The 144,179-nt window shown below is 29.5% G+C and overlaps 10 protein-coding genes and 1 long non-coding RNA gene across 19 annotated transcripts in view; 5 read left to right on the forward strand and 6 right to left on the reverse strand.

Annotated features, from left to right (window-relative positions):
* The first annotated feature begins 103 nt into the window (after positions 1–103).
* Positions 104–17,648, forward strand: LOC100872464 (1-acyl-sn-glycerol-3-phosphate acyltransferase alpha). Of its 2 annotated transcripts, XM_086911504.1 has the most exons (6): positions 104–1,985; positions 2,073–2,174; positions 2,401–2,503; positions 16,634–16,949; positions 17,047–17,212; positions 17,291–17,648. In XM_086911504.1, exons 3-6 carry the CDS (start codon positions 2,412–2,414, stop codon positions 17,446–17,448), a joined length of 732 nt encoding a protein of 243 aa, XP_086767630.1. In that variant the 5' UTR covers positions 104–1,985; positions 2,073–2,174; positions 2,401–2,411; the 3' UTR covers positions 17,449–17,648. The 2 variants fall into 2 exon arrangements, with proteins under 2 accessions (XP_086767630.1, XP_003695684.1); XM_003695636.4 differs by lacking the exons at positions 104–1,985; positions 2,073–2,174; positions 2,401–2,503 and adding an exon at positions 13,025–16,103.
* Positions 1,266–51,854, reverse strand: LOC100863974 (uncharacterized). Its single transcript, XM_086911499.1, has 12 exons — positions 50,845–51,854; positions 10,099–10,273; positions 9,967–9,990; positions 9,013–9,128; positions 8,592–8,829; positions 5,384–8,440; positions 4,750–4,947; positions 3,745–4,453; positions 3,164–3,364; positions 2,318–2,452; positions 1,668–1,945; positions 1,266–1,592 (listed from the first exon to the last, which is right to left on the reverse strand). The coding sequence occupies exons 1-12, from the start codon at positions 50,926–50,928 to the stop codon at positions 1,339–1,341; spliced, it is 5,469 nt and encodes a 1,822-aa protein (XP_086767625.1). The 5' UTR covers positions 50,929–51,854; the 3' UTR covers positions 1,266–1,338.
* LOC100864085 (1-acyl-sn-glycerol-3-phosphate acyltransferase alpha) lies at positions 20,801–23,430 on the forward strand. Its single transcript, XM_012489266.3, has 4 exons — positions 20,801–21,196; positions 21,719–22,031; positions 22,125–22,293; positions 22,382–23,430. The coding sequence occupies exons 1-4, from the start codon at positions 21,036–21,038 to the stop codon at positions 22,516–22,518; spliced, it is 780 nt and encodes a 259-aa protein (XP_012344720.2). The 5' UTR covers positions 20,801–21,035; the 3' UTR covers positions 22,519–23,430.
* Positions 26,757–76,919, forward strand: LOC100872343 (1-acyl-sn-glycerol-3-phosphate acyltransferase alpha). 5 transcript variants are annotated; one of them, XM_086911502.1, is made up of 9 exons: positions 26,772–26,916; positions 27,789–27,882; positions 28,431–28,721; positions 30,622–30,937; positions 31,297–31,462; positions 31,534–32,461; positions 33,282–33,334; positions 33,462–36,461; positions 76,560–76,919. In XM_086911502.1, exons 3-6 carry the CDS (start codon positions 28,537–28,539, stop codon positions 31,671–31,673), a joined length of 807 nt encoding a protein of 268 aa, XP_086767628.1. In that variant the 5' UTR covers positions 26,772–26,916; positions 27,789–27,882; positions 28,431–28,536; the 3' UTR covers positions 31,674–32,461; positions 33,282–33,334; positions 33,462–36,461; positions 76,560–76,919. The 5 variants fall into 5 exon arrangements, with proteins under 5 accessions (XP_086767626.1, XP_003695683.2, XP_031773676.1 ...); XM_086911500.1 differs by lacking the exon at positions 27,789–27,882 and having other exon boundaries at positions 26,757–26,916; XM_031917816.2 differs by lacking the exon at positions 27,789–27,882 and having other exon boundaries at positions 26,765–26,851.
* Positions 65,871–67,934, reverse strand: LOC100864200 (uncharacterized). Its single transcript, XM_003695650.4, has 4 exons — positions 67,623–67,934; positions 67,133–67,289; positions 66,822–67,029; positions 65,871–66,107 (listed from the first exon to the last, which is right to left on the reverse strand). The coding sequence occupies exons 1-4, from the start codon at positions 67,624–67,626 to the stop codon at positions 65,886–65,888; spliced, it is 591 nt and encodes a 196-aa protein (XP_003695698.1). The 5' UTR covers positions 67,627–67,934; the 3' UTR covers positions 65,871–65,885.
* Positions 70,414–73,531, reverse strand: LOC100872579 (uncharacterized). The gene is made up of 4 exons (XM_003695637.4): positions 72,865–73,531; positions 72,532–72,657; positions 71,852–72,263; positions 70,414–71,346 (listed from the first exon to the last, which is right to left on the reverse strand). Exons 1-4 carry the CDS (start codon positions 73,014–73,016, stop codon positions 70,843–70,845), a joined length of 1,194 nt encoding a protein of 397 aa, XP_003695685.4. The 5' UTR covers positions 73,017–73,531; the 3' UTR covers positions 70,414–70,842.
* On the reverse strand, positions 73,695–98,344 carry LOC100872700 (uncharacterized). Its single transcript, XM_003695638.4, has 12 exons — positions 97,919–98,344; positions 82,684–82,931; positions 82,114–82,268; positions 81,723–81,934; positions 80,334–80,475; positions 79,879–80,118; positions 79,321–79,690; positions 79,002–79,182; positions 78,645–78,808; positions 77,222–77,425; positions 76,643–76,810; positions 73,695–76,237 (listed from the first exon to the last, which is right to left on the reverse strand). The coding sequence occupies exons 2-12, from the start codon at positions 82,778–82,780 to the stop codon at positions 75,654–75,656; spliced, it is 2,517 nt and encodes an 838-aa protein (XP_003695686.1). The 5' UTR covers positions 82,781–82,931; positions 97,919–98,344; the 3' UTR covers positions 73,695–75,653.
* Positions 98,345–101,459: 3,115 nt separating this feature from the next.
* nmdyn-D7 (nucleoside diphosphate kinase homolog 7) lies at positions 101,460–104,111 on the reverse strand. Its single transcript, XM_003695639.3, has 9 exons — positions 103,384–104,111; positions 103,121–103,287; positions 102,884–103,045; positions 102,603–102,810; positions 102,412–102,532; positions 102,197–102,321; positions 102,003–102,116; positions 101,840–101,947; positions 101,460–101,766 (listed from the first exon to the last, which is right to left on the reverse strand). The coding sequence occupies exons 1-9, from the start codon at positions 103,495–103,497 to the stop codon at positions 101,731–101,733; spliced, it is 1,155 nt and encodes a 384-aa protein (XP_003695687.1). The 5' UTR covers positions 103,498–104,111; the 3' UTR covers positions 101,460–101,730.
* A 21,565-nt stretch (positions 104,112–125,676) lies between these two features.
* On the forward strand, positions 125,677–130,210 carry LOC100862993 (uncharacterized). The gene is made up of 8 exons (XM_086911510.1): positions 125,677–126,114; positions 126,218–126,290; positions 126,799–127,002; positions 127,918–128,040; positions 128,390–128,574; positions 128,797–128,926; positions 129,164–129,462; positions 129,843–130,210. Exons 1-8 carry the CDS (start codon positions 126,075–126,077, stop codon positions 130,040–130,042), a joined length of 1,254 nt encoding a protein of 417 aa, XP_086767636.1. The 5' UTR covers positions 125,677–126,074; the 3' UTR covers positions 130,043–130,210.
* LOC105736051 (uncharacterized) overlaps positions 128,959–144,179 on the reverse strand; it is a 45,926-nt gene continuing 30,705 nt past the window's right edge. For all 3 annotated transcript variants that reach the window (XR_015293135.1, XR_015293136.1, XR_015293137.1), the window contains exon 4: positions 128,959–129,476. This is a non-coding gene — a long non-coding RNA (uncharacterized LOC105736051). The remainder of the gene's footprint in view (positions 129,477–144,179) is intronic.
* Oatp26F (Organic anion transporting polypeptide 26F) overlaps positions 133,276–144,179 on the forward strand; it is a 41,061-nt gene continuing 30,157 nt past the window's right edge. Inside the window, exons 1-3 of one of the 2 annotated variants that reach the window (XM_086911507.1) lie at positions 133,276–133,294; positions 133,374–133,751; positions 139,135–139,190. In XM_086911507.1, coding sequence (XP_086767633.1) covers positions 139,143–139,190 — 48 coding nt within the window. In that variant the 5' untranslated portion in view covers positions 133,276–133,294; positions 133,374–133,751; positions 139,135–139,142. Of the gene's footprint in view, positions 133,752–139,134; positions 139,191–144,179 lie in introns of both variants that reach the window. The other variant, XM_086911506.1, reaches the window with a different exon arrangement.

The following is a 144,179-nucleotide window of genomic DNA, read 5'->3' on the forward strand; positions in this document are numbered from 1 at the left end:
ACGTTTGAACGTTTTGCAAACGTACAGCGAAAGGATATTTTATTTATAATTTGTGAATAATAAATTCTCGTATAAAAGGAGGGTGGATGGGACGGCGTGGTCAGGGTGGGTCTCCAATTCGCAGCAACCTCCAAGCGGTGAGACCTGGGAAATCATATTATTTAATATACAATATATAATTATGTCATTGTACAGCTAATATCGGTGATACAATTATATATCTTATAGCAAATAATATGAGCTAATTGGCTGCGTGCGTGAAGATATTTTTCGTAAATAGAATTTTTTATTCATGAATGTAATGAATAATCTTGTTTCAGCCTTGAATATTATAAAGTTTAATTTTTTTTTTATATCTTTTTATATTTTTTTCTTTATATCTTTGAGTGATAATATTGTTTTCCAATTAAAATATGCTACGTTAGATGGCGCAGCTCTGATGTTTTTATGTTGGTATCTCAGAACTTTTGACAAATAGTTCCATAAAATATCGCGTTTATCTGTTTCTCGTCTGTACATTGTTTTTTTCTAACTGTATGGAAATAGTGCTAATTTCCAAATTTGTATTCTATTCCTGTCTTTGTACTTCATTAGATGCTCTTCTTGTTTTTACTTTGTGTTATAAGATTAATAGGATTAAAAGATGACATCGATCCTTAATATTTAATCTATTGTGTATTTAGAGAAATGTTTTTGATGATCAAAAGGTGACTATAATACCTGTCTTTATTCCTATTCTTGTTGTATCATTATCTCTTCTTATTTATATTAATTTCATCTGTACATGCACTGTACAATTGGCGTTGATTTTCAAGTTTTTACTTATCTGTCTTTTTCTTGCTATTTGTTGTATTTGTCTACTTTTTGCTTTCGTTCATCACAAAGTATGAGATATTATTCAAAAAACATATTTTTATCATTTTTCTTTCAAAATTGCAATGTAATTTGATGCCAATCTTTCATCAAAAATATAGCTCTTATATTTTCAGCTTTAAAACATATCTCTAGGCAATTGAAAGTATAACTTCGAAGGAAATGAAAAGGAATTTTTAAATATTTTATCAAAAAACGATATTATCGAAGATTTGTTTGTCGAATTTATTCTTTCATTCTTCTAAATTTTATAAAATATTCCTAAAACATGCAATTCAATTATATTTGTACGTATTTCTGTTCTGAATCCTGATGATAATGTAAGTATCCTCTACCTATCCTTATATTATCTATTCTATACTGAATATTGCATGTAAAAGAAGATTTGTTGCTTTTAGATTTGTTTCATTTATTTTTTAATGTAAACAATAATTTACTTTTTAACAGTCTTTTTAAAATGACAAATTAATATTTATTCGTAATTTGATATATTATTGATATTAGATATAAAAATTTCTTACCGTGAAGAGTGTACTTGTTGTCTGATCCAGAACAAACCAAGGGTCCACCACTGTCTCCCAAACAAGCATCTCTTCCGCCATCTTTCAATCCAGCACAAAGCATTCCCGGTGTAATTCTGTATAATGGAATGAATAATGTTTTCCTTCGACACTCTTCCGTCGAGATCACAGGAAGTTGTACCTCTTGCAGGGTATCCGCTGTTCAAAAGAATATTTTATTAATCCACATATTTTTATAAATACTCTAAATATCCAACAAATAATTGTATTTACGGAATATTCTTCCAATTTCGAATAATTGTCCCCAACCAGTCACAGTGCACGTAGTACCACTTTTTGGCTCTGATTGTGGAAGACATACTGGTCGAACGTAGTCGCTGAAGATTACTGGTTTTTCGAGTCTCAACATCGCTATATCGTTTATAAACCCATTGTCGATGTAATCAGGATGCAGAGATACGTGATCCAAACGTAATACTTGCTCGTACGGACTTGGAAAACTTCCTCTGCGGGTTGCACCGATTCTCGCCACCCAATATTCGTCTTGAGCACTGCGACAAATGTTGAAATAGTTTATTGAACTATTTGATTGTTAGTTTTTGAATTCTTTCTTTTTTTTTTATCGGTTCTGACATGTTTCTTAGAAACTAATATGATATATGAATATTTTATTTTCAGATTAACGAGAGAAAAGTTTTAATAAATTGATAAATGATAATGGAAGATTCTTTTTTATTGATATTCTCTAATAAAAGTTGTATAACAAGAAGGTATATTCGAGTAAGTATAATAATTAAGTAATAAATAAAAATAAATAAAAAATAATAAAAAAGACAATATTGATTTTATTTAAGTTTCATATTATTTAATTTATATCTTCTTTTATTTTCGTAATAGTACGTTGTTATTATTTATTTACTCACTGATAAAAACAATGTGCTGCGGATAAAATCCATTTTTCATTGATGAGAGCCCCTCCACATTGATAATCACCTTCTTTGTACAGAGCAACTTGCCATGGCCAACTTCCAGCTGAAGAGCTACCACCGCCAACTATCCTGGAACGTCGTGAAACATTCGACCTGTTTCAATGTATACATCTTAAACGAGTATGCACATTCATGCTTTTATTGCAATATATATATATATGTTTTAAAACTAAACACGTTTATATTTTTTTCTCAATAATTTCTAACTTATTTAAGATTTCTTTTTATACAAATGATTTGCATTATATTCAATCATATTCAAATTCGAATATTATTATTTGTTCACAAGATTTCGTTTAATTCTCAAGCTTAATTAAAACATATTCTAAAGATAATACATAATTCAACAACACCTCAATCATTTATTTAAATCGAATAAAAAACGCAATTTATCATAATTATGAAAAAAAAGGAGGTGGATAATTCCAAATTATAAATCAATTTTTTTTATAATAATCATTATCTTCAAATTTATCATTACATCATGAAAAAAAGAAAAAGCGGTTAAGTTTGCCGATAGATTTAACGCAATATTTCTCGTGTTTCGATAAAAATTTATGATTATGTATATATCACGGTATAGTTATTTATCTGGAATGATAAAGATCAGGATAATTTTAATTTTATGCAGATGGTTCGTAAATTTTTTTGCCATCGATATATTGTTATCGTGGTGGCGTACAAGTTATATTATACTCGGTTGGATTTCTATACAGATTGTTTTGCAAACGATCTGGCCAACGTGTATAATTATGAGAAACTGGTTCAGTGAATGTGTACCTGGCTTGCGATGGTGCCTGCGTTCTTATACCGCACTCAAGGTTCTTGCACTTGACCCTGAGGACCTCGCCACTCGGGCATTTCGAAGGTTTGAAAGTCAATATCCTTTTATCGACGGGTTTCTCGCTATAGGAGAGTGTATAATACGATCTTCCAGACGTTGGATTTTCGTCCAACACTTTTTCCACGGATTCGTAATCTCTGAAAAATGTTTACATCGATAATATATTCATTGCATTTTTCATTATTAATTTGAAGAATTGTTCGTTTTATTTAAACGCGGTATTATAGATATTTAAATAAAACAAAAAGGTAAACGAAAAGGTACAAACTTCAAAAAAAAAAATACATTCTTTTTTACATCATTTTAAAGAACATAGAAATTTGGAATGTTAGAATTCTAAAAATCACTATCAGAAGTACAATTATTGAAGGATATTTTGATTCGAAAATATCGAAGAATCTTCGAACTCGATCTTCTTCATTTATTTATATTATATGGAATAAAATTTCTTTTAGCTACAAACATAGCGAAAAGAATACTTTGGCAAGATATATAAGAATTATTATGAAATACTTACTGATACGTAATCGCCTTACAAACAGCTCTGCCGAGGTCTTCGATAGTCCAAGCAGTTTGTCTTTCTTGCAAGAGATGATCCATTCCGTTCAAACACAATTTCCCCCATTTCCCATTCTTCCTGATATTCAAGTAACCTTTTTCGTTGTAATTATTGATTTCCTTTTTCGAATTTATCATCGATGCATTTTTCGCGCTCAAATGGATCGAGTTTTCATGCGGCAAGATGTTCTTCGCGTTCGACGATATTTCTCTTCCGGAGACGAGGATCGTACTACTACCGTTAACACGTTCACGATTATTAAGAAACGTTTTCTCTTTCATCATCGATTCATCCTTGGTGCTTACGATTTTTTCTAATCGAATATCATCTTGGAACGAGGCGTGCAAAGTGGTTGACTCTAGAATGGAGGATTCCACCGCTTCTTGATCGTAAAGGAGGATGTCCTTGTCAGTGGTGGATTCTACTTCTGAAAGGTGTCCTTGAGATGATGGATGTTCATCTTCGGTTACGATGGTCCCTGGATTATTATCGTCCTTGGCAAAGGTACCCGTTCCTTCGTAATTTAACGTTGAATCGTCTTCTATCAGCGCCGCGCATTTCTTCTCGTCCTCCCCACCTGGACAGTCTGTATAACCGTTGCAAACTTTGTCTTGGTTTATGCAGGTTCGACTGTTGCCGCAAACGAATTGTCCCTCTTCGCACCAATCTAACAATTGAACAAATTAAAATTGAATTTTTAGCAAGCTCGAAGTAGCGATTAAATTTCGCATTTAGTTTATTTAAAATGATTATTTATCGAAGCATTTCTTTTTTTATATACGTATATTCATTTTAAATTTATTAAATATTCCAATAATCTTAAGCATTTTTTTTGCATGCAGATTTATTCTGTTGTTCTTTTTCAATCATAAAATGTGTTATGACTTCCAGATGATTATGAACAAAAATTTGCATTTTCCAATATTCACAGTTTATATTTATTTATAAACGATCGACGAGTACCACAATCGGTTTCGTCCGAATAATCCCAACAATCTGCCACGCCGTCACAAATCTTTTGATGCAGGAGTTGCGCTTTTAAAAAGTCAGCGCAGGTACAATTCAATTCGTCCTCTGAATTCGAGCATTCACCTAACATGTTACATCTACCGCTAGAAGACAGGCATTTCCCATCTCTGCATTGGAAACCGGAACAATGATCTGAAAGAACGCGAGATATTGCTTGAGAATCTTAAATCACGAATAAAATCGTCAACAACTCAATAATGAAATAATTCTTCGATATTCGCAGAATTCCAATCCATAACCACTTATATAGGTTTAAATATTTATGATTAAAAAAAGGATATGAACATGTTTGGGATTAAAAATATTAAAAAGTAGAGTTCAAGAGAATTGTAAATATAAGATATAAATCGACGCAATATTAATCATTAACATATTGAATATTAAAACTGTCTGGCAACTCTCTATTATAAATGTATATTAAAATTAATTTCGAATGTTTATTTCATTTTATGTTTATCCTTAACTGTAATTATCATTATCAGTTGACATTTTTTTTTTTTTTTTGAAATTAATTCCATCGTGTTAATTGATGATAAATAATTTATCAGAACGATTTAAAAAAACTTACCAGCTTCGAAATTTTCTTCGGTAGTGGAGATCATTTTATCGGTACGATCTTCCATTTTATTCAAGATTTTCGTTAATATTTCGACGCCATCGCGTGTCATTGTAAACCCCGCGCTAGAATCCATCAAAGTTTCATTCCCTGTCGCGATATCTGCGATCTGTTTCAATTTCTCGAAATCGGGCAACGGCCGATGATCTTCCTGTTCGATATTCGAACTCCCATGAGATTTGGAATTATCTTTCCCCTTTACAGCCTCATTTCCCGCTCCAATCTCCGCGAATTGCTTCAATCTCTCCAAAAGGGATCTATTCTCCTCGATCGTTGATATTTTTCTATCCGACGTTAAAGATGGATTCTTGTTCGAAACTCTATCTCCGAACGATCGATTTTCTTCCTTGCTGGCCTCAGAGAGTTGCTCGGGCACTGATATCTGCGAGGATGGCACTTGTTCTCCATGCGATTCCGAATGTATAACTGGAAGGGAGGTCGAGTTGGTAACGACGAACTTCAACACGACGGGATTTCCTTTAAAATTCGAGGACACTTTGGTGCTGATCGATGTCACCACTTCCACGATTTGTTCTATCTTAGGACGTTCCTTATTTGAGTTTTTCCCCTTGTTGTCCGTTGATTGAAAGACGATGGAGTCTCGACCGTTGGACGAATCGCGTTTCGTCGTGTTTCTGTCCCGGCTGGGCGCGCGAAATAATCGGTCCAGGAGTTCGGAATCGTCGGGGGAACCTTGCTCGGTCTTAGGTCTTGGTCGTACGGGCCTGCCGATTCCTGTGTTGCTCTTGGCAGGCGCAAGAGTAACTAAATTTTCCACCACGTAAGCTTTCAAGGTGTCGTTGTAAATCTTCTTTCGCGTTTCGAGGGAATTGTGCGGTCGACTTACAGTTCCATTGAGAAATCCTTCGTTCTTCGTCGATGATTTATCCTTGGAGGAGCCATCGTTGTCCTCTTCGTCCTCGCCTGGCGTGTGCTTCAACGTGTCGATCTCGATGAAGGTGGAATTCCTCGAAATGTTGGACGTTAATCTCTCTTTGTTCCCTTCGTTTCTTACGACTAATTTATCAACGTTATTGTACAACGGATGTATCATCTCCGAATAAACTTCCGTTGTGCTCAACTTCAGCAACTTCTCATCGTCTATTATACTCTCCGTATTTAATTCGATTGGACGCGTTCCTCCCTGTTCCTCGATCCTCGAATTCTTCGTAGAAGAACTGATAACCATTTCGGAATCGTTATTCCGAACATTTTTGAAAGTTTCCAATTCTACGATCTCCTTCAAATTTTCTGGAAGAATCTTGATTGCTGCCTCCTTGCCATTTCCTTTGCTGGTTGAGTTTACGTTTAATCGACTAGCCTCGGTGAATCTCTCTTCTTGATTTATTATACTGTCCGTCACAGTGTTTATTTCTTGCTTTAACGACCCCTCTTCGTCGTTCTTACTGTAATCAACGACAGATGTAATTTTGTCCACGGGTATCGTGTGCCTGAACGGTTTCAGGGTGCCGGAACCCTCGATTAAACTCGGCCTCATTCCAGCTCCGTTCAAATCGGGGGTCTTGTAGCTGGTATATATCGGCTCTTGCCCATTTTTATCAACTTTTCTATCCTTCAAAGCGTCATTCTGCTGTTTATCCACGGCCTGGACCCCCGAATAACGATTTCTCGGTTCCAATTCAACGTCCACATCCGGAACCGGCTCCGCAACCCCAACACCCGACACTTTCGTCGTCGATTCCTCGTAATCCATTTGAACCGGCCATTTTGAAGTACTGACCGAAAGCAAAAGATTATCCGAGCTTTCTTTATCCTTCGCGGTACTTTGATCCATCTTCTTCTTACTCGTTTTAATAGAATCGTTAACACCACCGTCATCTTGCTTAACCGATTCTTCGTACCCAGTATCCATGATTAACGAGCCAGGAACTCTCCAACCGGTTTCATTCTCGTTCGTGGACGGATGAGGTTTCGTGGAAGAAAATTCCAAAGGTTGAGAAGAAGAAAATCCAAAAGGTTTGGAGGACGTTCGAAGTTTGATGTCGTAAGTTTCGGACGGCAATTGGCCGGAAACCTCTATGTCCGGCCTCTTGTCGTCCAGTTCGAGTGGCGAGGATTCCGTGAACATCTGTCCATCCTCTAACAATCCTGGAATTTTGTTCTTAAATTTTCCGTTCACTCTGAAATTCACCATTTCTTGAGGGACGATCCTGTCTCGTGGGAAATCGGTGTCTCTGATATCGAATGTGCTCATCCCGGGAACGTCCGCGTACGAGTTTAACATTGCCAACGGTTCAGAAGGTTTGGTCGGTATTTCAGGTATTTCCCTTTGGACGCTGTACTGGGGTGTCTTCATGGACGTGTCGGAAACCACGTCTCCGACATTGGTGTTGGTATAATTTACCTTGTAGTTGGTTTCAGTTTTGTAATTCGTCTTTTCAACGTTGTCCGGCAATAATTTTAACTCTGTGTTAATATATCCAGGTATGATAGGTTTCCACGGCGAAGTTTCGAAATCGGGATTGCGAAAATCTTTGAAGACGTCTTGGTCTTCCGTCTTGATCGTGGAAGCGGTGGACGTAATGACTTTCTTAGAAGACTGTGAATGAACATTGCTAAACGATTCATCGTGCACGGTATAATTAAGTTTTTCGTTCATTTTGTCGGTCACTGTTTGCGTCACGTTTTGACTCGTTTCGGTGCTGTTTTTCACGATAATTGATTTGTTCGTACTTTGTTCCTGAGGTAACGACACCTTGGTATTATTCCTCGTTTCGGATTGAGCTTTCGCAGTTTCTTGGGCGGAATTCGTTTTGTTTGAAGATGACGTGACGTTCACTTTTTCGGCTTTGTAGGTTCCTTGGATAGTTGGTATGTTGGTGAAATCGATGTCAGGCTCGATTGATTCGATCTTGGTCGGTTTGGATTTTGGTTTCGAGCTGGTGATCAATGAACTGTTCCTGTTCGGTCGAAGAAGACCGTTCTTCGTGATCATCGCGCTTTTTTGTTGAGTTTGCTTCTGATTTCCTGGCACTTCTTGGCTTATTCCTGAAATAATTTGGAAATTAATTGTAATGAATATACGTTATTTTTTGGCAGGCATTTATTGATTGATTTTCGAGTGATTTTAATTTTTAATTTAAAATTCGTCTAATCATATTCAGGGAATATGATTTCTCTTACAAAATATTATGCTCACTTTTTATCGATATACTAGTGAGATCCAGTTCCATGTCCTTGAATAAAGAGGACGATGAGTACGTCTCTTTCACGATAATATCTTCGATCGTATCCTCGATATTCGTGATCGATCGTGGTATTTTTCTTCTGTTCAGATATATCCTGAAGAACACTTTTAATATACCGTTTTCAAATTTGTCTATGATCGTTTGCTTGTAAGCGGTGCCCAACACGCTTCTTCTAAATAATAGTTCGAACTGGAAATATATCAGTAATTTGTTGATCAATTTATTAATCAATTTTTAAATCTAAAAAAAGTTTGAACGTGTATTAAGTAATTTGTTACTGTTCTTTTTTTTATTATTATTTCGTTAATTTTTTTTTGGTTTGATTATTTCAATTTTAAATTTTTAAATTATTATAGTGATCAATACACTTACTATATTTTTATATTTGCGTTCCTTTTCGCGAAACACCATACTGGTATTTAATTTCAACATTGGATTATACTTTTCACCCTTAGCCACCCTGAAACTGCAGGAGAATCCAACGATCGCTGAAAATATTATATCCGATCAATATTATCGATATTCAAGAATCTATTTATTATTAAAAATTTTGTAATAAATCTATGTTTATGATAATATGCAAATGATAACATAATCTATATTTATACAAAATATTCCAGTTTTTTCTGCGAAACTTAACTGTAGATAGAAAAAAACTAATTATAGGTTTGTAAATGCTTTATTAAAAAATTATAACAAAAATACGAAATGATAACGGATTGATTTTTTATTTAATAGATTGAGATAGAGAAAGATATATGTTATCGATTTATTGATAAAACTTAAACATAAAACAAATTAATTTGCGAATTTTTTTTATTTTTATTATCTTTTAAGTAGAAAATGAATTTTTAATTGGAATTAAATAATAAAAAAATATAAGAAGAAATAACAATCTATACATCTATATAAACATAAGCAATAAATTTTCTTGCTTGTATAATATATTTGTATAAAAAATATGAAAAATTTGTTGACTTTGTATATTATAAATAATATGGCTTATATTATTAACTAATAATGTTAACTGATGATTTACTTATATTCAATAAAAACTAACTTATTTCGTATTTTTCTTATAAATTTTTAATAAAACATAAATATATGTATGATATTTTTTTTTCTTATTTTCACAGAATTATATATTGATAAAGTTTTTATATATTTTAATATGTAAATCTTAATTCTATAAATAGAATATGTTACAAATAATATAAAATACAATTTTAGATATAATTGTAATTAAATATTCAAAATTTATATTTCGTTATATGATGATACTTTTTTTTTTTTTTTTAGATTTACATGATAAAATGTAATGCTTACCATTTTTTGAATCTGTTCGGAGAGCTGAAACAAAATTCATCTTTTTTTTAGAAATATACTTTAATCTATTTTAATTATTTCCTATATTATATTATAAAATATTTATTGGTAAAATATAAATTATGAGCATACCTCCCATCCATAACGCAAGCCCTGCAATTGCAAAAACCGCGATTAATACTAACATAGCGGAGATAATTAACATTGCACTGCCGACTTTCCACGTTGTATTCCCCCTTTGTTTTTTCATTTGTTGAGGCGAAACTCTGGACCATGTCGTCGATCGTTGTGGTAAATAATAATCGTTCTATAAATGATAGAAAGGAAAATGAAATTAACGAAAGCTTATGAATTATTTGTTCATCGATAAAGAAAGTTGTTATTGAAAACAGAGTTTTATTCTACGATTGTAAATTCGATTGCATCTTCGATTTCAAAAATTTTCATAGGATAATTATTATTATTCTACGAACTTTGATTGATAAAAAATAAATTTGATAGTTTTATTTGAAATTCCTTATTTGCTTCCAAATTGTTGGACGATCAATTGCATTTTTCAATTTATATTTATTATATGAATTTATTCTAAGTCTTGCAACAATTTTTGCACCGCGTTACTATAAGTTATTATAAATTCACGTTAAATAAGTGAAAAAATTATGAGGAAAATGCAATTTTCATTATTTATTCTTTTAAATCGAGCATATATTTATTGCTTGATCATCGTTATTCAACGATTCAATAATCGGAATGCGTAATAAATTTAATCAAGTGTACAATAATACCAGTAACGGTACTGACGCTGGGGAGGAATGTTAAAAGAAAAAAAAGATAGAGAGAGAGAGAGAGAGAGAGAAAAAAAGGAAGAACGTTTTCAAAGTTGAACACAGCAGGTGAGACTGAGAACAGAGAATTTAATATATCACTTCGTTCAATGGCCTGTGAAATTTAAAATCGAATAATTCAATTTTTAAATTTTTATTTATAATTGGTAGGTTCAATTGTTATATAATTTAAGATATTACGATATAAAATTTAGCAAATATTTTATTGTTATTTCTAATTATTGTATTAACATTGCTACACATTTTTTAATAATTGTTATAGAGATAACATGATTAAATCATTTATTAAATATATGCATTTTACAATTTACACTATAAAGATTTAAGAACAAATTAAATAACATATTTTATTCATTTTTATTCATCTTAGATAATTATATAATGCAGTGTTCCAATTATGAAACGAAGGTGATTTTACAAGTACAGAATTAATAAAATCTTATCTGATGATTTATACATTCGAATTTATTGTTTTTTATTCATACAAGTGTAAACGATATTTCAAGATACATTCACTCGTAACAATCATGATTCTCCTATAAGAAATCGAAAAAATGAGATTAAGAGTACATTCCAATTCCGAGGAAATAAAATTTATGCGCGCGATGGCATACATAATCGAAGTAAACAAAGAAAAAAAAAAAAAAGGAACGAATGTGCTTCAAGGCTCGGTTAATGGACCAATCCAAACGTCATGGTCCGTTGCTATTCAAGATTTGTCATAAAAATCATGGAATCGATGTTGATACGTGAAAAAGGGAAACATTTGAAGAACACGTTTCAGGATCGTTCTTTTAAAAGAGAAAGATTACTCGAGCAATTATAGTATTATTTTTTCGCATTTGTTACTATTTTTAAGTAAATTAAAATCGATCGAAGTAACATTAAAATTTATTTTTTAAAATATGTAACATAAAAACAAATTTATATTGTATAAACGTACAATGTGTGAAAAAAATTAATTTGAAAATTTATGTTATTAGTCGATACATATATAATTACTGATGGGACCTTTTCTGTTTTAATAATAATCGTTTTGTCGTATTCTATCTTAGTACACTTCATCCCATCATTGAAGTATATATTATGCTTATAAAATATTGAAGGTCGTCTTGATAGCCTTTAACATCTGATCTTGGGTTGATTCAACACCATTTGATGTGATATTTACGTACTGATAGAGAATGAAAAATAATTTCATGTTCATGGATATGATAGAAACTTCATGGCCACATAAGATGAGGAGAAGGTAGTGTGTACGATGAGGTCGTTGCCTTTAAAAATGGAGAACCGAATCCTTGAAGAACACGCTCTGACGCAAGCTGAATATCATTATCTGGAATTTCATTATGTGGAATACGTAACTCTTTTTTTCTTTTTTTTTCTTAATACCAGTTACATATGATGCATATAAATTAATCGATGCGGTTATTAATCCATATGGAAAAAACACAGAATCTTTTAATTTTCGTTCTTAATTTCTTAAATTCTTAGATTTCGAATTTTCTATTTTCAATAAAATAATTTGCAAAATTATTTAGAGTTATGCAATTGTGATATTGATTTTTTTAAAAGAAAAAATTATCAATATAATTAAATTATTTGTATTTTTATTTTTTTTTTAACAATGAGTGAAATTGACGAAGAAAAAGATGTTTGATCTTGCTTCTTAATTAAAATTATTATATCCGGTAATAATAATTTATTTTATTAACTATTAATAATTTATATTATTCTTATGTCTATGTTTATATTTAGTTATATATAAAGTTATATATTTCGAAACAGTGATTAAAATTTAGATATTTCATAGACAGAAAAAATTAAATAAAAATAAGACATCATTTTTATTTAAGATGTTTCGAAATGTTAAGGCAATCGAATAAAAAAGGATAGGAAATATTTTCCTGATTACGAGTTATATTTAATTGTAATCGTTGTAGATTGAAGTAGAATCAAAGTTCAAAATATTAGATAATTTTCCAATTATTGTCTTCAATAATATTATTTTGAAGATCTGATAGATCTTAGATTAATATAATAGTATATTAGTTAACATTGATATAGTATAATTTCTAAAAATAATTCTTTATACAATCAAGTATTTCAAAGAAAATTTCCGATTTCGATAAGTAAACTCGTCGACCATTATTTATTCATCATTTTTAAATAAAGGACAAGATTTTAAACAATTTTTTCCTGTAATATAATATCTTCTAATAGATCTTAAATTTTTTTAAATATTTCCTAAAAATCTCGCTCTCTATGATATATTTAAAAGCCATCAAAATCCACATCAAAACGTGAATATGAACAAAAGAGCGAAAATTTTACTCTCAATAAAATCCTGTATATCAATCAAAGAAATAATCCACCTCTAATCAGAATCTTTTGACCAAAACACCGATCCGAATCTACACATCGATTCAAGTCTCTTCCGAATGTGTTAGAAGATCAAATCATCTCTCTTCTAATATCATATCACACTAAACTCCATCAAGGCAAATTACATTATCGAGTTACTATTGAACCTTGACCAAACACACATCGAAACTTCGTTCCCATCAAGCGTTACAAGCTTATCAACACCGTGAATCTACAACGGATTAATCTAATCGTAAACACTATCGTCATGCGGATTCCTGAAGGGAGAGCAACGTGTGTTCGTTAAAATCGTGTATCGAGCAACAGGATCGAATGAAAAGCGTTCTACATAAGATTAGATTGCCAGTTTGCCGAGTGAATCGAATTGAAAATCCTACGGCCCGGAATTCCGCGTAGCCAGATGCACCGTTAAGGGTTTATCGATGTCGTGATTTCACGAGAAGTATCGTTTTGCACCGTTTCTGCCCGTGTTAACTGCTGCACACGTGTTAACGCTCACCTATCAAGATGGTCACGTATACGAAGGCAAGGAAATCGCTATGCAAAAGATGATGATCTCGTTCCGCAGTAGAGGAAAATTCTCGCGATTTTTATGATTTTTTTTCTTTTTTTTTTTTTTTTTTTTTTAGAATCGTTTGGTTTGAATTGAATTCGAACGAGATGATTGGTTTGTCGCAAACAAAAGTGTCTTGACAAATAATTATTGACAAATAAAAGTTCAGTATTCATATATATATATATATATATTTGGTTTGCTTTTAAAAATTGCAAATTTGAAAAAAATTTGCTCAAAAGTTTTTCGAATTTTAATTTATATTGATTTTTGTAGATGATTAGTTACGATAGAATAAACTTGGATCAATTTCTGATTATTCAGATCGCTTCGTGATAGTTCTTTGTTCGTTTCAAAAACTGTTTTTAATTTAATTGAAAAAAAAAATAATAAATAGTGTTTAGTTTGTAATTAAATAGTTTATAATTAAGATTCATACGGAATATTCGTTTGTTTGTATCATTTTCTAGATAATGTTGAAATACCGTGATCGTTGAAGTAAAAAATATAATAATTCAAATAAACGTTAAAGCACTTTTCTAGATTTTAAAAAAAGAAAAATTTCTGATATATTGTCATCTGAAGTTTGATATTTTGTATTTTTGTTGAAATTAATTGTTCCATGAAATATTTTAAATTACGACCAAACTTCTTCATTATGTGTTAAACAACGCATGTTGCATTTACAAGATAAAGAATTAGCGGGAAAAAATATTGAGGAAGTTGCGAGCTCATAAAGATCCATTCTTTATGGGCGTTCCTTGATTTATTTATCTTTTCTCATTAGCATCACAAAAGCATCACAAGTAGAAATGAGAAAAATTCACGGAAGTGTGGCCATTTATATTTTCTTATTTATATTTTTTGAAAAATTAATTAATACAAAAATGTAGAATATTTATCTCGAATGTACTTATGTTTGTTTCTTTTTTTTTTTTTTTTTGGATCTGATTGTTCTCCTATTCCTGCACTTATTAAAATATTCATGGATTTATGATTTTTTACATTCTAAAAGATAAATTTGTACATAATGTGAAATAAAATTAAATAAGTATCTAATTTTTTTGTATGTACGTTTTTCTTCTGAGGAATTGATCGATTGTTCGAATGATTGTATATAACGTTTTATGAATTGTCAAACTCATAGATCACGTTTTGTATAAATTTTTAGACAATTGTGATATATCGTTTTGCTAATACTTTGTCTTTCGTCATTATTAATTCATATTTTATAAATTTTAATTCGTTAATGATTATTATTTCATTATATTTTATTTATAAAATAAATCTTATTTACAAAAGATTTGATGTTACGATCAACTTATTCGTGATTCAGTTAACGACCGCCCAAACGATCGTCTGTGTTGCAGTTATCTAACATAAAAGAGATTTATAAAATTATGATATATATATCTCCAAAGCAAGGCCACATCGAAGTGCATGTAAACTCATTCCACATTCTAATAAATAGAATCCTTTTAGTATTCGTTTGCATTGAATGTGATACACTTTGAGCTATTCTCCAGAAGAATCTTGAGAGATTGAATTAAATGATCAATTTGTAATATATAAAGTGTATTTAAATTTCTTTACGAAATCGTTCAATTTGACGTGAAACAAAGATAATAAACTTTAACACTCGACTGTGCGCATAATGTGCGTTTTCCATTTTTCTGTTCACTTTCTGTCGACTTCTCGAATCGTGAATAATTCGCGTTCTAAAATTTTTTAGATGTTAGTATTAAAAAAAAGAATATAATTCATCGTCGTATCAATTCTTAAGCATGATTTTACAATTTGAACTCTGGCCTGTGTCTGTTACATTTGATAAAAAAGCTTAACTCAATTGTGATTGGTCGTTGAAGGTATATTAAGTGAAATATATACAAATAAAAATATATATCTCGACAGAAATTGTTAGATATTTAATAGAAGAAGAATAGTGAAAAAATCAAACAGTGAAAGAAGAGTAATTAAATTAGTGTGGTTAATATAATTTAAAATTTAGTATGATTTTTGTCGAAAAAGAAGTTTGTTACTCACAATCGAGGCTGTAAAAGTGCAATTGTTAATTGTAAAGAAGCGTGATTATTGATTTTGTGTAAGTGCTCTAATATAGAAGAAATATAATCTTTTGGTGCGTGACGATCTTTGTGATCATAAAAAATGATGATGAATTATTTCGGGATGATCTTTGTTGCCATTATTCTTGTAATGTCGTGCATCTTATACAAAACGAGCAGAACTTTTCGTTATTATTTCAAATACGTCATCTTTACTCTACACATAGCAACATTTACAGCTTTTTTAATTCCAATTTTTATATTTCGACCAAGAAACGTGAAAAATTTACGGTTAGTAATCATCTATTATTTTTTTTAGAGATTAAAACTTCTTTCCTTGAATATCTGTCTATATCTCTTCGTGTCATCTTTTTTTCTATCACGCCAATGTTCGACTATCTGTCAATTTTCATTTTATTGTAGAACAAATTTATTAAACTGTAGAGATATTAATTAACAGGTGGATAGAATCTTCAAAGGATCGATTTCAAAGATTAAAACAAAAACAAAAATAGAAAAGTTTTGGTTGAGTTATTTATTTGTTAAGTAATAATTCAAAAAGTTTGTATTGTCGGAGGAAAAGTAGAATAACACTATCTCCATCTCATTTTATTTAATATTTATAAACTTAAACTTGCTTATAACTTGATTATAACATAAATAAATTATGCTGTGTTATTCAATTTTTATTCCTGTTTACAATCGATTCTTTTAAGATGTCTTACGAATATATTGACACGCTGTATGTAATTATTATATTAAATTTTGTATCTATTGATACAGTTTACTTATAAATGTCATAACATGTAATATCATTTTAGATTACTAGCAATGGCAGTAGCTCCTATTACTAAAATCATCGGAGTAAGTTGGGAATTAAGAGGAAGAGAAATATTGGAACAAGACAGAACATATATAATAGTAGCAAATCATCAAAGTCTTTTAGATTTCTTGGGGATGTATCAGATATGGCCAATAATGAATAAATGCACAGCTATAGCGAAACGAGAGATTTTCTATTTGTGGCCATGTGGTTTAGCTGCTTGGCTTGGTAGATTAATATTTATAGACAGGATGAACTCGGATTCGGCTCGAATTGTTCTTAATAACGCCACCGACTATATTAAAGAAAACAATGTAACTTGAATAAATGTGTTTTACGTACGGGAATGTTACGTAAATGAATAGTTATATATTATATATATTAATTGCTTTTAAAATGTCTTCTGCATAGATCAAATTGTGGATATATCCGGAAGGAACGAGACGCAGTACTGGTACGATACATTCATTTAAGAAAGGCGCATTTCACGTTGCTATACGTGCTCAATTACCAATAGTACCAGTTATCTTCTCTTCCTATTATTTCCTATCTAAGAGGGAAAAGAAGTTTGAATCTGGTAAGTACAAGTTTTTCCTGTACAAATGTTTATTTCGTTCAAAAAAATTAATATTCATTGACGATCTGTTATTTCAAGGTCGAGTTATTATAAAAGCATTGCCAGAAATATCGACGAAAGGGTTAACGGTTGACGATGTTGATAGTTTGTTGGAAAAAACACGAAGCATCATGATCGATGCTTTCAATGAAATTAATAGAGAAATGCAATCTTCAAATAATTCTATTAGTTCTTAAATCAAAGCGACAAAAAGTATCACGTTATATATAAGTTGAAATAAGTTAGATATTGTTATTTTTTATTATCGTATAATTGTAATTATAGCGGATAATGAATGTCAGTATTGTAAGAATGCTGCGATGCATAATAATTATTTTATTCAATGTTTTAAATTTAACGATAAAACGATAAAATAAAATCAAGATCAACAATCAAATGAGAATTCGATCTCTTTAGGAGGATACCTATATTGCACTCGAATCATGTGAATAGATCTCTTCTTCTAGAAGTTATAACAATGATTTGCCTATTATCTTCTTCTTTTTATCGATCTTAATGTTTATAATATATTTTAATATCCTGCATTCTTAGAGTTTATATATTTTCTGAGAAAATGCGACAGAAAATAAAGATATTGTATTAAACGCGAGTTTATATATTTCTATTAAAAATGAAATATTTCCTTGATCTGGGTAAGTATTTATTTTAAAGAGAAGAATGGCTAAGAAGTAGATATTGAAAAAGAATAATGAAAAAGAAACGAAGATTATGTAAGAAATAATAAAATTGAACAATGGTCTGTCTAACATAATGGATTATTAAAATTTATACGACTTGTATATGATAAATTAGTTTAAGTTTGATATGATAAAATGTAAGAAAGATAACGACAAAGGAATAAATAATTAATTAAGAAACGAGAAATAGAAAATCAAAATCGAAATATAAAATGAAATATTTTATAATAAATAAGATTAATATTTTAATGAAAAAAAAAAAAAAATATAACATATGTCTAAGAAGATATAAGAACATATAAAAAGTTTTGTGAAGTAACATTTATAGATAGAGATAACTCGGAGAAAGCTTGAAATATTACTAATAATTTCATGAATCGTACAAAAGAAGAAAAAGATAATTTAACAAATAATATATAGGTAAGTGAATATTTATATACATATTATATATATATTAATTTTAAAAATATTTTATATTAAATTATGGATATTTCCACAGTAAAGATGCCTTTCAACGTACAATACAACAATGCCAGTTGTCTTCTCTTTTTATTATTTGTTATCTAACGATAAGGGAAAAAAGACATTTGATTCTGGTAAGTTTTTTTTCTATATAAATATTAAATTTATGAAAGGGTTGATAGGAGTTAATGTTGATAAATTATTGAAAAAAAAAACACAAAATATCATTTTGAACGTTTTTAATCACTAGTATAATCTTATACTTATAATCATAATACGTTTTAGATTATAGCAATCGTATCATGATAAATGGATATAAAAAAATTTTGTTTCATTTTGATTGTAATTAGAGAAGGTGACATAAAGTATGCATGCATGCTATTTTTAATTTCTTAATGATGTAATTTCATATTTATTATTAACAAATTTATTATATTTTTATTTTAACAAATATTATCGTGATATTATGAGCCTGGAGTATGCGAAATAAATCATTGGAAATAAATCGCAATATTACAAGATTTTTTGTACAATAAGCAAAAACTATTTTCTAGATAGGAGAACGTGACAATATGTTGTGTCTGTATGTTTATAAATTGTTCAATGATTTCAGTGTTTATAAACTTTCTGTTCATTTCGTGATTTATCAAAGAGTGAGAATATAGAAGTACTACGTTATACAGATTTGAATTTCTGAAATTCGGAAAGAAATTGATTGAAAATTAAAATAGATTCTCGAATTAAAAGAACAATGTTTATCAGTGTTAAAAATAATTTAAAAAAGTTTTAAAATAATACATAATTTTTCGAAGGATGTTGAAAATAATGACCATCATTGTTGTTTGATCGGAATAAATGAGCTATTTTGCGTATAGTGTTCAATTAACGAATAATGAAGACAAATAATGAAGACAAATAATGAAGAAAACTGGTGTTAATATAAATATTCATTGTGTATTAAGATAGTGAAATATTAAAAGATTTAAATTAAAAGAAGAAACCTTCATTAACAGCGAAACACAAAAAAGAACGCTTCACTTTTGTGAAATGACAGTGAAAATTTTCGAATGAGAAGAAATTCAAATGAATGGTATCATGATTTTTATTTTGAAAAGACAAATATTCAATGGAAAAATGGATAATAATAAATATTTGATAAGAAAAAAAAATAATCATCTAGAATACATTTCCAAACTTGAATATATTTTTCAACAAAACAATGCAGCTGCATACATTGCAAAATAGCTCCAATTTTATTTTAATAGAAAAAAATTTATTTTATCGTGATTTCTTGAATATTAATATAATTGAAAATTGTTTTGAGAACAATTTGCAAAACAATATTTTCAGAAAATATGCAAAAACAAATAATATGAACCAAGAGCAATAAAATACCTTATATGAACAGTTGCGATACAGATTTGGAAAATTACCAATATTTAGAGAAATAGGTTGCAATCTAAAATTGTTATTTTGTTATGTAAGATATAATATCATGTATATTCATTATTTACTTGTTTTGAATTCAGGTAATTTCACAATCATAAATTCATATCATGAATTATAGTAGATTTTCTTAGAAATTTTATTCAATGCAAAAAATGTTTGCAATATAAATTTTGTATAAATTTGTTTGCATTTATTTGCTAGTTATATAACTTTACATGAAAAAAATGAAAAAAGAAAAATAATGAAAAGAAGTTTTTTAATATTCATTTTATTCAATTAAAATTATTATATCATTATAATTATATTATATTATAATTTAAGATTAATAATTTACATATATAATTATATATACATACACACATATATATTAATTGAATAAATTTATTAAATTAATAATTTATTAAATTAATTATTTAAATCATACGTTATGAAATGATTAAAAAGTTTATTAATAAAATTTTTCATATAATAGTTTTATTTATTTAAAAAAAATTTTAATAAATATAAATTATAATTTATAAATATAGAAAAATATATTGAAAAGTGTACAACTTGTAATAATAAATGAGAACAAATCAATGAAAATAAATTATTTGTCTTGTATATGTTTTAATTGGAATTGTTCATATGAGATTATACGAGTAATTATACTTATAAAATTTAAACTTTACTTTTGATTTTGAATATATGATAATATATTAATATATGATTATGATCTTACTATTATTACTCTTATTATCCATCATTAAATATTAAATACTTTTGCATTCTTTTATATTAATTTTGATTAACAATTTCTAAATAAATGTATTTTAATTTGAATTTCAATTAACTTTAATTAATTTTCATACGCATCATATGTTAAATAAATTTATATAATTCATATATAAAATAATTCAATAAAAAAATATATAAAAAAAGGATGCATATATTTATAATAAATAAATGTAAGAGCATGGAATATTGAATAGTCATTTAGTGATTGAAACTAATAGAGTTCATATCAGAAAAGAACTTTGTCAAACTTAATTTATATTTCTTAAAATTGTATCAATGTATTAATATCTGTATTTTTTTAACAAGCTACAATATTGATTTTAGTGGTGCGATACAATTATATTAGTGTATTAGTGTATTTAACTTTAAAATAAAGAATAATATCTGTTCATTTCGGGATGTATCTTTTATTGATATCTATTTCCTTTGTTTTATATAAAATGAGTGGAACTTTTCGTTTCTATATAAAGTTCGGTATTTACTTTTTATACACGAGCATAATTTCGCTCTTTTTATTACCAATTTTTATATTTTTACCAAGAAACGAAAAAAATTTATTGTAAGTAACTATTTGAAGTATATTTAATATTTAAATTCATAATTGATTTATAACTATTTGTAATGTGAAAAAGAAATATATAAAATGTAATATTACATAGATATTATAGAAATTAAAATAGCAAAGTGCATTCTAGAACTGAAATAATTTTCAACAAATCGGAGACACGCATGTTTCTAAATATCTTCCTTAAGACATGTGTCGATGAAACAAAATATGAACAATTTTTTCTATTTCAATGATAAGAAATATTTTTTTTCCTACGAATCAGTGATAAAGTGAATGAAATAAAAAAAAAAAAAAACAATTCTTGAAATATCTATATCTCTTATATTTATTATTATAGATAATTGAAGAATCCTATGAAAGTTAATTTTTGTATATATGCTAAATTTTTTACAAAAGAAATAATAATAATAAATTTTTAATTTTATTGTCACTATTGTGATAATTTAATTTATTTACACTGTTTATTGATATTACATTATTCATTAAATAATATATTTTGAAATATATTTTCAGAACATTGGCATTAGCATTTGCTCCTGTTACCAAAATCATGGGAGTAAATTGGGAGATAAGAGGAAGAGAACATTTAGAACAAAAGAGGCCGTGCATAGTAGTAATGAATCATCAAAGTATTTTAGATTGTGTTGGATTGTATCAAATATGGCCGTTTTTGAAAAAAAGCACAATTATATCAAGACGAATGATTTTTTATATTTGGCCAAGTGGTTTGGCTTGTTGGTTCGGTAAAGTGATATTTATAAACAGGAAGTCGAATTTAGCCCGAAAAATTCTTAACGACGCCACGGATTATATTAAAGAAAGAAAGGTAATTTAATAATCGTAATATATGCAGGCAAATAAAATCATTTTCAAAAATATATCGTATAATAATATTTTCTTTAAATTTTCTTTTGTATAGATGAAATTATTAATATTTCCCGAAGGAACTAGACGTAATAATGGTAAAATTAACGCATTCAAGAAAGGTGCCTTTTATATTGCTATACGTAACCAGTTACCTATAATACCACTTGTTTTCTCTTCTTATTATTATTTTCTATCAAATGAAGAAAAGAGATTTGATTCTGGTAAGTCTTTTCATTTATATAAACATTAAATTTTATTTATACGTAAAAATTAATATTAAAATAGAAATTAACAATTGATTATTTCAAGGTCGAGTTATTGTGGAAGCATTACCACCAATATCTACGGAAGGATTAACGTTTGACGATATTAATAAATTGTTGGAAAAAACACGAAACATTATGATCGATACTTTTGATAAAATTAATAAAGAAGTACAATCTTGAAGTGTTTTTAATATTTTTGGATGATAGCAATCATATTATATATAAATAGATATTCAATTATATTATTATAAACAAAATTCTCTATTGTAATTAAAAGTAATTCAATTTGAATATCTAAAATATCTGGTTATTTGAATATCAGAGATATATATTTTTTGGAATCAGACGAAGAGAGTGATATTTTTATATATCAATTTTTATATTTATATTTGTTTATGTAATATTTAAATTTTTATCTTTAACAAACAATGATAGATCTAAGAAATAATGATAATACATATCGCTAATTGTAAGATTATAAAGAAATATTTTATAGAAAAAAATATTTTTATTATACAGTCATCAAAACATAATTGAGAGTTTCTGAAATATCGTTAAGAAGCATTTAAAAAAAAAAGTATGATATATGAACTTATAATAAGCATGAATATAAACTTGAATAATCTTTACATTACAATTGAAATAAATTATAGAAGAATTTAATACAATAATATGAAGATATATGATATTACGAATTTTTTTTTAAAAGTATTAACATTTTATAATTTTATTATAAATATTATTTTTTTCTTGAGAAAGTATGAATATACAAAAATAAGAAATATATAATGTATTACATACGTGCAATTAAAAAGCTTATAAAGAACTTGTAATATAAAAAATAAGAAATTTTAAATTGTAAGAGATTGTTAACATTTTGCAGAGAAATATGATAATGATTCCGAGTTTATGATGTAAAAAAATTATGTAAAATTATAAGTAAAAAAATTTGTGTTAAATGAAGGGAGATTGTGAGACAGAGCAGTATCACAATAAGCTATTTTACTTCATTTATGTATTTCGTTTTATGTAACGCAAACTTCAATTGTTTAATAATTTAATAAATAAAACTCAACTGACATTTTTATATAATCTACATTTATTTAATTTAGCTTTTGGAATGAACCTTCCAAATTGTATATAAATCACTTAAATCTTTAAAATTTTAAAAAAAAATTTTGAATTATCTACTTAATTATAATTTTAGTTGAGATTGTTATATGATGAGGAAAATCGTATGGAAGAATGTAAAAAAGGATATTTGTGAAAAAGAAAGCAAATGTGTAAAAAAGATAAAAAAATATGGATGTGTGCAAAATAAAAAAAAAAAATGAAAATATAATATCTTTAATTAAATAATTAATAATATCTTAATATTAAACAATTTCTATATACGTTAATAAAAAATGTTTAAAAGAAATTATGTTTACTATCTATTTATTTTAGATTTATTAATAATATATATGTATATGTTTGATAATAAAAAAAATAAATTCACTTCTAAGATTTTGAGATAAATGTTTTGCAATTTTTCAGTTCATTTACCAAAAGATATCATTGTTTTCTTCTTTCTGTTCAGATCGTTTTTTGACAATAATAGTCATTTTATCAATTGTAAATTATCTTATTCCTCAAACATTATATTATATAAGTAAACGAATCCGAGTCACCGATTATCGATTTTCCAAACATTTACTCGAGCAATTTGTCGAGATTTTTATTGAGCTCCAGAAAAATAAGTGATAAGTATTTATCGTAAATAAATTTCAATGTTCAAACGATATAATATTTAATGATGAATACTGGAATAATTTTGGAATGATTTTATATCACAAATAAATTTCAAGAAATAACGATAGTGAATATGTTGCTGATATTATACGAGTGAAGCGATTATCAAGTATTAATAAATTAATTATTATTTAAAAATACAAAAGAAAGGCATAAGAAATCGCTACAAAATTCGAGCAAGAATTATTCAGTGATTTTTCTTTCTTTAATTTTTAAAGAATCGAATGTTAATAATCTGCAAACAAACAGGTTGTTGATCGATATTAAAATATTTTATCGAGAAAGATTAATATTTCTGTATATTTGTTACAATCGTTAAAATTCCATTGAGAACTTATGAAATATTGTTGAATAGAATGATGAATCAATAAATCTGATATAATTTTTACATTATAATTTGAAGTATAGAAATATTAAAAGGAGCATTATACAAAATTAATATATTGTAGAGATAATAATAAAAATTTGAATCGTAAAATATAATTGGAAGCTCACTTATTGAATTATTTTAGTTATCAATTATTAATTTTTAATTATTCAAGAAACTACAAGTTTTTAAATGAGCCCAAAGATTTCTAATTTCATCTAACTTAATATTATAAGCATATAATATATGAGAGCTTGTATAATAATATTAAAGATATATTTAATTAAAGATATATTTTATATTTTAAAAATATATGACCAGCAATAAAAAAATACATATTTATAACAAAAAGAGAATTTTTCTATATTTTTCTATGTTTGCCTATTTGATTTTTTTACTTGGATTATCGGATTGATATTTATAGATATACAATGAATTCAGAGAAAACTTGATTGGTTAGGAATAATATTATCAAAGTATATCGAAGAAAAAAAGGTAATTAATCATTTAATTAACATAATATATAAGATGTTAATATATTCGTTCATCTTCAAAAATCAATCATTTAAAGGTCAAAACGAATATAAAAATCGATATATAAAAATTTTGGCTGAGATCTATTTATTAAGTTACAATTTTTGGCCAAATGAAGCAGTATGATAGAATTGAACTCATCTCATTCATTTTTAATATAAACTTCAATTACGTATGTATAACTTAATAAATAACCGTATATATGTGTATATAAATTATTTTAATCTCTTAAATTGATCTCTAAAAATCTCACGAACATATTAACATCCATTAAAAATTAAAAATTTTCATTGTTTTATTATATTCATTTCTTTTTTTTGCATATTTTTATTATATTTTATTTAAATCATGTATCCAGAAGAGGATGTATCACCAGACGAAATACTAATGAAATTCAGCTATATGTATCATCAATTGCGTTTTCTTCTCTTTATTTTTTATTTTCCAAAATAGAGAGATTCGATTCTGGTAAGTCTTATTTGTTTTATTAATGTAATAATATTAGCTTAAATTTCAGTCGAAATTTCATGTCTCTCTTGAATTACAATGATTCAATCTTATCTAACGACTCAATATCTTAAGCTCAGTATAATTTAAATCTATTGACAATTACAATGAATAGACGTAGCAAAAACAAGTTAAATAAATATAATAGCCTAAGCAACAGTCGAGATCGAGTCGTCGAGATCGTATGTTTCAAAGAGATTCGCATTACAATTGAACATCGAATTGAAAAAATTCAAATTTTTATAATTTTCATTTTATCTTTTATTTAAAAAAAAGAAATATATATTTTTTTTTAAGAATTTTAATGTCGAATTCAAATTTATATTACTGTATATCTTTCTCATTTGCTCTTTTGTGTTTTTATTAATTTTTCTTGTTGAGAAATTCGAATTTTACGTAAATTTAACGTATTGTTGCAATACAATCGCAAAAATTACAATCTCGATACATTGGAATTTAAAGAAAAATTATTAAAATTTGAGGGTAAACACTGGTAATAAATATTGATTATAAATTAATGATATCAAAGTCGAATTATTATTAAAACCATCAATTACCATCAATATCAAAGGACGTTGGAAAAGACGCGAAAACATGAAATTTTGAAAACATGGAAACGTGGAAACTTTCAATCCTCAAGAATATTTATTATTTCTTAATTCTTAAAATATTAAATATTTACGAAGCCTTCAATTCTATATTTGTATCTTTTTTTTTTTCTAAGCTCTTTACACAAATAAGAATATTCTCTCATTTCTTCTTGTTCCAAGGAATTTGAATGCAATTGTAAAAAAATTCATTGATCGTGACGAATGCATGATAGTGCTACACGTGTCTAGTATACTATTTACACATGGAGAAGCATGGGGATAATCGTGAATCGATTCTTTTCATGGAAGAGATAAGATTCATCGAAAGGAAAACTATGAAAACCATTCATTAACAGTACGATCTCGAATTGTGTGGACGTCAAAGAAATTCCTGAGTATTTTATACTTTTCACAATTAAATTCGTTTCCACAATTGAATTCTTTCTTTTTTTTTTTTTTTACATTGAATTGTTCAAAATGTCGCTTAAATTGTTTTTTTCTTTTTTTCTGTAGAAAGAAATTTCAAATCGTCCATCCTATTATTAACTTGTTATTTCAAGCTGTGAGATTGGTATGAATGATGAGTACGGCAGTTGGTATGGGAGAATATAAAAGAGAATGATTGTAGGAAGGGGAGCAGATGTGTGTATGAGAGTGATAAGCAAACAAGCATGTACGAATAAGTAAAAGCGATAGCAAAACGTGAAATCTCGAATAGTGCAAAGTATGATCAAAGTTACGAGCAAAGTTAAAAATTGAACGAAAATGTGTCAAATTCGTAATAATACCGTGCGTATTTGTTTTTAATATTTTTGCTCGTTGAATTTTATTTTTTCAAATTATGCGAAATTCATGCTTCTCTGATTTGTTGAAAGTTGCAATATATTTAAAATTATAATTACAATAGTTTTAATTATTTGAAAAGCATTTAATGAAATTTTTCAATATTGATTTTAGCATAGTTTTATATATTTTGATAAATTTTATGATGAAATAATTGATGAATATACGGATCTGCTAGATTTTTTCATTTTGTTGGAATTTCTTTTAGATATTTTGCAATAAGATACTTTTTTATTGACAGAAGTTATGAAACGAATTATTTGTTTGTCACTTTTTTCATATATTTATTTACTTTATTTAATTCATTTATATATTTTATTTAATTATTTATGTATATTCCAAAGAAAAAATTTATCATTTATAAATGTATGAACTTACTTCTCTATATTATTTTCTATATGAAACTCTAACTTTATGAAAAGCACAATTTCAGATTTTAAAAATTTTTTTTAAAATCATTTTTTTTATTATTTTTCTCTTGTTTCTTCACGTTTATTTTTATAAATATCTGAAACATTGAAATTTATAATATCTTATAATTATCATTTTCTATTATTAAATCCTAAAAAAAAAACACATTATGATGCAAATTTGACATTCATAAAACTTGTTATATTTATACGATTATTATACAGTAATAATAATAAGTTTTATTTAAGTTAAGATTTTCATTTTTGAGATAAAATTTTCATCTTTTTGTTATCAATTTTTTTTTTAAATTCTACAATACATATTATAAACAGTGAAATGAATAGTGACTAAATATTTACATATATTTTACTTTGGACTTTGATAATGATTATTTTCTTTTTTGAAAGTGAATCAGAATTAATTTCACTGAAATTAATTAGAAAGCAATATCCATTAACGCGTTAACTGTTCACGTTATTTTAATGTATTATAACTATCCATGTGAGTACTGCAGATAAAAAAAAATATATCGATAAAAAACAAAGAAATTCGTTCCTTTTAAATCTTATTCAATATATTTTCTATCTCTTCCAATATATAATTTTGTAAAGATTTTAATGACGGTACATAAAAAATTTATGATATCTGATAATTAATTAACGATTAGAAAATTGTTTTAATTATTCATTATAATAGATTCCAGTTAAAGAAATTCTTGTAATAACAGCTGAAATTTTTTTCAAATTTATGAGGATTATATAACATTGATTATAAATATAGAAATAAGACATCTGTGTCTAATTAAAAATACTCGTTTCTTTTAAAATTGGATTTATATTATTTAAAAAAAAGAAAAAAAAACTGTTTCACGTATTCAAGTAAATGAGTAAGAGCAAAGTTCAAAGTGAAAAAAAAAAAAGTCGTCAGCTATAATAAAACTCCAGAGCATTATTAAGTGCAATTAAAATGCAAAAAAGATTATACATATAAAGATATTACATTACATTATTTCACATATAAAGACATAAGATTTTGATTATACTTTTCAGTGCTTCAATACTCGTCCGTGATAGAAGGTGTAAACATTATGTAAAAAAAAAGTGTGATAGTGCAGTGTAAAGTGTAAAAGAAATATTGCATTTTTCGTCATTGAAAATGATATTTTTGAAATTTGAGATGTTCCTCGTCATTTTCATCCTTGTGTTGACATTATTATATAAAAAGAATGGAACTTTTCTTTATTATTTCAAATACATATTCTACGTTGTAGCTTCAAATGTAATTGTAATTTTGGTGCTGCCAATTTTTATATTTCGACCGAAAAATATACACAATCTATTGTTAGTAATCGCACTAATTTTGAATATACGTATTATTTGCTGCGACATATTATTTACGTAACGCAAAAATTGTAATTTCAAGAAAAATAAGTTTGAATCGTGAGATATCAAGTTGAAAGTTCACTTATAGATTTTTATTAGGAAAAGTAGAAACATTAATTTCTTTTTTTTTTTTTTTTATTTTGAGTTATGTTACTATGTTGCAGTAAATAAACGACATAAAACACAATAATGGTAAAAATTGGCCAATTTTTGATTTGATTGTTAATGAAAAAATATTTATAGATTATTCTAGTTATCTATATAAAAAACAAAAAAAAAAGAGATATTCTATGAACACACTTAAAATTTAATTGAATTAGAAACAATTATGAAATATATAATGTTTACGTAAAAATACTCGGAATTTGCTATTCTAAATTGAATTAAAACTTTTTTCCATTTAGAAAAATTAATTTTTAAATTTTTTCTACGCGTCCATCTATCTAGATTTTTATAATCCTCTAACCGATCCTTTATGAAACTCGATTACAATGTTGCAAAAAAAAAAAAAATAATAATAATTTTAAATTTTATTATTGAAAAAACAAAATTATTATGAAAATCATATAGAAAATAATTCATAATCTATGGTATGAATGTAGTTAGAGATAATTTGAAAATAAAATAAAAAATTAAAAATAAAATTGAATTTGGAAGCTTTGTTTTTTAAAAAAAGTTGAAAATTTATTAAATGTTATTTTGTTAATTTTAGATATACTTAAGTAATTGGTAAAATGTTATCAAACTGAAACATGACGAATAGTCAACAATTAATCAAATACGGATAATTCAAGTAATCAACATTTAATTAGATATTTGCCTATTTATGATGAATAAAAAATTATATTTTTGAATTCAATTTATTCAAATATAAACCTTTATACAAAAAAAAAAAAAATCATTTTATATTTTTCGTTTATTTTTGTATGTAGAATTCTTATTCAAAGTTAAAATTCGCAAATTAATACATAATATTAATATTAATACATAAATATTAATATTTAATATTAAAGTATTAAAATAATAAGAAAAAAATAATGATATCTAACATTTTGACTGATATTATGGTATTAGAATAAATAATATCGATTATAGATGCAATTTTATTTTATCTTCTTTATGACTAGATCCATTTATATGAAATATTCTGTATATTATTATCTCCGTGGTATTCTGTTCCAACTGGCAAATATATAGATCTATATTAATCTATTAAAGACAATTTATTGATCTTAATTAATCCGACAATAGACAATTGTTCATTTCTTTTGTGCACACAAACACAGCACTTTTATTACAGTATTTTTGTTTAATATCAATATATCATAAAAATATTAGATTAGATTAGAAAGTTAATAAAATGTGTGAAAAGAGAACTTTATATTTATTCGTGTTACATAATATGTTAATAAATTCAATTTAGAATAGAAATAATTCGAAATTTATATACATTTTAGATTTCTTAGTACTTTAAAAATTGGCCAATTTTTTTACCATTGTTTTTCTTTATTTTACTATCTTTCTCTCTTTATTTTTCTATATCTTCTTCTTTTTTCTTTTTCTTTTTTGCTTTATCACTTAAGCTTTTATACATTTTAAATAATATGTCCCAGGCAAATGCAACAACGAGCAAATAGAAGATAAAAAATTTTAAATTTTAATTTTACGTAAAATTAATTTACATTATGAATTAATATATTATAAATATAATGTACGAGACATTATATTTTTATGTATAAGTAATATATATTAATTTATTTATATTAATTTATTTATATTATATTATATTATATAATTTATTTATATTAATTTATATTAATATATATTAATTATCAACGTTATCAACGTAATATTCTAGAATCGCATCATATACATGTTCTTGGATTACAAAATTTATGGAAATACATTGGGAGTTAAGGGGAAAAGAACATTTAGAACAAGACAGGGGATGTGTTATAGTATCAAATCATCAAAGTGCTTTAGATATTTTGGGAATGTATCAAATATGGCCAATAATGAAAAAGTGTACAGCTATAGCAAGACGAGAACTTTTCTATGTTTGGCCGTTTGGTTTAGCTGCTTGGTTAGCTGGATTGATATTTATAGATAGAAGAAATCCAGAAAAAGCCAGATTGCTTATAAATGATACTGCAAAATACATCAAAGAAAAAAAGGTAATTGTTAATTTAATTTAATAAATGCAATATAATGTTAATATATTCGTCGGATATCTTAAAAGGATTAATTTTAGAATTTAAAACAAACTTAAAAATCGATATGAAAATGTTGACTAAGATTTATTTATTAAATTTTAGCTTTATGTTATGTTATTTTAAATGAGACGAGGAGGAAATAGTCCTATCTAACTTTATTGCAGCCTAACTTCGTCTAATTTAAACTTTAATTACTTACAACTTGATAAATAATTTCTGGGATTAATCTTTAAAAATCTCACGAATAAAATTAACACTTAATAGAAATTCATAATTTTCATTGTGTACATAAATTTATTTTTTGCATGCTTTATATATAGATCAAATTATGGATATATCCAGAAGGTACCAGACGAAATACTGGTGAAATTCATCCATTTAAAAAAGGCGCTTTTTACGCCGCTATACATGGTCAAATACCTATATTACCAATTGTCTTTTCTTCTTATTATTTTTTATCTTCCAAAGAAAAGAAATTTGATTCTGGTGAGTTTTATCTATGCATGAATACCAAGATTTATTTTAGTATAAATATAATGAATATTAATTATCTTAAGGTCGAGTTATCATTAAAACATTACCAGCAATATCTACAGAAGGAATGACGATTGATGATGTTAACAAATTAATGGAAAAAACACGAAATGTCATGATCGAGGCTTTACGTGAACTTAATCTTGAAATACAATCTTCCTAAATTGAAATAGTTGTTTTAATTATGGTTGTAAATCGAGGACTAGTCTTCTTTATATTTTTGTTCTTTATATTGTCACTATTTTAATAGTTTTACATATTTTAATATTTATCCAATATTTTTCAAATAGTCATTGTATTACAAAATAATATCTCTGGTGTATATTGCGAACGATCAGAATACAATGCACTAAATAAAGACAGTTTTAATTTTTTTTGTAACAGATCTTCACTAACACAATGATATAAAATTTTATTGTTTTAATTATAATGTTTATTTTTTATACTTATATTATCAAATCGTTTTTCTGTTATGACATATTGTATATGACAAAAAAAAAAATGAAAAAAAATTGATAGTTGGATTTCTAAGACGTCAAAAAAAAAATCCAAGGAAAAACAAATATAATTTGTTATAATTATCTTGTATATTTAGCATATGTACATATTTATAGCTAATTATCAGTATAAGATCAGAACTCGATATCCATACATAATTAATTCTGTATTTGGAACTTTGATTTATATCTTTTTTTTTTTTTTTTTTTGTTTTAACAAAAAATATTTTTTGATTATTCGTTTCATCTTTAAATTAGATCTGAAAGTGAACCGAGTAATCGATGCTGATTTATGCAATTCTCAGCTGACAGTGAATCACGACGTGATCTCGTTAATGTGCTCTAAATGCTAGTGATCTGTAATTTGGGTCAGTTCTTTGGAAAGAGAACAACTGTGTTTTCACGAAACATTTGCATGAAATCGCCTGAGCAAGAAATGAAGAGTAATCGTACGGTATGTTGATTGTTTATTACTCGTAACGAAACTATAGTGTTTTGTCTTCTCGTACGCTTCATTAGGAGGTTGATTCCAATGTTCTTCTTCTGAAGGCCGTTTGGGTATTCTTCTTCTTCTTCTTTTTCTTTTTCTTCTTCTTCTTCTTTTTAAAAATGTTGGACCTCATCGTTGAAAAGATTCTTTGTTGGACTTGTTTCATTATGCTTGAGAATATTTCCTCATAATGATGCAATTTTGGAAAGACTAGTCTAAAGATATTTCTTTCGGTATTCTCATTAAAATAAGGTAATTATTTAAAAAATTTCTTCGTAATTATTTATCATATTTTTGCTATTTGCATCACGTTTAAAATTGCATACTTAATAATTTACGTAATTAATTAGAATTTTAATTAATATCGTAAAATTATAATTAATAAAATTTTCAATGGAATATTAAAAGTATTTACTTTAATAAAACTTAAAGAATAATTATAAATAAATTATTATTTTACTTATATAATGATACAATTTTTATTCGAAGAGCAGAGTCTGTGCCGCGATTCTCGTTTGCTAATATGTTTCGCATCACATAGTTGTTGTAATGTTTATAACATTATATGTTATAAATATTACAAAATTGATTCAAGAATTTTTGTATTATTATCTACCAATTATTTTTGAAGTATTATAATTCTGAAATTATTGAAACAAAATTTAAAACTAACATTCGTTTAAGTAAATTTTATTTCGTATTATTTAAATTATATTGAACAATACATGGTTGAATTGAGCATTATTAATATAAGTCTCAAGTTTTTACATTTTTTTAATTGTAGGTCCAATTCGATCTTAAGAAAAAGTGATTTCTTATTTTTAATTTAAAAAAAATGTAAGTAATGATTAATTCCATCTCTAATAAATATCAAATCTTTTAAACGAAGTTCGATTAATTTCGAATTAAGTATTCAGAGAATTTTCTCACGAAACCAATCGACCGGTGATGTTGCTTGTTTCAGTGACAAAAGAACTATGCAATTTCCGCCGAAGGACGAATGTCCAACGGCGACTCGCACAAGATACAGAGTTCGCCGTTAGAATCGCTATTACAGTGGACAGTATCGACGTTCGTTTGGAATAGCCCTGAAAAGATTTCTGCGAAGAGAATGTTTGCCTTGTTACAAAGAAAAACGTCGAAGCCTTCAAGGACTTTGCGGCTTCCTCGACGTGCCTAACGAACGTCGAATTTCATTCATTGAGTCTCTCAACAGGTGTCTCGATATGTTTTAAAATATTTATCTTCTCATTGATATATATAATTGTTATTTTCAGTCACGTAAGATTGATTAAGTGATTTTATACGCTCGATTCAGCATATTAATTTTTGATAATTATTTGAAAAAGGAATTTCGACGATTTTTGGATATGTTGTAGAAGACGAGATTTTGAAAAACTTTTTTCATCTATATATTCGTCCCTTGATTTTAGTTTTCGAGATATTTGCAAAAAAAGATTGTTACCATCACATAGAATTTGTAAGCGTATATGTAAATATGCGACCGCCACTTATTTTCTGTTAATACAGATATATAAACGTCACGATATAACGGGTGAACCTATTAAAAAGCTGCTTCCTTACGAATTGATCGATACTAGATATAATGATACTAATATTACATTATAATTTCGTCATTAGATAGAAACAATTTTTGTTAATATCTAGAAATTACGAATATTTTGTTGTAATCTGGACTACAATCATTATAATCTTTGAGGCATAAGGTTTCGATCGAGTTATCGCACACCCTCCACCTCGTTATCCCAATAACTAAAGTGGAGACCAATTTAAGTTTGCGTTAGATGAAACGAGACAGAGACAGAACGAGATGCGGTATAATGGTTTCACTTTATCTTTGTCTTTGTTTAATGCAAATTTTGCAAATTGCTTATAATTTAAATAAGCCTTAATCAATATTTTTGTATTTATTTTGCTTTTTAGGATTCTTCAAAGAGCATGTTGCATGAGTATATTAACGTTAACAATATTAACACAAGAATAAAACATTCGTTGTTATTGCGCGATAATCGTATCTTATTGTCAAATTATACACTTAAATAAAATAATATAAAATAACGAAATTGAATATCTTGTGCTATTACGGGATTAAAATACATATAAATTAATATCGATTATTTGTTATTAGGCATTGCTGAGTCAAGGAATTTCAACGAAATCGTAAATAAACGAAACATCGTCGAAACGAGATCAATTAATTATCATAAACGAATACAATTAAACAATTCATCTCTTCAACGATTTTCGATGTCACGTTTGCTTGTTTTTACAGATCGGCGCTTCTTCTAATGGAACGTCAGACATTTCTTTTTCTTTTCTTTTTCCCCTCCCCGCATTCATTACATTCCCTCGTTACATATTTTTTCCCCCGAGCAGGCGAGCTGTAAGAAAAATTAGCCGGCCTCTACTTAATCCACGTTACCGAGCATGTCCAACTATGTGGATCAGAAACCGTGGTAACAGCTACACGATTCTCGAAATGGCCATTATCGCGAAAGTGCGTTGCCACGATCGAAATTTAATAATCCGGAAGTTGGATTCCACCATCATCTCCTACGCCGCTGTTTCTGCCCATAAATTCCTCTTCAAAAACGTAGTAACGCGTTCAATTAACGCGTCACTCGTAGACCAGAACCTTTTACGCACGATGGAACCGGTTGAATTTCCGGAATTATATTTTCTATACGTATCTCCCTCTCCTTTCAACTTACTACCTTCAACGTCTCTGTCTTCGTCCATTCTCGCTCGAGATGATCGATGATGGTCCATTGTTGTATCATTGAATTTTGCTGGCGAATCGAAGGAAGGATTTGTTTGGTTAACGTTGAAGACGAATACGTGAGTATATTTAAATTATACAGGGTGTGTTTGATAGATGGAATTCGAAGAGAATTTTTGGATTTGGGAAATTTTTTTTAAACATTATTCTTGCTCTTTGAAATTTTTCTTCGAAATCCAGATAAAAGATATTTTTATTATCATTTATAATTTGGAATTTTGAATAATTTACTTTTCTAAGAATTTTCTTATGGTACGATTTTATTTAATCAATCTGGTCGAGGCTCGTTGATCCAGATTTCATCGATTTTTATCGTTAAACGAAAGTGTAAATTCGAGTTTATTTCGTATACACCCTGTGTATATAATTTCTGGCAACAAAAAGAAATCTTTACTCGCGAAGAGTGTGCGTGAAATATAGAGGAAGATGAACCGATCTGAGAATCGATCTCATACATCATCCTGCTTATCATCGAATCAACACCTTTAAATCATCGTTTCGCGAAAGTCATGAATCATGGGATTAAATGAGAGCCGATAAATTGAATCGACTCGTCGTTTGTGACTTTATAGAGGCAATGTTTAAAAATAACGGTACCGATAATTAGTAGATCTCTTTTTTTTCTACAAATTATCAAATTATCAAATTAATAAGAAACCTTTAACGCATTAAACCATTTTCTCTGCCTGGAAACAATCGAATCAAGGGATTCGATCGTGTGGATAAGAATTGTTGTGCCATAGAAAAAAAGCACACCACATTTAAAAGTGGTTCGAGGAGGAGATGGACGAAGGGGAAGACGAGAAAGGTTTATTGGTACAGGTGCAATGTATCCACGCAGGTGCGTGGACCATGACCTGGGCGGAGTCGTTTCACGGCCTTCGATGGGGCACGAAGGAAACGCGACGAGAGAAGATGCGACCACGGGTGCAAAGATCTCTCAAGGACGTACCTCTCGTCCTTGTCTCGCTTAATGAGTCTCTTTAGAAACGTGCACGTACGTTTACCAGGTGGTATGTACCAGGGTTGCTGCAACGAGTGCCCAGTGCCGAGGTTAGATCGTTCGACGCCCTCAGAATGGGATTGTAATCGCGATCCCTATGCCAATTCCGAAGAATCGAAGAGTCTGAGTTCTGTTTCTACTTACAGCGTATAGGAGAAAAGGTATATTGTTTGGAGAAATTTGATTTTTGTGTCGAGAATTAATAATTTCTGTGTATATGTAGAGCATAATGGATTTACGCGTGAAAATCTTTTTTCGAAAGCGTGAAATTAACTATCTCTTCGGTTCGGTTCGAACATAATTTTGTGCAGGAATTCTTTTTAGAATGATAGAATGATAGATCATCAAGTTATTGGACATTTAAAATTATTATATGGAAGGAAAAAACAGTGAAATATATAATTATGCTCTTTTTCCAATCTTCGTTAAAATCAGAATTTTTGGATTAAATTTATTTGTAATAAGATAAGATAAGAATTTTCGATCTTGATGAACCTACAATTAAGCGATTCAAAATAGGATGCATTAAAAATTATGAATCGTAAATTTGCAGTATATATCCAAGTGTAATGTAACCTCATTTGAATTGTTTTTTAATTAAAGAATATTAGGTTAAAGAATATTTTTTTCCACGCATATAAGTATCTGAAAAACTTGTGCTAAATAATTCGTCATGTGTATTATAATTTATTATGTTTGTTGGAAGTCTATTTTTTATAAACATTTATGCATCGATATACAATATTAGGAAAAAAAGAAAATAGAAAAAGAAGGTAAGAAAAAAATTTGTGTTATTTATAAATCAACTTATATAAATAATCATAAATTCCTGTTAAATCGCATGTATCATAGGAGTAGAATAAATAAATAAACACTTGTGCGTGTCTCCTTGTGATGCATCAGAGAGCGCCAATGGTTAATGTTTTGCATTCGTATATAGACCTTCACGGCCTCCCTTTATTCGAGTTGATCTTCGACAAAGAGGAAAAGTAAAGAGGAGAGGCAAAAAGTAGACCGATCGAGACCTCGCATTTTTCTGCTAAGATACTCGTTCGAAGATCCATTACTGACTCGGGATAAATATAGACTCAATGAGTTAGCAAATAGCTGTTAAAAATAGCAGATTCTCTTTCTCGAGCCAAGATTTTATGGTTTCATTGAATACAGTAAATATACAATATATAGTATATAATCTACAACATTAGGATTAATTTAGGATACATTTCAGTTTTTTTCAAGTTTTTTAAAAATGTATTTTTTTTTTGATTCTTTGATTAATTCCTTTTGCAAACTTTACTAACCAATAATATTAAGAAAATTAACAATTTGTAAATTGATTGAATTATAGACTAATTTTTTATAATATAGTGAAATAGTAAATGATTAGATGAAATAGCTTGATGATTTTAAAAAAGTAGATTCTTTGAATGACATTAATCCTTTTAACTCGACTTTTTTTTATTCAATTTTTATTTCTTCTTTTTTAGCAATAGATAATGAGAATTAATCTAAAATTAAGAATGTGTATTGATCAAATTTACAATTTGTATCGATCAATGACAAATACGATACAGTCATTTAAAATAAGATGGAAATCTAGAGAGATGGAATTCTAGATTTGAATTTAAAATATTATTCTATTAGATATATTATCTAAAATATTATAACAATTTTATGAATGATAAAAAATATACAACCAACTATCGCTAGATATTTTGAAAAAATAAAATCATGAAATTTTTAAAAGAACTTTGATCAAGAAGAAACACTTGATGGTAGTAAATAAATTAATTGGTAATACGAGTCACGCTTTGAAATTGAATAACGTAAAGAATTCATTATGAAATCATGGTGAACGATTAAAAATGCAATTAACATGCTCAATCGAGCATTTCCCTACTTCGAATTAAGATTCATAGAAGGAAGCGTGAATTCTTTGAATATAAATTATCTCGTTATATTTGTGAATTAAAATTAATTAATAATGATTCGATGTTACCAAGATATTTAATTTAAAAATCTATTCTAAACGATTAATAACATGAAAGTTGTTTAATTTTTATAAACATAATGTAGAAGAATATTTTAATGGATAGTTTTCGAAAATACTATAAAAATATAGATAATGTAGAAAAATATCCAAGAATTTTATTAAATTATTAAATTATTAAAATTAAAGAAAAAAAAGGATATTTTTCTTACAATCAGTTATAATAACTTATATCATTCTCTGCGATTAGTATTCATTACTATTAATTTAATTAACGCAATTAACTTTTTTGTAAAACATACTGAATATCCATAAACGATATTCAATTAATTTTAATATAAAATTTACAACATATATATACACAATAATTCTATTACAAAATTTTATTCGATCAATTTTTTTCAAGAAAATTTACAACAGATTCCGAGGGATAAAAACTGATCAATTGTAAATGAATCGTTCGACCGGATACAGCATCGCCGAAACAGGAGACCGGAAGTACGAATGCTGGGAATGATTGAAAATTTGCATCTACGTGATTCCATTGAGGATCACGTAGGAACATTCGTACAGCGTAAATGTACAAAGGATTTTACAAAGATCTTTCTTTTTAAACGAATACCAATTAAATAAATAATGCAGAGAGACACATCTTTCAGAATGGTTTTCAGAATAAAAACCTGCATCTTCGTGCATCATGTGAAAAAGAGGGCACATACTACTTGTTTTTATGTATTACTTCATTCTGTTCCACGTTTCAGAATGTCGTAAGTCTTGATTTCATTGAGGAAGAAAGTGAAACAGTCGTATGCGTGTTGTTTTATCGTGTCCCATTTTGTCGACAATTGTGGGGATAATTAACTGAAATCTTCTCGTTATACTGAAAACACGTATGAACACATCTTTTTTCGTAATTAAGCTTAGATTTAGATGTCTTATGCAATTTTTGTTGGAATTTTATTCGTTGAAATTTGATTGAATATTTTTTTTTTATATTTTCTCATCTCTCAAATTACTTTAATTTTCAAAGTGTTTTTCAATCAGAAATTAAAGATGTCATCAATCAATGAACAAAAAAAAAAAAAAGGAAGAACAATAAATATCTCTCTCAATAAAAGATGTGTCCCATCCTATATTAAATTAGTTCAACTAATTGAATCTTTTCAGTTTTCAAAATAAGTACGATATTTCCTTTTGAAAATTTCAAATCATTGATCCAATTAACGAGAAAGAGAACAGAAGAATAAACATACATTATTTAAATTACAACGTTTCATCACACCGTTCAAGGAGAAAAATAAATTACACCTTCTGAAACGATATCCTTCGTAAGTCAATCAATAAGCTTGCTATCTTCGCAGGTCTTTAACCGTTAACTCTGACGTAACAACGACATAATAAGCGTTTCTATCCATAATCGATCGAAGCATTGATCGAGAACACGTAGATTTCTCATGACCTGAGATCCTTCGAGTCGAGGAGAGGGAATAGATTGCCTTATATAGAATGGAATTACGTGACAACGTCCTCGAAAAAAGTTCATAATCGCTTTGAGTTAACGACTTAAATAAAACGAAAAGGCGTTTCTTCTTGATTTACTATGAACCGGAAGGTACCAGAAGATCGTGATGTATCGTGCTGGATTGACCTTCTAGGTCTTTCAGGACCTCGATGCAGCTGAGATTCAGGATTTCCAATCGATATAGGATCTTGAAGATTTTACCATTTTTAAAATGTATAAATATCGTGTGTACTTTTACTGTTTTCGAGAGAAATTGGCTCGAAGATTCAATGATATGATATTAAATGAATTCTAATATAAAAATGTAAATGTGAATTTTATATATAGCATAAAGGAACAATTGAAAAATGACGATGATTTTTCTGTTTTTTGTCGAGAAATTAAATTTCAGCATCTAATTTCTAAAATAAAAGTATATCCATTTTTGTTTCTTCAAAGAACATCCTCTTTATAAATAGCATCATTTTATTTAAGAGAAAAAGAAATGATATTGTTTCCTCTAATTAAATCAATTTTAACATTCAATATTTTATTTTTATTTCAAACAATTTACTTGTATTTATATCAAAATGATAAGAATGACGATATGGCTAAATATAGAGGACTTGAAATATAATTTCTATAATAACAACATAAAATTACATTTGACCCTATTCCTCACTGAACGATGAACGAAGAATAATCGAGAAGAATACAATCTAATCATACATTGATAACATCATAATTATTCAACTATATAATACAAACAATAATTACATTTACACGTATGAAGAGCGAATGAAAAAACACATATACATTCAGTGAATCCTAGATAATCAAAGATCCATTACATTCGACTCATCGCTAATATAATCATATTGATCCCACCATCATTTCAATCGTATCTCAATTCTTCGTAATTGAATTTTGCCATTGTGTATAACCCTGAGTTGGACGTGACTTTGAGAGCATGTCCAGATATATATGCAGAGACAGAGAGACTCATAATCCGGGTCCGTTGAACCTAACTGTCCACCATTATGGTGGCTAGACAAAAAGGAAGGTCACTAGTTACCTTCGTATATCTCTTTCTGGATACACCTGCCGGTTTTCTAGGAATCTAATTATTACCTTGGCTTTTAACCAGTCTATAAATACGATGTTTTCGATCGAGATCTAAAAGCAGGGTCAATCAATCAAGGATTGATAATACAATTGAAATATCGTTTGAATTTAATCGCTCTAAATTGATATCTTCTTAATGTTTTCTTGCCACTTCAGAAACGTTTAGTGATAGTTCTGGTTTCCGTTCGAGCACGTAATAATGGTATATAGATGTTACTTAAGTTGGTTTATTGGAAAAAAATAATAGTTTTTTTTTTTTTTTTAGAAGGAACAGAAGAGGATGAATATTCAAGTTTTAAAACTCTTATTGATATATAATTTATAGGTAAGGAATATAATCAACGTATTTAAGATATTTATAAGCATTTAATAAAGGACTAATAGTCAAGTTACTTGAATTCAAAGGATTTGAAGTTATAATTTAATATTACTTCATTATATTTGACTTTAAAAATTCTTTTAAATGTTTATGCTCGATTTCCATTCATTAACCAGATTGGCTTTTAATTGCTTGCATTTGATTTGATAATACTTTATAAGTATGTGCATTTGTTGTTTCACTTGAAATTGAAATTGAAATAACATTTTAAGTTTCGTTATTATAGATTAATGGATACGCTTATTATTTTTAAATAACATTTAATATTCATTTATTTTGGTATAATTATATTATCATATTCTAAGACGTCAAAAAGTATCATGACAATTTTTCGTCAGTCAATAATTCTAATGGCGATCGATCCAACTTTATAGATATGTATTATAAATTCACTTTGTGACTAATCTCGGCAGAATCCTTGACTAACCTCGTACGTGAATGGAGAACTGTGTGTGTTCGAAGATCAAGATCGTGACCGCATACCTGCGCAACGATCAATGCCAATATTTCTGTTCTCGAGGCTATTCATTCGTGTAAAGCGTAGATTCGTATGGAAAATTGGCAAATACCTATCCTTCGATATCCTCGCTTTATAAATTTCTTCAATCTTTTTCGCGACATGGTTTTCTTTTTTGCAAGACCTTTCTTCCATAAATACATTTCAAATTTATTTTATCTTTATATTAGATAAATTAAAATCCGGTGAAAATTAAAAGAATTTTAATTATTAATCTTATAATGAGATATTATTTTTCCAATCCATCGAATGTTTACAATCTATTTGACGCGAAAATTTTCATCATACAATCTTCCATATAAATAATTACAAACGAGTATAACTGTGTTTCGATTCTCGAAAGTAATCCACATGGAAATTCATATTATAAAATAGTCGTTTCTCTTTTTACGGTTGAACGAACATATGGATAATTATAAAGCCTTCCCTATAATAAGAACACGTTAAAGGAACGCGTTGGAATAAAGATAATGAATTCAAATTAATTTGTGATATATTATTCAAATCACTGGTTTATGTTTACAATTATGAAGAATGACACAATTGGTTTTTACTTGAACTATTGTTATTGTATTACGTTAAAGTTCGTATACACAGATATGATTATTTAGGATTATTTCATAATACATAACAGCATGTTATTCTTGTTCGTAAAATTTTACAGAGCGTTGGATAAATGTCTCGCTTATCTATTTATGTACATTTCGAAGATTATATTTTAAAAACGTTGAGCAATTAAAACGGTAGCGAAGAATTTTTAAAAAATTTTCTAAAGAAACGGATCGGATGAATTTTCATCAATTGAGTAAATAACTTTTTAATTCATTAACAGGCAAAATGTTTTCCGCATTTTAGATTCTAATCTTGATTCCAAATTGCGCGTAACACGCGAATATGAAAAAATTATGATGGAAAAAGATAAGCGTTTCTTATTTCTTTGAAAAAAATGAAAATATTCTTCATTTAAATAAAATTTTCTCGGAAACGAAGTAAATTAGAAATCAATTAAAAAAAATTATTTTAAAAACAAGAAAACTCTCTGCGAGAACATATCATCATTGTATATCTTCAAAAATTTCTAAATTAATGTATCGTTAAATAAAAATTATTAGATATATCAGATTTCGTTATCTGACGAACGGAATTTATAGCTTATCAACTCGTTAATATTATCAGTTGCTAAAAGCGGTTTCCAATGTGGTTCATACACATATATTTATAACGTTACCGTTATAATAAAATTTATGGAATTATAATATAAAATATTTACGATATAAAATTGTCACTTAGAAAATTATCGTATATCATACGAATCAACGGTATTCAATCTTTTTAATAAATGCACACAATCGAAATTTTCTTTTTTTTTTTTTAAATATTGCAATTATTAATCGTACATGCACCATTAAAAATTCCGCAGGGGGGACCGAGCGACGTTAAATGTCGTCTTTCGAGAGTCCTTTGGGGAGTTGCGACCCCACGTACCCGAGCAAAGCACAGAGAAGACTTGTGCCACTGTTATTCCATTTCACGCGAGTCTTTTCAGTATGAATATCCGGATGCTGCTTAGCGTTAAAAAAATAAAAAATTCCGTGCCATCGTTATCCTTTCTTTATATTCTTAGAAATCCCGATTCATTGGAAATCTAACACTTATAGATAATTAAGAAACCTAAATCTTATAATCACGAAGATTGATCTAATAATAGATAACATCTAAAGTGGCCTAAGTAGTATCTAGTGTAATAAAAGAAGAAGAATAAAAATAGCTATAATGTTGTCGATATCGAAAAATAAAGCACATTTCCCTTCTTCTGTCCATATCTCGTACATGGCGCGAAGGCCAGATCAGAATCAGCATAATGTAATCATTACACAATTTCTTAACGCGTTATAATAATTCTTAGCACGTCACAGGTTCCGGTAGACCATCTCGTTCTGGATAATCGTCCCACTTATCCGATAAAACCGAATGACGACGCCACGTAAGAGGGACGCGTGTATATATTGCTGTATCCGGCATATATTACGAAACTGGAAAGAAACCTGTCCGATAATTTCCCCAGAAAAATGAAAGAAAGAATTCGGACGATGAACCTGGCCATTCGACCTTGACCGATCCCACTGCCAAATACCGATCTATCCTTCTCTAGATCGTCCAACTCGACGAATCGCCTCTCCTCCGATCTTTCTCGATCGACAGAAATTCATTTGGTATTCGTATCGAAGTGTGTCAGAGGAATAACAGTATCTATCGAGCGTGGTCGAGAGTCGTAAAACGGTCCACCTCGTGGTGATCCTACTCTCTTGCCAGCTAGGTCAGTTCCACTTTGCGTGGATTTAGTGTCACTCGAGCTTGGTTACCGAACCGTGATGCGATAAAAAGGGAATGGAACAGGGGAGACACGTCTGAGACACGAGCACGAAGTGGATGACCGAGGATGCGCTCACGATGATAATGCTGGCGTTGTTGTGACGTTGCGTTGGAGAACAACGCGATGTTTCCTATGGTGCGGCCTGCAATAACACAGGAAGAAGAGAGAGAGAGAGAGAGAAGATGAACGACAGCATTGTTATCATCCCTTTAATCACGGTCTTTGTTGCCTCACGTTCCCTTCCTCGAGGAGGATTTCTCGAAGGCAGTTTCGTTCGAGGAGCTTCGTTTTCGAAAGAGACGACGTGGGGGTGAAATGTTGCGTGCGATGTATCGTACGTTTGAAATTATAGGCCTATCTACTTCTTGGCTTATACGTTATGATGTGAGTTTAGTGATTTCTGCGAAGTTGAACAATATTCACTTTACCTACATCGTAAATTTGGACTCTATATATATATATTATTGGGGGAGAGTGGAAAAAAATTCATTATTTGTGGTCTCAACGTTATTGTTATTTAGAAATTTTTGAATATTGATCCAAAAAAACATAATTCCCTCCTTCTTTTAGAGATTTATCTTTCAAATCCATTTTTACGAAAATTTACAGGCTTTGTTTGAATTATGCATAAAAATAACTAACGAATCTTGGTTATTTTTTTTTAATTTTCTTCAGGCCACGAAACAATTTATATGAAATAAATGAGTGCAAAATTTCCAATATTGGAAATAATCTGGATTCTGCAAATTTTTTTACAAAAATTTGCCAACAGATTGAGAAACACTGTTCTAGTTCGAGCATTCTATTTCTATGGTCGTTATTGATGCGTTCAACCCCACGGAACTCGGTACGCCGTATCTTTTGTCAACAATTTCCCGTCGCGTTTACATTGTACAACGAGTCGGTTGACAAAGATGAAAAATCATCGAAAGGATTATAGTTATTATTCCGGTTGCATCGCGGGTGATGGCGATTTGTTCGCCGAGACTGCGGCCTCTCAGCGTCGACAAAAGAATCGATGGTGCCTCTCTTTCTCGCGCTGTGGTGCCAACCTTTTGTACGACGGCGAATTCCCTCCGTCTTTGATGGCTCGTTTGTAAATTATTAGCGGTAGGGATGGGATCAAGTATATATGTACTTTGAACTCGAGTCGAATTTCAAAAGTAACGATATTTGGATGATTATATTCGATTATACATGTTGCCGTCGAAAGATTACTTTGTCTTTCGGAAAAGTAGGATGGAAAGAATCTTAGAAATCAGAATTTTTAATCATTCAAGAATAATATTTTGTTTACAATTTTTGCTTACTTTTTCATACTTTATTTTACTTTATAATCGACATATTAATCTTGTTAACAAAAAGGTTAACAAGATTAGAGAATTTTTGAAATATCCATCCAAGATTCGGTTATACTTGAGAATTATTACTTTCTAAATTATTACATTCTCTAAAATACTTGTAAAAATCTATTTCAAGTATATTTCACGTAGATTTAAATGTACTGTCTCCAATTTTTCAAAGTATCTATAGAAAATTTGAATCCAATCGTAGACAAAGTTCGAATCCATGCTTGATCCCATCGCTGGACGCACTAGCTTATCGTTTCGAGATGAACAATATCGGTAAATCATAGCCAAGCCCTTTTCGCATTGTCGATTCGTAAATTGCTGGCCACGAAGAATCGTATACGGTGCATAGGCTGTAATTGCTCAAGCTGTATGATAGCTTAAGGACAATCGTAGTTCTTTGGCCAAGGTTGCTTTTAACATTGTCACGAGAGTCTTACGCATCGATGCGTCTCGCGATCGATACTCGTTGGATACTAGTTTATATCGAAGATGGACGCCGTTCGAAGCTGCCCACGAGTTCACGTTTTGTTAGTCATACCGTCGAGATTTCTGTGTCGCGTGTTGCATGGCATAAAGTATGAGGCTGTTTGCTTCGCAAGTTATAGTTAGAAGAAGCTTACTTCGATTATTCGAGGCGTTGATTTTGATGCAAATTTTAGGCGATGCGTGTAGTTTCTCTTCCTTCTTAAGAATTATTTATCTGGAAATATGTTTGACGCGATTCACAAGCTCGCCCATCTTTTTAGTTATTTATAACTTAGAAACTGGTTTGAAATTCGAGACGTTAATGTAATGGAAATTTTATGTAGCAGTCTTCTTCGTTATGAATCATTCTTCTCGATTGACGATAAAAGAGGAATCATCATTTATTTATTTAAATATATCTACCATTTTAGATTCTTGTTTCAATATCGTACAATTATACACACTTTGTTAAACAATCTTGTAGATTCACAAAAGAAAAAAAAAATAATCCTCTCGAAGTTTCTACAGTGTTTGCAGAAGACTTCATTGAAAAAGGGGAATGCATCGAAACAATGGTGTTTCTGTTGTTCGAGGGTCAACGGACATGGCAAGACAAAGTACGCATGTCTTTGACCGGGATGACACGCAGAAATGCTATGCTTCATCTTGATGCCTGGTAAAACCTTAATTGCATTGCAGATTTTAATTATATAATGTTAAGCTGTTCGTACCCTGTTATTTTAACGGAATATCCCTGGGAGGATGAGTGAATGGTGGAATAATGCATAGTTTCAGATTGACGCGATCGTGGAAAGACAATGTAAAGTCACACTAATTTCACATCCTGTCGCGTGTTAATTCGCATTCAGTTCGTGATGAATTAATTTCTAGTGGAAACGGTTGCGGGCATGGATCTTTATCAGCGAATTACAGCGAATAAATACACATTTATCTTGACGTTTATCGGCCGTAATTCAAGAATGATATTAATGGGAACGACTTATGCCATGGGATTAGGCATGCTTGTCGAATTGCTGAGAATTATTGAATTAGGATTATTAAATTATTTTAACAACCATGATTTTACATACTTATTGATTTTAAAATATATTTATACGATTAAGGAAAAAGTTGAAATTCATAATATAGCGAAAGAAAGAATTGTAAAAGGATTGATGAAACGAAATAAATAAAATTGAAACTTTAATATCTTTATGATATTTTTCTCCTAACGTACAAGAATGTATAAATATTCGTCTTTTTTTGCAACAAACCTTGCACGCACAATGTTTTTACTCTTTGAATGTATTCATATTTCAAAATCCTTGCAATAGCAGCTCACACAGTTCACAAGAGTCAATGTGGCTATGGGATAGACGAAGGTTTCAAAGTTGCAAGGCAAGGCGTGTCGAGACTAGTGATGGGATCGAGTATCGTACGTAAATCTGGATCAAATTCGATGAAAGGGTATTAGAGAGAAGTAATACTACACTTTATCAAGATGAACATAATCATTCGTTGTACGATATGACTCAATCATGAGAATTACAATAATTATTGTCAAAAATAACGAAGAAAATTGATATTTCCAGTAAAATTTCCAATTTATTCGATCAATGTTCCATTCTGTTCGAAAATATTTTTTTTTATAGTCTCACTCCACGATTCGAACGATCTGGCAAAGATACTTATAAATTCAAATCTGTCGTATTTGCGACTCGGCCCCATCGCTAAATCGAATAGAAAAGGAAAGAGACGCTTCGAGACAGAAGAAAGGCGAAGAATGGCGGATCATCATCTTCACGCGAGCGAGGCGAACTTATGTAACGCTTTCATACAAGACAAGGCCAAGGTTCTCGCGATGCAGCAGTTGAGGAGTTGAGCATGTACTGTGTGGTCCCTCCGTTTCATATATTGTTTTATGGCAACAGTCGGCGACGCATCTAATTACGTCTATCGAAAGAAACGTGGAGGATCTTGTTCCCTGGACCACCAAGATGGTGGAATTTCGAGTAAGGAGGTTGTTGTTGTAACGCGTAACAGGACAATGGCGCTCGATTGTATAATTTCAAAGCGCCATTTTCGTGAGGAATACGCGACGTGTGTCGCGTAATTATTTCTCTCCCTATTGAAAAATTTAAAACGCTTCTCCTTACGAGGATTGTTTGACGTGGACTCGAACGTTTAGAAAGATTGTTTGCGGAGATTTCAGATTCTCTATTGTAGTTTGAAGTATTCTTTGGTAGCTGTACTTTATTTATACAGTGACTCGTGTTAATTTTTTGAACGATGTGCGAGAGATTATTATTCTACATCGAGACAGTTAGTTGGTAGAAAAATAAATTTTATTTCAACAAATAAGGGAGAAAATTACATAAATTGTGTTATTTACGAATATTGTACACGAGAGAGATAATATCAAATACAATACAATAGTTTATTATGGTGAGTGTAAATTATATGCAATAAATAAATACAATTTTTATCTCTATTGAATATGAAGATACAATTAAAAAAACAATAAATAATTATACATTATTATAAACAAATATATAAAGCAATGATCTCTCATACATTGTGATATCTGAATATTGTTAATCCGATTCACTGTTAAAGTATTCCAAATTAAATCAAAATCAACATTAATCAAATTATTATATTTCCTTCGCGTAATCTTGAAATTAAAACACATTTTAACAATTTACATTTCAACGCATAAACTTCTCGAATAACGATCTTGAGGAACGATTACATTTATATTTTATATGTGTGCAACTCTTCTGCATACATATAATACTATCAAAAAAAAAAAAATTATTATTATTTTCAGTCATCAAGTTTTCGCATAAATTGTTGCGCAATTTATCATCCATAAATACGACCCTTATTTTCAGATTTTAGAAAAAAGAAAAAAAAAGTTTCTAAATTTATCCTATTGTTCTTTGTTCTCCAATGTTGAATATTCTCTACGAGGCGCATTGACTGACATTGAAAGCATTCCTTCTCGTTAAGTGTACTATCAGCTCGAATCTTATCTTTCGAGAAGAAGGTTTTCTTCCGTTTTCTCACTTTCGTTGCTCTCCATCGCTGGAAAGCACACACCTTTTGTTTTGTTTCGTCGGTTAATAACGGGAAACGTTGGAACGTGGTATCGAGAAATTTTTAACGAGTTTCATGGAACTCTCGGGTGAGAACGGTTTTTACTCCGTTATTTTTTGTCGCTCTTCTTGTCATTTGGTATTCGCGGTCGCTGCATGTGGGTCATTCCATGCTAAATCGATTACTTTTGTAGTGGACGTTCTGCTTCTTATTTCAGGTTCAAATTTTTTTACCAATTATTTTCTATTAATGCTTAAAACATACGTACATGTATTTGTTATTAGCTATTATTTTCTATATTGAATAATTAATTCTTTTGTGAAAAGAAATAATAATTCCACGTTATAAGTGGAATAAAACTTCGCAAGTAAATGGTAAATTAAGAAATTTTTATAAATTCATGCGATTGAACGTAGATACGATAATATCGTGGATAATTATCCTGACAACTTCGAAGGATAATTGCTTTGATAATTTAGATTTAAAATGCAGTGTTAATCGTTACGATAAAGAATCATCCATGCTAAAAAAAGAATAAAAGATTAATTTCATGTGTCATACAACAAAAAGAAAAAAAGAAGAAGAATACAAAATACAAAATATAAAAACTCTCTATTTTTCGAATGATTAAAAAAAATTTTTATCATCTAATTAACTAATGCAAAAAACGTGTTAACAATTGCATAAAAAAAATTCATCTTTTTACGTAATACACGTATTTAAACACATTATGCGATCATAAAAAAATGTTTTTCCATTGCCTTCTTATTACGTTATCGAATAATATTTCCATTTTTTATCATTTCCATTCGTCATATTTTTCGAATTATAATTCGATTGTCTTCTACATCCGTGTTTGCATAATTATTTATCAGAAAAAAAAAAAGAATATTTATGTTACTCTATCTGGAAAATGGCTATCGAATATTGCAGGTGTAATTATTTGGTGGTTTTAATTTTCCTTTCTCGAATTAATAATTTCGAACTTGATAATTAATGTTAAACAATCGAACGCTGAATTATTCATCAAATTTTACTCGTGCTACGCACGATGCCCATGAAACGGACATTTCTCTTAATAGATGCAGTCTCGTTCCTTCTTCGTAAACCTAATGCGTTCGCCGCGAAGCACGTCAGAACTATTTCCGGTACGGATCATAACGGAGCCGAAGTGTAAGCATCCGAATATCCGTAGACTAACGATTGCGATAATGTTTCAGTATGTTTATCATATTTTACTCTCTTTCATAGAACTTTGAATTTTAATAGCTCCAAATTCTAATATTTAATCTCTTTTTCTTCTTCTTTCAAGTAATACACTTGTTTGTATTTTATGTAAGAATTTCTGGGCACAATTTTTCGAATTTTTATGCGTGTCAATTTTTTCTTTCAATTTTTGATTTAATGCACGTAAATTACGAATTTTGATAATTCAAAATTTAATGTTTGTATTTAAGCTTATTAAAATTATAGATATAGGAATTTTAATATTATTTTTCGCGCAAAAAATGTGAGTTGTTAAAGGTAAATTTTTTTCATCCTATTTTCGTTTCATCCTGATCGACAATCTTCTCGATCAAACGGATTAATCATTTGACTTCAATCGTTTCAATCTTTTCCACGTGTTCAACACGTTAATTATTATTAATCATACATAATCAAATCCTGAACAATTGTTGTACGGATTTGTAAATGCAACAATCTAATAAATTTACATGGTGCTCTCCAATTTTATCACTCACCTGATAAGGATAAGCGGCCGGCCTGTAGTAACTGCCGGTGTTTATAGCCGGGTAACTCTTGCTGCTTCCACACATAGAAGCCATCTTTCATCGATTCCTTTTCTCCTCCACCACCGATTTCTTGCTCCTCTTTTTTTCGCTCACGTTCGTCTTCCAGACAATGGGATCGTATCGACGCTGTCTCAAACGTTTCGAGACGTGTTCATTGTTGAGCTTTACAGTTCCTTTTCTCCCCTCCGTTTCCGCTCGAAAACGATTACACACCGATTGTTTCAGAAATAGACACGACGAAATATGTTTCGTCTGAGACGACACGCCTTCGCTCGAGATCCTTTCTATCGAGCATAGACCTACGATATTTTCACGTTTCCACCAAGGTATTCAAGGTCACGGTGAGCACGATTTTTTTCACTGTCCAGAACGGTCCCGTTAAACACAGTTCCCAATATACGTTCATACGAATTTCTTCTTTCCCTTTTTTTCTTTTTTTTTTTTTTTTATTCTTTTCCTATCTCTCGGGATAGAGGGATAGCCGTAAGAAACCAGTTCATACTTTTCAAAGCACCGGTTTCAAATGATCTCGAAAAATTTTCAATCTCATTTTCATACGTTCCAAACGATACTCCACTTTATCTTAGAATCTTCTATATCTATAATCTCCGATATTATTTAATATTCAAACTTCTCTTATTCCTCGAACGACACCTTTCGATCCTTCTTTACATTCGACGATCAATCGTTAAATAATAATTTTCCATTCAAGATCATCTATAATGGAAACCGAACAATTTTCGATCCGAAAAATCACCAATTTTCGATCCGATTATTCTGATATGTAACGAATATGTATTATCAATATGTATAATCGACCGTATACGATAAAAAGAGCGGTAAGTTGTATGTAGCTCTCAAACTGATGGATAGCGGTTTCTGTGAGAGAGAATCGAGAGACGAGGCAGAAAGCACGCGGCACCACGTCCTTTCTCCGAGACGGTTGACCACCGACTGACAGTAGGGGATCTTCACGCACCGCCGTTCTTCATCTTCATCGTTGCCGTTCGTGCGCTTATTCGACTACTTCTTTAAGCTGGGACGGGTCAGCTTTGTCGGTTAAGCTTGCCTTCACGCTGCCTTTACTTTTTGGCGGGTTCTCGTGGGAACCAAACTCGGCTACCACTTTTCTTCCCTTAATTTTCATCGCTCTACCCATTCCTCTTCTTCCTCTCCTCCTCCTCCTCCTTCTCCTCTTCTTGGAAGGTTCCTTTCTTCGTTCCCTTCTCTTTATTCCTCTCCTTTCTTCGTTCCATCTTCGTTAGTTCTCTCGCGGTTCGAGAGTCTGGCGGGTTCGTGCCTCACGGTCTGCGTGGCAATTTGTTCCGATTTCTTTGCCATGTTTGCGACGAGAATCGACCGATTATCCGCGAAAAAGTAGTAAGAGATTCCGCGATAGTGTTTAGTTCGATGTCCCGTGTAATGAGAAAATAGCGTCTCGATGCCGATGTTCGTTCCACTCGTTACACGGAGACTTCGATATATATATATATGTATGTATGTATATATGTGTGTAGTATATGCGTAGAGATCGGTGATTTCAATGCGCGCACGTGACGTGTCTTTCGGGCGTTGAAATTCCTGGCTACGTTGAGGAGGCTTTTGAACGTTACGGATATTTGGTTTTGCGACGAGTAGATCGAGTGGATATTTATTTGAATGATAAAAGAATCTGAGGAAAGTACAAAATATTTGAATATTGGATTATCGTGCACGAGGAGAATGTTTATTTATTTATCGAAAATTTAAATTTATCTTCTATTTAAATTTAATAATCGATTAAGGAAAGATGAAAATTGCACGATTATTTTTTTAAATAGGGAACAAATTTTGCTGAATTTATCTTTAATTCGTATTAATTATTATTATCATCCTTTTAAATCCTTTTTTTTTGAATCTTTCATTTCATTCAATGAACGGCCCCAATCCCTCTAATTCCAATCTACATATTCTGCTCTAATTGCAATTATCGGATCGGTGTTTATACGTACATATAATATACATATAATAGAACTGGATTACGCGATACAATAATAATCGGTGCTACTGGTTGATTAATAAAATGCAAAAGAGGCGAGGTAACAGTACCTGGATAACTACCACTATTCGTGGATCTCCAGGTCCAGGATCTCGTTCATTGTATTCAACAACGATCGAAACAGTAGGTTACTATAATTTCTCTACCGTTTGCTGCAAAATTCTTCGCATTATAAACGCCGAGTAACGTTACTCGAAACGCAAGCTAATGATACTCGTTACTCGACCCTTAATGAAACGTGCCGTCGTTTCGACTATGCGATATCGTTAACGGTAAAAAATTTTCCACTCGCGAAACTTCTCACGCTGGACATCACGTAGAAGCACGTTGCCCTCGTTACGTTAGTTAGAGAATCTTTTATGTACTTTGATAAAAGGAAAGTAAAGGGTTAAAAATCGCTTTAACGTAAAACGACCATTCTGTGGAAAAAAGAAAAAAATTAATCCCCAAGACTAAGATAAATCAGAGAGCAAAAAATGTTATCGCCGCTCTGATTTATTACGTTACCAAGGGTACTCGTATATAAATTACGAATAATTTCACAATGATTATACCCGTATCGTGATTGCACTCTTGGAATCGATTCGATCGAGCTACGAAAAGTGCATTAATTAATTATCTTAATTATCGACTGAATATAAAATTTGTAAATCGATACTGCGCAAATATAAATTAACGATCCGTGAATAGATATACTTCTCGATACGAAGGATCCACTTAGAATCTAGAAAAAAGACTTCATTGAAGTATCATCTTCAAATAGATTGTATATACGTAATGGATAGTAAATAATCGTTGAATAATTGATTAAAGTTATATAATAATGTTTGGAAAATGGTTGAACACATTGACTCTATATATTTTCTTATCTCTACGTATATATACGTGTAACAAAAGAAAACGGATTGGAAACGGATTTAAACGGGAGCCTAATACATGTATGTAAACATTAGAACGCATTGCGATGGAAACAATGTGGAGAGATCGGTGAATCGTGGCTTCATTGGTTAGTCGACTTTCCCACAGGGAGGAAGGCGATCACGAGGCGTGTACGCTCGTTCTTCGATACCGGTGCGTGCTAGATTTAGAACGTTTACGTGTACACGGTGATTAAGATCGTTACCGCGGATCGTTGTCGAGCATTTTACCACGGATCTGCATAGGCCTTGTTCGCGAATCGATAAGTCCGAGCTGTGAGTCAACTGTGCATGCATTCGGACCAAGGTAATCTATCTTTCTCTTGTTTACCATCTAATCTATCTTGTTTTACTGTTTCGTTACGTGATGGAATTTGTCGTTTGAGGATGACAGAGGTAGTTTTTCTTCAGAGAGTTGTCGATTATTATTATGTTCTTCTTTCGAATATTTGCTCGATGTTAAGTGGTTCGATGAATGATTCTTTTTATTCTTCGTTTTTTTTTTTTTCTTTTTTAATATTTTTTTGAAGAGGAAGGAATTATGCGAAAAGTGTTTGGCTTATTCGAAATTGAGAAAGAGAAATAATAACTAATTGAAATAATTTTTAAACAGATCAGATTATTTTCTATCGTTCCTTTGTTCTTCCAAATTGAATGATGAAAGAAATAATTATTGTAATAATCGCAAACGAAAGTTGTTATATTGTACAAGTTAAAATAGTTTAATATCTACTTTACTTTTTTATTTTCATTGTTAATCAAAGATATCATCTATAAAATCTTTATGACTACGTAATTTAATACTCGAATTTTTTATTATTTTAATCTCGATCCTATAATATCCTTATTTTACTTTTCATTCCATCATTACAAATTATTTTCTGCACACACCCCAGCACCATCATTATTCGCATAATGATCGTCCAATTAAGAGCAACGCGTATTAAAGAATCCATTTCACGTTCCCTTAAATATTTCATCAAATATTTTCACATAAAAACGAGGAAATACAAATTACGCGTATCACGTGAATGTGTTTGCTCGCGAGCCAGTGTTTCCCAGACCTTGGTCGCTTAACCTTCGATTTCTAAATAGCGTAATTGTGAAATTTCTTTTGCAGCGTAAATTATGCATACGATACGCGTTCAAACCAGAATAAAAGCGTAACGTGATCGGTGACTCGCGCTTTCGATACTGAATGAAAATACTTGCACGCGATATCATGATGCATGTTGTTACGGGCATAATGTGATGGAACGTAATGTTACGCGATACGAAAGAGAAAACGAAAGAGTTAGTTGTTCTCGATAACTCTTTTCTCGAGAGCAAAAGTTTTCATCTCTGGAGTTTACACCCCCCGGGTAAAATTTGCTATTTCTCTTCAATCCTTTAATCCTCCATAAATAAAAATCTTTCTAGTCAAATTATGTTATCATCGTTGTTGTTGCGCCTCAATCTTTTACGCGAAATTTCTTCTCCCCTTTATCTTAATTTTAATTCAAGCCTAACGGTACAACAATGAAACTCTCTCATAAATCTTTCAAGATCGTTCTTAGCTATTAGTTTCATTCTTGTCGGATAAAAAGAGACAGAGAGAGAGAGAAAGAGAAGAAAACATTGCTTACACTAGAAAGGAAGATGGTAGCAAAAAGGAAGCCCCCCCTCCCCCCCCCCCTAATTTGATGGCGCGTGTGCGTGTCGCGTCGTTAGGAAATAATTATTGCTACATCCTAAAAGGATTCGCGATAACGAGCTTGATACATTCAGCCCCTGATTATTTCGTCGAATTGCATTTACGTGAAGATGGAATCGAGGTGTGTGCAAAAAAATATGGCGGCGAGGAGGGTGATTTTAATTAGTATTCGATGCTTCGTTGAATCGTCGTCGTCGGAGGTTGGAGAAAAAAATTGCAAACACTTACTTTGCATGATTATTCGTATGAATGCATCCTGTTCAAATATCTTCATGCTGATTAGCTACAACGATTGCTAATCGTGTGTTTCGATTGAGTTTTTCTCGATTCTTTCTTGCTTTCTTGTTTGAGGAAATTTTCATCTTTTCGTTACGATTCCATTCGCACGAAATGGATTACCTTTTTAAATATCGCGTATTGATAGGAAAGCAATAAGCTATACTAGAAAAGGAAAGGGAAAAACAATTTACATCAAGAGTTCCATTTTTACGAATTACCTACGATCTTCTCTATTTTCTCTCTCTCTCTCTCTCTCTCTTCTACGTTTTATTTTTCTCACGAGTTCACCAACATCGTTCCACCTATTTTAATCACTCTCGTTCTCCCCATTACCTCTACATTAAACCGAAAAAAAGGCGCAGTCATTAGAAGATACACAGCTCCATCCCTCCTCCATTGTTTTACAGTAACGAAACGAGGCGTACACGTTGCGGGTTAAATAACAACGAAATACCTCGGCCCGCGTATCCTAAGGGAACAAAAGTGGGGCCCGGTGGGCATTATGGCGGGAAAAACGGGTCAGAATGCCAGGCGGAATTCGTGCGGGCGCGTTCCGTCGTACCGAGAGTCGGCACGCTTAGAACTTAGTAAATAAACGAGAAACACGGTGTATATAATTGGGGAGGAAGATGGAAAGGTGGAGGAGAGGCGGGTAAGAACGCGCGGCGGGTGCGTGGATAGGGGTCGGTAGAAAAACGATGGACGCGTAAAGAGGGGAAAAATGATTTCGCCTTGGTAAAAAGGATTTCGAAACGAAGAGGCGGTAATTACGGCTGAGCGATCACCGAGTTGTTTCGAAGATGAAACGGAAGGAAATTAGGGTATTTGTTACCGATTATTGCGTTTACTTTTTGGGGAATGAGGGGTGAAATGAAATCGAAGACGATCGATTTTTTTAAGTAAATTTTAATCGATCATTTATTTATTTCTTAGGATTAAAAACGTTGGAACGTTTGTCCTTTTTTAATTTAGAAAATAATTTTTTTGAATTTGCTGTGAAATATATAATCTAATTTGTCAAATTTATTAGTTAAAATTGTTTATGTATTTTATTTTACTTTTTTTACATAATTAAAATAATTATGCCATGCAGATGAATAGTCAGATATAGAAATGTTTATTTTATTAAGAAAAACTTTGAAAGTAATGGGCGTAATAATTGGTATAAATATTCTAAATATCGATGTAGAGGAATTGATTTATATGAAATTACATGATTTGCTTTCTTCTTGATGTTATGTTAATAAAGAAATATTTTGTCGAATCGATTAATCCAAATTGTAAATTATATTTTTATAATTATATCGGTATACAAAAGAATATCCAATAATTTCTTATTATTAGAAATTGAAAAAATTGTGTTTCATCGTATATGATAATTTTTATTGTAATCCTTAAATTCCATTATTCATCATGTCTCGTTTGATTTTTACTTTCTCTCAAATATTTGAAAATACAAAAAACTAATTCAATGAGTATTTAATATAATTCAATGAATAAAAAAATTAAGGCACAAGGATGATTGTTATACGATACAATGTTTAAAAATATCGTTAAAGTACTCGAGACAGAATTAAAATTACGTATTATCAATCGTTAAAATATTTGATTCGATCGCGTATCTAAATTCTTAACTTCTGAATCGAATCTCTCGAGGCAACTGGTATCTCTCCATAGTTGATCACGATCGCCATTCGGGACCCCCAAGCTTCGTACGCCGCTGTCTGTACATTGTAATTTTCCTTTCTTGCCAATTAAAGGCTTAAGTGCCGCGGCTGGATAATAAAGCTCGAGCTAGCCACGGCAACCGGTACGACTAGCTTCTTCGATGTGCCATTTCTCTATGCATCCAGGAATGGTACTTATTTGCGACGAAGCCGAAGACGAAGGGTTCACGCGATCCGCGTTTTCCTTGGAAGTGTCGTTGAAGAGTTTGGTATTTGATGAGTGTACAATATTTCTGGTTAAAAGATTTATGAGTATTATAGAATTTTATTACTACGTTAACTACGAGAAGAATAATGAAGAATCAGAATATTATAGTTGGATATTTTTTTATTCGAATAGGGAAATAAAATAATTTTTAATTGAAAAGTTAAAGATAAAAAAAAAATAATAGAATTTAAAATAGTCTTGATTTTGATTTGAAATAATTGAAGAAATTTAAACGAATAATAATCAAAATACTAAGTCGAGCAAAATACAATTATAATTTCTTACGATTTCAGAATAATAATCATTGCACGTATAATACAGAGAATATTATGTTTGCATTGAAAAATAAAATCTAATAATTATTTATTATATACAATATCTTTTAAATTATCATATCAAATTACTCAAACGAAGGAAACAGTTTTATTTCATATCGTATCTTACTTGTTATACATAACTGCCTGTGCCTCTCATCTCGTAAAATAAATCATCGATAATTCCAATATTTTTCATACATCCCAAAAAAGCACCACTTCAGATAACTTTGAGATACACTTTCGTTCACGTTGATACATTTATAACGATGCTTAAAAAAAGAAAAAAAAAAAAAAAAAAGAAAAAAGAAAGAAAAAAGAAAAGGAAAGCTCGGTACTCGGTGGCTGGTGATTCATTTTTTTCCTGATCGGATGTTTGAACAGCTAACAGAAAGAAATTAATCGAGGATTCTGCATTACAATCACGGAATGGCCACACAAATCACGGGGTCTTGCAGTCCCTTTGGATAGGGGCCAAAAAGTCGTTCAGCGTATCGGATGCTCATTCAGAACGCATCGAAACGCGTCGATAAATCATACACTTCGTATAAATGACCCTCACGTAGGTCCGACGAATAATAAATTTTTACGTCTTGCATGGATCTTTTCTTGCGTCGTCATTGGCAAATGAATTTTCTGCCAGCTGTTCGATATAACGATATTTTGCTCTTCATTAAGGAAGGGCAACGTTTATATCTTTTCAGCTGGATGAAGATAATTCATCCTTGTAACTTTTGTGGAAAGCTTTTTTTTTTTTGTCGTTTATTGGCACCGATGACAATTAAAATTATGAGGGGAGCCGAATAATAATTAATAAAATAAATTGAGAACAAGTTAATCGAGTGTGCGATTCAAATATGAACAAGTTTTTTAAAAATTGATAGAGACTTTCTTCTTAATTATAAGAACAAGTCAAGAACAAGTATAGATATTTAATGAATTTCTGAGAAGTTTTATACAATTATCTAATTATTCTAAAAATTTTCTATAATTGGAACGAGTTAACAATTGTTTCCAATAATTTGTTTCATGTGAAATGGATAAATTATTATATGCATTCAGATAATAGCATTACACCAATTCATAAAAATATGGAAATATTTAAAAAATTTAATAAACCGAATTTCTCAAGATTTATAATGTTAAAAGAGTTGTATAAAAATCTGTTGCAACTTTTCTAATTAAATAATCACCTCTTTTAAATTCCTCCCAACGATTATTTATTCGAACAATTATTACCAACAATATGTCACGATGAGAAACGAATCACCTACACCTAAAAATAAAAAAGTAACTTCAACACCTGTCCAAATATATCAATTCAATTTTCCACTAATCTCTCAAACTTGGACAAATCATCATCCATCACTCGACTGAGTCTTTGAAAAATCACCTACCCATCTATTAATATAAATTTCTTCCCTTTATCAACTACAACGTACCCGTACGTATGAAAAATCGCTTTCACGCTTGCAACCTCGAATTTATTGCAATTTTGCTACCTTCTCACGCACACACATTTAACAACATAAAAGATAAACACATCTTTAAAACACGTAACCTCCACAGGCAAAAATGTCGCGTTATCATTTTTCTCTACATTGTGCCGTCATATTTATGCCAACCTCGTGGCCACCCCTCAATTTGTCTTTTAAAATCGTCGAATCGTTTCGAGGGGGCCGTGCACCGCCGCATATGCATTCGCGATTATTCACTCTGTTGCAACAGGGCCGCCGTAAATAACATTTTTATCTTCGATACTCTTCCCTGTTAAACGAGCCCATCGAGATAAAGCCCTCCTCCCCTTGATAGATATCCTCCACCTATGTCATAATGAATTCTTTTTTGCGCGGTGGCTGTGTGCGCTCTTTCGAACGATTTCTTGGTACGTCTCCGCCCTGTTCGAGTCCATCCCTGCTTCCCGACATCCTCATTATTATTATCATTAACTATAAAAGGGAGGGAGGGAGAGAGAGAGGAAAGGGTTACAGCGGTTTCACACTGGTTATTCTCAGGAGATTGTTTTACTTACGGGCTTCACATGATACACTTAGTGCCCTCTAGCGTAACGATTTGCCAACTAATCGATGTTGAATTTAAAGTTTTAAAATTATAGATTTTTTGCTTCATAATTTTGCAATTTTGGGGATAGGATGTAAAATAAGAATGATTTGAATTGTAAAATTTGTAAATTTTATTAGGAGACTTGTTGTTATTTTTACGCAAGAGAGCTTATTTAATTTCATCGTGAAAATGATTAGATGCAGTTGATTTCGAAAGTAATCGAAACTTTCTGCCAATTAAGCATTCTATTTTTTTTTTTTTTTTAAATAGTTGGACAATCAATTTAATAGAATCATACAATCGTCAAGTGTTTGGAAAACTTGTCTACGAACAAAAATAAAAATTCGTTCGAAAGAATTGAGAGAAAGAAATTTTTCTCCGAATATAAACGATACGTTTTTAGATGAAATTGTTGCGAGACCAATAAAATATCCAGTGTGAAAGCGCATTTAAAGGAAGGATGGTAGCAAAATAGAGGGCGGTGATGGCAGAGAAAAGTTGCGCGAGCTGGCTTTCGCTCTGCTTGCATTCGTAACGCGAGAATTATCGATCGCCGCCGAGCATTGCATCATAAATTACTGTTTTTATCCGCGGGCCCCTATTTCGGGGCCCCTTGATCGCCCTCAACCTCTCGCGCGCGTTGGAGATTTATCTGGAATATTAAAAGTCGCTTCCTGCCTCGCAACTTGACGTTCCTCCATTTTTTTCTGTTCGATTATTATTCCCCTGGATAGGTTGGTTAAATAAATTTAATTGCTGGTAAATCTGCGATCAGATGGCAAAAGCTGATATGCTATATTTTTCATAAAAATTGAGGTACATTCTTGTCCATAAGTCGTACTTGATAATTTTAAACGTAAGATAATTCGTTTGTTGTTGATTATATTTGATCAATCGTGAATTTTTTTTGTTTTGTTTTAATAAAATAACGCGAATATTTATTTAAAATTTTTGTCGTAACAATTGTTTTTTCTTTAATCTAATTGCAATAAAATTCGAAAAAAATGAAAATATTGATGTACTATTTATATATGTATCTATGTATAATAATAGTTTATCGACTATTGTAATTTTTCAAAGACGAAGAAAATTTTGTAAAATTGAAAAAGAATGACATATCAAATTTTGCCATTTTGAGAAAATTTTAATGCTAAAAAATATAGTGTATAAAAAACTTATACTTTTAATCTGATTCGATAAACGCTTCTTCTCAAAACACCTGTAACGCAGAATGTTTAAACGAGACAACTTCCTCCATTTTATCACGCTTCAAAAAAATTTATCTGAAGTATTTGAAAACTCGTTTTTGATCGTGCACCTTTGTATAATTCCGAACAAAATTTTTTTATTTTTTTTTACAGTAAAGAATTTAAGATTGAATACTAAAAATCTTTTTAATTACCTCGTAAATATCCAGAATGTGTTCAGGTGTAAGAAATTTTTTTTTTTCTCGTGCGTGTCGAAGATTTATCTGCAACCAATCTTTTCCTTGCTACCATGTTCAGTCGTGCAATTTCAACTTTTGGCTTCAACTTCATTAGGATATACATTTTCATTAGTGGATAAATATTTTCATATCAAATTCAGTAAAGATTTAATTTCTTATATCGTAAAATCTGACGTAGAATCATCATTTTCATATACGTACCATATTCTTTAGTGAAATTGAAAATAATTATTGAGAAAGTATCAAAATTCACGATACATTAAAAATGATACAAATACGCAAATATTTTTGTTAATTTAAAAAAAAAATGGCATCTCACATAACTTTCATTTACCTTTAAAAAATCTTTATTTTAAAAACGTATCTCGAATATTATTCAACATAGTCAATATCTTTGATCAATTGTCGATCAATTATCGAATTAATTGTTAAACGAAGATCGTGTCGTGTTTGGTTAAATTTCGAAATTTGGAGGATACTCGCCGATCGGCAATCTTTTCCGCAAAATGGAGCCCGGTTAATGACCACGATCGCCTTTGGGCCGTTCGCTATCTCAGCTCGATTTCGCGTTTCACCGTGCCATTATCATCGCGTATCATCTCTCTCTTCGTGTCGAGAGAGTTCGGTACACGCGAGAATTATCGACGCTCGTTGATGCACACCGCTGTAAATAACAGTTTTTATGCGATTTTTATGCCCTACCGTTTACCCTCGCGGCCGGAGATTTATTTGAAAAATTTTTATTCGCAAAATAAAAGATGGACGAAGGAGAATAAAAAAGGGGAGGAGGCTCAACCCTCTTTCCCGTTCGAGGTTCTTGGGCGATGGGCGAGCATCTGCGTCGAGCGATTTTGTGCAAGGAATAAATTAAAATCATCTGTTATCTTTGAATGAGGAATTTATTCGTCATTTGCGAAATTTGAAAATGAAAGAGACGAATAAATTTCGACTTTTCGTCAATTATGATGTGCAACGAATCTAAAGAATATTCCATTTAATATAGAATGGAAAATTTTTATTATTCTTATTCCGAAATCAAGGAATTAAGATTACGTGCTCAAATGATCAATTGTTCGAGTTATCATTTTCTCTCTTTAATTCATCTTGCTTCAAAATTCTTTTGATTCATTCGAAGCGCGCGTCATCAATATTTAAAGTAATTATTTTAAATAAATTATCGTTTCAAATAAGTTTCGCCCAAAATTAACTTCGCCTAAAATAATAAAAATTTGAATAAACAACGAATAACAGAAAAATGGAATAGAAATCGAGTAAGATTTCCTTCGTTCGTTTATTCGAATAACGGCGAACATAAAGCACTCGTGCTTGTACTTTTGCCGTAGGTATACCCCTTGCAGCCGGCTACGTGGTGGAATGCGTTAGTGAACACGCCGGGTGGGTGATTTTTGCAGGGCCGTACCGGACCCTTCTCCTCTATCTTTCCAGTTAAAATATTCGCGATTGATCGCTGGACGTTTATAATATATTTCCTGCACGACGAACGCGTCCACGATCGATCGATATTTATTCAACGACAAGCGCAAGAAATATAACTCAATTTCTAATTGCGAGCGCGGATCGAAACTGGGGATAGGGTTCGCTGACCGTCGCGATTAATGTATTCCATTCTTGGCCGCGAGAGGTCTTTCTTGTCGCGATCACGTGATCGTTCGGGATTCGAAAAGGTTTTCAGTTCGTGCACGAAAAGTTTGTTTCTTGGTGAATTGATTGATTTTAACTTGATAAAGTTTAAATCTTGCATTAAATTGAAGTATTCTAGTTTGAGTTCGAGATTGGAATTATATTCGGGTAAGTTGAATCGAATAATATTATGTTATTTATTAGTTAAGTGTTAATACATCGAAGTCGAACAATTTAACCTATATGTTGACAACTGGATATTTGAATATTTATTTCTATGTTTTTTTGTGGTAATTTTCTTTAAAAATTTTTCGAATTGTTATATTTTGGATAGTTTTAAGCCGATTTTTATTATAATATTAAAAGTTTATGTGAAAAGTTAGAATACCGAAAATAAAAAAGTATTAGGGAAATTGGAATAATGTAAAATACAAAGTAGGTAGTAAACATAAAGGTTAATTTGAAGCGAAAAAAACAAGACAGCATAAGAATTGTTTTTATAATTTATATTTTATAAATATTAGAAGCAATACGGTATACTTAATATTGCAGAATCCAGATACTGGTTTCGTCTTCTGATCTTCGTCATATTTACGTAGATGTAACACTTGTGTACAAGAATTTCCACTTAACGAAGATCCATCAAAGAATGTACTTAACCAGTTTTCTCATGTAATTGATTTACTTCAGGGAAAGACGAAGAAGAGTCGTTAAAATCAAACGACTTGTCTATCGTAAGTTGAAAAATCTAAGAACATTTCGAAAGGAAAAGAGTACATCATGTTTTTTTAACGGAATTGTTTATAAACTTAATTACTATATAATTATACAAGAGGAAGTATTCCTCTTAATAAAATGTGGAATATAATATAAGAAATGCTATAAAGATATTCATACACAATCTTGTTATGATTGTTTTGAAGTAGTTAATACTATATAATAAAATAATTTCTTGTTAAATAGTTAATATAATATATCTTGAAATACTTTGATGATTTTGCGAGTTTAGTATTTTTTCATTGAATAATATGATAATTCATTAATTTCAGTCAATTTTTATTATAGCATATTTATTCCAATGCTTATTTGTTTTTATTTTTTCTTTTCTTTATCTCAAGGTATATCATTTCACTAATTACATTAAAATTTTTATATAATAGCTCACATAATGTGAGTTATTTTCGTTTACTTCAATAAATTTAAACACGTTATTTTTCTTTTATTGCAATATAAAACAAACTATCAATTTTATCCAAATTGAACTTGGATACTTCTACTAGTAACATTCCTTACTAGTATTCTTTCTAAGTAATAGTATATAATTTACTTATTTATCAACTTTAATTGGTAAATAATTGGTTATTTTAATTAATTGGTAATTTGAGTTACAAAATAAAAAAGTATCACTTAATCTAAAAGATAAACATATTATTTTTATATTCTTACTTATTAATATCTCCTATTAAAACTTAATTTATTTATCACTTATCATACAACACTCCTAATAGAAATTACTAGGATAAAATCCATCTTACGCTCCTGCTCCTCCAAAATGAACCGTCTCAAGGGTCCCTCGTTTACGTTGCACTGTTCGACAAGAAAATTTGCCTTCGAGGTTGAACCATCGCGTATCGCGCTTATACGTGTTCACATATAAAACTCGTATAGACACGGGTGTGCATAGCCAGCCACCGTTGATTTATCGGTCGACATTTTTTCGAGGGATTTTTATTACGTTTTGATCCTTTCGCGCATACATTTAGCGAAGGATGGTCCATGCCAGCGCGTGGACACTCGAATCGCCCTGCGAAATCTCCCCTATCCTCTTTGCTTTTCCCAGAAATCTTTCTTCCTCGTTTTTCAGTAATAAATTCGCGTAATATGTGTATTATGAACTTATTCGTGATAATAATTTACAATAACGGTTTAATAAGAAAATTTAAGAATTAATCGGTACAATTTCAAGACTATTTGACAGTCATTGATATCTAATTGGTAATTGATCGGTATATTCATATCAATTACTGATTAAAGATTATAGGAAGTCATATAAATTTTGGAATATATTTTTCGACCGTAGATTGCAGAATAGAAAAATATATTTTATATTTATAAATATAGATGAAAATAATTGATTCATATTAGTTCATATATAAGTAAAAGAGAGGAAGCGATTTTGAATCAAAGAATGATGTTAAATTTTAAAAAATTAATAGGGATGGTGGATGAATTGAAAAATAAATATTTCACGTATGCATCACGTATACATTATTTTTACAAGAAACATATGTCTAATCTTCGTTAATACATATTTATATAGTTTAAGTAGAATATTCATGCACAAAAGTGTAATGTATACAACTGCATTAATAATATGATACATATAATTGTTATATATACATGTACAAGTTATAACATAATTTATAATCGTTATAAATTAATTACAAATATAATCGGAAATATTGCGTAATAGAGCAGATATTACATGTTTTTCAAATTGAATAAGAAAAAGATCATTAATTTTAATCAATCTTTCAATCATGATGAATCTTTTTTCTCTGGAATAATTATTTCTGATTGAATCTGTCAAAATTATCGTAATACAATCGTTATATAAATATTATTTTTAACGAGACAAAGTTCATTGATAAACTCTTCATCGTCAGTGAATTTTTCTAGCAATCGCGTCGATTATCCTTTGATATGTAGCACTGTCCAAGCCGCAAAATGATTTATCTCGTGGAGAGATGGACAATGCTCTGCGTCTTCGTCTTCGTCGTCGACGTAAAATATCGTCGAATTCATCGTCTATTGTTGGAGGATTAACCTTGGCGTAATAAAGCGCCGCGAAACCGCTGTAGATGAGGAGAGCTGCAGTGGCAAGCTGTTGAAAAGTTCGCGTTCAATTATCAATATTTATCGTTAATAGAAAACTATCAAGAAAAATTTCTATCTCATTTTTTCACGATCAATTCTTTTTGATGAGTGTCAATGATCTAACATCAAACGTTATTTTAATAACGAGATTTTTTAAGAGTCTCTTTTTATGGAAAATGCTCGAAAAGAATTCTCAAAGAATTATTTTTTATAATCTTAGAAAAGTATTTAATAAAATTTCTCAATAAACATCTTACTTTCTTTTGAGAATAGTTTTTGATCTTAATCTCGGTTAAACTCGACACGAATGAACCATCAGAAACCACACGCAAATAGGAAGTGATAGGATAGCATATGGAGAATGCACTATTCTATAAGTGTTTGTTCTATAGTAATGCATTTGGTTGGCGCGTTTTTGCGGTTTTGCATCTAACTGTTGTTAGCTGTTTTCACGTTTCTCTTTATTCAACTGAAATTATATTATTACGTATTTATAATTGTTATTACTTTGGTTTTCGTTTGTACATATAATTAAATGAAGACATTTTTTTGCTGGAATTTTGAAATATTCGCACTATCTTTGTGTATTTTAATTTTTGTAATATCAAATGAGACGTTATTTTCTAATATTGTTTAAAAATGTTTTAAATATATCCTGATATATGATATTTTTATCCTTTTCATAGATAGAATATCATATTTGAAATTCATCGAAACTTACTTGAAATACAGCCCAGAATTTATAACTTCCTTCGTTTATCAAAAAGTCATAGTAACCACTCCAATAATCGACTTTTGATCTCATGGATTTCATATCGGATTCTTCCTCTTTCATTGCATGATGATCATCATCATCGTGGTCATCGTGGTTATTCTGATACATTGATCCGTGATCCTCCTGGTAACCGCGTCGATACATTCTCGGATTTCTAATAAAAAAAATCAAACAGAAGAATATTCGATTATATCATTAATTTAACGATGTCAATTAATTTTTATGAAAAATACGAAACAATTCTTCAACGTCACAACCTGTACGTTTGAACAGCAGTGCCGATTGCAGATGTGTCGTCATATTTATCGGATTCCGGAAGTATATCAATCTCGTCGAAAGTCGGTTCACTTGTTACATGAGAAACGAAAACAAGTAGCAGAAAATAGTGACACATTAAATTTGTTTGTACTCTATCTGAAATATAAAAGATTTCGAATCATTTAAAAATAACATACTCCATTTCTTACTCAGCTACCATATTTTAGCCGAGTCGATACACAGTTCAGAAAATAAAAATCCCCAGTATCGAATCAAAATTTTCAACATTACATTGCAACTATTTGAAAAACTCATTCCAAAAATAACAAAACCTATTATCCTAAGTATATTGTTTTGAAGAAATTCAAAACTCGCGCATAAAAAATAAAAATTCCGAAAATCGAGTCACATATCATTTCAAAAATCACAAAACCCATTTTTACTCAGAAAAATAAAATAATTGCCAATATGGGGCGAAAAGTTATCTACCCATAATTTCAATTGCTCTTCACTTGTTTCCAAGGAACCTCGATCGCTCGAAAACTACCACGTCTTGTTCCTTTCATTCGTGAACACGTGTCCATACGCGCACTGCTCTTCTGTTTGCCCTCACCGATTCATGGAAACGAAAAAAACGATTCACCACCGGCCGATACGTAGATACGAACGTTCATTCCTCGGGTTCATCGATCTCGAAATGCCACACGTCTCTTCTTCGAAGCTTTCGTCCACGTTTTCGAAGTTGTCAACACCGAATATCGGTCGAGTGAACCGTCTGTGATAAAATCTAAGGAGAGACTGAACGATTCGTGGGTCCAGTTCAAACATACTGTTCGGTTACCGGTAACTGTATCACGAGAAACGTTAAGCAAATCCAGCGTGCAGCGCTAAAAAGCCCTAATTGTTACATACTTACTCTTACGCATCCTCGTGTCGTCGTCTACAAAGATTTCAGATAAAATTCGGTTTTGAGATTAAAGATCGTGTCTTCGATCGTGTCCACCCAGACGGTTCTATTATCGCGTCGTTGAAAAATAATTCACGTTATGTTTGATTTTTTAATAAGATCGTTGAATCGATGAGGCGTACGGTTGAGATTTGTTGGCTGGGATGAAGGAGTTAATTTAGAGTGGGCGGATGATGTGTTTGTATAGCGTTCTTGTTGCTTTCATGGTCGATTCACGACGATTAATCAATAAACGATTAAGTTCAAAGTGATGATATTGTCTCGTAATGATTTTGTTGAATATCGATGTTCCATATTTAGCTCTTTTAATAGAATTATTGAAATTTTCGATAATTTGTTAAAAAATGCTAATATATTGGATTGTGTTTGTTTTAAAAATAAAAGCAGTCAAATTTTTTTAAATAAAATAAAATCAAAAATTAAATATAAAATAAAAAGATGAAGTATAATATTCGTAATAATTATTCAATCAGATATACATAGACGCAGATAAGAAAACTGATTAGTACACATACGAGAATATTAATTTAACGGATTTTTTTGATCTCGATAAATTTACGTACAGGTGTAAAATGAAGTTGAGTGTATCCAATTATAAATGTTATATTTATAAGTAAATTAAATTTAAATAGAATAAACATTTATTGAAAAACCACTGTTAATGGACACTTTAGATCTGATTTTTCAAACTATATATATATATTTTTTTAAATTAATTGAAATTTAAATTTTTTAATAATTTAATCATAATAGAATCTCAAGTCTTAGAAATCTTCTAATGTATATTTGAAACTAGGATTAATATCAAACAATTTCATAAACATAAAAGAAAATTCGATTAGTAAAGCGTTAATTCATTATTAAAGTTCACAAAGTAATCATTATAAATCATTCGTGAATCCTTTGTCAATATCGAAATTCAAAAATTTCTATTCCCATGTGCACATCCAATTTCTTTCCAGTTATTGAGATAAAAGCACGGTAGCAGCCATGGTTTGGATTGTCGTCATTTTAGCCAATTTGAACGTTTAGCCGTTTCCTGTTGCGATCACTATTTAAACCGTGAAAGGTGCGTATCGGACGGAAAGTTTCTTTCAGGAAGAATGGAATTTTTGATGTCATCGTGCACGAACGCATGCTCGTGGATGGTATCTAGGCAAAGAAAGCATTATGTTTGGGTCAGTTAGGCTGCGTGCATCCTCGTACGGTTATTAGGTGAGGCGATTAGCAAGTTCTTAAGCGAGTCCCGTTGAAACAATACTCTAAACCGGCGATAATTGCGACAGATGGTTTTACTTGATGCTCGACTTTTTGCGTCTTATGCTCGTTTGAACGCATTTGCTCTAACCGATTATCTTAATACTCTATAAAATTTTATATCTAACATGAACAGGTGTTTTTCGTATTTAAATTGGATTTTATTAAGATAGAATTGTTATGTTTACTTTATTCTCGGAATGGTATTTTAGCTTTGATTATTTGTGTAATATTTATATATTATAGATAACAGATAGACAGAGAAAAAAATTCTCATTTGTAGTTTCTTCTAATGAATAAGATCAAGATTATCATGTCGTTCCAAGAAAAATAAAAGTAAATCTAAAACAAGCTTAAAGCGGGTATTCATTCGAGACGATCTATCCTTTTTTGAACAAAAATGAATATTCGTGTGTTCTTATTGTATGAAAAATGGAACGTACGTATATAAAATTCGCGAAAGTGCGATACGAAAGGATGATGATTCGTATTCCATGTACGAAATCATGGAATCATACGTGGAATGAAAGCAGGGATGAATCGAAAGGGCGTAATTGGTCAATAGGAATGCGAGACCATTAGAATTCTCGTGCCGTTTCCAGTAATTCTTTCGATTTCGCCGATACTGACAAATTCCGGCTCGTTATCCCCCCAAAAACTTGCGCCACCGCTCGTCGCGCGATTGTAAGAAGCAGTCATAACCGAATACGCTTGTTTCTCAGGAATTTAGGAATCGATCGCGCGCCAAATGATCGCAGCCGCCATTATTATTTAAGATTATAAATTAAATTTTATTCATTATTCGACTGAAGATCAGGCTTGGATAAATTTGATTTCCCCGAATGAGGATAAAGAATAAAGTAGAAAAGTAATTTGAATGAATTTTTATTAAAGTAGTTTCTTTTGAAGTGATGAGATTATGAGCAATTTCGCTCTTGTAAGAAAATATGTACTTAGTTGGAGAAAATTTATTATATTTATATATATTAAATTTCGCTTAAACAAATTTTGTTTTTTGAAGGTAGGATTCATAACGTAGTAAAGAATTGGCGTAAATTTTCATTTTTACTGTTACGATTACCTCGTATATATTTATGAATAGCGTGAAATTATTCGTACACTTTTTATATAAATATTACATTAAATATTTACAAAAAACTTAATATGTACACGTACAAAATTATTGCTCGTACTGTAATACGTACACCTTATTTATATTACTTACTAAAGTTATATTACAAACAAACGGTGGATGTGTTGTCGAAATTAGAATTCCACGAACTTAATTTAACTATTGCGAGCGATTTGTGTATATCGTCAAAACATTCACCAATATCATAACATTAGATCGTGTAATATGTTCAAAAGTAATAAGGATTCATTACACAATATATATATATAAAACTCGTATCGCGCGATACTCATTTTCCAAATATAGAGTATCCCAAAACTGGCTGCAACTCGTGATTCAAATCATTAAAAAATCTAAAAAATTTTTCCATACTTCTCGGCAAAACTCTCGACACCCTGCAACGCTTCACCCGCGAAATCCCACCAGCTGAAATCGTTGTACGATCTACCGTGATCGTGATTCACAGCATCGGCCAAATGCGCGGGGAACGTGATCTTGTGCCTTGCGATGCTCTTCAACACCAGGGCAGCGATGTATATGATGAAATAGATGCTGAAATACAGTGGAATGTACCAAAGCTTCTTTCCTATGTAATAATAAGAGTATGGCCTCTTGTTGAGCCTCTGATCGTTCATTTCCGGTTGTTCGGTGTGGTATTCCGGTATGTGGTCGTAGATCACCTCGTGATGATGGTGGTGGCCGTAAGAATGGTGGTCGTCGTATGGCGGATGATCCAGATGGCCGGAATACTCGATCGGTTTCGGTGAATCATTGTTGTAAGACGTGTCCGGCTGATAATCGGAGTAGTCGGAATCGTGGGACGCCATGTAAGAATCCGGTTTGTAGGAATCTGGTGGCTGAAAACGATCATTTGCGCGGGTTTAAACTGAGATTGATCGGCTTGGAATTTTAATTACAGTACGGTGGATGTTTGAAGCTTGATGAGTGTGTGGTGGGTATTATGTTGAAATGACGATTAAAAATCTGATTTGGTGAAGATTTTTTTTTGGATCATTGAAAAGAGGATTGATGAACGCGATGAGAATTTGATAACGCATTGAATATTTAATTCAATAATTTGTATTCGAATTATTCGAATTATACTTTGTCGTGTAGGAGATCGAAATCATATACAAACTTCAACTTGAATATCTTATCCCTCTTTACTGTCACTTCTTATTATCATCCGTCAATTTCAAGGTTTATTCGATTAATTTCCCAATAATGTATACAAAGTAGTTGAAGAGAGAGAGAGAGAGAGAGAGAGAGAGAGAGAGAGAGAGAGAGAGAGAGAGAGAGAGAGAAGAGCATGTATTAAATTTCAAAAGCAAAGTAGAGTATTTTGATGTTCGAAGAATGTACCTTGTCACTTATCTCAGAATCTCCGTAGTCGTCCATCGACATTGGCTTCGAGATCGGTTTGTCGCCGAGGTAATCTGGCGGTTTCGAAATCGGCTTACTGCTTAAGTAATCTGGTGGTTTATAGTCGTAGCTCTCTGAAAACGTTGGCTTAGAAAAGTCGAACATGCTCGAAGATGATGGGCCAGTTGGTGGACCGCTTGGTGGGCCGCTTGGTGGGCCGCTTGGTGGGCCGTTTGGTGGGCCACTTGGTGGATTGCTTGGACGATTGGCAGGTTTCAAGTTTTCCTTCATATCGTTCGATGGTTCCTTGTTTTTGAAGCTAAGCGGCGATGGATGATACCTGTCCTGAATCTGTTTCTTTGCGTTCTTTGTGTTCAGTTGTGCTAATAATTCGTGGTCCAATGTTGTGTATCTAATTATAAATTAATATTTCGTATAGAGTAAATAGTGTATTTCTTCATGAGTATTGTGAAAGTTTTTGATGAAGTTCAGTGAAGTGAATTGTTGAAAAATAAAAGAAATATTAAATCAGAATATGAAAAATATATACTTGATACTGCGTTTACATTGTTTATTTAATTTTTAATATCGTGACGCATTCTTTAATATTTGATTGCAAATAATTAAATCTTCAAATGGAATTTAAAAATTTTAATTTTATAAACATAAATCTTTCTTACCTTCCAACAGAGGGATAATTAACCGCTTCGCCATTCTTTAGATTTTGAATTTTCGGTGAGATGTATACAGGTGACATAGTGATAGCTATGTTCTTGATACTCCTCGATTCGCTTTGCGTTCCATTGCTTCGTTGCAACAAATCGGAAGAAAAAAAGAAATTATCTAATTGAAAATAGATTACTTTTGTATTTGGAATATATCTTGAAAATTTGAATTCATTTTTTCACTATGTCTTTTTAAAAATTATCCAATCGTAATTGTTATTAACTTTACGAAAATAATAGAAAGGTTAAACGTTCTTCGTTGTTTTCCAAAACGATCAATGATCTAACCTGAAGATCCACGGATCATCGTTCCTCGCGTCCATGTCCTCTTGACCGTTTCTCGACACTTTCGCATATGATATCACTTGAGGCAAGACCGAGTGGATCGACAGACTTGCTAAAAGCACTGAAATTAATGCGCGTATCATCTTCTTCGACATCCAAAGATGAATGATCAAGGAACTTCGCCTCGTGTCTTCTATATACACTCGTAACTGTATCTCTCGAGCTACTCGTTGCTAATTTATTGTCCAACTCCATTTTCACCTGTTATTTATAATTTTCTTCTTTCTTTAATCTGAAAAAAATCGTGTAAATTTTGAGACAGAAATTCGAATCGATTGTCAAATATTTTATATATTTTTTTTTTAAAGAATTGTGTAGGAATTGTTTTTCGCTTTCGTTTTTGAATATTCAACAATTCGTTCAATTCGACAAAACATTGGCCGTGCGGATGATGGTGCTAATGGGACGAAACAACAAGACTTGACAAAATTCTTCTAATCTGTTTGGCAAATTATAACACACCGTTACGTGGTGGCCGAAGTTTGGAATCGAACGATGAATGGTGACCTTGAGATCATTGCTGAAACTATCAGAAACTGTCAGAACTATAAAACACTATTTACTAGAAAATTGAAATATTTTTATGAGCAAATAATATATTACGAATGTCTAAATTATGAATAGGTACTTTATTATTTGACGTATAAATAACGTGAAAAAACGTCGCTATCGTGCTGTTGAACGAAAATATTTTGCGATGTCTGAAAGAGCGTGTATTCATTACAAAATCATTATAAAAAAATTTAATGGAAGCAATAAGGAAGTAACTTTGATTATTTGTATTTTCATTTATTTTTCTATTCGGTCTATGGGATATTTTTGTATTTTTATCCTTCTCGTAAACGATATAACTATAATACATTATGAAGATTCGTAATTACGCGCTACTTGCGTATAATTATATCACATGTTTCCGTCGAAGAATTATCATTATTTTCTTATTTAACATTTTTTATTATACAACGTTTGCGTCAATTCTAACATGCCTTATGTCAATTATGTATATTGAGATTTTTCTTAGTTCGTTTTCATCTATTATTATTGTGCAAAATTTTATACAATTTTTTTTTTAAAAATATTATAAAAATGGTTTTATAATTAATATTGTTAGAGGTATTTGAATATATCTTGGTTTTATATTTTCAATTAGAAAATAATTGCTACTTTATTATAGTTATTGGTATCGTAAATATATTTCTTTGTAATGTTGAATATTTTTTAAGTTGCTAAAAATATTAATATTTATTTATAATATTTCTACTACTCTTTTTCAGTATTTATTTCATATTTATGAGTATTTTAATATCATTATCTACTTTTTCTTTTTTTTTTTTAATAATATTTATCAACTCGGTTAAATATAATTTTTCTATTAATTTCATTTAAAATATTATAATTATCGATATTCTTTAAGAAAATTATTAATATCACTTATTCCTATTAATATCAAATAATAAAAATATATTTTTTGTAAAGTAATTACATAGGTATTGCATAATACTGTGCAATCACGTTTTGTAAATTAAATATGTTTTCAATGTTCTACTTTTATATAGTATTTTTTTATAATTTTTTTTAATATTTTCAATATTACTATGAATGATAAAAAAATATCTACGTGAAATTATATTTTTAAAGCATAGAAGCATAGAAAACATATTTTAATCGAAAATCTCTAACAATATTAATCACATGGGTTTTTTGGAATTTTCTACGTAACGATTTAACGATTTAGATTTATATTCGTTACATCTTTAAAACTTAACTGCATCTAAAAAAGTTCTAAAATTTTATTTATTATATTACTATTTTATTTATGGATGATTTTTAATATATTAACTTCAATGTTATTTTAAGAAAAAAATAACATACTTTACTTTATAAAATAGAGATTTTACACATTATCCTAAGTTCAATACACATAAAATGTTACATAGTTACAATATGTTTGCATGATTTCTCGAATATTTAAAAAAGTAGTATAATAAAATTAATTCGATATTGCGTGAAGTACATGCACGATGCTATTTGTTGCGAAATAATCCCGAATAATATTCGAGCATGATCAAATTATGAATAAACAAAATCTTCATCATTATCATCACTGCAATATTATTTGTAATTATTCGAACAATAATAGAATTCGATTACAAATTCAAATATATCGTACAATTATTAATTGAAAAATTAATGTGTTTATATTAAAACAATCCACAAAAAGAATGAATGAAAGAAAATATTAAATAAGAATACTTTTAAATAAATATTAGAAATAATATTTTCTCTCGTAGAAGATTCTTTCTTAGAATATTTTATGATAAGAAAAAAATATAATTTTTAATAAACTCATTTCTCATCGTCATCTCTAATAATTAAAGTTTTACAATTAATACATTTTCCACGTAATCATCGTTAATCATGTTTGTAATAAAAACAATAATAAAACTCGGTAAAAAAACGAAATTAAAAAATTTCTTTTTAAATGACTAGGAATTCTATGCATTCGAATAATCACCAACAACCTTTTCGATTCGACAATCTCCTCCAATCACGTGTACAAACTTTACATATTGTAAAATATATACATGTACACCAAACTCCTCTTCCATACTTCCATCCGCATTTCTCACTATCTCGTTTCGTATACCTGTATTTTACACCTTCAACGGTATAAAAATCGTTTCGCGACAAAAAAAGAAAAAGAGTATCGAGATCATTTAAAGGGATTTTCTTCACTTCTTGTCTTCCGGTTGTTTCTCCACGGTTACGTTACACCTAAATCGATCGCTCTCCAAGCCCGGATTCGCGCTGCCATTTTGTTTCGAGCATTCTTTCGCTCGATCGCGCTCGTCAGTTTGCATTTTCTTCAACCTTTTCGCGCCAAACTTCTTCTTACTCTCGTCAGATGGCATTTTCTCAATTTTATCGAGATTCTTCGCGTTATTAATCGCCTCTATGTTATTCGTTCGTTGGCTCTCCCTCGAAGATCTCACGCCATCTTGTTCCCTGATGAACGCTTGATTGTCGATCCCTGTTAAATTGTTCGATTCGTTCTTCTCGTTCTCGTTCGTCGAACGTTTCTTCTCTTCCAAATCGATCTCGATGATTCCACGCTCGAGACCATTCTCCACGTTCTTCGGTTTCTTTTTCACTATGTCGTTCCCCTCCACCTGTGGCCGTTTCTTCAGATAAGCCACGTTGAAGATGTAGTACATTATACCCGTGATCAGGGTGACCACTGCGAAGATTCGATACGTCGGTCGAGTGCCGAAGGCTTTCATTAGGTATCCACCGATCAAGCTTCCTGAACCCTTGCCTGCAAGTATTAAATGATGATTGTTATTAGAGGAGCGTGTAGTTCACGCGTGTAAAATGTGCAAATGCGAACATGTACGATATGCACGTATTGTAATATTATGGTACATTTTTATCGTATAAGAAATTGTTGTATAAAGTTGATGTATAATAATAAATTTGATCGAAGATTATTTCGAGGAGGTACAAGGATGAATCTATTATTTCGTGTATTATCATTACGTGCTTCATGGAATTTATATTTTTATATTTCTTATACAGAAATATATTTTGAACATCGAACAAAAATATCTTGTTAATAATATAAATATTTGTTCTTTCAGATATTGTCATCGCAAATAATTGAAAACAAATTGCAATGTTTTTCTCTTTTGAGAAAAGAAGAAAGAGAGAGAAAATTGCTCACCAACTCCGTAATAAACACCACCTAATAATCCTTGTATCGAGCTGTCGGTGGTAGTAGTGGATAATTTTGCCGCGTAAGTAACAGCGGCGGTGAAACTAAGCGATAAAGTAACGGATTCTAACGCTTCGAAGAAAAGAGTGTGCCAAGGATTGTATATCAAGGAGTAACCTGTAAAATGATACCAGAATGTAAAATCATTCAAAGATACAAATTGGATGTTAATTGGATGTGTTAAAAAAATTATTTTTAATAAACCAAAAAGTTATTTTTAATAAAATTCGCATATTATTGCATTCGATCGGAAAACATGTTGCCAGAGTACCAATATCTTTTCTTGAACTCCCTAAACAGGGAATACATAATTAAACGAGCACTTCGATTAAACACGCTAAAATCGAATTCCTCATCCTTTTAGTCGGATACAACAACAAGTTATCTTCACGTCGAATCTTAATTCGTTAATATAAAATGAGTGTAAATAAAATCGCTAATAACCAGTTATTTTTTAAATTAGTCGCAAAAGGGAGTCGTACGTTTCATCGAGAGGAGAACTCGTAAGAATTAAATATGATTGCTTACCGCAAAGTCTTATGGCGTAAAAAACGAAGCCTATAAAAAGTACATTGGCATGGCCGATCTTGGATATGATTGGGCCAGATAGTACCAGTAATGGTATACCGGCAATACCGCCTACGGTTATGGTGATACCCATGAGCGATCTTGATCCTCCTAAATCTTGTATCAACCAAAAGAGGAACGATTCGATGTATCCCCAAGCGGTTCCTGCGGAGGGAAAAAAATATTTATCTCGGTGGAAATCGTCGGTTCTCGCGTCAAGCTCATTGAGATTTTTTTTTTTTTTTTTTTAAAGTAACTTACCCTTCTTGGAAAAATTTATAAATATTTATCACGGTGAAAGAAAAGTTATTAAATATATCGTGATTCTTATTTCATTTTTCAATCGAGCGACAAATTTTTTTTTTTATTTTAACATCATTATTAGACGAATTATGAATTTTATGAAGCCAGAATGTTTTCAAATGTTTGATCAATATAGAGAAAATATATTGTGTGAAACATGTATATTAAATTCGTTTATATCGCAATAACAGACCATTGCATTCGCACGAATGAAACCAAGTTTTCATATAAAAAAAAAAATACGAAAGGAAAAATTTTCTTATCAAATTTTGCTCGCAAAAAAAAAAAAAAAGAAAACCTTGGCATTGAAGCCAGTTTTTATTCTATCCCGATATCTCGATTGATTCCTAAGATATAAAGACTCAAAATATTTGAAGTGTTTAAGGCAAATATTATGAATGAATTATTAACTATACTTCTTCTTGGAAATACGTGTTATGTTTTTCGAGGAATTGCTTCTGTTGTCTGAACTTTGAGATAGGTCAGTGAGACAAGGTGCGAGCAAGAGGTTCGAATAAGACAAGAATGGAGAGTACAGTGAAAGATTAAAAATTACTTTTTCCTTTACACGACGATATCTCGGGAACCGAATGTCGTATCGGAATAAACAAAAATTTAAAGGGCAAGATTCTACGCTTCTATTGATCGTAATCGATCGTTGATCGGAATTACAACGATTTCAAATTTTTCCTAATTTTAATCTTTTTCTTGAAATCACTTAAATTTGATCTTTGTTCAATCGATCGATTCCAGTTTAATTACGTTGATTAATCAAATCAATTTTTATGGATCGTGAGAAATATCATTTTCGTGTCTGTATTCGAGTGTTCGCGTACTGTGTAATAATTTTGTTTTATCGACGAGGAATGTCAATGTCGGCGCAATTTCGTTATCCGAGCAGTGTATCAAAGATTGGCGGAAACGAGCAATGACAAGGATTGCGCAATTCATTCGAGCGTACACTTTTTCAAACGTTTTACAAGGTTTCGTAGAATTCAGGAATGCAATGATATATAACTCGTTTATTAACCTTAAGTGAGATTACCATAAAAAGGGAAGCGGAGATTTTTTTTTTTTTTACCGAGAATGAAACAGGCGATGAAGAGCGCCGCAGCCTCTATGTTCCTTAGCACGGTGAAAACATCGCGAACGACATTTGTGGCGGGTGATTTGAATTCCAAATTAATGGCGAGCATCAGGACACCTGAGATCAGCTTTAGAGCCGCGTACAGATAAAATGCTGGCCTGGAAAACGCGCAATAAGTCGAATGAGAATTTTTCTAAAAATGCAAAGGAGAACAAAATTTATTTTACCTCCTTGAAAGTTTTTGTTATAAAATATATATAATTAAAATTCAAGGATTTTCTTTCGATAATTTTCCAAATTTTTATAATCGTTACGAGAAGATAGGGAGGGCTGTAAAAAATTAATCTTTACCTGAAATCGGTGTAACCTTTGCCGGTGCTCGCATAATCAATAAGAAGCCCAGAGAGGGGCGATGATATCATACCACCGATGCTGCCGTAAATCCTCTGAAGCCCATAATCAGCCTTTTGCTCGCGCAATATGGCGATTACTGCACCCTCGAACATGGCGAACGTTGTTCCACCAATAACGCCTGCAAGTAAAAATCAGAGGTTAAGGAAAATTTGATGAAAAATATAAATTCTGTTTTATTAAATAACTGTAACATTATATATAATGTTTCCGATTTGTCTTGTTAATCATTTTTTATATGTTTAAGCGAACAACTCACCGATGAACACTCTAATGGCGAAGTATAACCAAAATGTCATTCCAACATTATACTCGATCACCATTTTTGTATTCGAGCACATATCGCTACGAGGCGCGGTAACGATGCACCTCTTACTGCAGTCTTCCGTGTCCAGAATTTTATAAGGTTCTGAGCTTAAGGAGTAATTAAAAAGTGGTAGGGTCAGAGTTATTCGGTCGGTCTCCAAATCGGGATTTCCGCAAGTGATCTTCTGAAATTCTTCGTTCGTCCACGCTATTTCTTCCGATAGATACCTTTGTCGTTTCTTCTCTCGATCCTCTTCCGTGGCTTTTAAGATTTTTAATTTTGACTTGTACGAGTGATAATTTGTCGTCTGATTGGTATTGTCCTTGATATAAAAAAAATAATAAAATTATCGTTATTAGAGATAAAAAGTAATAAGACATAAAAAGAGGATTTAAACATTTCAATCTTTGATAATTATTCTGTAATTGTTTCGTTTCCTATTTCTCTTTAATTATTTCATCTTTTATTTTTCTCGATTAAATATTTATCATACTGATGTATTCGCTTTACCTTGTGAGATATAATCGGGTTGAAAGTGCAAAGAGTACGATTCTCATAGATCCTGTTCGACATGGCAGGATCTAGAGTTGATATCTCAAAATCTTCTATAAAACCAGACACAGTGCACGAGAATTCGTACATCTGATTGGATGGAAAAAAATACTCGTTGACGGACAATTGTCGAATCGATGTTTTGAAGTGCTCGTTGTTCCTCAACTTCCGGTGTTCCCTTAAATCTTCTTCTATTTCCTGTAAAAATTGCGTTGCCTAGTTTTGATTTATCCTTCTTCGTCGATCGAAATTATCTTTATTAATTTGACTTAAAATTTTCTAAAGAGAAAGTAAAGTTAACTTTTGTTTTTGATTATAATTAAAATGAATTTGAAAAGTTCTAAATTCAATTATCAATCGCATTGACGAAATAAATTTAATATTTTTATTATTATTTTTGATTGACGTGATACCTGTGGCATTTCGTTTTGAGCAATTGAAAATTTGAACGAGGAATTAGCTGTTTCCACGTTGTATCGTTTGATCATGTATTGCTTTGATGATAAAATTGACTGCACTTCGGTGTCATTACGAACGTCTAAACGACACATGTAACTATAAAAAGATAAATTATTTTTAATTACAATTGTTTTAAGCATCCATTTTCATTCTACATGCAGATGGTTCGTGATTGATTCGATTCTACGAAAAAAAAAAAAAAAAAAATAAGTCGAAAAAAAGAAAAGAATAAAAATTTTTCATCCGATGCTTCATTTTGAAACAAATTTGAAAATTAGATATGTTTAAAACCAATTTGAAAAATTTTCAAATTACGATTAAACATATTCTCGATTAGATATGAATGAATTATCGAATTATAAGTTATTCTATGTATGAAAATAAGTAAAAGAAGGATGAAGAAGGATTCTTTGGAATCCTTATTTTTGAGAAAATTTTTGAGAAAAATGTACAATACTTATAGATATACGTTCATAAATCACAACAAGGAAATGTATACACAATAATACATTTTCAAGTTCAATTTTCTTATAAACTAATTTTAAACAATTAAACAAAAATTAATTTTTTTCTCATTTCTATATGTAGAGTATCTAATCATAATTATTCGTATCTAATCTAATGGAAAATAAACTAATTTTAATTAGATTTAAAAATTTTTAAACTTGTTTTATTCCAAAACGAAGCATTAGATGAAAAAATTTTATTCTTTTTTTTCGAGAAATCGATCTGTATCATTAATTACGAGTCATCCTGTATAAAAAATTTTAATTGTTAATAAATTTAAGTTAATTATCATGACAATTATCAAATATTATGATAATTAGCTTAAACTATATAACGAAGAATTATGTCTATTTCCAATACTAATTCATTTTTATGTTACTTTAATATTCGACAATTGCAATAATAAAGATTATAAAATATCGCCTCATAAAAAAAGTAATAATTACTTAATTCTTTAACTATTTTTTAATGCCACTACAATAAATATTAAATAATAATACCAATCACTTATTATTAGTAATACTATTAATAAGTAATTGGTATATAAAACCAATTTTATAATACTTGCAAATTTTACTCGAATTTAATTTCCATTTGATTTCATTGGAAATTGATCTCACATCTCTTTTCTCAACAATCAAAGTAATATTTCAAATCAAATAAATGATATTTTTCAAATAACGTTGTCAATTTGAAGGCTTGACATCCACCAAGATAAAAATTTTTTCAGAATTTAAAAGTAAAGAATCGTTCGATCCATTAGGATCAATAAATAAAACTCTTAATTTTCAACTTTTAATTTTAATAAAATTGTTCGAGCACGCGTCCTTACCTACCCGCAACTCTCTATCGTGGTGGAGATCTTGGGTTGCAAGCTCGTCTCGCAAGGATGATTCTGGCTCATGGTGTAAAGCAACCCATTATTCCCCGTACATCCAAGGTCCATAACGACCTTGTTCGGAAATTCCACGGTTATCCTGCCGATCGGCACGAGCAACAATAAAAGGGCTGCGATTCCGCCGAACGATGAGAACAGGGATAGCAAAATCTGAATGAAAATGTTTTGAATATTAGTAGATTTGTTGTTTCAGTCTTTTGAATGAATTTCATCTCATTTTCATTATACGTAGTCGATGATTTAATTTTAAAACAATTATGGGGATGTTTGTTTAATTGAAATTAAATTGAGAGGTTTTGCATAGCGAAAATTTATTATAAATTTATTACTTTGAAATTTCCGACACGATCAGCGGCCATTCCAGCCAAGGGTGGCATCACCATTGCAATCACTGGTGTTATAGCGCTCATTATGGCAGTTTCCTCCACGTTTATGCCGAGCTCTCTCATGTGTATCGTCAAGTATGGATAAAGTACATAGAGCGCTGAAAACGATGATTCAAAACTATGTAATTATTATTTAAAAAAAAAAAAAAAGAAAGAAAGAAATATTATGTCTTTGATGCTTGGTCGAGTAAAAAGTGACACATTTGAAAAGAAAATTAATACAAAGTTGAGGAAAGAATAAGAAGGATGTGATATAATCTATTTCAAAAATAAAATTTGTAATTTCAACAATGGAATCTTGGAATCAATAATGTTTTTTATACGTGTAAAAACTATGAAATACGATCTAAGTATATCGATAAGAAAAAATATTATACATTAATATTAATAATAATGAAAATGATTTAACGATTAATGGATACGAATTACGATATTTAAGAAATACTTTTAGATTCTACTTTTGATAATATATAGCTTAAAAATATAATTATTATATAACATTTGAATACATACTCGATGCTTGAACGAAGAATATCATTTTAAGAGGTAGCAACTCCTTGTGCCGGAAGTCTTTGATGATCCTCCGGAAAAAACTCTTTATCAGCATCATCTTGTTATTTTCGAGGAATGGTCACTCGTATACAAGAATTTCGTAAGTAATAACAGCGTATATTTCCAGTCAAATGTTAAGAATTGCATATATCAAGCATTTGATATATTTTTAATAACACCGCGTTACCGTTGCATACTTTTTATTTCCACTGCAAATAAGACAATTTTATACAAAATTTCACGTAATTACACAATTTCAATTTAATTGGACAATTTTTTTTTTTCTTAAGATGACGATTTAAGATCGATGAAATTAAATTTTCATAATATTAATGTAATAATTGTTGTTTTAATTGATAAAAATATCGAGAACAATCAGACAGGAAGAAAGTTCGTATCGTAATTGAGGTTCGTCATAAAAGAGGCGTCGAATTTCACTGAATCGATCAGTGACACATTTATTTCGTGGCAATACCGTTGCGGATGACCAACTTTGCTTCGTCAATACGTCAGCTGATTTTCCGTATACGATCAGCCTTATATCCAGTAACGAGTTAATAACTCGTTATCGAATAGATGTGAATATTCGAATAAACTTGGTCAGAGGATTCATTAACCTAAGATTAATTTTTCAAGATTAAAAATGACCAGTTGAAAATGATGTTAGACAGAGTTTATCATTAGTCATTTCGAATCATGTGAAATCTTATGGGGATATTTGAGTAAATACAGATTAATATTAGTTAAATTATCAAGAAAGAATGAATAAAGGTCTCAAAATTATTTTTTTCTTATCACATGAGTACAATGTTTAATAAGTAAGAATAATATTTAGTATTTATTTTTAGATGTAAATTTATCATTTGATGAATAATATAGTTGCTTCGGATTTTTTGTTACACGAATACATATATAGTAGGTATATATTATTTTAAGAATGAGGATGTTTGAGATTAAAGATTCTAAAAGCTTCGTTATTGATAGTAGACAAGAAACAGTAACCCTGGCAGTGCACGATGTATCAATACGAATGTCATGACTTTTACATAACGGTTTTACAATTCACACCATACGTCGCATGGTATGTGTATGTTTCGTTATAGTACGTCAATTTCCGGTTTGAAGGATCAATAGGCGGCCAAAATATACGTATGAAATAAAAAAGAAAAAAAATGACATTTTTGCTACGTTAAAAGAAAGATAAAAAGAAAGATAATTTGAAGAATGAATGAAAGAAAGGAAGAAAAAATAATCAGAAAATTGTTACTAAAATAAAATTATAAATAAAATTTTTAATAAGAAAATTCATTTGATTTTAAAGATATGATTGGTATAATAGTAAATACTAATCAATTATATTTTAATTTAAATTAATATTACAATATAAATAAATAATAATAATACGATAATTAAAAAAATAATAATATTTATTGGATTTAATTGGAATTTTCAAAATTATTTTATTACATTTATAAAAATCACATATTTAATGGCAAAAGAAAAAAAAAAAACATTTACGGAAGAAACGGGAAAACAATTCATTGCAAGTTTTATCGTCTATTGTCTAGCCTTCGGAATCATGGTCTTCGATTCTCCAAGCAAACCTTCTCTCATGTTTAATACATTTTTCGATTATCTTTTGATTACAATATACTTTTACAACGATCAGGAAACGAAACATAGCGGAATCGAATGATTTCGATCGAAATAGAGTCTGTAATATTAAGATGTCGTATGTCATGGAAAGATATCGATTGAAACGGTTGCGTGACGTACTTACATACCTTTTTATCGGTGGAAAATGAATAATTCAAATCGATGCGTGAGACGGAAACCGAGATGGTAATTAAACATGACAAGATTACGTAATTCTACGTTACATGTCAGATGCAATTGATTATTCAAATATCGGACATATTTTTTTCTCGGAGATTTATTCAAATTATCGTACGTTAACCTGATATTAAAGTATGATTCTAATAAATTTTATAATATATACGGTGATAATATATATTATTGTATTAAATTTGTCACATTACGTATATTCGTCGTGTCCTCATAATATCTGAATTATGAAAACAGAATAGAAAATTTCCTCGTTTGTTTGAAAATAATTGGTGATTGGTATGCTTATAACGTATATGAAAATTATAATAGATAATAATTAATTCCGTTGTGTGTAAATTGTTTTGGAATTTTAAAATGATGAGGTTATTTTGCATACAAAATACATTTTTTCCAGATTTCTTCCTATTTGTTTCTTTTCCGGTTAAATCAGTTAATACGACATTAATTTAAATTGATATTTGTTATGCAATAATGTAATGTAATTTATGTTAATTCATATATATGTTAGAAATTCGATATAAAGTGTTAAAAATGTACAATAAGTAAAATAAACAATATTCATACTTATAATATACGATATATTAATATTCATGATGATAACAATTTATAATTTCTATTACTTTTGTATCATGCCATAACAGTTCATATAACACTTTCCAACAGAATTTTGAATGAGACTTTTAAATTGTAATCACGTTCGAGTGGAATTAAATTGCGCAGAAATAAGGTAGAATATTAAAATTCTCATAGCAATGTAGCAACGATTAAATGCCATTCCGCACCGCGTTGTTCGTTTGAATTTTGTGTTTCTTTTATGCCAATCTTTTAATGCCGAATGTTTTCAAACGCACAAACGATAACAGTGTCGCTTGTACGAAGTTCAAGAAGCAATCCATAGTGCACAGTCTCGGATAACGTACGTTTGTTTTTAAAAACAATCTCGATAGAAATATTTTAATTTTACAACATGTATTGCCACTCGTCTAATCACCTATGAATCAAATAACGTTACCACGATCGAAAAGCATGCTTTTAAAAAAATATCACAAAAAATATGCAAAATTAATAATAATACGTGAAAAATAATGTAAACGGTAAAGAGTTAAAGTAAAATTTCAACTTTTTGCTTTGTGAATTTATTTTTTTATGATTGCAAATGTGAAAAATATTTTTTTTTTTTAAATATTATGTGAAAATTGCCAACAATATGCATGTGAAAATATATTTTTTTTAAAAATAAATATACATCTCTTTGACACGATTAGTTTTATGTTAAAAATATCACATTTTTATCAGGTGTCGTGAATAATCAGACTATTCTTGTGATTTTTTTTTTTTTTTTTTCTTTTTATATTAACCTCGAAGAGTTGTTGAAAATGTAAGTTTTTATATTTGAAACGATTTTTTCATTTATTTCTAATTCACGCGAGATAAGTGATTGAAACAAATAATTATAAGTTATGATAGGATAATAATAATATGTTTATGATATATATGATTAGAATCTTTTTAATTATTGTGATTGTCTCTCAAGACAATTATTTTCTTTGAGGGATAATTATAAATAAATATCATGATAATATATAATGATGATAAGAAATGTATATAAAAAAATAAAAGTATGAAATTCGTGATTTAAATGAATGCGATGTACACATATATGTTTTTTAAAACAATATGTGAAACGTACAAAATCGATATTATATGCGTTTAAAATCGTGTAAAAACAAAACTCTTTGCATTTCATTTTTATACATAAATTTCTTAATCTTCTTAAACTTTCTAATTTTCCAATTTTTAATTTAAAAAAATATATATAGGTTCAATTTATTCGTGATATCAATCGAATATCGAAGCACAATGTAAAACATTATTGAAATCGAACGAGACATCAACGAGACATAAATATTATCTACTTGGTTACGAAACAATTGTTACCACGAAGCAAAATACCATACGTTTTTACAAGGAAACTGTCCATGACTTCTCTCCATGGTGGAATTACAACAACAATCAATAGCTCGATTACGAGACCACAGAGAAGACAAATCCTGCAGAACACTTTTTGAAAAATACATGAATCAAGATATTGTGTCGAGATACAAAAGTTAATAAATTTCTGCATATATATCCTTCTATACCGCAGAACGGTGACATAACGAATTGAAGGTCGGGATGATATTTATGTGCAACGCGATATCTGTTTCCGGAGACTCGAAGAAATTAATGTTAATTTCAATATTGAAAAAAATACTAGTTCGAAAGAGCGTTTTCAGTTTTCTTACATCTTCTTCCGCGACAATAAACTTCCTTATAATATTTTATTAATTAAGTATAGAAAGAATTTTGTGGTTTTTTTCATAGCAATTTGCAATCTGGTAATTTTATAATGGAGTATGATTTATGATTTTTCATTTTTTTTAATAACTAGATTGTGATGTTTAAACAGAAAGAATTATGTAGCAATTTCTCTTCTTGGTTACATTGTGATGCAAACTTTCTACACTTTGGAGTGGAAATGTTAGCTTTCACAATGTTTATGGAGTCAATACAGCTGTAAAAAGTATTTGCACGCTGTTGTTACAACATTTGGATATTACTTAATTAAAACTATAAATATTGTATTTCATATAATTTAGAAACTGTTTTATGTATTTATAGAAATTTGATATTGTAAAAATGAAGCGTAGAAATGAATTCATCAATTCGAAATATGTATAACATATAACAATAATATGACAGTTTCTCGAAAAATAGAAATGAAATAATTATAATAATTTTGATTATATAATAATAATTATATAAAATAGTAATAAAAAAAAAATGCATATCTTTGAGAATTCACTTTCGATAATGAATTGTAATGCTCGAGGAGTTAATTTGAATATGATTATGATATCGTTATACAAATATCTTTTTTTTAAGCATAAAACTAGACTTTATGTTTCCTTTCTTTTTGCTCATAAATTCCATTTAACGTAACCTTTCTCTTGAGCAAATCAGGCTTGCCAACTTCACAGTCATTTAAATTTCATTAAGTAAAGTAACATAAAATTAGAATTATTAAGACATATTTTTAACGAGTGAATATCCTTTATTATATTCAATTGAAAATTAAGAAGAAAACTAAAAGTGAATTATAACAGATTATATCTATTAAAATTTTAAACGATTCTTTGATTATCAAAATATTATTTACTCGTTATTTACTACGTTAAAAAAGCACGTCGTTTTTTTTAAATTTCCTGATTTGACATTATTCTGATACATCTTTTATTTTAACAATCTAAGATTTTATTAATTATGAAAAAAAAAAGATTAAAAACAATGTAATTTTAATTTATAATAGCATTTGCTATTTATATATCTAGTCAATTGTCGCAAATGAAGATGATATAAATAAATGATACATTTTTAATAATTCACAGTATATAAAAACATATAAAAAAAACTATGAAGCTGATTAATAAAATACATTCATCACTTGCATAAATCAATAAAATTGAATAATATTTTTTAAAGAATGCTAATTTTGCACTGTCCTCATTCCAAGAATTACAAAATAGTCTGTCAGAATTTTTTTTTGCACTTATATAACTTATCGTATATTATTTATCAAACCGTAGAAAATGAACGAATAAAATTTTCCATCGAGGTATCAAGAAATTAGTTTTTTTTTTTTCCTAAAAGAAATTTTATTCGCGAGAAATTATGTTAATAAAGGACAAGGTTACGTAATTTGTAAACTAAATAATAAAACTAATAATAATCAAGCTAATAATATATAATCTATTTGTGAGGATGCAAATTATACAAGCTATTCATTATTGATAGTAAAAATTTGTTTTGAAAATCATGAATGTTTATTATTAAAATATACAAAAGTTTCATTCATATCCACATTCTATTGAAATACTTTTCTACGTTTCTCAAATTCCAACTATTGAATTTATGAGCGTTTTATAATGATTAATTAGTCATACGTATTATAAAAGATAATCCATTATATTTACTGACGATGAGATAACAGTAGTTAGAACTATTAAAACAATTTTCCATTCGATAATTATTGCTAATTAATTTAAAAAAATTTATAATACAGGATGTAACGAAGTAAACGAATGTTTAATAGGGAATTTATTTATTTAAAAATTTATATAATATTGCTATCTTATTTATCTTTATATTTACATTGTGAATATCATTTTATACATTCATTTTAAGATATTAATAAAAAAAGATTGTTTTGTTCTATTTCAACTCAAAAAATAGGCATTACAAAATAAATAAGTAAAAATTCAATTTAAATTAAATTAGATTTCTATGTTCAATCTATTTTGGAAAGTTTTTATTCAAAAATTTTCTAATTACTCGACTAAAATGTAATGGAATATAATTATGCATAAATCATATCCGAAATTTATAATATTCTTTAAAATTTCCATTTTCTGCTCTGTTTAAAAAATTCATTATAACTCATTAATATGGAAGGTATGAGTCATTTTCATTGTTTAGATGTGCAATCAATTTCTGAAATTTCGCATACATTACATCCTCTATTATTATATTAAAAATAATATTCATATGTTAAATTTATATTAAATTTCTCATATTATTTTGATTAATATTATTTTCAATTAATTAAGCTGCAAGTAAAATTTATCTTTAAGAAACTTTAGCAAAATTCAGGATTTACTTTGAAACTTTTGGAACATCTAAATTATGTATTAGCTTTATTTTCGATATAAAAAATAAATCCGATGTTCTTTCATTAAGAAATCAATCATTTTGTTTGCAATAATCAAATACGTTCGAAAAGTATCATATTTTGGGGTAGTTTCTTTCATTTCTTTATAGAAGACGTATCTACTGAAGACGAGGCGACCCGGCAATGGATTATGAGATACGGCACAGTAATTACCACGAATTGTCAGCGTTGTCAGAGTTGAATGTTGGTCCATTACAAATGTAATTGCATAACTCGTGCAACGTTAGACTTTGTTGAACGAGTCCGAGTGTTAAGTATTCTCTTCCTGAAAGATTCTACTTCTCTTCGTTTTCCCCCCATCTTTTATTTTCGTCTCTGTTATACTTTCAATTTGGAAAAAATTGAACGAAATAGAAAAAAATTTGCACGCAAGGTTTAGAAGTTTGAACGCATAATGGTTATTAAATAATTGCGTTCAAACAACGACTTGTCGTGGAAGCATATAGTGGTCGCGCGAGAAACGTGTCTGATCAACTGTAGCGTGATTATTATTTTCAAAAATTTGCTGTATCGAATCGAGGATAATATAATAATTTGTTATTTTTCTCTTAAATTTTTTATTGACACAGTATGCGATCACATTTCTGAAATGCTCTGTCGCTTTTTGTATTAATTATCCTTTTACATAATAAGTGGACAATGTCTCTAAGTAGATCAACAAATTTTCTCTAATTTCTTTCTTTAAATTTTCAATGGGATTTCTAATTAAAAAGAAGATCGACAATGCCAGTTTGAGAGAAACGTTCATGTCAAAGCAAGGACAAGTTTTTCCTAATCGATCCTAATGTATCGAGGTTCGTAGAAACAAGGAGAACTCAAGTAGTACGGAAGCATCGTAGCTCAGTAACCCGCGACACGTTTTCTATTCAAGGATTGGCATTGCATATGGAATCTCGCGAGGCAAGTATGATACTCTCATACTAATTCTGTTGATCAACAAAAAAATAGAATATAGATCAGAATTCAAATAATTTTCTTTTGTAAAAATATAAAAATATACTTTCTTTGTTTGTCACGAATGGATTAGATACAAACTATTAACGTGTTTAAATAATTTTTTCCTCTTTCAGTTTAACCTTTTTGAATATAACTTTTTGAGAAAAGATTGATAATAAATTATTATTACTAATATTATTACTTAATATTAAATATTTAACTTTCTCTAATTGGCAGAAAATTTTTGCAACCTGTCAATAATATGTCAATAATTATATAATAATATATTATCATTACAATTGACATACTTTGCTGTGGAAAATAAATAAGAAACCTGTCTGGAGCTTCGATTCAAAAGAATTATATTGAATATATATGCATATGTGTGTATGCCATCATAAATCTCCGCTATTATCCATTTTATCTGATTATGTGGTCGGCGTTGCGAACGAGCAAAAATGGCATTAAAATTGGTGCAGCGTGACCAAAACATTCTATACATTTATGCATTTTTGTTTACTAGTGATTTTTTTTGTTATCGATTGATAAACAAATTCATGAGAAAAATAATCCTTGTTTTTTTTTTTTCTTTTTTGGTTTCAAGAAAACTTTTAAATGAAAGTCTATAGAGAAGTGTATCGAGAATTGATTGACAAAAAAATTTATGATTAAATAATATGATATTGAAAGTGAAGAATAGAAAATGTAATAGATAAAGATAAAAGGAAATTGGAGAGATAATACTTGTGAATATTCACAAGTAATATTTTTTTAAGATTTATAATAATTAATATTATAAAATTAAATATTATTTATAATATCTTATTGTTGTTGAACAAAAAGTATTTTAGATCAGTGATTGTGATTTAAGCACAATAGAAGAGAAATAAAAGGAAAACACGAATAATCGTTTATATATCATAATTTAAATCAATTTCTAACAATCATATTATTTTATTATCATATAAAAATATATAATAATATAATAATAAAAAAGGAATAATAAAAAAGCGTGTAAAAAAAAAGCATTATGGCACATCTATTGTAAAAATCTTAAAAAGTATCGATAATTAAAAATAATCAGGAATTAGATTTGTCCAGTATTCTTTCGTTCTTTTTTTTTTTTTTTTTGCAATTACCATGATTTATCGCATTTTTCGCATACAATTATTACATTCTAATTAAAAATTATAGATGAAACTGAGTATTGCAATTTAATCGATTTTAGAAAATAATTTGTACTATATTAAAATACATTCATGCAATAGATTCAAGTAATTATAGTAAAGTAAATCTCTAATAATAACTAGATTAGAGTTGCACAACTCGAGGAATCATTTTACAAGTAACTATCCCATGATAAAAAAAAATTTACTAAGATCGTGTCTAAAGTTCTTACATTTCATAGATGTATGTCCATTATATCTAGAGATTTATTAGAAACATAAAAAAAATTTTAATAATTTTGAAAAATTATCAAGATTTAATTAATTATAAGTGAAATAAAAAATAAATTAAATTATTAATTAAAAGAATTATTTATTATATTTATACAATCGTTGGAAATATTTAACTTAAACTAAACGAAGAAAAAATTGCAAATGAAATGTTAATAAATAATTACAGTGACTATAACGAATGACTATTAACAATGATGACTCGAAATAATTATACCATTTAAAAGAATTAAATCTGAATTTAAATCGAAACTCGGTTTACTTAAGTTGATTTAAAAGAATATATATATAATAGTTATTTGACATTTGCATTCATTAGAGATTACAAGGTTTGATTTAGAGAATAGATATGGATCTGTTGTAAATAGAATTTTCTTTGTATTTCTAATGGACTGTGTATTCTTAAATAAGGAAAAGAGAATGGTGATTGTTTATAATGGAATGAATGAAGTATTTTACTTCGTTATAAAAATAAGAAACGTTGATAACAAAATATGCACACAAGCTAATTCACTTTTGCAATTAGTTAGAATTATAATTGATAACATTGTAAATTAAATTTTAATGTCACAGTATATCATTTTTAATTTATTATAAAAGAAAATGAACATTTTCTTAATTAAGAATCAAATATTAAATTTTATTTTAAATCATATAAGCATATATAATGGAAGAATTAAAATTTATAATTAGAAGGAATGCTTAATTCTCGAATAATATAAAGTTTTTAAAAACATTGAGATGGAAGAGATACGTGTCAATGGTTAACGCTTTCAGAGATTAGTTATTAGATCATCGTTATCGGTAGAATAAACTATTATTCACGACAAAGAGGCGGTCGATGATTCAGTACAATATTATTTAGATAACAAAAGTTTAAGAAACAGTGTCAGTATGCCTGAATGACTTTTCCACATGTATACATATATATAGAAGATGAAAAGAAATTCTAATACTGATTAATATGTAAAAGAATTTAAATTTTCATCGATATAATAAAACGTACAAAGTGAATATAATAAATGTAAGGAATATGTGGATGAAATGGAAAAAATATTTTCGCATTTCATATTCTATACATGAAACATTTTTTTACTTAAGATTATAAAATCAAAATTTAAAATTTTAATATTTCCTTTTTTTAAATTTTAAACGTATCTAAATATAAATGAACAATTATTTTTTTTCATGTTCATTCAATTGCAAAAAATATTCCCAGAATTGTATTCAAGAAAACGTTGAAACTTTAATTATTATCAAAGAGTATTATTAAGAATTTCATGTATAATTTATTGTATTCTATATATATACAAATTAAAATTATTATTTTTAAATTGTAAATTTTCTTATAAAATAATGTACGTAGCATTACTTTATAAGAAACTAATTATAAGAACATACTAATTCTCATACTGTATTCTAAAATAAGCAATATTTGTAAAATTAAAAGGTAATATTCGGGCATCTGGTAATCTCGATTTCAAATATTTATAGTTTCGTCATCTCAAACGTGACATTATGTTCAATACGGTAAAAGAGTAAAGTCACATCGGAAGTGATTATACAATAAATTCACACATATACGTATATTTTATTTTTCCAGCTAATATAAATTTTATAATTATAATGTTATAATTTTAATACAATATAATATAATACAAGATTGTAGAATATCGTGTGTGATTTAATCATTTTACTTATTTGTTTTAATTAAATTAATTAGCATTAGAAAATGTCGTCTTATTTAAACAATTTTTACGTGATTTATTTTCGTACGTAAAAATACATAGGAAATTATTGTATCTTTCATAATATTTAGTATAAATATTTACGTTGGAATCTCTTATGGTCTCACAATCGAAGAATTATCATTGATGATATTTTCAAATGTAAACTTTTCATCGAAATGATATCACTAAATAATCTAAAATAATTTTGTTTTGCATTCAACCGCACATAATTCAATGAATCTATGGAACATTTAGTCGAATGATTCGTTCTATGGATATATATATATAAATCTTCCCCTGGCAAAATTCTTTAAGTTTAATTCAATGTTCCTTTCTCTCATCGCGGTATCGGTCTGCAAATCTTCTTGACATAGATTTCCAACAATAAGTAAAATCTATCGTTACGTAAAAACACAATGGCGACCGTTACCAAATACCATGCAAATTTACGAGTTTCTCTTACGAGCAATGAAATATCATGCTTATTGTTGAACATTTTAAAAGTCGATTTTATCAAGGATGTAAAGTAGTTAAGTTTTAGTGAATTCTAAAACTTTCTTGGATGTTGTACAATCTTTTAAAAAGATTGATATTAGGATAAATCTCGTGTTAATGGAAATATTTCGTGATTTTAATTAATAACTGTAATGTTTTTTTATTTATTTAAAAAGATTAAGACTCAAATTTCCCTTCATAATTATTGAATTTCGTGCTATTAATTATGCTATTACTTTTCATTTGCGGTCTAATTATTGTTGATCCGTAACAAATCTATCAGTCTTGAAGAAACAGATTTATAAATAATAAAAGATACACTTTAAAGTTTGTGCTATTTCTTAAGTTCTTCACTATTCGTTCCTTCTATTTTTATGGTACTTTATAAATTTGTGAATATAAAGATTTATAGAAGATAAAATTTCTTTTTTACTAACTAAAGAAACTAAGAAAACACTTTACGATATTACTAACCAAGGTTTCTCTCATAAATACAGTAAGGATTAAGTAAAAGTGAAAGAAGAAAAACTTCTACAGTTTTCTACGATTATAGAATATATCATTTTTCTATACTTACATTTTTCAAAAATCAGGATATTTTGAATGTCAAATATTATACATTTTTTTACGTTACGTTACACGATATCATTAATCCTAATTAAAATACCAACAGATTTGCATTGAGAAAAACGTGAAGAATTCGAAAAACGTAAGACGACAAGAAATTAGAAAGAATTTCAACTATTATCTCATAAAGACTAGATAAATCAGAATAATTATAAATCCAATAATAAGCACAAAACGCAAGAATAGAAAGATGCATAGAAATCGAGAGCAAGCTGAAAGCTATGCATCGTTAGAGGGGAAAGGAAAAAAAAAAAAGAAAGATGAATAGATCGGGTGTTCGATTTCGATTGCGCTTTCACTGTTATATATATATATACATCTATACACATATATATATATATACATATATATATGTACACGAACGTGATAACATCGACACCGTCGAACCAGGTCAAGTGCATTCAATAACTATTATACCTTCTGTGCCACTCCGTATGCACCTCCGGAGTGCATTCAAAGGAACTTACAAATTACGTTGTTAGTAGTCCGCGACACGCGTCATTGTGGATGACAGAGACCACGATGGTCCGATCTGCGTCATTGATCAATGATCCGAATGATGCGCCACTCAAAACAATTAGACACAACAATTTATCGCAAACAATTGGATTTTTGATTAATTATTACATCGATATTCGAATACTCAAGATATTTTATTTATTTAAAGTAAAATTAAAAATTTGATTACTCTTTATTTCGGAAGATTAGCTCCATATGATGTTTGACATTTAACAGAATTAGTAAAATTTAATAATTTCAACTTTTGACATAAGAATTAATGTGTCTGGATTGAATAAATATTGGAAATAAACGATATATTAATTCGTTGTAAAAAATATATAAGAAATAACAAATTTCATCGTAAATAAAAATTTGCTCATTAACGCATTGTATTCATTATGATGAAATATTAAATTTTTATTTTTGATATACTAAAAAGAATATATCGTTCACTCGAATTTCCTTGTGCTCCATTTTATTAGACTTCCGGAAATACGATCTTCCGAGGCCACTACTCTCCGACTTAAAAAAATGGTGGACAGGAATTGAACAATTCAACCATAAATTTTACCTATTTCTTCCAGCCAATGACAACATGATAGTCACACTACAAAAAAGATAGAAAATGTATATATTGTATATTTTTATCCATCAAACAATAGGGGTTGTAATATCTCTTTGATGTCTTCAAGTAGATCAGCATAAGATGAGTCCAATGGTCGATGGATCGTTTATTACCAGATTTATGGTATAGAAAAATATTTATCACGAGCCAAAATTTATTAATTTAATCTATCGTACCATAAATTCTGACCCATCGAAGCTTATAAAAATATAAAAGAATATAAAATAAACAACTCGACTACATAAGTATTAAAAAGTTATATCAAACTTCGAAACGTATGGAGTACATTTTCCTTTTTCTCCATTTCCTATCATATTTCCGGAAACACGATTACTCGAGGCCACTCGTTGCTTTAAAAATGGTAAACAGGAATTGATTTTTAAACGTACGTAAATTTAATTTTAAAAATTTATTCAAAGAAAAACGACATTCGATTATTTCGACAATTTAATAATTAAATCGTTTTCTTTCTTCTAGCATCAAAAGTGATCTCAAACTTGAGAGTTATAAAGCATCAACAATCGTTCTCCTTCGTTTTACCAGATTTCTGGAAACACGATCGCTCGAGGCCACGATTACTCTCTTAGGCCTTAAAAATGACGGAGAAGAATTGAAGAATTTAAAATTCACCGAATGTCGTGTTGGGGGCGATCTCGTTGAAAAGCATCACTTTATTAAAAATTCTCTGCCTATTAGCTCTAGCCACGACTCTGCCAAGTCTCGAGAGCGTTGAAAGGAACTCACAAATTACATTATTAGTACCCTCGAACACGCGTCACCGTTCGCATCGGCGTGGACGAGCATGGACAATTTGTACGTGATCGATGAATGCCCACTTTTGCACATTTTGCCACAAACATTTTGCACTTCTTTTCGCGAAAAAAAATTTTCTATTTTCGCGTGTTCGAATGTCGAATTAACGAGAATTAAGGACTTGTTATTAAGGTGTAAACGGTTAATCATTTAATCATTTTAGAGAAAAATGAAAAATGAACTCAATTTTCTCGTGTCACTATGAAGTCGAAATATTATATTATTTACATGATTTTACATATAATTTACATTTAATTTACATATAATTTAAATATACATATAATTTAAATATCAATATTTCGTGCACAACTTAACATCCCTCGTTTATGTTTCATTTTTGGATATTTTCGAGAAGATTTTCATTTTTGTATATAGTTTGTAAATTTTGTATATGTTTAATGAAGTTAAAGAAGTTAGAGACTTCGATAAATAGGCCAAAATTTTTTTCAGATTTTTGAGAATCAGTAAAAAAAAAAAAAAGATGTAAGTGATTATTTTAAGTTACTATGCAAAATTAATTAGTTTCAATATCATTTCGCAAAATTATCGTTGCAGTTATTTTAAAAAAATAACACTTAAAAAGAAATTGATAAATTTCTTTTAATTTATTTGTTACTGAAAATATATTGGATATAAATAAAATATTAGAATACAAAGTAGGTATTATTTTTTGAACTATTGGAATAATAATGTATAAAATTATTATTAAATATTAATAAGCAAATTTTTAATAAATGAAAAATTTTTGAAATAAAATAATAAGCTTCTATAAAATTTTTAGTTGTTTTAAATAATTACATTTTATGCTTATGAAATTTACACAATTTATTCAAAATTTTTATTATATTTCAATAATTTTTCAAGATATTAATTCAAAATACTATTGATAATTTTTATAATGATCTTAAAATTATTTCAAAACAAAACCAAATATAAATTAATCTAATTCTTAATTAATAATAAAAATTATGTATTAATACTCTCTAAATTATTAAAAATAATATTCTTATATTACTAAACATTCGGACAAGCTAATATTATTTAACTTTTTTATCTATCATTTCTATTAAAAAATTTTTTCATACCAAATTTACACATTGGACAATCATTCTAAAAATTACCATTAATTCCATTAATTCTTGACAAAGTAATTTTTATTGTTTTAAAATGTGGATACCACACAACAACCCGGTAACTCAACGCGTGTACAGAAAATATGAAAGAGGAAGTAGTAACATCACCAGTCAATAAACAGACTATTCATACAGTCTCGAGTACACACATACACTTTGTCTCTCTCTCTCTCTCTCTCTCTCTCGTATACACATTCGCAATACTCTTCATTCACCTAACTATACCAACAACAATTACCCCAACAGCAAAATGAACAACTTACGTTCGTCCACCATTCAATACCAGGAAGAAGAGGCATCAAGCAATTCGTCGTCTACGAATTCTCGGCCAGCCACGAGGACGTCCTACTTTCCAATTAAAAAAAGGAAAAAAACTCTCGAAATTCCTCCACGAAGTTCAATTTCTCACACTTACGTACGCGATATTACTTTATATTTTTTTAAAAATTTATATCTATCCGAGTTTTAGATTTACAAGAAATTTTTAACAAATTTTATCAAATCGATTTACAAGATCGAGGATATACCACGATTTGATCGGTATTAGATCGGTATTTTTTTATCGTACATGATCAACTTCAATAACGAGTTGGAACGTTCGAAATTGCGATTTCTTAGACCCCGAAGTGATGAAGAAGTGACGATTGCAGATGGGTCCGTTCTGCGCGCTGTCGAGCGCACTACTGCTGGGACCGATCGCCGGTGGCAACGTACCGGCTCCAACATAAGCGTATTTTAAACGTCAATCGGATCTAAGACCGTGACCGCGATGCACCGCGTCGATTTTACTCGTTCATTGATCGTTCGTGTGCGTGATAAGAGATTGGTGCAAATATTTTTTATTTTTTTTAATGGAAATTTAGAAAGTTCGATCGAATTTGACAGAGTTTTATAGAGTTCGAGACAATTTGAATTTTATAAATTTTTTGGTGGAATTTGGCAGAAATTGAGGGGATTCGATGAAATTCGATAGAATTTGAAATTTCATAGCAATTTTTCGATGAAATTTAGAAGGAATAAATTTAGTGAAATTTTATGAAATTTGATAAAATTGATAATTCGATAGAATTCTGTACAATTTTATATATTATTATCTAGTTTTCTGATTTATTTGACTATTCGAATTTTAATAATTGACACTGCATCTTTTAAGTAGATATTCTAAGAGGATTTAATATACAAGAGAATTTTTTTTATTTAGTCGTTCCTCGAAAAACGATATATTCGAATAAAATAAAAAGGTTTCCCGATTTCTAATTTCTGATTCGAGAATCGCCTGTTTCTTGATAAGATATATATATATAAAAAAAAAGAAAGAAACACAGAAACTCGTTTGGCTGAAGCAGTTTCAGAAGATGATTCTGTATTTGCTCTGTATCTACTTATATATACTGCAAAGCATTATTCTATTTACATACTATTCATTTTCGTTTCTTATTAGAAAAATATTATCTAACTGACGCATTGCTATACAAATATGTATATAATTACTGAAGCTAATACATGTATTATATATAAATTATTTAATTTGTAATATTATCATTTATACTATCTTTAGATTCAAGATTATTTCATGAATAATAAAAAAAAATATATATATTTAAAAATTATTACATATACCTATTGGAAATTTTATCATTTTATTAAAGATAAAAGATTAATATGAAATATAATATCATGATATTAGAATTACATTAAAATTATATATCATTTTATATGTAAAAATTAAAAATAATAATAATAAATAAATAGAAGAAAATCATATTAACACAAAATTCCAATTCAAATCACAAAGTAAAATGTCAAGCCATCAATTTAGTAATTTATATTTGAATAATCCACATCATTTTTATTCTCTTCTTGCAAACTTAAATAGTATGTAAAATTAAAATTAATCATCCATCACATTTTTATGTTTTATTTCAATTGCTCGAAGCAGAAGTAGCAGATTTCTGCAACTTTTCATCACGATTGGTGCCGCAAATCCTTGACATACATCATTATGCCGTTATTAAGGCAGGATGCACATAGTGGATTCAAAATATATAGATTCGCCATTAATAATGATCCATTACAGGAGATAAATATATAATATAGGTTCATGATTTTTTTTCTTTCTCTCTTTAAGTGATTTTAATCAAAATCATATAATTTTTTTTTACATTTTTATTAAATTTGTAACATTCTTTGACTTATTTTACAATATATTTATACTTATTTTCTTGTTATTTTGCGATACGATAACAACAGTCACTGTTCAGGAGTAATTTATTTTAATAAATTATCAATTTCTTTTACATATAAATTTCAATTGAAATAGATTTTTAGGTTTTCTATTGAAATAATTTTGCTTATTTATATTGCTTTCATTTCAATGGTGAATTTAGTATTGAAATGAATTGGACGCTGTTAAAATTGGCCCTTATAAAATTTTCTTCTCATCATTTTTATTTTTAACGAGTAACATTTTTTCACAATATTTATATTTATAGAGAATTTTATTAATTCCAATTTTTCAATTGAAAAAAAGATTATAGATACAAAAAATTGTTAATATTTTGACAATTATTTTCATATACAAAATTCGAAATACAAAATACGAAATAATAAGAAAAAGTTAGATTTAATTGATTCTATAATTATTCCATAATTATAGAATCAAAGACAAAAAATTTTAATTTTAGATATTGCAATTTTTAAAATTTTAATCGATTATGGAATTATACAATGATAAATTGGCAAGAGTGGAATTATACAATGGCTATATTTAATTATACAAGTAAACAAATAGAATTTTCCAATGAATTTAATATTATATTTATTACGATTTCTATTTAGATCAAAGATAAATACGAGATAAAAAAACAATTATTTTTTATTTTTTCTATTCTTTGTTTAATCTCATGAACAATATTGAAGGATCATTATTTTAAATTTAACTTTTCTTTTAAACAACAGATAATATTATTTATTCTTTTTAACAAGATAAACACGTGGTGTTTAAGAGCAGTGGACCCCTTGTTTTTTTCATCTTATCGAGTGATTTAAATATGTATAAATGAAAACTAAAAAGTAAATCTTAGCATTCTCTTGAATCTTCTAGAACGGACAAATAATGCATACGTGGCATCGTTCAGTTGCAAAAGTAGGACATTGTGAAATTTACTTCTAGGGACACTCTAGGTATCCTTTTTCCATATAGTTTCCGATTGTACTTGTTGAAAAAAAGTTATTTAAAAAATATAATAGATATATAATCATCGACAAAATTGTTTTATTATTATATATTGAAAATTTATTATAAAATTCAATGGGATATTATAATTTAGGAAAAAAAAATATATTTTATCATAATATTATGAAATAGTGTTAGAATAATATTAAAAATAAAATTTAATAATGCTAATTGATTGAAAAAAAAATTGTTGCATAAATATAATTGATTCAATTTTATTAATGACTTAAACAATAATTTTATTGCTACAGATATGAGAATTAAACCTCTTTTCGTTTAATTATATCTTTCGTACGATGTAAAACAATCAAAGAATTTACAATTTATAATGAAAACTATAAAAGATTTATATATTAAATAAATTTATAAAAAATATTATAAACTCGAAAAAATAAGAAAACCAATAATAAAACGAATAATGAGAAAAATAATAAAACATGTATAATCAATTTTTTTATGATTTAAATAAATTAAAAAATTTCTATATTACATTAGAATTAAATTTCTACTATTAAATGGGAGATAAATAGGAAAATTACTTCTTATTTGGAGAATTATATACATCGGACTAATTAATAAAGAAGCTTTTATTATAAAAAAGTACAAAAAAATTCTACATATTTGTTTGATATGTTTTAATTGGTCACAAATATTAATCTAATATTATTTGATTTCATTCTTGAATAAAATTTATGCTTTCATAACTGGAGGATATTTATGAAAAGCATGTTTCTTTAATATGGATATGTAAAATATTTAGAACAATAAAAGTAATAACAATAAATAATAATAAAAGAATAAGTTAATTTAGATGTTAAATAATAGTTATTTTCAATGTATTTAACTGTTCTCAAGAATTTTGAAGAAGTACTCCACCTATATAATAAAATTAATGAATGTACATGAAGTATATGAAGTATAAAAATATAAATTTCAAGATTTATTTTACCTCTAAGATTCCATCCTCTGGTAAATCAGAACAATGTACAGCATTTTGTACTTTAGTTTTGCCATATTTTGCTCGAAGAGTATCTGGCCTCACTTGTCGTGCAATATCCTATATAAAAAATACATCAGACAAAAAAAACAAAAATTTCATTTCTTATACTTACTGGATCCATAGGTCCACACAGTTTTCTAAATTCTGCTTGAACATCAAATTTTTCATCTTTATGCTTTATTTCCATAACAATACATGGTCCTGATTGTAATTCCTCCACCATACCCTAAAGACATTTTTATTACATTTTATTATTAAAAAACATATATTTTTTCATCATATTATGGTTTTCTAATATAAACGTACAGCATAATCAGGAAGAACTCCTTTATAAACTTCTAAAAATTCTTCTGCATCAAATGGATTAACAAAAAATTGTTGTATTGCAGAAATAGTATAACCAGCTTTTTGTATATCATCCACAATATTTCCTATATCATATTATGAACAAAGTGACAAGTGTAATATTATTTGTTAAAAAAATTATTTTTAACAAATTTAAAATGAATGAATTCTTATACCAATTAATTTTGCTTGAATAGCATGTGGTTTAATAATACAGCAAATACAGTTTTCTAATGTTGCTGTATTTGTTGGTCCCTTTTTTCCACTTTTTGGACTAGGAAAAAAGTATTCTAATTCCTGAAAAAAAAAAATAAATCATAATATTTGTATTAATTTAATATAAATATACATAAAAGTAATAACAAACTTTTTCTGCTGCTTTTTCATTTTCTGAACCGTGTACTGCATTATGAATATCATCTTTACCATATAGTGCTCTAATGGAAGATGGAGCTTTTGCAATAACTTCCTTGCTGTCTTCTGGTCCCATCACTTCTTGCCATCGTGTAATTGCATTATCACCTATTAACTCTAAAATTACAATAGGACCAGAAGCGATATAATTTACCATATACCTAATTAAAAATATAAAAAATATTTGTTATTTTCTTTAAATTCAAAGATAATTAATAATTATAGCAATCTTACGCTATATTGGTTTTTTCTTTTTTATCTTGATAGAGTTCCATTGCCTGTTCATATGACAATTTAATCATTTTGATATTTACAATATGTAATTGAGAAGAAATAATTATTTTTAATATCTCTCCTAATTTATCAACAACACAAGGCTTCACTATTGCAAATGTTCTAAATAAAAAAAAATGTTATAAAATCTTAATTATAATAATAATCAATTATTAATAAAAAAAAATAATGATATACTTTTGCATTTTTGTTTGTAATTTTGTTTGTGTAGCACAATCTGCATAATTTGTTATCTTTATATTTCGTGAAAATATTGTTACAATAGCACCTACATAAAAATCTCTTGCTTGAATCCCTTCGCATTTTGATCTTTTTAAAAATGTTTTCTTAGTTTTTAAATCAAACTGAAAACAATGAAATATAATCTTTATTTATGAAAACAATGAAATAAAATCTTTATTTTATGAATATTTATAAAATAAAATATTAAATAAATATACCAATTCAACTGTATTATCGAATGGATAATAGTAGAGATAAAACTTTTTCAAAACACTAGCTACTTTGTCATACCATTCAGCTTCAAATATATATTTTTCATTTATATCTGTCATTATTTCTCAATTAAATTTATTTATTATTACTAGTAATAAAACCACACTTATAAATTAAACTTTGTAATTATACAAGGTTATGTTTTAAATAGATCATCAATATTACATAAAAATTATATACTGTATCCGTAATACATTCTGTATGCATATATATCGTTACTATGGATACCGTTGTTATTTAACTTTTTAACATGTTTCTATGACAAAGTAATAATATATAAAAAGTTATTACATTAGTAATACATACAAAATATAAACAAAGAACGTAAATAGAAAAAAAAAAAAAAAAAAAATAGATAAAATAAATATTCGGAAATCAGCGCCATCTACATAATGCCTCAAATGAAACTATTAAAAATAAGGAGAGCAAATGGGGAAAAAAGGATAAAGATAAACTAAAAATTGATTAACAGCGTTATCTTTTGAGTATCAATTCCATTTTTTTAAAAAGAAGATTATGAAAAATAAGAATTGAAAATTAACCATTTTTTGAATATTTTTAAGATATTTTTAGAATTAAAAAGATAAATGTTTAATTCCTTATCCTGTTTTAGAAGAAATGTTTCCGACATTCAAAAGATAACACCAAATATCAATATTTTTTATGCTATTACTATTTTTTTTCTTCTCTTTCTATTTGTCTCTTTGTCTATATTATAGTTTATTTGCGGCACTGTAGAGATGGCGCTGATTCCCTAATTTTTAGTCTTTCTGAAATAATACTTTAATAATTGATAAATAATAATTAATAAATAGATAAATATGTAAATAAATAAATAAATGTATATATAATTGAGTATATATAGTAAGCAAATAACATTTAAATAAATAAGTATATAAGAATAAATAAATAATAAATAGTAAATCATTATAAAAAATATCTAAATAGATAAAAGAATAAAAAAAATTAATGAATCAATAAATAAATACGTAAAGAAAAAAAATACAGAAAAATGTTAAATAATTTAATAATTAAACAATTTCATATGTGGAGAAATGAAGATAAGAATAAATAAATTTATTAATAATTATATAAGTGAATAAGTAGTTATAAGTAATATAAGTAAATAAATAGATAAAATAAAAAAAATAATATTAATGGAATATAAGTATACTTTTAACTTGTAAAAATATATCAACTATTTTTTATTTTGCAATATAAAGAATGTTCTTTTTATTATTTATTCTTATAATTAATATACATACATTTTTCCTTTTTTGTTATTACTTTTTATTTTATCTATTAATTTATATTTTTTAATTTTTAATTTACATTAACTTCAAATTTCTTTAATTTTTAAATTTCAATTTTTAATTTAAATTTTTTGTATTTTTACTTTAAATTTTTAATTTGATTATTTTGATTTAATTTTTAACTTTTATTTTATTTTCAATATATCTTTATCTTTCAATATTTAATTTTTTATTAATTTTAATTACATAATATATTATAATAAAAGATCGAAAGAAAATAACTATAAAACCTTATTTATAATCTAATTTATAAATAATAAAATCTAATTTATAAAAATATATGCGATTTGTTATATTTAGTATCGTAGTAAATTATTCGGTAAATAAATTAGAATGAAAATTTAAAATTTATTAAATTATTGATTATGTAAATCTATTCATGGCTATAATTATTTTTCACATAAAATATTAAGAAGAAATTTTTCAATTTTTGATTTTTAATAATTTTAAATCAAAAATTGATGTTATAAAATACAAAATTTCACTTTATTTCGTAAAAATATATTTCAATTATTATATATAATATCCTAATAATTTTTTTAAGTCCATAAATTAACAATAAAAATATAAAAATTGTTATTAAATTCATAAATTAACAATAAAAATCCAAAAATTGATAAATTATTCATTAATATATACGAAAAACTTATTTTGATAAAATCGGAAAAGGTCGTATATTTTCGTTCGACTTCGGTTCACGTGCTGGTATAAATAGGGGACACGACGGGCGAGACACCATTTCGTATCGAGCTCGCGTCGCGATAACATCGAAATCATAACACTTTAACTGAAATTTTATAACATTGAGAATAAATTTTTATTATTTATTATATTTATTATACCTACATTCTTTCTTTTTCGCTTTTACTTTTTATTTTATTTAATTTGTATTTTTTAATTTTTAATTTACATTAACTTCAAATTTTTAATTTTTTTTTACTTTTAATTTTTAAATTTCAATTTTTTGTTTAAATTTTTTTTATTTTTTACTTTAAATTTTTAATTTGATTATTTTGATTTGATTTTTAATTTTTATTTTTTATTTAATTTTTAATTTACTTTATTTTTCAATTTCTATATCAAACATTAGATATTTATTTTTTTAATTTTTTTTAATTTTATTTAATTTTATTTTTAATTCATTTTAACTTTTAAATTTTAATTTTGAACTTTTACTTTATTTTTTTTTAATATTGTAATTTTATTCATACTTATAAATTTTTTATTTATTTTAACGTTTAATTTTTAATTTTAATATTAACTTTCAATTTTAATTCTTAAATTTTATTTATTTATTAGTTTTAAAGTTAAATTTAGTTTTAGTTAAAATTTTTAATTTGATTTAACTTTCAAATTTTTAATTTCCTTTCACTTTTAATTTTTAAATTTCAATTTTTTATTTAAATTTTTTTTATTTTGTACTTTAAATTTTTAATTTGATTATTTTGATTTAATTTTTAATTTTTATTTAATTTTTAATTTAGTATATTTTTCAATTTCTATTTCAAACATTAGATATTTGCTTTTTTAATTTTTTTTAATTTTATATAATTTTATTTTCAATTCACCTTAACTTTTAAATTTTAATTTTGAACTTTTACTTTATTTTTTTTTAATATTGTAATTTTATTCATATAAAAATTTTATTCTTATAAATTTTTTATAAGAATATTTTAACATTTAATTTTTAAATTTATTTATTAGTTTTAAAGTTAAATTTAGTTTTAGTTAAAATTTTTAATTTGATTTAACTTTAAAATTTTAGCTTTCAAATTTTTAATTTCCTTTTACTTTTAATTTTTAAATTTCAATTTTTTGTTTAAATTTTTTTTATTTTTTATTTTTTATTTTAAATTTTTAATTTGATTATTTTGATTTAATTTTTAATTTTTATTTAATTTTTAATTTAGTATATTTTTCAATTTCTATTTCAAACTTAACTTTAAATATTTATTTTTTTAATTTTTTTTAATTCTATTTAATTTTATTTTCAATTTACTTTAACTTCTAAATTTTAATTTTTACTTTATTTTTTCTTTAATATTGTAATTCCATTCACATTTATAAATTTTTTATTTACTTTTACGTTTAATTTTTAATTTTAATATTAACTTCTAATTTTAATTTTTAAATTTTATTTATTTATTAGTTTTAGTTAAAATTTTTAATTTGATTTAGATTTTAATTTATTTAATTTTCTTTTAATTTTATATTTAACATTTAATTTACATTGTTACAATTTATATAATAATTATAATTATTATATGGGTCTCGACGTAGTCACCTCCTCGTTGGTGAGACCCGGTAATTGGCATCGGTTTTCATTTTATATTATTTGGTCAAATTATTGCAAATATTACATTAAAAATGTTGTATTAGAATTATATTAGAATGATTAGTTTTTGGAAACTGATGCCAAGCTAAGAACTACATTAGTTTTAAGTTTTAAATTTAATTTATTATTGTATATTTATTTTTACGTGTAATTATAAAATTTTGATTATTTTACAAGAAATTTCGAATGTTTATAATTCGCGACATATTTTATTATAATTAACTATAATGTAAATTTTGATAACAAACAATTGTAACATAATTTTTCCAAATTAATAATTCATAAACATTTCTGAATGTTAAAAAAGTATCTTATAATTCATAGCAGTATTTTCTTAAACAAATGTTTGAAAGAAAAAAGAAAAAGAAGGAAAAATATCAAAGAATATTTTACTTCTTTTTCTACCGCCTCCCCCCCCCCCCCCCCCATTAATACAATTTTATTTTCAGTAAATTTTTGTAACCGCGCGCAATGCGGGTCAGTAGAGTCAGTGTTTGCTTTCGTAAAAGTTTTTTTAAATTCTTAATGAATAACGCGAAATTAGAATCAGTGTTTGTTCACCGAATTTAAGTTAATCGGTCGCGTTAAAAGACTATGTCTTTAAATAATTCGTATAGAGTCAGTGTTTCTCTCAAGAAAATAAGGCGGTCATCCATCACGCGAAGAGGTAATTATCTTTCATTTTATTTAAATTGTTATTTTTTTATTTTAATATAAAATCATTAGATTTTTCATTTTTAATTCTAGAATTTTTATATCATAGCCTTAATTTTTATTTTTATTAAAATATATTAGAATTTTAAATTTTACTTTATTAATAATATTAGTTTAGTAGAGTTTCATCTTTTTTTTACTTCAATTTTTTCAAACAATCTGGATTATGTTTTAAATTATGTTGTTCCGCTTTTTGTTACAGATATTTTGCGACATCCTCCTACATTTGGCAATATTCTTCGCATCAAAGGGTGAGTCGCATGCATTTATGTTCCTCCGGTCACTCAATCATGTCGTAGGACGAAAGGTCCGAATCGACACGAGTGATTGGTTGTATACGTAGATTTTTGCAACGAGCATAGTAACCATGGGTATATTTATTATACCCGTGAGTAGTAACATTTTCTGTGTTTTATTTATTAGCTCAGATTAGATCTTCTTGCACATCGCGTTTTTTAAATATTAGTAAAATAAAAATTTTCTTTTCTTTTTTACATTTTATTTTATACAATAGTAATATTTTTTAATTATTTGATTTTCAATTAATAATCATGTTGTACGAAATATAAAATTTTTAATTTTATTTCCTTCGTATACGAAAATGTGCAAGAAGATAAATCGCGACAGGTAAATTTCGGAATCAAAACAAATAATATTGAACATTGTATTTTTTATTTTCGAAACTATGTTTTGATGAAGAAATCACCTGAGGTTATTTTTTTAAATATATTAATATTTTAATATTTTATTATTTTTAATTCAATTATTTTATCTTTAGTATTTTTTGCTATAAATAAATTTCTTATTTACATTTAATTTTTTTTTTTTTTTTTTTGCTTATTAGATGTCATAATTTTAATATTTAATAAAATTAGAGTCATAAAATTTGAAGTAAAAATAGATGATAAAATAAAGAATATTAGTCCGTTAGAGAAAAAATAGATACTTATAATATTTTTTTTAGTTCAGGATTTTCAGGTTTAACCCCTTCCGTGTCCATTGCCACGATCTCACTCACGTGCCCAGGTGTTACTTGGGTGAGAGAGAGGCAATGGGCACGATGACCATAGTTCATAAGTTTTTATCGGCGACTGACGATGAGTTAATGATCGTGCACGACGTATTTTCCACATTGTGTGTTTGTGGTTAGCTGTGGAATTGCGTCGTTACGATTCTCATTTCCATTTATTATATTTATTATATTATCAATTATACAATTTACAATTTCGTTAATATTATTATAAAATTGTAAATTGATATTAAATTTATTAAATTTTAATAATACCATTTTTATTGATAATTAAAATCAAGATAGATATAATTTTTTGTCGCGATTCACGCAATGATCATTAGCCATCGTCAGTCGATTTCAGGAAAATGGTACGTAAAGTTAGAGTGTGAAAGTGGTATCAAACTCGGGTGTCGGAGGCGTCCCGGGACGCTCTCCCTAGTGTAGGCTTTTTGCACCCGGGTGTAATGTGTGAGAACCGTGGAGTGAATGTGTTGGTGTGCCTGTTTTGCCATTTTTTAAATATAGCGCTAGGTAGGATAGGTAGTATACTTTTTGGTATGTCTGTTAATTATAAGTAGGTAGGGCCGGGCAGGTTGTCACAGTCTCTGGTCGGGTAGGCGCGTTATCGCGTGACAACCTGTTTCAGGAAATACGATTTGAAAAATCGAGAGTGGAGCTGAAACGAGTGGCCATTAATGACCATTCGTTTCTGGTTTTACTTATATCGATTTTTCGAATTTCGCGGTCGCGGTCGCGAAATGGGCGAAACGAACGTTGCGCTCGAGATTCTGCGCATGTGCGGACAATGGTCAGTAATGACTATTGGTCGTCCATGTGCACTCAGCTTTCGCGATTTAGTCTATTTTTTTTTCTTTTTTTTTTTGTTTCGCTATTAGGAAATCTCGAGCCTAGTTATAAGTTTCAGCGGGCATCGCGCCCGAAGGAGGAAGACCGAAGAGGCCCCGACAAACTGTCGCGAAGAGGGGCTGCAACGAATGACTTCTCATTTTTTGAATCTTTTTATAGATTCAAAGAATGGGAAGTCATTGTTACTACTTTGTTACTATGCTCGTTTTAGAGTCTGTAGACTAGTAGTAGTAGTAGTAGTAGTAGTAGTATTTATGGCCGATGTAAATTCCGGTCCAACGAACATCATCGTGGGCAATCGCGATTTTTTAATTAGTGTTGCGACAAATAAATTACGGTTTGCATTAGAGTTGCGAAAGTATAACGATCGCGTTTGCTTTAGTGTTGCGTTTTTATAAGATATCGCGATTTTTTTTAATAATTTTAATTTTAATAAAAAATTTTTTTTTGAAAGTAGTATTAAAAAGTTTTACGTTTATTTTATTTCGAGTTTTAATTATAGATATATTAACTTTCAATTTATTTGCATTTGTACTAAATTCATTTTAAGAATTAGTGTTGCGTCAAAAAATAATCGCGTTTTTGAAAGTAGTGTTGCGATAAAAAATGATCGCGTTTTTGAAAGTAGAGTTGCGTTTACAAAATGTCCATGATTCTTCCACTAATATTGTGGAAATGGTCCTGTTTTGGGATCATAAAATGCAGTTGTAAAAACTGCAAAAATATGGTCCTACTTTTGGATCATAAAATGAGAAAACGGGCAATCGCGATTTTTTAATTAGTGTTGCGACAAATAAATTACGGTTTACATTAGAGTTGCGAATATATAACGATCGCGTTTGCTTTAATGTTGCGTTTTATGAGACATTGCGATTTTTTTTAATAATTTTAATTTTAATAATATATTTTTTTAAAAAAAATAATATTAATATTAAAAAATTTTACGTTTATTTTATTTCAAATTTTAATTATAGAGATATTAACTTTAAATTCATTTGCATATGTGTAAATTCATTTTAAGAATTAGTGTTGCGTAAAAAGTAATCGCGTTTTTGAAAATAGCGTTGCGCTAAAAAATGAACGCGTTTTTGAAAGTAGAGTTGCGTTTATAAAATGCCCATAATTTTTCCACTAATATTGTGGAAATGGTCTTGTTTTGGGATCATAAATGTGATCCTTATAGCCTTTTCTGGCTATCATTTTTTTTTTCAGCGTCCCTAAATATTAGAGCATTTGTTAATGAAAATACTGCTAAAAAGTTTATTCGTTTGAATTTTAAACTTTCGTAGTATTATTTAAAATTATTACGCAGTAAGAATATTAATTTATTTAATATTATAAATTAATATTCCTATGACGATACAAATTTGATACAAATACGATACGATACAATATTGATACAAACGCAGTTGATTCACTTAAAACAACAAATAACAAATAATTATTCTTTGTCAAAATTAAAATTAAGTTTTTCTCTACAATTTCGCTAAAATTGAATAAAATTTATCAGTATTTTTGAATTTTTAATTATGAAATAATTGAATAAATATTCGGAATTACTGTGTAAAATATCAAAATAAAATTTTTTTTATATATTTAAAATTTTTAATTAATTTATTCTATATGTGACTTTTGTTTGCATTTAAATTTAAAATTAAATTTAAGACTTAAAATTTATTTAAATCTTAAATTTACGTTTTAGCTTTAAGTTTAATATAAAATAGATATTTAGATTAAGTTTATTGTGAGCATATTCGGCAAAAATATACGCTCCTTAACATAAAATGAACTATATTACATATTTTTAATCCGTTTCTTTTTCTTTTTCTCTTTTTTTTTTTTTTCTGTTTTAAATAGGAGCGTATCTTTAGTACCGATGATGCCAGTAGGATATATAAATCGTAGATTTAAGATGTAGTATTAACAATATAGATTAAGTTTTAAATTTAAGCCCCATCGTTGGACGACGTGGGATTAATTGCGTGCGATAAATGTGTGATATATGTAAAAAATTTTTGTAAATATTAACGTAAAGTCACCACCTCGTAAGTGAGACCCAGTAATTGGCATCGCTTTTCACATTTTTCATTTTCAAAATAATTTTACATTAAAATTCATTAAAAAATTTTCGAAATATTTTAAATTTAAAAATATAAAATATATTTCATGAATAATAATTTTCGAAAAGCGATGGCAAGCCAAGAAATACGCATATCTTCAGTCTAGTCTAAAATATGAACGCTTTTAAATATTTCTACCAATGGACTAGACTGAAGGTATTAGTAAAATCTGAACAAGCATATTCTGGTTAATCATTCCTTCTTTTCATATTATTTACCAATTTTCAACAAAATTTTTGTAATTTTTTCATTTTCCACTTTTTTCAATATGATACCAGAATATCCTTGATACAGATATTAGTACAGTTAGTTAGTATTTTTATTATAATTTATTATATTTATTGTAAATGATAAGATGCGTGCGTTTTAGATTTAAGTCCTACTTATAAGTATATTATAATATAGATTTAAGATTTAGTATTAAGATTTAGATTTTAATATTTTTATCATAATTTATTATATTCGATGTAAATGATAAGATGCATGCATCTTAGATTTAGATCTTACTTTTAAATATAATATAATATAGATTTAAGATTTAGTATTAAGATTTAATTTTTAATATTTTTATTATAATATATCGAATTCGATGTTAATGGTAACATGCGCGCGTTTTAGTTTTAAGTTCTAGTTTTAAGTATAATATAATATAGATTTAAGATTTAGTATTAAGATTTAGATTTTAATAATTTAACTATTATTTATTGTATTCTATGTACATGATAAGATGCGTGCGTTTTAGATTTAAGTCCTAGTTTTAAGTATAATAAAGATATAATAAAGATATAAGATTTAGTAATAAGAAGTGGAAACTGGATAAAGCTGGACGAAGTTAGACGAAGATGGACCCAAGATGGATACAAGATAGACCCAAGATGAACTTAAGATGGATCCCAGATGGACCTAAGATGAATCGAAGATAGAAAAAAAAGATGGAGCCAAGATGGAACCAAGATAGATCTAAGATGGATCCAAGATGGATGAAAACAAACGAAGATAAACTAAGATAAACTAAGATAAACTAAGATAAACTAAGATAAACTAAGATAAACTAAGATAAACGAAGATAAACGAAGATAAACGAAGATAAACGAAGATAAACGAAGATAAACGAAAATGGATCGGAGATGTACAACATGGGACATTGATTTTTATTTTTTTCTTATAATTTATCATATTCGATATAAATGGTAAGGTATGTGCGTTTTTGATTCAAACCCGTGTTTTGAGTATAACGTAAGGTAGATTTAAAATTTAGTATTAAAATTGAGGTTAAGATAATTCATCTCTTCATCAATGGACGACGTTGGGTAATGATAAACAGTGGTGGACATAGATATTAATTTCTTTATTCTAATTTGTCATATTCGATATAAATGGTAAGATATTGCGTTTTTGATTCATATCCTTTTTTTAAGTATAATCTAAGGCAGATTTAAGATATAGGATTCATTATTAAGATCTAGATTAATTTAAGACTTCAACGATGGAAGTTGCTGAATGACGTTAAACGATATTGGGCATAGAAGGTAAGAAATAGATTTTAATTTCTTTAATCTAATTTATCATATTCGATATAAATGGTAAGATATGTGCGTTTTTGATTCAAACCCGAGTTTTGATTATAATGTACGGTAGATTTAAAATTTAAAATTTAATTACGATTGAGTGTGAGATAATTCAATTCGTTATCAATGGACGATAATGGATAATGTTAAACAATGGTGGACATAGATACTATTTTCTTAATTATAATTTATCATATTCGATATAAATGGTAAGATACAAACGTTTCTTATTTAAATTCTAGTTTAAAGTATAACGTAAGATAGATTTAAGATTTATATTTAATTATATTTATTATAATTTATTATATTCGATGTAAATGATAAGATGCATGCATCTTAGATTTAGATCATAATTTAGATAGGTCATAATAGAATTAAGATTTAGTATTAAGTTTTAGATTTTAATATTTTCATTATAATTTATTATATTCGATGTAAATAAAATGCGTGTATTTTAGGTTTAAGTTCTAGTTATAAGTATAATATAAGATATAATTCCTTTTCTGCGTTTAAGAATTAATTTATAGATAAATTATAATGTACATTTTAATGTAATAATGTTGTGTTAATGTAATAAATTTTTTGTGAAATAAATTTAAAAAAATAATGGGTCTCGATGCGTAGTCACCTCCTCGTTGGTGAGACCCGGTAATTGGCATCGCTTTTCAAAATTTGTCTTTAAAAATTAAAAATTTTTTATAGATATTCCATTAAAAATTTTTCGAATTATTTTAAATTATATTTTATCATTAATCGTTTTCGAAAAGCGATGCCAAGCCAAGAACTACGCACACTTTCAGTCTAGTCTCTCGGAGATTCTCGGAATCTCAAAAATTCTTGGAAGTGACGTCAAATTCGAGCAACTATTGAAATTCTTGGAATTTTCCAAATGAGACAAAGGACAGACATAGCTCGTCAAAGAAACGAGCTTGGAATAGGAGAACATCATGTGATAGGAGGTCTCTCGAGAATTTATTCCAGAAATTCCATTAGTTCTCGGTAATTACGTCTAATTCTCGGAATCACAAAAATTCTTGGAAGTGATGTCAAACTCGAGCAACTATTGAAATTCTTGGAATTTTCCAAATGAGACAAAGGACAGACATAGCTCGTCAAAGAAGCGAGCTTGGAATAGGAGAACATCATGTGATAGGAGGTCTCTCGAGAATTTATTCCAGAAATTCCATTAGTTCTCGGTAATTACGTCTAATTCTCGGAATCTCAAAAATTCTTGGAAGTGACGTCAAACTCGAGCAACTATTGAAATTCTTGGAATTTTCCAAATGAGACAAAGGACAGACATAGCTCGTCAAAGAAGCGAGCTTGGAATAGGAGAATATCATGTGATAGGAGGTCTCTCGAGAATTTATTCCAAAAATTCCAGTAGTTCCCGGTAATTACGTCTAATTCTCGGAATCTCAAAAATTCTTGGAAGTGACGTCAAACTTGAGCAACTATTGAAATTCTTGGAATTTTCCAAATGAGACAAAGGACAGACATAGCTCGTCAAAGAAACGAACTTGGAATAGGAGAACATCATGTGATAGGAGGTCTCTCGAGAATTTATTCCAGAAATTCCATTAGTTCTCGGTAATTACGTCACATTCACGGAATCTCTGAAATTCTTGGAAACGACGTCGAGTTCAAAGAATCTCTAAAATTCTTGGAACACGAGTCTAGTTCCGTGTATCTCTAAAATTCTTGGAACACGAGTCTAGTTCCGTGTATCTCTAAAATTCTTGGAACACGAGTCTAGTTCCGTGTATCTCTAAAATTCTTGGAACACGAGTCTAGTTCCGTGTATCTCTAAAATTCTTGGAACACGAGTCTAGTTCCGTGTATCTCTAAAATTCTTGGAACACGAGTCTAGTTCCGTGTATCTCTAAAATTCTTGGAACACGAGTCTAATTCCGTGTATATCTAAAATTCTTGGAACACGAGTCTAGTTCCGTGTATCTCTAAAATTCTTGGAACACGAATCCAGTTCCGTGTATCTCTAAAATTCTTGGAACACGAGTCCAGTTCCGTGTATCTCTAAAATTCTTGGAACTGACGTCAAATTCTTGGAACAATTCGGAAGAGTTCGAACAATCGACCGACATTTTTCAATGTATCTCGCTTATTTTTCGAGATATTAAAAAATGTTTGGAATAAAAGTTACTTGGTTTCGAGGGGGGCAGGTCCTGCAGCTGTTCATTTTTTTATAAATTGTAGCGTTAAGAAGTTGTAATCGCGATTATGGTTTTTTTAAATGGGACGATACATTTTTTAACACACCAGTTGATGTCCCTTAGTATTCCCTATAAAAAAGTATTAAGCCACATATGGCAAAAAACTTATGGTTTAAGAGATAATTAATATCTTCTAAACTAATGGTTTTTTACCAAAAATACCCCTAATCATTTTTATAGAGAATGCCAAATTGCATGGATTGGTGTATAAAAAAGTGTAGAGTGCTATTTAAAAAAATAAAGGTGACCTTCAAAACTTTTTTATATGTTGTTGTACAAAAAAATTGAGGGCACTGGAATACAGCCCTTTCGAAACCATGCAACTTTTATTCGAACCATTTTTTAATATCGTGAGGAATAAGCGAGATATTTAATAAAAAAGACTGCCATCGAAATTCCCTGATCGATGTAAAATTGTTGTCCAAAAAGTCGACTTTGTATTAGGAGAACATGATACGATAAGAGGTCGACCGAAAAATTTTTCCAAGAAATGACGTCAAATTCTTGGAACTTTTCGAACAATCGATCGACATTTTTCGATGTATCTCGCTTATTTTTCGAGATATTAAAAAATGTTTGGAATAAAAGTTACTTGGTTTCGAGGGGGGCAGGTCCTGCAGCTGTTCATTTTTTTATAAATTGTAGCGTTAAGAAGTTGTAATCGCGATTATGGTTTTTTTAAATGGGACGATACATTTTTTAACACACCAGTTGATGTCCCTTAGTATTCCCTATAAAAAAGTATTAAGCCACATATGGCAAAAAACTTATGGTTTAAGAGATAATTAATATCTTCTAAACTAATGGTTTTTTACCAAAAATACCCCTAATCATTTTTATAGAGAATGCCAAATTGCATGGATTGGTGTATAAAAAAGTGTAGAGTGCTATTTAAAAAAATAATGGTGACCTTCAAAACTTTTTTATAGGTTGTTGTACAAAAAAATTGAGGGCACTGGAATACAGCCCTTTCGAAACCATGCAACTTTTATTCGAACCATTTTTTAATATCGTGAGGAATAAGCGAGATATTTAATAAAAAAGACTGCCATCGAAATTCCCTGATCGATGTAAAATTGTTGTCCAAAAAGTCGACTTTGTATTAGGAGAACATGATACGATAAGAGGTCGACCGAAAAATTTTTCCAAGAAATGACGTCAAATTCTTGGAACTTTTCGAACAATCGATCGACATTTTTCGATGTATCTCGCTTATTTTTCGAGATATTAAAAAATGTTTGGAATAAAAGTTACTTGGTTTCGAGGGGGGCAGGTCCTGCAGCTGTTCATTTTTTTATAAATTGTAGCGTTAAGAAGTTGTAATCGCGATTATGGTTTTTTTAAATGGGACGATACATTTTTTAACACACCAGTTGATGTCCCTTAGTATTCCCTATAAAAAAGTATTAAGCCACATATGGCAAAAAACTTATGGTTTAAGAGATAATTAATATCTTCTAAACTAATGGTTTTTTACCAAAAATACCCCTAATCATTTTTATAGAGAATGCCAAATTGCATGGATTGGTGTATAAAAAAGTGTAGAGTGCTATTTAAAAAAATAATGGTGACCTTCAAAACTTTTTTATAGGTTGTTGTACAAAAAAATTGAGGGCACTGGAATACAGCCCTTTCGAAACCATGCAACTTTTATTCGAACCATTTTTTAATATCGTGAGGAATAAGCGAGATATTTAATAAAAAAGACTGCCATCGAAATTCCCTGATCGATGTAAAATTGTTGTCCAAAAAGTCGACTTTGTATTAGGAGAACATGATACGATAAGAGGTCGACCGAAAAATTTTTCCAAGAAATGACGTCAAATTCTTGGAACTTTTCGAACAATCGATCGACATTTTTCGATGTATCTCGCTTACTTTTCGAGATATTAAAAAATGTTTGGAATAAAAGTTACTTGGTTTCGAGGGGGGCAGGTCCTGCAGCTGTTCATTTTTTTATAAATAGTAGCGTTAAGAAGTTGTAATCGCGATTATGGTTTTTTTAAATGGGCCGATACATTTTTTAACACACCAGTTGATGTCCCTTAGTATTCCCTATAAAAAAGTATTAAGCCACATATGGCAAAAAACTTATGGTTTAAGAGATAATTAATATCTTCTAAACTAATGGTTTTTTACCAAAAATACCCCTAATCATTTTTATAGAGAATGCCAAATTGCATGGATTGGTGTATAAAAAAGTGTAGAGTGCTATTTAAAAAAATAAAGGTGACCTTCAAAACTTTTTTATATGTTGTTGTACAAAAAAATTGAGGGCACTGGAATACAGCCCTTTCGAAACCATGCAACTTTTATTCGAACCATTTTTTAATATCGTGAGGAATAAGCGAGATATTTAATAAAAAAGACTGCCATCGAAATTCCCTGATCGATGTAAAATTGTTGTCCAAAAAGTCGACTTTGTATTAGGAGAACATGATACGATAAGAGGTCGACCGAAAAATTTTTCCAAGAAATGACGTCAAATTCTTGGAACTTTTCGAACAATCGATCGACATTTTTCGATGTATCTCGCTTATTTTTCGAGATATTAAAAAATGTTTGGAATAAAAGTTACTTGGTTTCGAGGGGGGCAGGTCCTGCAGCTGTTCATTTTTCTATAAATTGTAGCGTTAAGAAGTTGTAATCGCGATTATGGTTTTTTTAAATGGGACGATACATTTTTTAACACACCAGTTGATGTCCCTTAGTATTCCCTATAAAAAAGTATTAAGCCACATATGGCAAAAAACTTATGGTTTAAGAGATAATTAATATCTTCTAAACTAATGGTATTTTACCAAAAATACCCCTAATCATTTTTATAGAGAATGCCAAATTGCATGGATTGGTGTATAAAAAAGTGTAGAGTGCTATTTAAAAAAAAAAAGGTGACCTTCAAAACTTTTTTATAGGTTGTTGTACAAAAAAATTGAGGGCACTGGAATACAGCCCTTTCGAAACCATGCAACTTTTATTCGAACCATTTTTTAATATCGTGAGGAATAAGCGAGATATTTAATAAAAAAGACTGCCATCGAAATTCCCTGATCGATGTAAAATTGTTGTCCAAAAAGTCGACTTTGTATTAGGAGAACATGATACGATAAGAGGTCGACCGAAAAATTTTTCCAAGAAATGACGTCAAATTCTTGGAACTTTTCGAACAATCGATCGACATTTTTCGATGTATCTCGCTTACTTTTCGAGATATTAAAAAATGTTTGGAATAAAAGTTACTTGGTTTCGAGGGGGGCAGGTCCTGCAGCTGTTCATTTTTTTATAAATATAGCGTTAAGAAGTTGTAATCGCGATTATGGTTTTTTTAAATGGGACGATACATTTTTTAACACACCAGTTGATGTCCCTTAGTATTCCCTATAAAAAAGTATTAAGCCACATATGGCAAAAAACTTATGGTTTAAGAGATAATTAATATCTTCTAAACTAATGGTTTTTTACCAAAAATACCCCTAATCATTTTTATAGAGAATGCCAAATTGCATGGATTGGTGTATAAAAAAGTGTAGAGTTTCGATGTATCTCGCTTATTTTTCGAGATATTAAAAAATGTTTGGAATAAAAGTTACTTGGTTTCGAGGGGGGCAGGTCCTGCAGCTGTTCATTTTTCTATAAATTGTAGCGTTAAGAAGTTGTAATCGCGATTATGGTTTTTTTAAATGGGACGATACATTTTTTAACACACCAGTTGATGTCCCTTAGTATTCCCTATAAAAAAGTATTAAGCCACATATGGCAAAAAACTTATGGTTTAAGAGATAATTAATATCTTCTAAACTAATGGTTTTTTACCAAAAATACCCCTAATCATTTTTATAGAGAATGCCAAATTGCATGGATTGGTGTATAAAAAAGTGTAGAGTGCTATTTAAAAAAATAAAGGTGACCTTCAAAACTTTTTTATAGGTTGTTGTACAAAAAAATTGAGGGCACTGGAATACAGCCCTTTCGAAACCATGCAACTTTTATTCGAACCATTTTTTAATATCGTGAGGAATAAGCGAGATATTTAATAAAAAAGACTGCCATCGAAATTCCCTGATCGATGTAAAATTGTTGTCCAAAAAGTCGACTTTGTATTAGGAGAACATGATACGATAAGAGGTCGACCGAAAAATTTTTCCAAGAAATGACGTCAAATTCTTGGAACTTTTCGAACAATCGATCGACATTTTTCGATGTATCTCGCTTATTTTTCGAGATATTAAAAAATGTTTGGAATAAAAGTTACTTGGTTTCGAGGGGGGCAGGTCCTGCAGCTGTTCATTTTTTTATAAATAGTAGCGTTAAGAAGTTGTAATCGCGATTATGGTTTTTTTAAATGGGACGATACATTTTTTAACACACCAGTTGATGTCCCTTAGTATTCCCTATAAAAAAGTATTAAGCCACATATGGCAAAAAACTTATGGTTTAAGAGATAATTAATATCTTCTAAACTAATGGTTTTTTACCAAAAATACCCCTAATCATTTTTATAGAGAATGCCAAATTGCATGGATTGGTGTATAAAAAAGTGTAGAGTGCTATTTAAAAAAATAATGGTGACCTTCAAAACTTTTTTATAGGTTGTTGTACAAAAAAATTGAGGGCACTGGAATACAGCCCTTTCGAAACCATGCAACTTTTATTCGAACCATTTTTTAATATCGTGAGGAATAAGCGAGATATTTAATAAAAAAGACTGCCATCGAAATTCCCTGATCGATGTAAAATTGTTGTCCAAAAAGTCGACTTTGTATTAGGAGAACATGATACGATAAGAGGTCGACCGAAAAATTTTTCCAAGAAATGACGTCAAATTCTTGGAACTTTTCGAACAATCGATCGACATTTTTCGATGTATCTCGCTTATTTTTCGAGATATTAAAAAATGTTTGGAATAAAAGTTACTTGGTTTCGAGGGGGGCAGATCCTGCAGCTGTTCATTTTTTTATAGATAGTAGCGTTAAGAAGTTGTAATCGCGATTATGGTTTTTTTAAATGGGACGATACATTTTTTAACACACCAGTTGATGTCCCTTAGTATTCCCTATAAAAAAGTATTAAGCCACATATGGCAAAAAACTTATGGTTTAAGAGATAATTAATATCTTCTAAACTAATGGTTTTTTACCAAAAATACCCCTAATCATTTTTATAGAGAATGCCAAATTGCATGGATTGGTGTATAAAAAAGTGTAGAGTGCTATTTAAAAAAATAAAGGTGACCTTCAAAACTTTTTTATAGGTTGTTGTACAAAAAAATTGAGGGCACTGGAATACAGCCCTTTCGAAACCATGCAACTTTTATTCGAACCATTTTTTAATATCGTGAGGAATAAGCGAGATATTTAATAAAAAAGACTGCCATCGAAATTCCCTGATCGATGTAAAATTGTTGTCCAAAAAGTCGACTTTGTATTAGGAGAACATGATACGATAAGAGGTCGACCGAAAAATTTTTCCAAGAAATGACGTCAAATTCTTGGAACTTTTCGAACAATCGATCGACATTTTTCGATGTATCTCGCTTATTTTTCGAGATATTAAAAAATGTTTGGAATAAAAGTTACTTGGTTTCGAGGGGGGCAGGTCCTGCAGCTGTTCATTTTTCTATAAATTGTAGCGTTAAGAAGTTGTAATCGCGATTATGGTTTTTTTAAATGGGACGATACATTTTTTAACACACCAGTTGATGTCCCTTAGTATTCCCTATAAAAAAGTATTAAGCCACATATGGCAAAAAACTTATGGTTTAAGAGATAATTAATATCTTCTAAACTAATGGTTTTTTACCAAAAATACCCCTAATCATTTTTATAGAGAATGCCAAATTGCATGGATTGGTGTATAAAAAAGTGTAGAGTGCTATTTAAAAAAATAAAGGTGACCTTCAAAACTTTTTTATAGGTTGTTGTACAAAAAAATTGAGGGCACTGGAATACAGCCCTTTCGAAACCATGCAACTTTTATTCGAACCATTTTTTAATATCGTGAGGAATAAGCGAGATATTTAATAAAAAAGACTGCCATCGAAATTCCCTGATCGATGTAAAATTGTTGTCCAAAAAGTCGACTTTGTATTAGGAGAACATGATACGATAAGAGGTCGACCGAAAAATTTTTCCAAGAAATGACGTCAAATTCTTGGAACTTTTCGAACAATCGATCGACATTTTTCGATGTATCTCGCTTATTTTTCGAGATATTAAAAAATGTTTGGAATAAAAGTTACTTGGTTTCGAGGGGGGCAGGTCCTGCAGCTGTTCATTTTTTTATAGATAGTAGCGTTAAGATGTTGTAATCGCGATTATGGTTTTTTTAAATGGGACGATACATTTTTTAACACACCAGTTGATGTCCCTTAGTATTCCCTATAAAAAAGTATTAAGCCACATATGGCAAAAAACTTATGGTTTAAGAGATAATTAATATCTTCTAAACTAATGGTTTTTTACCAAAAATACCCCTAATCATTTTTATAGAGAATGCCAAATTGCATGGATTGGTGTATAAAAAAGTGTAGAGTGCTATTTAAAAAAATAATGGTGACCTTCAAAACTTTTTTATAGGTTGTTGTACAAAAAAATTGAGGGCACTGGAATACAGCCCTTTCGAAACCATGCAACTTTTATTCGAACCATTTTTTAATATCGTGAGGAATAAGCGAGATATTTAATAAAAAAGACTGCCATCGAAATTCCCTGATCGATGTAAAATTGTTGTCCAAAAAGTCGACTTTGTATTAGGAGAACATGATACGATAAGAGGTCGACCGAAAAATTTTTCCAAGAAATGACGTCAAATTCTTGGAACTTTTCGAACAATCGATCGACATTTTTCGATGTATCTCGCTTACTTTTCGAGATATTAAAAAATGTTTGGAATAAAAGTTACTTGGTTTCGAGGGGGGCAGGTCCTGCAGCTGTTCATTTTTTTATAAATTGTAGCGTTAAGAAGTTGTAATCGCAATTATGGTTTTTTTAAATGGGACGATACATTTTTTAACACACCAGTTGATGTCCCTTAGTATTCCCTATAAAAAAGTATTAAGCCACATATGGCAAAAAACTTATGGTTTAAGAGATAATTAATATCTTCTAAACTAATGGTTTTTTACCAAAAATACCCCTAATCATTTTTATAGAGAATGCCAAATTGCATGGATTGGTGTATAAAAAAGTGTAGAGTGCTATTTAAAAAAATAAAGGTGACCTTCAAAACTTTTTTATAGGTTGTTGTACAAAAAAATTGAGGGCACTGGAATACAGCCCTTTCGAAACCATGCAACTTTCATTCGAACCATTTTTTAATATCGTGAGGAATAAGCGAGATATTTAATAAAAAAGACTGCCATCGAAATTCCCTGATCGATGTAAAATTGTTGTCCAAAAAGTCGACTTTGTATTAGGAGAACATGATACGATAAGAGGTCGACCGAAAAATTTTTCCAAGAAATGACGTCAAATTCTTGGAACTTTTCGAACAATCGATCGACATTTTTCGATGTATCTCGCTTATTTTTCGAGATATTAAAAAATGTTTGGAATAAAAGTTACTTGGTTTCGAGGGGGGCAGGTCCTGCAGCTGTTCATTTTTTTATAAATAGTAGCGTTAAGAAGTTGTAATCGCGATTATGGTTTTTTTAAATGGGACGATACATTTTTTAACACACCAGTTGATGTCCCTTAGTATTCCCTATAAAAAAGTATTAAGCCACATATGGCAAAAAACTTATGGTTTAAGAGATAATTAATATCTTCTAAACTAATGGTTTTTTACCAAAAATACCCCTAATCATTTTTATAGAGAATGCCAAATTGCATGGATTGGTGTATAAAAAAGTGTAGAGTGCTATTTAAAAAAATAAAGGTGACCTTCAAAACTTTTTTATAGGTTGTTGTACAAAAAAATTGAGGGCACTGGAATACAGCCCTTTCGAAACCATGCAACTTTCATTCGAACCATTTTTTAATATCGTGAGGAATAAGCGAGATATTTAATAAAAAAGAGTGCCATCGAAATTCCCTGATCGATGTAAAATTGTTGTCCAAAAAGTCGACTTTGTATTAGGAGAACATGATACGATAAGAGGTCGACCGAAAAATTTTTCCAAGAAATGACGTCAAATTCTTGGAACTTTTCGAACAATCGATCGACATTTTTCGATGTATCTCGCTTATTTTTCGAGATATTAAAAAATGTTTGGAATAAAAGTTACTTGGTTTCGAGGGGGGCAGGTCCTGCAGCTGTTCATTTTTTCATAAATAGTAGCGTTAAGAAGTTGTAGTCGCGATTATGGTTTTTTTAAATGGGACGATACATTTTTTAACACACCAGTTGATGTCCCTTAGTATTCCCTATAAAAAAGTATTAAGCCACATATGGCAAAAAACTTATGGTTTAAGAGATAATTAATATCTTCTAAACTAATGGTTTTTTACCAAAAATACCCCTAATCATTTTTATAGAGAATGCCAAATTGCATGGATTGGTGTATAAAAAAGTGTAGAGTGCTATTTAAAAAAATAAAGGTGACCTTCAAAACTTTTTTATAGGTTGTTGTACAAAAAAATTGAGGGCACTGGAATACAGCCCTTTCGAAACCATGCAACTTTCATTCGAACCATTTTTTAATATCGTGAGGAATAAGCGAGATATTTAATAAAAAAGAGTGCCATCGAAATTCCCTGATCGATGTAAAATTGTTGTCCAAAAAGTCGACTTTGTATTAGGAGAACATGATACGATAAGAGGTCGACCGAAAAATTTTTCCAAGAAATGACGTCAAATTCTTGGAACTTTTCGAACAATCGATCGACATTTTTCGATGTATCTCGCTTATTTTTCGAGATATTAAAAAATGTTTGGAATAAAAGTTACTTGGTTTCGAGGGGGGCAGGTCCTGCAGCTGTTCATTTTTTTATAAATAGTAGCGTTAAGAAGTTGTAGTCGCGATTATGGTTTTTTTAAATGGGACGATACATTTTTTAACACACCAGTTGATGTCCCTTAGTATTCCCTATAAAAAAGTATTAAGCCACATATGGCAAAAAACTTATGGTTTAAGAGATAATTAATATCTTCTAAACTAATGGTTTTTTACCAAAAATACCCCTAATCATTTTTATAGAGAATGCCAAATTGCATGGATTGGTGTATAAAAAATGTAGAGTGCTATTTAAAAAAATAAAGGTGACCTTCAAAACTTTTTTATAGGTTGTTGTACAAAAAAATTGAGGGCACTGGAATATAGAATTGAATATCGAATAAACTTAATATGTAATTTTTATCGTTAATTATTATTATTAATATTATAAAAGTAAAATATTGTTTATCTGCGGTATCCTTTTATATTATATCAGTAAAATGTTTTCTTTCAAATAATTCAGGAGATGGTGCCATATATTAATTCTTATTTCATCTTATCTTTTTGACTTTGAAAAAATGTCGTGGACATTTAAGAGGTAGTGCTGAATATCAATTCTCAAAGGAGAGTAAGAATTGAATATCAGCGCCGTCTCTTGAATACTTGAATTTAAATACTATTTAAAATGTTTTCTTTTAAAAAAGTTCTAATAGTGCCATGGATCAATTGTTCTTCTATTTTACCCTATTTTCAGAAAGATATCTATGGCACTTAAAAAATAGTTATGATTATATTACTCTATCTTTAACCTATTTTTATTCTTTATTATTCTTGTATATTTTACTGAAGTATATTTGGTTCATAATATATATAGAATATATATGCTCAAGAGATAGTGCCTATATATGATTAACTTCACATTTTTTTTTTTATTTAGAACTTAGAAATCTCAATATAGTCTATTGCATAGATAAGATTCAGACGTTGCAAGTGTACAGTATACAGTGTACAGTATATGTTGCTTTCTGTAAATCTAGAGGAATTGTAGATTAAAAAAATTCTAAAAATATTATAATTTTTAATATTTGATTAATATCTTATCAATTATAATTATACAATACAATAAAATACAGTACTATTTTTTTTCAATTTTTATCTGTTTTAAGATTGTTAGTAATATCGATTCAATTCATTGACTTTTATTCGTTTAAATAATTTTCTATTGAACTTCGCCCTTCACGATTTTACCTTTCAAAGTCTCATTTAGGCATCTTTTCTGCAAGATTTAGAATAATTGGTCACGAAATTTCTACGCAAGACCGGGATGCAATCGACAAAACATGCCTTGGTAACGCACAATACCGCGATTCGTCTATTTCTGCAATCGTATCAGGCAGTTGGACACGCACGACGAATAGGTGCGGGTCACTGCATTGACAGCCGTGGGTAAAAAAACTAACCTCTACGATTCGCGTTTAATTCGCGCGCGTGCACGCCGATTACGTTTTATAATTAAATCCAGGTTCCTCTCGTTTTCGAGAGGGGCCCGTGGCAATTTGGTTGCTGTCTAAAACACTGGACGTGGCTGTAATTGGAATGTCCACATGAAGCTGATGAAGTTTTTGCTTCGTTACTTTCCACCAGGTATGCCAACCGAGCGGCATGAATTTTTGCGGAAATTAACGCGTGTCGCCAACACCTCGAAAACGATGTATCTCTCTCTGATGTATCTTTCTTCGTTTTATAGGTCTCGCCTTGGAGTATACTCAAGGTGGAGATATCAAGACGAAAATGATCGATCTTCTGGACTTATCTGCCGAGTAATTAAATTTTTTAATATCAAGCTTCTTTTTTTGTACCTTAGAACTTGAATTTGATACTTTTATTCTTTCGTCAAGAGTATATAATAGAAATGCTACTTCGTCTTTATCTCATAAAATTTTTTCCGCGAACGTTTCTTACAATTAATCGAAAGAATTATCGTATACAATATTAAATGACAAACAATCCTTTACTTACCTGTGTTACAAAAAATTTTCTCTCAATCTCTCTTGCTTTTCTTTTATTAGATACATAATTACATTCATAAAGTTAAAATAATTTAAAAAACAAAATCTCGCAGTAACAACTCGAAGCGCGATTACAGTCGTAAAAAAAAAAAAAAGAAAAAAGAGAAAAAAAATCAAAACAGAAAAAAAAGGAGAGTTAGAGTCGCACGTCACAATTAAGTTGGTTAGATTATTTAAAAAAAAAAAAAAAAGAAAGAGAGCGCGCGTAGGTGTATAATTACTTGGCGGCAAATAGACTAGTGTACGTGTCGTTTTGCAGAACGGACATAAGAGCATTAGCGGAGAGCATAAAAGCGGCCGAGCCTGTAATAACCGAAAGTGTAATGGAGCAGTTAGTGGAGACCCTGCAGAAGCTGCAAGCCAAAGTTTGCGATACAAACCCGAAGCGTTACTACAAATACAAGACCTTGCAGACTCATCTTCTGCCCCTCACGAATATCGCGTTCGATAAACTAGGTAAAAGGTACTCCCGATTAAGATTGTCCCACCACAATTCTAAATTTAGTTATCATGAAAGTAGTGTAAAAGGGTAAATCAGAAACGGATGGTATATTTTTTAAAATATAAATTATCTTGTAAATTCAGCTATTGAAAATCTGAAATTACAACTATTGATACGTTATTCAAAATTATTTATTTCATAGATATATTAATTATTTTAATATTTTTGTTCGTAAATTCGCAAAAGTTGCATTATAAAAATATTTCAAGAAATATTTATATTTATATCTAGAATAATCTAATCTTATAATGTCTAGGTAAAGAAGACTTAAAGAAGATCCGAGAGACTGGTATCTTTTGTAAAAGTTTATTGCAAAAGTAACTCGTGAACATTCGTTGTGCTATGTTCATATTACCTATTTCATTCTTAAAATGAGCGGGATAAGCTTCTAAAGTTTGACCATCTATTTCAGAATTACCGTCTACATCCTTCTGAAAAGTTTTTACAAAGAGAATAATAACTCCTTTATCATCTGGGATTGTGGAAATGTATCTTTAACAAAGTTTCTTGCAAATTAGTATCTAAAACTGTTTCCATCCTTAATTTGATGAAAACAGAAATGCGGAAGTCATTAAGTTCAATACTCCTTTTTATCCATCAATTTTACTTCGTTATTCACTTCGTAACTTGGGAAAAATTATTTACAATTCATACAATTCGATACAATTTCAGACGATAAAAGAATTACTGCTTAAATTATTTACAAAATTATATCTTTATTCAAATTTTCAAATAACAACAAGCATTTGAAATTTATAAAAAAATTATTTAAAAACTCATCTTACTTTATTGGCTGTATTAAAGAAATAATAATTTGACTCGATATACGATCTATAAAATTATATTCTCACAATTTATATTAAAATTTGTTAATAGATGCTTGACAGGCAGCTATGACAGAACGTGTAAAGTTTGGGACATTGACAGTGGAACGGAGCTTCTTACTCTCGAAGGCCATAAGAATGTGGTCTACACCGTGTCCTTCAACAACCCAATTTCGTACGTCTCGTTTAACCATTGCTCTTACAATTCATTTGTACTGCCGTCGGCCGGAAACGAGGATACAGTCTTTCTCATGCGCTCTTTGCCGATGAAACATCTCTATCTAGAGTCCCTTTGTACACAACACCACGTCTTGAAACACTTTATATCATTTCATAACCTAAAAAAAATCGAGATAAAATGTTTAAATGTAAAAAAAAAAAAAAAATGATGATACCTTTTACGTATTTGAAAAAAAAAAAAGTCGTAATGAAGAAGGATTTTAATTTAATTTAAAAAATATTCTCGATTTTAAATTATTTAATTGTTGCTATTAATAATTTTTTTTTATACATTCGATTTTTAGAGACAAAATCGTAACGGGTTCCTTCGACAAAACCGCAAAAATTTGGTGTTCTCGGACGGGTCATTGCACGGCAACTATGAGGGGTCACAATGCTGAAGTAGTTGTTGCCAAATTCTCGCCAATTTGTACGAAAATCGCAACTGGATCTTTAGACATGACGTCAAGAATATTTGACATAACAACAGGTATCTACATCAGGATACAATCATATGAATTTTGCAGATTTAATCATTTGTTAAATTTAATCCAATTCCATGTTTAATATACTTTTCTCTAAAATTGTGGAAAATATAGTATTTTCCATTCTCAATTTATAAAACTCAAGTTAAATTCGAATCGATTAATGTTTAAATGAATGTAAAACGAGTAAAAGATTTTTAAAAATAAAATAAAAATTCGTTTAACAGGTGAGGAATTAGGGATATTGAGAGGTCACACTGCAGAAATAATCGCTTTGCACTTCAATAACGATGGAAATCAAATAATAACGGGTTCTTTTGACGGCACTGTCAGCATTTGGGATACGAGGATTCTCACGTGAGTTTATTTGAAGAAAAAGAGAAAGAAAATTTTATCCCAAATTAACTTTTATTCCATTTAAAAATATTCATACATCTTTTTTCAAATATTATTTTTTTCAATCAAAATCTTGAAAATTATACAATAATAATTAAAACACGTAAATCCCAAAGAGAAGAGTAAAGAAAGTTTTTGATATACTTAACATATTCTTTTTCTCCTTGTTACTTACTCTCTACTCTACTTCTTTTCCAGTCGCATATGCGTGTTAATCGGTCATCGATCCGAATTATCGAACTGCATTTATAACTTCGATTGCTCGTTGATCGCCTCATCGTCGATGGATAAAACGGCCAAAGTTTGGGACACGAAAATGAACTCGTGCCTGGTCACATTTCGAGGACACGACGACGAGGTCTTGGACCTGACCTTCAACAACAATGGGAAAAAGTTGGCCACTGCGAGCAGCGACACCACAGCCAGAGTTTGGGATGTAAGCACCAATTTCAAGCAGCTAGCCTTGATGAAAGGTCATCGAGAAGAAGTTTCGAAAGGTGATCCAATCATCCTGTTACATACAATGCAAATTTGTTAGAAAAACTTGATCATCCTATGAATATTTTAATATTCATATATTTTAATATTTTAATATTTTAAGTTTTTATTGATAGGGAAAAGTAGATAAAATAATGTAGACAAGAATATAAGTTGATGTTAATAATCTTTTTATTTTTGCAGTAAGAATTGTAAAGTTAACTTTTCTTCCTCTTACTTTATTCACTTATTTTAAATAACAAACTATTGAAAACGTACAGCAGGATAGTTTGTACAAAATAATTTAGAATGATTATGAATACAGATAAAGGATATAAATGGAAATTTATAATTGGAAAGAGAAATATTTAATAGAAAATAATGGAGGAAATTGATACAGTGTGTTTCAGCCCAAATAGTCAACATTTGCTGACATCATCCTTGGACAGAACGTCGAAATTGTGGTCTTTGGAAAAGAATGGATGCTGCATACAGACATTAGATGGTCACACAGACGATGTGTTCAGTTGTGCATTCTCTTATAATGGCGATACTATTATCACAGCGAGTAAAGATAACACTTGTATGATTTGGAGATGACTCGATTGGTTTCAGGTGTGCCCTTAGCTCTTACTTGTGATTTTGTTCATTGTTTATGTCGTATATTTTTATGCACTTTAAAATGTTATCCATTCTTTTATAGATTAAGTTTGAATACTTTCTTAAATGTTTTTCAATTGAAATAAAAGTACTTTTTTTTTTTTAATACAATTTGAATTTCAATCAAATTATATTCAAATTTCAAGTTTTCCAGAAATTTATAATGCAAGTGTTTAAAGAGATTAAATTGTACAAGAGGAATCCTAACATTTTGTAAGTGATTTTTAAATAATTTGAGACTTAAGTAGAGATGCGGATCTGAGGAAATAAATAGTATAAAAATTATTATAATATATTACAAGCATAGATATCTACAAGAAACATTCAATATTTAAGACATTCGATCACATAAATTAATTATAAATTACAGTAGATAGTAAAAATATTATTGCTTGAAATAAAATTTTTCTAATTTATAATTAAATTCTAAATTTCAAATCCAAATAAACAGTTCAGACAAATTACAAATTGGTATTTATTTGGAATATTTTATGGTTTATTACCCGTTGTAATATCATTGTAATATCATAAAATAAATGTAATTTTCGAAACTCAACGTTACAAATTGTACTATTCTACGGTATTATTCCAGTGTTTCTCAAAGGTCGCGATTATTACCTTTAATCTATTTATTCCAAAATAATTACACTGACATATCGACATAAAAAGATGTCAAGAAAATCTCACAAGATAATTTTAAAAACTTTCATTCCTATAACGAAATCCATTTATTTGTTCATTCGTTCCAACACAATTACCAATGCAAAAGATTAAATCTTTCACACGAGGATAATCGTTTGCAAAGAGAGTCAAGAAGGAAGTTGAGAAACGCTGTGTAATATCCTAATATCCGCATGTATCGCACAATCCAATTGTAAATAACAAAATGAGCTTAATTGTACGGAATGCAATATCTCCGCGAGTGAATTGTTTGCAAAGCACAAATTATTCACACAATTTCTAAATATATTAAATGAAACGTGTATGAAGGTGTAACGAGGAGATGAATATTTGTTAGCAACGGTTTCCATCAAAACCACACCGCGTCGTTTTATAACGAAACTCGTACACGAATACTTGTGGCGGGACGTTTAATTAAAAGTCGCCCCGTTTAAAGAGTGGAATTGCACCTACGTTGCATTGCACGGCAATTAAAACAATATATCGCGTTCTAAAAATTGCGTAACTCTCCACAGTCAGCATTATCAAGGGCGATTAAGTGGCGGTGAGGAGGCGGGTGTAATAATTTTAAAATGAACACTCGTGATCCTCGAAGGAATGTTATTTCTCCTTATATATATACGAGTGGAGTATTTTCAATATTTTTGCAGCGAAGACTCAGCTGGCTGAGAAAATTTTGAAGAGTCCATTGATGTTAATGGATAAATAAAAAGATTATTTAAATAATTGTACGGTTATTGAATATAATTATGATCGAATTCAATTTTCGATAGAAAGTTTGGAAAAAGGATTACACCGTTAAAGGAAATTTCAAGAATGAATTAATTTTGTTAATTTTGATATTCGTAATTTTTTTTTTTATCTGTAATGAACAAGAAAAAAAATGGTTCGATTTAAATTTTGAGAACGTGATACGAGATGCGTTCCTCGACTTTTAAAACGACTTGGATTCAATCTCGCTGTATTGATCATATTGTGTTGTTTTCTAAAATAATTTATCATCTAATTTGCATGCGAGGTGAGTAAGAATTATTCATAAATTGGATTCAGATCTGGACGAAATTTAATATGAAATAATGATTTTCAGATAATTATTTTAATTATGTTAACCGTTATTCGATAAGTAATGTTATTTGTTGTTGTTTAAAAGATGATGTTGTTAAAAAATTTGAGGCAAAATGGATAATTGGAATTATTTAAGAAAACGACACTTGGAAATAATATTTAGAATGTACGAACGAATGTGTCGATAGTAAATGAATAATTTATATCGTGAAACGACATATTATTATACGAAAAAGATTAGGATGTTTCGAAAATGATATTAAAAATTAATTTTCGAGTAATTTGATTCAATTGCGACACGAGATTGCAAAGTAAAGATTTAATTTAAATTTCCTCCCTGAAATTAATACGTATGAATTGTGATTTATATTTGGTTTAATTCATATTCAAAATGAATGTGTATATTGTCGTTATTAATAGGAATTTATAAAAGCTTATTATCGTTTAATATCGGTACGAGATGTGATATAATAAATTCAAATATATATTGATTGAGGGAAATTTGCAAAATATTTACGTTACGTGGATGTCGAAGATAAAGGTGTGTATGCGCGTAATTTCTGAAAAGTTGTAATCGACGAAATAAATATTTACGCGTTGATCCCTGTTATTGATCTCGAACGTGTTTATACATTCGTAAAAAAAAAAAAAAAAAAAAAAAACGTTTTAAATATCGTGCACGTTTTGCAAAATGATACACAAGAGATTGTGTTATAGAAGAACGCGAGAAAGGATTGTATCAAATTGGAACGAGTGGTGGATGAATGGAGAGGAATTGTACGAAGTTGTAATATTATTGTCAAGACTTGGAAAATAATAAAATAAAAAAATTATGAATAAATCAACGTAGAAATATCACAACACTCATTTTCTTAATTGTTTCAACATGGTATAGAAACAGTTAAATATAGTGTAAAAATAAACGAAATAACTAATATTATTTTGAATAAAAACATTCAGAAGAATATTGTGATTATCGTGTAGATAAATGTGAAAAATCGTTTCAAATATTTGTCGCGACATGTATCTTCAAACAGGATTGCATATCCATCGAGAAATACCAAATATATGGAAACGTTTCGATGAGTGGGAGAAACTACCTCGAAAGTTCGCGATTCTATACTTATGCGAACAGACGTTATGCTACTGTCTCAGTCGGTGTTCTCTACTCAGTCTCAGTAAGACAGTGTCGCATGATTGGTCGGTTGACAATTCGACGCGCTTTAAACGGGACACCTTTTCTTAAAGTCTCTTGTTCATGAGACAAAAGTTGAACGTATCCAGTGAATGAAGAATTAAGAAAAAAAAGAAATTTAATTAATATCAATTACGAATTAAGATCAACTTGAAGAGTTGAAAAAATCGATGAGAAATTAAAATACAGTTTAACGAAGAATTCGTTTTATAAATACAGATCGGTTTTGATAACATTGGTGTTGAAAGAATGTAATTTAAATAAATCCTTGTTACATTTGAATCGTGAGATTTACGACTTCGTGATTCAATTTGATCGATACAATTACAGATATACTTGTTGAACGTGTGATAATAAAAATTTAAAAAGGAATCGATGGAGTTTTAAGGATTAAAAATATCATCATACGTTAAAATTAAGAAACGCTTAAAAATTGACGAGGATTGCTTTTCTTCGTGAACTCTTCGAAAAGAAATTACATTCAAGCGTGCCATCGATCAGGAACAATGTAAAGAATAGTGATCGATTCGTCGCATGTCCTTCGCTCGGAATATTCAATTTTGTATAAGGAAATAACGCAAGAATCTTTCAAGGCTAAGTAATCGACGTGAAAGTTTGAAGAGAAGATTGGTGGCGTGATTCGAGGAAACAAGTGGATAAGTTTGTATGTGGGGGATCGTGACTAATGGAGTACAGGTGCACGTAAAGGTATTGTTTATCAAATTATGAATCTGACAAAATAAAATTTTTTTCGAATATCGAGAAATATCGACAAATTTTTCTGAAATACAAGTTGAAAAATACAAGTTTTTACGAGTTTAATCAGTGACAATTGATCGTAAGATAGCGATTTATCGCTAATGTTTAAAGTTTGACGTTTTTGCATATTACACGTTGCACGAGGATATCGTTACATTAAATATCACAATGTTTAAGAAACTAAACTGCCTTGTTTAAGAAGATAGGAAATATCTTTTCTTTCATTGTTTCTTCTTTACGTTATTTTATATCATTCGATTTTGCATTTTTGTTTTCTCTTTTTAAAAAAATTATATATGGAGCTTACATTTTATTTTAATTACTTATTTATTATTATTCTACGTGAAAAGAATTTTTCTTAAAAATTTGTAAAAAAAAAAGTTTAATCGAAATGAAATAAACATATTCAATATTTTTCTCAATCTTATAGAAAACGCATATCATACTTATCTGTAAACAAGGTCAGGCACAACAATTACTCAAGATAAACAACAAACAATGATTCAGAAAAATGTAAAAACATCCAATTTGATAAGAAATTATTTCCCAATCTATTTTCCGCGAACGTACATTCAGTTTCTCGTCAAAGTGTCACTAAATCTCATAATAACTCCGATTAAACTGTAATCACGCTAACTGCACCTGGATTCACGTCACCAGAGAGTCATAATCATAACGTAAATATCGTATTCGAAGATGAGGAATCGTGCATTTTTTTCTTTCTTCGACGAAACTGGGAAAAATAAATTTTTGCAAATAAACTTTTATATGAGATAACATTTAAACAATAAATAAATAGCGTTTCAAGTACGTATATTAATTGGAAATCATAAAAATATTATCTCGAGGAAAATATGAGATATATCTCATTGAAATATAAAAAAAAAAAGAATAATATTTCAAAGGCAATTTTTAATTTTAACATTTTATAGTGTGGTATAATGCAGGGCTTTGGGCCCAGATGCTTCAAAGAATTACCATTTTTCGCGACCTAATTGCTCATAATACATACTTTAAGAGGAAAAAGAAATTGAGTAAAAAAATATCGTTGTACGTAAACGTATTGAATGAATAACGAGATTTGTACAAAAAATTTATTTTTGCTGATGATTCTGCAGTATTTCTGATATAATTGTAAATTAATAAAACGTAAATAGAAATATCGATCTACACGAACTACGTGAAGTAAAAACGTGAAGCATCTTTTGCATTCACCATTTAAATAATAAATTGTATTTGTTCATGATTTAAGCATTTTCAAATTTGCACAAACGTTAAACGTTAAAATAAGATGTTTAAACAGTATTTAAATGAAATGTTAAACTTTTTAGTTTTTTCTTTTTTTTTTTTGTCTGAAACTATTACAAGTCCTCGTCAATTCTGTGGCTCTGGAAACCGGTTTTACAGCGTTGTGCGTATTTTATTAGACTGACACGTTCTTTCGTGGTCCAAGAGAAAGGAAATCTCTTTAGGCTACAGATTAAAACGATCTCGTTGTAATCGATTCGAGCGATTATCTCGCGTTGCTTCGAGGCGACGAGTAATTAAAGAATTTCGTAAGAGGGTGGATCAAAGGGATTGAGGTGGATGAAAGAGTGAGAAGAGATTTAATGCAGTTTTAAATTTAATGGTTTCGATATTTAATTCGAAATTTTCGTATCGAAAACATTCAACCAATCAAAAGTGTTATTTTTATTTGCAACACGTATTGCAACATTGACACCAAAAATATGATTTCTCAGCAAATTCGATCAAAATAAAAGAATGTCGAATACGCATTTTATCTGTGCCATTGTACAATGAACGCGATCAATTCTCTCGCGAAAAGAATGATTTACATAATCTAGAAATCGTTCACGAGTATATATCCCTATTTCAAATCTACTATTTCTCATTTAAAGGAGCAACGAAACCGTCGACGTCGCGTCAATTTTAGCCAAAGCATTTTAGTCAAAGCAAACAAAGCGATCGGAAAATCTGAAGAATTCGTCTTAGCCTCAAGCGAATTCAACGAGTAAAAAAGGAAAAATGGAAAGAATGCAAAACACTTTGGAACATTTTTTATTTCTGTTTTAGATCATTCCGTTTCAGGTAATTAGATTTAACTCTCTAAGGAGTCCAAAGTGTTACGTACTTTTAGAATTCAACGCCTTAAAAGGTGATTCCATTGATGAAAAAGATTCACGTATAAATCATTGTAACAGGAATCAAGCTAATTTTTACACCCTTGGCCAAGGTACAAGTGTCTTCGTTGTAGCCCCTAATTAGCAACGTCAGTGAGAAAAGGGAGAAGACGGAAGCGAATTAATTAACAGAGCGATCTCGGTTGCGTAATTATTGCCGTGGAAAAAATTTTTCGAAAAAATAATTAATGCAGATAATAAATATTAAACGTTGTAATCTACGAAAAGAATCTATCGACCGAAAATAAAAAGAAGAAAACCAAGTCGAATTAACCTTAACGGGTTAATCTTGTTCCAATAACGTTCCAACACGGTTTCATTTATCACATCCATTTTGTTCTGGTAAAAACTGTCCACAGGTTAGTAAATATTTCTAATATAAATTTATATATAATCCTTTGTATATATCACACCTGTGAGAAAGTTTGGCCGTGCCATAATACGCACTGCACCACTTGAAATATTTATTTTAATCTGCTCGGTATATCACGAGACGTAGTGCATACGTTCCCAACAAATTTCTCCCTGTATAGCAATCCAGATTTACCTTTTTAATATATGGCCGGGCATTTTTCTGACACGAAACACGTTTCAGATGTGTTTCTAAACGCGTCACGAGTCACGATTTGAAGCCAAAAATTTAAACGTGCAATTTTTATTTATTAGGAAACGTATCGATTATCATATAAATATCATTTTAATCGATAACTAGTTATAGCAGATTGAAATTCACGAATGAAGTATAATCAGGCCAGATTAGATTAGATGAGCGATCTAGTTTCATCGTCATCGAAATTTCAAAGATATTTCCAATATCTTGAATTACCTTCTCTCTATATATACACATTTATTTATCTTCTTATCCTCTCTATCTTATCTACCCATACCTCCCCTGCTTAATTTTTCTAAAACTTTCTTCTTCATAAAGGAGCATTTCCCAAGTTACCTATCTGCTTAAAAGAATAACCCCTTGTAAAAAAATTGCTCCAAGCCCTGACCTATCATCGCCCCCAATAAAAATTCCTTCGAAGCGTCGTTTCGATCGGCTTTAAAATTCCGTGAAGCCACGAATATTTCTCTGGATCTGTGTACGTAATCATAAAAAAAAAAAGGAAAGAAAGAAGGAAAAAAAATCAAAACGAGGCAACGATAAATAAAGTGTCCTGTCAGCATACACGCGTACTCCACCGCTCGAATCGAACGGATGGGTGGGTGGGTGGTCCTCCTCGCGATAAAGCACGAATTCGCGCTTCCTTCACGGTAATAAAAACCGAGATACAGACTGTTCTGCAACGGTGGACGGTTCTATGCATTGACTCTGAGCGTACGGAGAGATAAAGCGGCTTCTCTTCTCGGCGATTTATAGGCTGGTGGATTTCCACGCGTGGAAATTATAAGGGTAATTAGATTTGGGCACGAATGGGTCGGAGATAAGGGAGGAGGATGGACACGGCGATGAATATTTTCGGATTATTTTATGAGGGGATTTTAGTCCTTTCATCGGAATTGTTTTTTTTTTTTTTTTTTAATATCTCCGAAAGTTTACAATTCGAGTTTCATTTTGGTTTTGTTATTTAATTATTTTAGTTGAAAATTATTTGTAATCATTACACGTTTACATTAAGTGTATATCGAAGTAAATAAAATTTTTATTTCCAATTTACTTGTAGATAATATTGCAATTTCTTTAAAAAAAGAAAGATGATCAATTTAATAAATATATTGTAAACAAGTGTGTATACAGCATAACAATATCCCCAGTATTATTATTTTCAAATATTAACGCGAGTCACTGCATATTCAACGCAAGTTTTAACAATTGAAATTTCCAATTGGATTTGCATGCGTTCTGTTTTGCAATAAAACTCGATGGAATTAAAAGGGGTCCGTTTTTACCATCTTTGTGCTTTCTTCCAAGAAGAGCAGGATATTGCGTTTCTGACAACGCTCGCTTGCATAAATTCTATATAATTAAAGACAAAAGGGAGAGAAAAAGTTTGCAAATGAAACGTGTATATTTTATATTTTTGATTACTTCTACTAGGTAGGTAATTACTCGATACAAGACAATGAATAAGGAAAAATCGTACGTGGAAAAAGCGAAAGTCAGCTGAAACTAGCTTGTTTCGTTATTACTGTTATTGCGCGCCTTCTCCTATAAATTACGGATATTGTTATGAAAATAGACAAAGCGAATGTAAACTGTTCCAAGAAGTTTACAAATGGGTTTAAACACTAAATAAATTCTTGGAATCAAAATACAATTCTACTTTTCTGTATAATGAATCGATCTTTTTAAAAAAAATAAATAGGTTAAATTTTAATAATAATTTTAAAATAAAAATTGGATCAATTTAATTTCTGATTCAAATATCAATATAGCGAGAAATTGCAAACGTCTCGAGGGGGATGATTGAAAAATATTGAAATTGGAGGAATATTAAAAAGGTCTGATAAACGATGGTGAATTCGATGCGCGCAATCGCGGGAGAAAATCGGTAATGGGGAAATCGTGTTGAACTTAAAGATGTCTCTGTTCGAGGGCTCTTACGTTGGAAAAAACCGCGATCGATCTTTATCGTTTCTTCCTTTCGTTTTGTAACTAAAGAAAAGTGTAACGAGGAAGCTATGACGATTGTTAAACGCGAGAATTAATTTCGCTGCGAGAAAGATGAAAAAGTATTTGGAATAAAGGTCATTTATGACAAATAAATTCTAGAATCTTTAATCGATTTCAATGTTGTTGTGCAAACTTTCGGAGTATTCTGTTAAGAAGACAATTTCTAATAGAAGTAATATCATGATTGGAGAAGAGCAGATTGTAAAAAGTCATATTTTTATTAGTCGAAGAAATTAAGTTGTTATAAGAATAATACGAACGGATTGTTCGAAGACGCTTTGCTCAAAGACATTCCATACAGACTGCATAATTTAACCGAAGCATCTATTACCTTGTTAGTTCGATCGTTGCCAGCTCCATTATGGTTCATTCGCACGTCTCAACGGATTGTCTTACCGTTTGAGAATGCACTGAATTTATTGTTTGCGATCCACAAGTGTGATGGCAAAACAACGTAACTCGAATTTTTTGCCGGGTGAACGAAAGAGTTCCTATTTTTGAATTAACAAGATCTTTTTCTTTTTTTCAGGCGAAACTATGACCGGGATGGACAATCTTGGATACGACGCGAATACAGAAAATGCGGTGAGTGGATGAATATTCGTGATAAACGCAGAGTTAGATCACATAAAAATTCCCTTCCTCCTCCTTTATTATAAATTAACAAATAATCTAATAATGTAATTAACATTATTCGGTGAAAACAATGTCAAATTTTACGCAATACTATTATATCTTGCATATATTGGTCGAATCTACAATTATACATAGATCGAGTATTTATGCAAATTTGAACTGGAGTCGATGTTGAAATGCAAATTTTCGTAGAAATCGGGGCAAAATGATATTGCGCTTGTTTATTCGCTTGTGGGATAAGATGAAAGGCTGGTTTGCTGGCGGAATTTCTGGATTATCGGTCGCGAGATTAGAACAAGCTTGAGGGAAAAAAAGATCTGATAAGAAACAGTGGGTTGGTGTTTTAAAGTTGCTTGAACTTTGTTGAATCATTTTCGTTGTAATCGTCGGATAGCAAGCTGTTCAACTTTCGAACAACTATCGCCCGAGGCGTTGTTTAATTTTTAAAATTACTTTAGTATGGTTTATTATAAAGGGAAAATTGTTGGAAAATAAGGTTTTATTACGGCGAATTTTTATTGCGCAAAATTGATTATTGTGTATGCAGATAGAATTTGAATAATGAAAGAATGTAGAACGAATCGAACGTTCCATTGTTTTTCTCAATAACAAATATTCTGAAGAGGATTCCATGAACATTCTCAAGAAGATAAATTTTGGATCTATCTATCATAAAATCATTTCAAGACTAATGAAAAATACTTGATATATTTTTTCCAATAACAAATATTCTCAAGAGGATTCTGTGAACATTCTCAAGAAGATTTTCTAAACATTCTGAAGAGGATTCTGTGAACATTTTCAAGAGAATTCTATGAACATTCTCAAGAGAATTTTACGAGCATTTTCAAGAGGACTTTATAAACATTTTCAAGAGGATTTTGTAAACATTCTCAAGAGGATTTTCCAAATATTCTCAAGAGGATAAATCTACCTATCATAAATCATTTCAAATCTAATCAAAAATACTTGATGTATCACCCAAATAACTTTTCCCCAATAAGAAATATTCTCAAAAGGATTCTGTGAACATTCTCTGAAAGAAGATCATTTCGATCCTAATCAAAAATATTTGAATCACCCAAATAACTTTTCCCCAATAACATATATTCTCAAAAGGATTCCATTTCCAAAAGGATAAAAAAGAAAACTTGAAACTTACTCCCCGATATTACTATCTACACGGTCGAGGGCCACGAAAGGATCGCTGAAAAATACAACGATAGGAAAAATCGACAAAGATGTTTGCCTAAAGAATATTGGCCGGATGAAAGCGGTTTTCGGAAAGTCAAGCCGAATTCTTGGAAGAAGTGGTGTGTCGTGGAGAAGCTGTGGCACAATGCGCGTGCAACGTAAACTCGTTTCGAGACCTCTTTTATTCGCCCAGGTTATCCCGATCCTACTTTTCATTTAAAAAGGGAGTTTGGTGCGTCCGTGAAAGCAGGTTCGCGCCATTTTCGATACGTACCCAAACTATGCATTCTGGTGGAGGAAACGGAAAAAGGAAATGAAAAGGGGTTGTTTCCTTGCCAGACTTTCCTATTATTAAACCTTTGTTAATAGAGATGTTTGTTCGAGAAAATATTTCACGAGTTAAATGTTAAACGTTTCCTTCGAAAGTTTTTCTCTAATTCTTTCTTGAAGAAGAAAGGAATTGTGATCGTTGTGGATTTCAAACAATTATTCGAATCTTCTCGTTACTTTTCGAGGAATAAGGATCTTTTTGAAGATGCGTACTAATTTTATTATATAAGTATTGTTCAAAGAGAATATAATTAGATATTAATCGTAATTGAGGATGCTGTTATTTATAATCGAAAATAGAGATACGCCATTACATAAATGAAATTCCTTTTCATTTATCGTCGGGAAAACATTGTTTCAATAGGAAAGCGATTAATAAGCTGTTCGATTGTTATTATTGCAATTATGATCGGTTTGTGGAACCGTATATGAGATTGGTAATAGTTCATTTCCGTGGTTGCGGTATGCGCGGTCCGATTCGATCGAATTGCAATTTCGAGATGCATTCTGTACATACATATATGTATATATATATATATATATATGTATATCGAAACTGTAATTAAAAAATGCTTGGCAAAAATTTTCCATCGAGGAATCCTGTGTGATTTATCAATTCTACTTAATCGATTAAGACCTTGTTAAGGTAAAAACTTTGAATTGATCCTTAAAACAATTTATACCGATGAACGCGCGATAAATACCTCGAAACGGAAGAGAAAAAGCCGAAAAAAACGGCAGAAAAAAAGAAGAAAATTCGAACGCGCGTTCACCGACAAACCGCAAATCACTCTCCACCTTCCAATATCCCGGAACGGACGTCAAAAATACATCTCATGAAAACACATATTCTCCCCGTTCAATCTAACCGACTAACTCCGATAAATCTCATCAATCTTCCCAATCGCTCTATCCACCTAAAAAAAAAAAAAGAAAAAAGAAGAATTAAAAGAAAAAGGGATAAAAATATAGAGAGCGCATAGAGGGAGGAAGAAGAGGAGAGAAATTCGACGAATCAAAGGAGAGATACGCGTATGAATGGCAATCCAGGAGAAAAATGAGATCATTCACCGGAGGCGAAGCACGGCAGATGACGGAAGCCCCAATTTCCCTGGACGCGATTTTCCGGGAGGGAGGAGAATGCCGAGAGATTGACGTTGAATATGGGACGAAAATTTCGACCGATCTACATATTTTACACACGGGGCCCCCCCCCCCCCTTCCTTCTTTGTTCGCCCTGCTTGCTCGCCATTGTTATCGTTGGTATTATCAATGGAAGGGACGAGTTGCGCCGCGCGGTTAATGCCTGCGGGCCACGATTGTGCCGCAATTACGAGGAGTAGCGGCATGACGAAGATGTCGAAGAGAAAAATAATGGTTAGAAAGTGGAGTGGAGGGTGGGGATGGAACGAGTATCGTCGAAATTGATGGGCACCGGTCAAAAATCCGTGGGAAGTGGATGATGAATCGCAATTGCGATCGAGGAAACGGAATCGTCGTTGAGGTTGTTTAGGTTGCGTAGTATCTTGATTAATGTTATTTTTCAAGGAGGATTTGAATTAATTAGATTAAATAGGGGAGCGATGATTTTCGAATAATTATTCGGGGAATAATTTTTTAATCTCGATGGATCTCTCCATTTTCGAGTTTATTTTCGAGATTGCCAAAATTCTATGTAAAAAAAATTCTACGAAGCCAGAGCTTTTTCGTTTTTTATCGAGATCAATCGTGTCCCTCTTTACCTTTTCTATTAGGAATAAAAAAAAAAAAGAAACTTTGCATTTTCCCGGATCAAGTATTCTCCATTCCAATCATCCAATATCTAGCTTTTTCAAAAAAAACTCGATAAAAAATCCTCAAAGAAGGTTAAAAATAAGCTGCACGAGAAATGAAGAAAAGGGAAGAGCAAGAAGGTATTTAAAAACAGGCTGGATCGATCGAATAAAAAATTGTAATCTCGATTTATTCTTTAAAAGTAATAACAACAAAGCAAGCAGTATATAACAATCACCAACACAGAAATCGGATTCCATCCACTTTCTTACTTACCGAAAGAACTTACCTTCCTTCCTCGTAATAAAAACCCGAAAGAGAAAAACCGAAAAAAAAAGAGAAGCAACGAGTCATTAACAAGAAAAATTCCAATCAATCGTACCAGATATCATCCATTCCCCCCCCTATTTCCCTCGAAAAGAACAAGTATGCGTTGTGCGACGCAGAGGCAGAGAAAAATAGGAGGAAGAGGGTAGAGAAGAGAGGGTGGAGGCATTCGTTAGTCGCGTTCGTCGGATGAAAACTATGAAGGGAGTCGCGAACGAGCGATTCAAGCGAAACGGCCGGCTAAATAATTGGCAGAGGGAGGGTTTCGCGAGAAACGCCGGCCGGGCGCCATTTAATCTGGATTAACAAGCTGTTTGACGTATTCACTTTATGCCCGGCCACAAATCGAGTTACTTCTGAATGGAGTCGTTAGGAATGCGCGAGAGACTGGCGGGAAAAGTTTGCCGCGTCTAACTTCCGCCACGATCGAGATATTCCCGCCATATTTGAAGCGTGCTCGAATCGTTTGCGTAACTTATCGGCGATTGAAAGGGGTAATTGATCGATGGTTTTCAGAGCGGTGTTTACGAGCGACCAGTGGATTTCGTTGAGTACAAGTTTTTTATTGTGCGCGCGTGTAAATTTTTCAGGCGAGGCTGAACATTATACACTTCGGTTTTATATAAGGATCGTATTACTTAATTTGGTATTTCGTGCGATGAAAGTGGTTTACTTAAGAAAAGATAAGAATGAGATTGGGAAAAGTTTGAGAACAGTTTCTTTCTATTGAATTTTTTATTTCAAATTCGGTTAATTTCTATTCGTTGTCCAAAAATTCATTTTTGGAAATATTGAGGTATCGTGTTTGGAGAAGAAATAGGGATATCTCGATTGTTAGGCAAGTTATGGGAAACGATTAATTGAAAAGGTAATTAACGTCGACGGTTCGAGTATTTAGAGTTGCATCGAGGTTTTGTTGGAGTGTTTCCAATGGGTGTTTGCAGTTTTCGTGTATTGCTGAAGCACTATTTGACGATGGTTTTTTTTATTGAGCTGAACAGTTTGCGAGGAATTATGTTGGGGTTGAGAAATTAATATAAAGCTTCGATTGTATATCGAATTTTTATACTTCGACAATACGCACGATTAACAAATTAAAAATTTCCCAAGCTTCATTGATCCACGAAATTTCTTTCGCGATCGAGATAAATCCGAATTCAAGGTGTTCCTGCCTGCTCGTTACAAGGAACATTAATTACGAGATTTCACTCTCGATTGTGAACTTTCGATTCAACGCCGTGTTACGAAAATACATACATAGAGCGACAAACAAGGAGGAGGCAAGAAACAAAAAGGAATCAAAGAGAAAAAGAA

The sequence above is a fragment of the Apis florea genome, unplaced genomic scaffold (genome assembly GCF_048593485.1).
Source record: "Apis florea isolate Af1SG1 unplaced genomic scaffold, ASM4859348v1 contig_3305_pilon, whole genome shotgun sequence".
Classification (NCBI taxonomy): Eukaryota; Metazoa; Arthropoda; class Insecta; order Hymenoptera; family Apidae; genus Apis; species Apis florea.

Excerpts from the sequence above, each read along its gene's own strand:
- LOC100864085 (XM_012489266.3), top strand. The coding sequence starts at position 21,036 with ATGTATCTTTTATTGATATCTATTTCCTTTGTTTTATATAAAATGAGT. Across the intron at positions 21,197-21,718 it reads AGAAACGAAAAAAATTTATT|AACATTGGCATTAGCATTTG; the intron begins GTAAGTAACTAT and ends ATATATTTTCAG. Across the intron at positions 22,294-22,381 it reads AGAAAAGAGATTTGATTCTG|GTCGAGTTATTGTGGAAGCA; the intron begins GTAAGTCTTTTC and ends GATTATTTCAAG.
- nmdyn-D7 (XM_003695639.3), bottom strand. The coding sequence starts at position 103,497 with ATGACAGATATAAATGAAAAATATATATTTGAAGCTGAATGGTATGAC. Across the intron at positions 102,322-102,411 it reads TATTCAAGCAAAATTAATTG|GAAATATTGTGGATGATATA; the intron begins GTATAAGAATTC and ends AATATGATATAG. Across the intron at positions 101,767-101,839 it reads CAGAGGATGGAATCTTAGAG|GTGGAGTACTTCTTCAAAAT; the intron begins GTAAAATAAATC and ends TTTATTATATAG.
- LOC100863974 (XM_086911499.1), bottom strand. The coding sequence starts at position 50,928 with ATGGCTTCTATGTGTGGAAGCAGCAAGAGTTACCCGGCTATAAACACC. Across the intron at positions 4,454-4,749 it reads TTCGGACGAAACCGATTGTG|ATTGGTGCGAAGAGGGACAA; the intron begins GTACTCGTCGAT and ends TTCAATTGTTAG. Across the intron at positions 1,946-2,317 it reads GCAGCACATTGTTTTTATCA|TGCTCAAGACGAATATTGGG; the intron begins GTGAGTAAATAA and ends CATTTGTCGCAG.
- LOC100872579 (XM_003695637.4), bottom strand. The coding sequence starts at position 73,016 with ATGTCGAAGAAGATGATACGCGCATTAATTTCAGTGCTTTTAGCAAGT. Across the intron at positions 72,658-72,864 it reads GATGATCCGTGGATCTTCAG|CAATGGAACGCAAAGCGAAT; the intron begins GTTAGATCATTG and ends GTTGCAACGAAG. Across the intron at positions 72,264-72,531 it reads AATTATCCCTCTGTTGGAAG|ATACACAACATTGGACCACG; the intron begins GTAAGAAAGATT and ends ATTTATAATTAG.
- LOC100862993 (XM_086911510.1), top strand. The coding sequence starts at position 126,075 with ATGAAGCTGATGAAGTTTTTGCTTCGTTACTTTCCACCAG. Across the intron at positions 126,291-126,798 it reads CTTCTGGACTTATCTGCCGA|AACGGACATAAGAGCATTAG; the intron begins GTAATTAAATTT and ends GTCGTTTTGCAG. Across the intron at positions 127,003-127,917 it reads TTCGATAAACTAGGTAAAAG|ATGCTTGACAGGCAGCTATG; the intron begins GTACTCCCGATT and ends ATTTGTTAATAG.
- LOC100872700 (XM_003695638.4), bottom strand. The coding sequence starts at position 82,780 with ATGATGCTGATAAAGAGTTTTTTCCGGAGGATCATCAAAGACTTCCGG. Across the intron at positions 81,935-82,113 it reads ATCGTGTCGGAAATTTCAAA|ATTTTGCTATCCCTGTTCTC; the intron begins GTAATAAATTTA and ends ATTTTCATTCAG. Across the intron at positions 76,811-77,221 it reads TTACGCCATAAGACTTTGCG|GTTACTCCTTGATATACAAT; the intron begins GTAAGCAATCAT and ends ATCATTTTACAG.
- LOC100872464 (XM_003695636.4), top strand. The coding sequence starts at position 15,916 with ATGATGATGAATTATTTCGGGATGATCTTTGTTGCCATTATTCTTGTA. Across the intron at positions 16,104-16,633 it reads AGAAACGTGAAAAATTTACG|ATTACTAGCAATGGCAGTAG; the intron begins GTTAGTAATCAT and ends ATATCATTTTAG. Across the intron at positions 17,213-17,290 it reads GGAAAAGAAGTTTGAATCTG|GTCGAGTTATTATAAAAGCA; the intron begins GTAAGTACAAGT and ends TGTTATTTCAAG.
- LOC100872343 (XM_086911500.1), top strand. The coding sequence starts at position 28,537 with ATGATATTTTTGAAATTTGAGATGTTCCTCGTCATTTTCATCCTTGTG. Across the intron at positions 28,722-30,621 it reads AAAAATATACACAATCTATT|AATCGCATCATATACATGTT; the intron begins GTTAGTAATCGC and ends GTAATATTCTAG. Across the intron at positions 30,938-31,296 it reads AATACATCAAAGAAAAAAAG|ATCAAATTATGGATATATCC; the intron begins GTAATTGTTAAT and ends CTTTATATATAG.
- LOC100864200 (XM_003695650.4), bottom strand. Across the intron at positions 67,030-67,132 it reads ACTGCTGTTCAAACGTACAG|AAATCCGAGAATGTATCGAC; the intron begins GTTGTGACGTTG and ends TTTTTTTATTAG. Across the intron at positions 66,108-66,821 it reads AATTCTGGGCTGTATTTCAA|CTTGCCACTGCAGCTCTCCT; the intron begins GTAAGTTTCGAT and ends ACTTTTCAACAG.